We start from the raw sequence: 144,179 nt of genomic DNA on the forward strand, positions 1-144,179 counted from the left end.
ATGTGCCTCCACCGCTCTACACCTGCTGGGTTGCAGCCAGCAGCAGCGCTAAAGGTTCTTCTTGGTGGCAGACACAGAGGCCAACCCAGTCTTGCCCTTGACTGTGGTAAGCAATCTCAGTCCTTGCACCTTGTTGTCAGTGCAGAGTTTCACCTGCTTCACCCAGTAACAAGTCACTACTACAGCAAAGCACACACAGATTTACATTAGCAGAGTAACTATCACAGAGTGCATCAGCATGTTGAAGATGCTGATGACAGCAAGGGACTAACCAAAGAAACTTCTTACCAGTGGAGTTCTCCCACCCTCTTAATTTGTTTCATTACCTGCTTTGTAACAGTACCATTATATTAAAATCTTTCTAGCTTTTGCCTTAGCATTTTCTAGCAGCTGTTGCAAATTTGCATTCTTTAACACCTCTTTTACAAGTGACAAATCCATACAATGCAAGGTATTGTTTCTTGTTAGCAACTGGCTAGTAAATACAGGTGGTTTTATACACAAAATCACAACCTCTAATAATAGCTACTTTACAGGCACACATATTCAAGCTGTTACTTTTCAGTTGCCCCCAAGTGATGTTTCTCTCTATCTCATTCTGCTTGGGGTTTTCATGGTCAGCTCCTGTAGCTGAGGCATCGAGTTCTTCCACTCATCTGTCCCATTCATGGCAAGGCTTGACAAAATTTGCAGAGAGCCGCCAGAGACCTGTAGGCAGGAGGACACAAATATACCCCCTCTCCCAGGTTGTCAGTTCTTGAGAAGTAGACAGGTTAAAGTGATTCCTTAAAGCAGAAGCATTCTGATGCAAACGGAATGTGAAGCAGCTGCAGAAGTAAACTGCACATTTTTAACAGTCAAGGAGTTTGCTCCATCATTACACTCCCTTTTTTTTTTTTTGTTGCACAAGCAGAATCAAAAGCAATACTTCCTAACCCCTATGGCTCAGACCACACTGTAACATTATAAGGGGGATTTCCTTGAACCCTTTATATTTGATCAGCCTGTCAGTGTCCCAGGAAAGACAAGACCCTTGTTTCCGACCAGCCTGTCTGCATCCCATTGTGGGAACCATACTGAACAGCCCACTGTATTGGAGGGTGATTCGACTAACCTATTCAGGAACCCACACTGACAGTGTCACTGAATCAAATCCCTTACGTGCTGTTGATAGTACACTGGCTGGAAAACAAGCTTGAAGCAACACACAACAAAACTACAGTCACTAATAACAGCTAGAGTGAGTTATCATTACCCTTTTTTTTTCTTTTTTTCAAAGTCGCTCACCATGCTTTGCACAGCTGAAACCACCGGCCTATCAGCACCAGCCTTCTCAGCAGCAGCAACCATAAATACCTGCCGCACTTTTGCATTAACCCTTTCTTGCCCAAAATGTTGAACTGCTACCTGTTAGAACTTTTACATGAACCTGACAACAAAAAATATACAGAACACTGTCTGCCCTCATCACACACACACACAGACACACACACACACATATGGGATCCCACAAGCACACTCCACACAACTACAATATTTGAAACACAAAATCCAGACAATCATTGCTCCCACTACACGGTCCCACATGCAGAGCACGGCACAAGGACCTTGTGAAGACTATCAGGAAACCAGTTCCGAGAAGCATCATCATAGTGCAAGGTGGCAGGCTCAACCTTAGTGGGTGTCCCCACAGAGGCTCTGCCTCCCTCACATTGCATGAGGCTTGGGCTTTTATACTGACCAAAATGCACACTCATTCCGACACAGGTGGCCAGCCTATGTTGGAAGAAGTTGCCAGCAATATCTGGTTTCCAAGGGTTGATAGAAACATTGACATACTTATATTTACCAACTTCTAGTACGTGAGTATCACAGAGAGACTGTATCAAAGGAGTTGTATCTGGGGTCCCAACTCCATGGTCTGACACATTCTGCCTGATACCCCTGATAAGAACATACAAGAGACCTTCCCATCTCGGGTGGGAAGCACACACACCACGGGAAACTGTGCAATACATCTGCATCCTCCACCCATCTCACTTCTCCCTTTACAGCTGCCCATTTATCAGGAGGATCTGGGGGATATAAATCAGGCTTCTTTTCCGGATGAATAGGCTCCAGGTCAAAAGCACCATCCAGGTCAGCATCGGCATTATCAGGCATCAGAATCTCAGGAGCAGCAACAGCAAACTGATGAACGTGCGCAGGCTCCTTCTCGGGGTCAATAGGGCCTGCATTGAAAGCATTGTCTTCATCCTCATCTTCAGTCTTCGCAGCCATGGCAGCAACCAGCGGAGGTTCGGGGGGGAGGGCGGAGGGGGGCGCGCTGGTCTCCATGATCTCATTTTTTGACTTTAACATCTCTAAAACAGTTCTCCAAATGACTAACAAACTTTTCACAGCATCATTGACTTTTGTAGCTGCATTCCACAGCTTAACTCCTGCCCCATTCCACAAAGAGATCTCAAGTCCAGTAGACTCATCAATCTCTGGGTAATGTGTCTTCAACCATTTCAACATTAACTTTAAGTCTGTCTCTTTAAAGCTTGCTCCATTCACCTTAAGAAGGACTGAAAACATCCATAAATCAGAGGCTTCTTCCTTAGTAATTTTCTCCCAAGTCTCAAGATTAAAAGCTTCACAGACTCCCACAGTTAACTCCTTCTCCTTACTCCAGAGCAACAATCTTTTTAGCATAGCTTCATCATAGTCTGTCCCTCTCACAGAGAGGATATGTTGGAAGAGCTTAAGTATTACTTCTTCCTTACTTAACTGTTTTCCCATCCTTAAGCTCCCTTCCAACCGTCCGGCTGCTCACCTTATTTGCACTGCGCAGTGTCTTCTGGGCTCACAAGGTTCTGATCTGAGGATTCCCTCCTCTGAGGCTTCTGCCTCCCGATCTTGGTCCAGCCAGATCGATTCCAGCCGATTTCTTCACGGCCCAGCGATTCACACCCTTTTCCATTTCAATGTGAACTTATAGAGGGTCCCTGTTTGGGCGCCATTTATTGCAAAGCATTAACTCCTTATATACTATTGCTTACACACACCTACAGCAATTTGGCATATCATGATTGGATACTTGTCTTGAGGACCCTTAGTGACTAACACATAATTGGTTAAGCACAGGTGTGAGAACTTGACCTCGAATGCTTGCCAACAGTCCACAGTCTCATAACTCAGTGAATCCCAGCTTCTTCTTATCTTGCTTTCTTAGGCTTCCTCGGGCCTCCCACGGCCTTGCTGTATCCCTCAGAGTTATTCAGAGCTCATGTACCAAATATGCATTCTCCTGTGAGAACACTGTCTCCACACATGTTTACTCTAGCTTTCCTCATTTGAAAGCCCCTCTTTGTGAGCTATATTGCATGTGTTACCTTTGACCAAAAAATACCTGGATATATTCTGTACAAAAGTGAAGTTTAACATCCTTTTTTGTCAATGGAGGCAAACCGTTCTACAGCTTAAGGAAGAGAAAAAGTCCAGCACAGTCTCAGTTTTCAAAGGACTACAGCTCCCATGATCCCCACAAAGAATTGGACCTGAGCTTTCACAGTGATGCACACTGGGAAAATAAGGAGGTATAAAACAAATTTCCCTTGCTTAAGCAAGAGAAGTTTGTACATAACTAGGGAGTGTTAAATAGTGAGTAGTAAACTCTCCTGGGAAATGCAGGTGGAAATTTGTGTGATGGTAAACTGAGAGAGGTCCAACTGAGAGAGATGGCTAAGGAGCTCTGAGGAAACTCTGTAGATTTCAAGTAGTGAAACCAGGATTGTTTAAATGTCCAAGTAAGGATGACTAACAAGTTACAGAAACGTAAGTTTTAAGGAAAAAGCTTAGATTCTAGTGAAGTGGAAGAAAAAGGAAGACTGAAACAATTAAGTGCTTGCCTCCATGCCCTGTGTGGGCCCACGGGTCTTTACAGGCACAGTGGGATGAAGGCTCCTGTTTTTCCTGCACCAGGACAAATGCTGTGATCAGGAGTGAGGAAGTGATAGGTGCTGGTTGGTTGTTAGAGCAGCTTCAGTTTTTGTAATGGACTTTACAAGGGGCAAAGGCTTAAGGGGAGATTTAAAAGTGACCTCCCTGTCTGCAGCAGGGTAAGTTGGTGGGATAAGAAACTTAGATACAGACTAGCTGATAGCAAGTGGTAAGAGATAGTTGAAGGTAGCCTTGTGTTTTCTGCGTCTCCACCTACAACTGTAATCTCCATTTTGATCTCTCCTTTCGAAACTGTAGGTGTTGGTGATGACCTAACCAGCACCTGACTTGCCACCCATTTGTCCTTGGAGTGCTGGGTAGGTATGAGGGCAGCTGTATGGTGTGATGGGAGTGGCTGTCACCCTGGCAAGTCCCTTTGAAGGATTATCCAAAAGTCTCCATAATTTTCCTTTTGACCTTAAACCACCTCCAATTCATGATGAACAAACTTGAAAGGCACAGATGTGCAGAGCAGAGAACATCTAAGCTCCACACTACCAAGAAAACACAAAGAACAATCCCTCTGATACACTTTCTGATGTTTATTGTGTATTCTGTCCTCCCTGTGTATCTCTATACAATGAGTTTATTGTAATGAAGGAGAGTCAGCACAGGCTGGATGTGGCTTTGAGCAACCTGATCTAGTGGAACATGTCCCTGCCTATGGCAGGGGGGCTAGAATTAAACGGTCTTGAAGGTCCCTTCCAACTCAAACCATCCTGGAGTGCTCTATAAGGTCCTCCCCCCACAAATCAGAATATAGCTAAACCAGCTAGCATTAGATGTTGAAAAAGATTCCCCCAAAGTTTAAATTGTTGGCCTGACTCCTGCTGTGGCTGATCACACTAATCCTTAGGAACAAAAAGTACCTTCCTGTAAACCAGCAGTAGTAGCAAAAAGAAAAATCTTACTAGCCCAGGCTAGCTACTGAAAATGCACTGCATCTTTTTGGTCTGTTTATAATGTACTGTGGTTACTCAACAGATCATATTGGTTAGTTCAGGTACAACAGAAGTCTTTGTTTTGATTTGGGATTTGTGCCTGGTTTTGTACTGATAGGAATACAAGATACAATACAATTGACTTTTCAAGGTTTTAATATTAAACACGGACCTACACATATATGAGATCTCCAGCAATTCCCCTTGAGATCGATTTTTTCCTCTGATAATTGGTCTTGCCAAACCCAGTGTTTTCCGTTCTTGACTTGGATCATCCTGGTTTCATCAAAACTGGTTCTATATAGAGTGTCTTTGAGTGAGGATAGGGAGTAAATATCTCTCTTTTATTTTAAGATTAATTATTTTGTTGACAGTCTGTTTCATTTAGAATAAGAATGTGTATCTGTGCCCCTCTCTTGTTTGCTTGTAGTATTTCTGCCCCAGCTGGATGAAGTACTTTAGCTGTAGCTACAAACTTGACAAAGATGAAGGCTGTAAAAGCTGTCCAAGGAGCAGGATAAATAGCTTGAGCTCAACTCTAGGCTGCTAGTGGGATCAGAATTGGTCAGTTAGAGTACATGTGTCCCATGTTCCAGTATAGACTTGTCATACATGTAGAAAATGGCATTGTCCTCATGGTGGAAGTAGCAGAAAGCTGCCCAGATCTGGACATGTCATCAGCTTTTTAAAACATAGTTCACAACTGCAGCTAACTCCTTACTCCTCTGTGTGTGTGCAGCTTTGCTCCTTTTTCTCCTGACTAGGGCTGCTGCATTCACTGCTGACAGCAAGGGAAATCTGTGCCCTGGTCTTTCATGGAGGGCAGGGTGGGGCAAGAGCTAGGATGGGACATTGTTGTGGAATTAGTGAAGTGAGATGGTGTGTATATGCACATGTAAAACAGGAGCTCTACCGCAATGCAAATTACAGCTCAGAGGTGTAATGATAACTTTGGTTGCATGGGATAATATGGAGACAGCAAACACACTGTATTTCGTTTGTGCGGTCAGCAAGCACACTGTGATTTGTTTGTGTGCATGTAACTATTTCAAAGTGTGCAGGACCACACTGCTGTTGGAGTAATTTGTCCTCTCTACTGCGTGCACAGCAGTTACTGCAGCCCCTCAAGTCTGCTGTGGCTTTGCTTGCCTACTTTGTTTCTGCTTGGCTAGTTTCCCCCTTTTTCTTCTCTCTTCTTTCTCCTACTCTGACAGAATAGCTTTCTGGGAAAGCTGAGTATTTCTGAAGCACTGCAATGCAAGCAAACCAGGTTCAAATGAACCTTGACTGGGAAAATCTGTGCCACACAGCATAGCCGTCCCAGGGTGCAGTTAGCTGCTAGAAAAGACTGCCATGCTGGTGAGGAGCCCAGAGGACCATGCATCCTCACAGTCCTTTGCCAACAGGAAGTAGGTTTAAACTAATTAGTGAACTAGTTTTAAAATGTTAATTTATTTTTATTTGATAGGCATGTACACTGTATAAAGTAAACATCAGTTATCAGAGTATGCTATACCACCTCTTCAAACCCTTGTACAAGTGGTATTTGTAATGCAGGTGAATGGTGATGTCCACATTTTCCTAAGGGGAAACAGTAAAGCTGTGCAACATGCAGTGGGGTATAGGGGAGATGATTCATTATATAACTCTAGAGCTTCTGGCCAACAGATCTGTAGTCTGGATCTTCTTTTGTTAGCTGAAGTAAACCAGTACAAATGTAAAACTGGAGAGATGGGAGTTTCTAACTGAGAAGCAGAACCACCAAGCAGCTAACTGGGAGGAGGCTAGTTCCAACTTGTCCAGCTGTTCTGTCCCAACAGTTCACCTGATGGTGTAATATATTAAAAACAGCAGTAATCCTGCTGTCCAGTAACATGTGTAGGCTAGTTACTACAGCTAAAAGCAGAGATGTAGGAAAGAATTTTACAGGTAAAGCCAACCCGAACCTATGGCAACAAGTCTTTCAAAGGATTGGCCATTGAGACAACAGACTCTTAAGTTACACTGGCTTCCACTGCTTACCAGACTGCTGCTTGCTGCCCCTAAGCCCTCAGCTTCATTCCTCATTTTGCCCTGTGGCAACATCCAGTTACCAAAAATTGTAATGCAGTTTTATGTGTGGAATTTGCTGAGGTTTCTAGGGCAACATGTCTTCCCTTGCTGCACCTGTAGGCATGGGCATTAAAGAGAAGACATCATTGCCTGCTTCCACACCTAAAGTGAGAGAATTGTTAATTGAGTAGGAAATATTAGGCTACCTTTTGAAGCTGTTTTTCTAACTTAGACTGACACCCTTAGCTATATGCTTTGGTTCCCATGCTTTGGGGAAAAGAGGTAGAAACAGCAATGCAATATCCTGATGACAAAGCTGCACCTGGTCCTGAGCAGCAAGGTTGCTGCTGTCATGCAGACTACCAGAGTACTGGGCTTGTCTGATGAGTACTGCTTATGGCATAACTGTCTGAAAATCTGTCCCATATTCAGGATTGTTCCTATGACCCCTGCATCTTCTTGTGCATTGAAAATATTTCCTTGCACAATGCTTAAGCAAAGGGAAAATGAGCCAGAGCTGTTTGAACATCCAGCACCAGAGCACTTAATGCTTAAGGTAATCATGAAGAATCTTTCACATGCCACCCAAATATAATTAAGATGCAGGATTACCCAACGGACTTCTTGATTCATAGGACTAGGATTTATAAGCATGAGAAAAGTAAAAGATTTTATTGTGTAATCTGTGTGTTTGGATGCACAATCCTTCAAGCTAAGTCATTCTTGTAGGCCTGGGAAATCCTTGAATGACGATTTCTGCCATTGCCACAAGTCTTCATTAAAACACAGAGTAAAATCCTCTGCATTCCACCTATCACATAATACCAAGGAGAAAACACTGTGAGTAAAAAGCCTTCTCTAATGGTTAAACTCCTGCCAACCTAAGTAGATAACTTTTTTTCTTATGGCTGCAGAAATGAGCCCTTGGATGAAGCTCCTGTCAGCAATAAGTGATTAAGCACTGTGTGCATCTGACTGCCAGCTTGAACACTGCCTCCCCAGATGCAGCAGCTGGGCTCCAATGGATTTCATGTGCAAGTAGGCCTGAAAGCCACATTAATTTTTAAATAAATGTTTAAGTTTCAAGTTTTTAAGGGCTCCTTAAGATATGTGCCAGTAATAGGTATGCTAGAATGAACGAGGAGGTAGGTCTTAAGCTATGTATTGCTGGTAAGCAAACTAAAACTCTCTACTGAGAATAAAAATACATCTATATACATGTGTACATATGTGCGTGTATATATATGTGTATGTGTATTTTTAAAGAAAGACATCTGTCAGAAGCAATGTCTTGCAGCAATGAGAGCCTCCTGCTTTGCTCTGGTTGGTGTGGCAGTTTCAAAGACCTTGATGGCTGGGGCAGCTGTGTACAGGGGGAGTAAGCCACAGATGTTGGTACAAAGATCAGAAGGGAAAATCCTAACAATAATGTCATAAGCTAATGCTAACACACATGGAAAGAGCTTGGCAGAGTTATGTAAAGGATTGCTTGGTATGGTGTAGATTTCTATGCAGGGAAGGCTGGCTTGGATGTTTTCTGGATTTGGTGGCAAATATCTAGGAAAGAGAGGAGAAGTGGAGAGGGACATAAAGAGAGAGACAGAGAGTATTAATGGTTTGGGTTCTGACAGCAATGACTAGAAAATTATATTTTCCCTATGGAAAGAATTGCATCTATTTTTTTTCAGCTATTCAGCCCTCTTCAGACTATGCTGTCTTTTTAGGAGTTTGGCAGAAGGTATGCAGAGCCAGACTTTGATCTTCCTCTCTTCTTTCTGCGTGCATACTGAAAAACAACTCTGGAATGTCCTAACATTTCTTCTCATAGGTATCTTTTAGTTTTCTTGTTAGTAAGCACCATATGTCACTGTTTCAACAGCCCAGTACTGTATTTACTGGAACCCTAGTGCATGTGGTAACACCACAGCTCCAGTATATGATGTATCAGCTATACATTACACCAAACTCCAATAAAGAAGTCACTTTTAATCATTTATCCCATTCTCAGAAATGCATTTATATATGTGTTCTCTTACCCATGCTGAAGCAGTGTTTGGAATATGCTATTAAGGGTAAAAGATATATTTGAATAACAGGGTTATTTTGATGTCTTATTGTTCATTGGGATAATTCCTTGAAGTTAGAGCAGTTCTGGAATGTGAAAGCAGCATTAAATAAGAAATTAAAAAACCACCAACAACAAACCCATGACACTCTCCCAGAGTGAAAATCTACAATGAAATTAATCACTCTTTTAACTAACTGAAAAACTCTTTAGACATGTTTCTGCTACGGCAACTGGGCCAGCATTAGGCTGGTTGATGGGGTTTGTGAAATCATCTTTAAAACCTTCCACTCTGATCCAAAATCTTTCCATCTCCTAATAGTCCAGCTGGTCCAGTCTCTTTCAGCAATGCAAGTATGTATAAGTCTTTGGCTTGTTTCCAGACACTCACATAAATAAGACCATGTACTGAGTGCTAGGTGTGAAAGAAATATACATGTCTTTAAAAGTTAACAAGAAAAGGATTTTTGTTTGTTTAATTTAGAAGCCAGCATTCTCCTTCCTGCTTTTTCTAGTTGCTAATAGCAGGCAACTTCAATCTCTGCCAGGTCCTGAGAACAGCTAGAGGCACTGACTACACAAGAGGACAGGATTTACACCTTTCCATTTGGCTGACTTGGCCTAATTTGGCAGAAGAAAAATCTTTGGCATTCCTGGTTTTAAGAAATCTGCAAACTAAGCGAGGCTTGCTGAACTGTTGTCTGAGGTCTGGGGGTTGCTAAACTGTTATAGCATTTTGGAAATGAATTGGCTAAAACAGCACAAATATCACTTCTATTATTCCTAAAACACCCTAGAATTTACTTGCTTTTATTTTCCTTCAGAAGCCAGTACTGGGGACAAGGTTTGCAGTTAACATTCATCCCACTTGTATTTCATCAATACACGTTTGTTCAGTTCTTGTTCTGCTAAGATGAATACTTGATTTAAAAACTAAAATAAATTTGGAAATCTTTGAGGAGGAGAATTCTTGAAGGTCTTTAACTAAGGTGAACTCAAGCCCTTTCAAGTTAATTAAGAGCCTTCTTAAAGGCAAGCAGATTGATGGTAAGGTCACAAAAGAACAATGGCCTGTTTTGGGGGAGCTCTTCATGCCTAGATCAAAGATTATGTTCTGGGAAATGAAAGGGAAAGAAAAAAACCTTGCTCAGTACCTCTGTATACCTGAAAAGCACTCAGTACCTCGGTCTGGCACTGGACATGCTGTAAAGTGCTCAGGTCTGAGACCTAGCTTGTAGGTCAGCTTAGTCTTGGTTGGACCCTCTAAGAGAGCAGAGGCAGCGACAGGCAGAGCAAAGCACTGGCATAGCTTGGCCACTTCCCACAAGTGGCTGCTGCTGGTGGGTGCATGGGACTGTGGAAAGGTGGATGTAGCCCTTCCTTAGCTAACCTGCTGCTAAGAGGCCCCTCTGCCCAGGGTTGACAGCCCCCCTTGCTCTCTACCAGGAGGAGTCCAGAGGAAGAGGGGTGTCAGGAGAGGAAGCCCCACTGCCTCCTGGCTGGTCAGTGACCACGGGTGCTGCCATCCAGCTATGCCTGACAGCCCTCCTGGGTCAGGACTGGCCCTGCTGCTGTACCTCCTGAACTTGGAGGAAATATTTGCTCAGTGACACAGGGAACAGGGGCTGGAGCCTTAGCCAGCCATAAACACTGTTTTTTCACAGGCAAATGAATGGGAAGTGTTTTCAATATATGTATATACATACAGTTACCCTGTACATTGCAGACATTAGAAATAACCCTTACAATGGCCTTTAAAGTCAAATTGAAGGAAATGTAATATTGATCAAAAAAATGAAACTGTATAAATTTGAAAATGCCAGCATATTGTGATTGGTTTGTATTTTCATCTCCTTTCCATTTTTTTATACTGTAGTCCTAAAACACATACAAAGCAATGAAGCATATAACTAAATCTGTATTACTGGTTGAAAAAGGTTTCTGACGATAGCACATGCCTCTTCCTAGTTGCTATAACTTCTCAACTAGAAGAACCAGGAAAGAAGGCAAGGGAGATTATAGTCAAGCAATTTGCAGGATTTTGTTGTTTTATTTCTGCACTCCCAGGTAGGACCCCATTGAGCTGAGAAGACGAATATTATATTCCAGAAATAATTCTTATCGCCTGTCTTAAATTTACAACTAGTATTCTCTCTATATACTGAAAGAGAAGTGTTTTACAGATTCAGATTTTATTTAAAGTGATATCAAACTTGCTGTTTGCTCAAATTTAGGGATATCATAGATATGTGCAATAAGGAGTGCTATGTGCAAGGTAGCTCATCTGAGGATCATTGCTTGGCTTATGCTATACGGGCAGATTCTGCACACACTCTAACAGCATTTTAAATCAAAATAGTGATTTTAGTAATGACAAGAATATAACATCCCCTAGCCAGGTAGCTAGAGCCAAATAAGCCTTGCGATAAGGCCACAACTGATTTCAAACCCTAGGAAGAGTTTGGATCAGAAAGACACACTAAGAAACGTGATTGCCAACATGAGTATCACCTGGAAAAGCTGTTACCATTTAGTACAATATCTTTGGGTTTTTTTATCAGCACAGAGTGTTGTATAAAATACATCAGTAACAATGAGCTTTTGTTAACATACACTGCATTTATACTATGAAGATTTTGACAAACATCTGATGCACCCATCCTGGGAAAATGGTCTTGCATATACATTTTCATTCCAGTGTATGTAGCTTTTCATCCATCATGAACTTGGGGTTTTACTGTACTTTGTCTTTTAATGTCTTGAGAAACTATAGCCATTTCATGGGAGTTGTGCTACCAAGTATTAACGTACGAGGGAATTATTTATTTAGGCAGTTCCTGAAGGTAAAACAAAACCTTTTGGCATCAAAAGCTTATCCTTACCTTGCATCTGTCATGACTACTCAAAAAGACAGCATCAGCACACATGGACCTGATTTACCAAGCCTGCTATACTCTCTGCATAAGAGAGATATACGCATACATAGGTGAGCTTGGGCATGTTCATAGCAGTTTCAAGGTATCTAGTATGGGATATTTTTTCTCTCCTTTACTTTAGGGCTTCCTTCAGACTGAAAGTCCAGGAACCATAATGCCATTCCTGAACACACACACACACACACACACACACACACACACACACCTTCCTTCCTGCCACACCTTCCCCATAACCTGCCTTATCTACATCATTTGTGAGCTTTTTTGTAGAAGACTATTTTTTTTGTGTTTGTCTAGAAATGTATAAAGTGCTATAAAAGTGCTGGGGTTTGGCCCTTAGATAACAGTGTAGTAAGGATAGTAGCAATAATCTTACAGTTTAAAGAGGCATCTTGTCTGAATTTATTGTCATGAAATAAAATTTGTTAAAAGGTCACTTTTTTGCATTGAACTCAACCTTGTGTGTTGAGAGCTGTTTAGCAGCCAAAGGACTGTCATGTTTTACATGGATCTCACATTTTTTATACAGAACTAAAAAAGTGAACAGTTGTACTTTGCAATGTACTTAACTCTTTGGTGGTTGTGTGACACTGCCATTTTGCAAACACCTTTGACTGCTGAAGGTCTTGCTCCAGTTTTGCATTTTCACCATAGCCAGGAGTTACCACTAGCCCAAGTCTGACAAAAAGGTGTATCCAGGTTAACAGATGCACATCACTCTGCTTCAGGCAAGTTCTGCTGGGTTAGTTCAAACAGCTGACAAAGGCAGGCTTCCACTAACCAATGCAGTTTATCTCAGGCAGATTAGGAAAAGAGCAGCTGAATTCCAATTTATGGAGCTGCAGGAAGGGCCCTGATTTCTGCGAATATCTGTTCTAGATGCCTGGCATCTTTAGCCTGCAGAGCCAGGTCTGGAAGAGGATGTTTACCATCAGCCTCCAAAATAATGACTGTTTTGTGAGGCTACAGTCATGTGGTCATTGTAGAAATGGCTTTGTGGCACTTAAAGACATTCATTCCCACCCATAAACTGGAAATTACTCTCTTCCTGGTACAGCTCAAATGTCAGAATAAATCATCTGGGCATGTGTTTCAGTGCAAAGGCAGCAGGTTAGTAAGTGCTGGTAAGAGTGATGTCAGTTCACCTACCTGACTTTCCTCTGGAATTTAAACACTGGTTCTTTTATACAATTCTTCTACACTAAGCAATAGGGCTGACTGTACAGCTGCTGCAGAGCGATGACAAACACCTGGATGTCAGTCGCATCTTAAACTGACACAGCTGCTTCTCCAGTGAATATCTGACCCAGCATTGAAGATTAGTCACTCTGCTTCTCAAGGCTTTCTACTGCAGTGTAAAGTATCTGGAAAGTATGCAAAGTACAACTAGCTTAGAGATTTATCCTCTGCAGAAGTTGCTTTTAAAGCAAGTCATATATTTCAGGAGGAGGAAATTCCCATGTGGGAAACCTAGAATTCTTACCTGATTGTGAAAAGGCCATAAACGTATAGGCATTTTAAATATGCCAGGGGACAAATTCGCTATCACTCAGCAAACAGGAAACATCAAAATAGCTGAGGTGTGAAAGTCAGTAACAGCCACAAACAAAATAATCTCTGGTGAATGTAACTGTGAAAACTCTGACATGTGTTTCTCCCTCAACTTTCAAAGCAACTTCCTCCAGTCCCAAAGAAATGGAATGGGTGTTAAGAAACTAGATCTCATAAGAATAAAATCTGTCAACTGTTGTGGAGCACATATTCTCTACCAGCATCCTGTGTGCCACAGCAACACAGTGGGTGAATGCTACCAAATAGCTACAGTACCCACCTGCATCTGCATATGGTGCCAAGAGCTGTTGACGGTATTACTGCTGAAGTGAGTGCCTCAGTAATTCCAGAGCTTCTGTTTGGGAAGAAAGTGGCAATTAGCTAGTCCTGACAAAATTCACCTTGCTAGGACTCTGACTTGATATTTAGTAGGTTACAGAGCTTCATTTGACAGGTTGGATGGTGAAGGATGCATCTCATCTGTAGGTAAATAGTTTTAGGGAATAATTACCTTTGGTGTTGCATCGTTTTTAATCTTGCTCACTTTCCAACTGTTTTGTTGAGCTGTTTTTTCCTACTTGATTTAAATGACAGTACACTCAGAAATCACTTTCCCACATGGACGTTATATATACCAAGATCAGGTCACCCCTAACCCTTTAGTAGGTGTTTGTGTAGTAAGATGGTGCAGTGCAACCTTTCAGTTTTCACTTGGATTTGTGCACAGTATTTTCTGCCATGATTTTTAACAGAAACTTTTTTATTTTCCTGAAAAGTTGCCTTGAGTGTTTTGCAGCATGGCTCTTTCTGGCCACCTTCTGACACAAATTTCTGAACCTCAACCATGTGTCTCACCACATCACTGCAGCTTTCACTGCTGGTTGCAATTGCTGTAGCATGATTTTCTTTTGTAATGTGAGTGTTGCACAAAAGATTTGCTCCCACCAAATCTCCTGTCATACTACTAAAAGCCTGTAAAAACTCTCCACTTGACAGTGAGGCAGTGGTCTCACAGCTAGAAAATGGGTCTGTAACATAAGAGTGTCTTTTCTCAATGTGGTAGCATCTCCTGTTCCAGCAGTAGCAATGTAGAGCTGACACAGGCATTTACCCTGTTACATTGTGCTGCTCTAGTCCTTGTTTGACAGAGACTAAGGTATGTGTGAAAGAAGCTGATGGTGCAGTAGTTACAGGATAAGAGAAGCTGCAGTGCTGGTGAATTACAGGTCATCATTTTGCTGGTGTATTTTGCAGTCATACTGTGCAAGATGACTGTCAAAGGCATGCATTACAGAATTGAATTTTTACTTGAACTGACTTGACTTAGTCTGTTAAGCACTTCATTATTATTCCATGTATTATTCCAACAATCTTGAAGTGGGTCAGGTACTGAAAGGGAAGCCAGTGCTGGTTGGACAGCATTAATTTTGGTTATTATGAGCATTGTCTGGTTAGACCTGTTTTTAAAATGTGCCACTACATGATGGGCTCATTACAGCAACCTCATCATCTCTGCTGCCAGTCCTGTAAACAGTCCACTCCAAGTCTGCCGGTGCTAGGGGCAGGTCTTGTGCAACAAGTGGTGATGGAGTCTGCTGTTGGGTTGGCTGATGAGATGGAAAGCAATACACAGAGCTCTGAGGGAGAGCATGGGCTAACAGGCAAAACCCCTTCCTGATGGGCACAGCTGAATTCAGGTCAGTAATGAGAAAAGAGGGTTGAGATAGTACCAGCATCTCTTTTTCTTCCTGCTTGAAGAGCATTTGAAAGTACATTAGCCTGTGTTAATTTGGAAACTGTTGAGCTGCTTAGACTGTTGTCTTTCAGCATTTACTCTATTTGTGGTGGTATTTAAATGCATCAGAAATTAAATTTAAGCACAGCCCAGCCAACGTTTTAAGCAACAAGTTTCCATGAGGGAACAAGCAAATAACTTTATGCTGCCAGTTTTGTTTCTTGCCTCTCCACAGCCTTTCATTGCACCCCCATGCTTCTCAGCCAAACCCACTGCCTCCAGCATGTAAAAAAAAAAAAACCAATAAAACTTAACTGTACTCCTTTTTCAAGAAAATAAAATATTATTTACATTATTTTTGTAGAAGGAAAGAAGCAAAGTGAAAAATATCTCATATTCTCCAATATTACATATCTAGTTTTATTATGTTGAATTATATTTCTCCCTAAAGTCCTCTGAAGCAGTGATGGAGGAAGATAAAAACAAGCTTTTTCTTCATCCAGGACATGCAGGAAAGAAGTCTCAAAGTGGATAGAAATTATGTGAAACAGTATGTTTTGTAATAATTCTGTTTCTTTGAAGAGAATCATATAAATCATATTTCTGAAAATTTAACATCTTTTTACAGGAACCTATTGTCCTGTTACCTGTTGTAATCTATCAACCTTGTACACAGATCAGTCAGTTACTGTTGTGATTTGCAGGGGAAGGATTAAAGCACTAAAAACATATATTTATCCGGTTGTACTGAGCTTTGTTGTTCTTTCAGTGATTTGGAATAAGATTCTTGTGGTAAAATCCTTAATACAATCTACTAAAAAACACCTGTGGTTCATTCATTGGATGCTTGTTTTGCTGGTGCGTATCTCTGTGTTGTTACAAAAAATATACTTTTTTCCCCTCAGGTTATATAAATTGTAGAAAATTAATTTGTTACTGTATCTCCCAAAATAGTATCATGGGAAAGTGAGAGAACTGTCTTACACATTGATTACTGTGTCATCATTCATGCAAATCTGAATGGGACCATCACATGCAAAGTGATGCAAGCACTTACAGGAAGAAAAAAAAGGGGGGGGTTGAACACAGAAGGATGGGTAGGGGAGAGAGGAGAATAAGCTCTCCTCCTGATTCTGGGCTTTAAAAGGAAAGAAGTCACAGTTTTTCCTACCACAATGTACTGTTTCTGGGTTTTATTCTGCAGCAGGTCCTTAAAGACAGGTCAAGCCCTGAAATGCTCATACCTGTGTTTGCAGTCAGGCACCTGAGTGCTCTGCTCATCAGGATGTGGTCATTCTATTTCCTGCTGTGATAGAAGTGCTTGTATATTTCAGCAGTCACACACCACTGATGGTTGCAGCAGTGAGGGAGTATGTAAGGAAGACCTGAGAATATGTATGTATAATTCCATGGAGGTGATGGATACTTTAAATAAATAAATAAATAAATCTAAGTTCCTGGCTTTGGTGGAGGATAATTAAGCTATGAGAGTATGATTTCTTTATTTCATATGGTGACTTTTGACATGGTAAGGCTTGATTTTTCTTTTTCCTGTAAGTTAAAAAAAAAGCCATGTTTTGCTTTTAAAGGCCTGATTATAAAAATGTAAATTTGGATTGATTCTAATGTAAGGTACTCTTCACACTCTTCTAAAATTTCTGTCACCCTTTACATGATTAAGGTAAGTGCTAGCTCAGACTATAAAAACAGTGTTTAAATAATTAAAATTTGTTGCTGCTTTCAAGATACACGTGTCCATGAAAAACATCCGTCTGCATGGTGACTTCATTCTGGTGAAAATATTCTGTATGGATTAGCAGGCACCAGAGAAACTTCCACTGTTATTCATCAATATGTAAAATCAGAGGACTGATAGGATCTCAGAAAGAAACTCAAACAAGTAAATGACCGTTGTGAATAATGCTGAGCTCTTTTCTGCGCAGCTTAAGTTATTTTGGAGGCTTTCATACCTTTGCATGTTGTGATTGGTGTAAAAGTCGCTTAAGGCTGCTGTAACAGATACGAAATTCCCAGCAGTGGTGACCATTTCACACAAGAACCGTTACTTCATTGCCACGCTAACACAAGATACATAAGATATGCATGTGAGATAGCAGAGGTGACCCAGTTAGACAATTGGGTGGCTAGCTCTTCCTATGCTAATCTATCCTCCTCCACCTGCCGGTCTTCCTTCTGGCTTTGACCTGCCTAGAATTACTATTACATGCACTTAACGAACCTCTAAATTAGCTCTTTGTGTAAGCTCAAAGGCAAATTTTTAGTGAAGCTTCATTTTGTACGTTATGCATGGAAATAGAAAATTTGCACTAGAAAACTAGTTATTGTCTCCACCTTGGGCAGTCACAGAACAGAACTCAGACAGAATCATAAGCTAGTATGTTGTAGGTATAAGCTCACAGTGTAAAATAAAACTATTTGACATGAGAATTGAGATCACTTGGTGGGAGAGTAATTTTGGTTTCTGTTGAGCGTACTGTGACAGACTGAACAGTGTCTAAGCATGAGTCAGCACTTTTCCAACTTTCAGATAAAAATGTGCATTAGTAGCAACTTAGATCATAGAATCATAGAATAGTTAGGGTTGGAAAGGACCTTAAGATCATCTAGTTCCAGCAGCCTGCCATGGGCAGGGACACCTCACACTAAACCATATCACCCAAGGCTTCATCCAACCTGGTCTTGAACACTGCCAGGGATAGAGCATTCACTACCTCCCTGGGCAACCCATTCCAGTACCTCACCACCCTAACAGGAAAGAATTTCTTCCTTATATCCAGTCTAAACCTCTGCTGTTTAAGTTTCAACCCATTACCCCTTGTCCTATCACTACAGTCCCTAACAAATAGTCCCTCCCCAGCATCCCTGTAGGCCCCCTTCAGATACTGGAAGGCTGCTAGGAGGTCTCCACGCAGCCTTCTCTTCTCCAGGCTGAACAGACCCAACTTTCTCAGCCTGTCTTCATATGGGAGGTGCTCCAGTCCCCTGATCATCCTCGTGGCCCTCCTCTGGACTTGTTCTAACAGTACCATGTCCTTTTTATGTTGAGGACACCAGAACTGAACACAATACTCCAAGGGAGGTCTCACAAGAGCAGAGTAGAGGGGCAGGATCACCTCCTTTGACCTGCTGGTCACGCTCCTTTTGATGCAGCCCAGGATACGGTTGGCTTTCTGGGCTGTGAGTGCACACTGCAGCCGGCTCATGTTCATTTTCTCATTGACTAACACCCCCAAGTCCTTCTCCACAGGACTATAATGAATTTCCTTCTTGCCCAACCTGTAGCTGTGCCTGGGATTGCTCCCACCCAGGTGTAGGACCTTGCACTTGGCATGGTTAAACTTCATGAGGTTGGCATCAGCCCACCTCACAAGTGTGTCAAGGTCCCTCTGAATGGCATTCCTTCCCTCTAGCGTATCAACAGAACCACACAGCTTGGTGTCATCGGCAAACTTGCTGAGGGCACACTCAATTCCATTGTCCATGTCAGCAACAAAGATATTGAACAAGACCGGTCCTAACACCGATCCCTGAGGGACACCACTCGTTACTGATCTCCAGCCAGACATTGAACCGTTGACAAAGGCAAGACACTGGTGTTCCTGGGCTGCTATAAGCTTAAGGCCAGCAAGAGGAAGCACAAAAGCAACAATTAGGCAAGTTAATCTAGGACAATCTGCAGTAGTGGATACAGTAAAAGTTGATCTTTTTCTTCTTTCTTGAAAGAAGAAATGCCAGTTTCTCAAAAACTGTGGGGAAAATTTTGGGTTTTGAAAATGGCACTAAATTTGTTGAAAAGTACTCTTGTAACATTTTCAATTTGAAAACTCTGGGTTTCAGTACAAATTTACTTCCCACTTTTGTTTTTCTAACTCTTTTTACACGAATCAAAACTAAACCTTTTCAAATGACTCAATCTTAACTGTCATGGAATGGAGAAAAAACCCCATCTTAACATAAAAGGTTGTCCTCATCTGCTGAAGGAAGTACTTAGGAGGGGAAATAAGGTTGAAATGATATTGAAGCAGTGTGGAAGCTGTGTTCCTCATATTAACAAATGGCAATCTTTCCCTTGTCATATTTGTTTCATCTGCATTTTGACTACACTGTAATTTTGTAAAGGACTGGTTCGTATTGCATAGTCATGGTGCAATCGTTGTTTATTGTGTTGCTGTTATATAACATCTTTTCTAGGCGTATATACTTAATTCTGATTGGGAGATTAAAAACCACGTCGTGTATGAAAATGTATAGGGAAGTGGTTGTAAGAAACTCAGAGAGACAAAAACGGTGAAATTACTCTTTACAGAAGGTATGCTAGCTCAGAGCAGGTACATCGCTTCAGTGCCCTGAGGGCACTTGCTGTGTAGAGGCACCTGCAGGAAAACAGTAATGATAGAGCTAAGTGAAGCTGGGTGCAAAACGTACATTACAAGACGCCCTGGTATTCAGAGTCCAGTTCGAGAGTCACCTAAAAGAAATTCTTTTCCTGGCTATGCCACGTACTTCCTCTGGGGGATCTTGAGCAAGGCATGTTTTGACCCAGATTTCAGTTTCATCCACTAACTTTTCAGATAGTCCCCTGGTGACCGGTACCCAGATTTTCCCGGCTGACCAGCCTAGCTTTCAGAGGTACCACACTGCTGCTAACCTACAGAATCTGACATTTCCAAAACACGCTTCCCCTTCACAGCCACCGTCCTTCCCTGAATGACCTATATTTAACTCCGGGCTCATGTAAGAGCTGCCTCAGCTGGCACCCTCATCTCTCAGGCATGCATTGCGACAAAAGCACAAAACATAAATAAATAAACCCGCCTTGCATCATGCCATCCTGTGAGCCTCCGCGGAGGGATACGCCTACCGGTGACATGATTCAGAGGGGCACAACTGACATCCGGGAGACTTCAAAGGGCAAGAAACAGGAACAAACCCGCCTCTCTTTTTAGCTTTGCATTGCAAGGTTCATACCAGATAGCCAAATCACGGGGTACGTACTGTCTGCATGGGGCCAAAGCCCGCTTTCCACAAGCAGCGCTCACGCTCCCGTGTGGATGCCTACACCTGCACTTTAGCCCTAATAAAGCACCCACCACAAGCACAAGAAGCAAGACATTGACAGAGCGCGAATCGCCGCCCAACGCAAAGCACAATGACCCCATCGCACCCAGCATCAGCCGCCGTATCGGGAGGCCTTGTCCCAGCCCAGGCCCGCCCCCCACACTTGGCCCCGCCCCACCACGTCCCTCTCCGCCAATCAGAAGCGCCCTCTCCTCCCGAGCACCTCCCCTTGCCCTCCGCGATGGTGACAGCTCGGAGCCGCTTGGCTCCGCCCGCCGAAGGAGCGCAACCGGTCCTCTCGCGAGAGCGGCGGAGCCTCACGAGAGCTGCGAGGTTCCTGCCTCCCGTCCCTCCTCCCTCCCCCCTCCCCGCTCCCCGCAGGCGGCGCTCCGCCCCACGGCCCTCCCGCCGCCGCCGCCCCCGCGGCCGGATCTGTGTCTCGCTGGCTGCTGGCTGGGCGGTGGGAAGGAAAGCAGAGGAAGGGGGGGCGCTTGGCCCTGCGCACTGAGCGATGTTTGTCCGCCATCGCGGCGGAGGAGGAGGGTGAAGGAAGCGCCGCCGCCGGAGTGAGGGGCCTGCGCCGCCGCCTCGCCCCTCGCCGCCGCCTCCCCCGCCGCTCCCCCCGCCTCGGCTGGGCCCGGCTCTCCGCGCAGCACCGGGGGCCGCAGCACGGAGTGAAGGTCGCCAGCGGCCTCCCCCGCCCGGCGCCCGGCCCCCGGCACCGCTCCCGGGGTCTGCCGCCCCGCCGCGCGTTTCCCGGCGCCCCTCCGAACGGGAGGCGCCGCAGCCGCTGGGCCCGAAGATGTCGAACCTGAGCAAGGGGACGGGCAGCCGGAAGGACACCAAGATGCGGATCCGAGCCTTCCCTGTGAGTACTGGGCCTAGGCCGGGCTGAGCGGCCGCGCCAGGCCCCGGCCTCCGCCTGCTCGCAGGCCCCGCGGCCTCGCCGCCCTGTCAGTTGCGCCGTGTGCCGGGGGCCGCGGGACAGGCGGGCTGGGCCGGCCACGAGCAGAGGCGGCTTGAGAGGGGGCCGTGGGTGCGAGCGGTGCCGGGTGAGCTGTCAGCCGGCCGGTGGCCTCGGGCACTCCCGTGCCAGCTGCGGGGGGCTCGGGAGGACGTGCGGGACCTGCATTCCGGGGAGCAGTGGTGTCTGCCGCACGGCGAGTGGGAGGTGGAGGAACTGGTCCCCGCGATTATCGTTTCCCTTATCAGTCAGATCAATTACGAAAATCCACATACGGCGTTGGGGAGTGGGGGGTTCTCTTCTTTGTTTTCAGGGAAAAAGCCTCAAAGAAGTCGGAGATTATACGCCTACATCAACAAAATTAGTTAGCCCCGAAAGGGGGTGGGTGGGTGTGTATTTATTTACGTCTTCTGGAGAGTTTCCTCTTGGTGAATTTATCGCACTCCCTGCTCTGTAAAAGAAGCTCTAAGTCTTATGATTATAAGATTTAGGTGGCACAATGCCAGCTATTCAGAAGATGTTACTGTAAACATCTAGGTGTAGGTAACTTTCATGCATGTTCGGTAGAGCCATGAGCATGCCATCGCTTTGAGTTACGGAGGGGAATGAGCCAGATGATTAAACTGCTTGCTGTGTTTTGACAGTTGGTTCAATTAAAGCTTACAACAGTATTAACAACTACAGTGCTATTAATGGTATTGGGAAATGAGAGAAATAGAAAAGTTTCAGTCTGCCAGAGGATGGCCAGGAAGTGTGTGTATATGTGTTTGTCGCTGTATATGTTAAAAAGAAGGTACTTGGTTGAGTCACTGGCTTTCAAGATTTAGTGTTAAGTTTTTGATGCTACATCTGATCCCAGCAGGCAGTAGTGTAGAACTAATGTGGCTTGCCTTTATAGAGAAACTGGACATACCTGTTTACCTTCTGCAAGGAACATATCAATGTATTCTTTTCATCAAAACTTTTGCTGATGAAATTGGGGAATTCCTTATATTCTCAGCAGCTAGCTTAGTCGTAGCAACCTGATTTATGCATCTCCTACACTTTCCTCTACTTTTAATCATTGACAGTTCTATTTAATGGTGAAAGTTAAGAAAAAATGACCTATAAAATTATGAATTTCAGCTGATGAAAGGTTTTGATCTCCAAATTATATTTACTTCTATAAACACCCTTTTCAAAGAAGTGTTGGATTATAGAAATAAAGAAAAAGACTTACTGCAACACGCTAGCACACAAGTAGCACGAAAACCTGTAAAAAATAAACCATGACAAAACCAGTATGTATATCTTATTAGAAACTATACTAAGAATATGGCCATATTTTAACTTTATAAACTGATTCATTTATTCCAACCGTGAGTATGGGTCAGCCAACAAAGGCAGATTTAGCAATAGGATGAACTTTATTTTGTGTTTTACTTTTTTCACCAGTATTGTAAATGAGCATCTGCATTTAGTTTGGGGGGTGAAGAATGCTTGTGTAGAGAATTGCTCTTGCGTAAAGTTAAATGTGGTCATCAATGTTTTTTTTCTTCTGAAACTGTTTTTGCTAGCATTGTCTGGCTTTTCAGTTGCTTCAGGAATGTCTAGATTGGAAGTTTTTTAAAAAGTCATCCTCTCCCTAAAGTAATTCAGTAAGTCAGTAGGCATCAATACCTACAGATCTTAAATGTTGACATCTGTTGACAGCATTTTTACAGGTGTCCCCTTCAATGGATTTTCTTTTTTAAGACGTTTCATTGACGAGTCTGTTGATGAAGTGTTTACAGAAAAGAAGCATGTACTTGGTTGAGAGATTTGGAGGGTTTTCCGTTTCATAATTGCAGAAGGGAATAGCTGCAGTTTGTGCAAAAATTTTAATATAAATTTTGTGGAGGCCTAAGGAACTGTATGGCTTTGGTCCTGTAAATAGTGCCACTGACTGCAGTGGGGTTATTCCTGTCAATAAGGTTGCATATATGTGGGGGATAGAGCCTATATTTAGAAAGTGTACTATTTGTACTTCAGCTACTGATTTTCAATCTTTTATTTCAAATTTGGTAGTTCTGCACTTCAGTTCTCAATTAAAAAATGCTTCCAGAGGTGACTTCATGGGCTGCTTCAATTTGCCGTCTTATTGATCATCTTTCTTCAGCAGGTCTGTCTGTTGTGAATTAGTTTGCTTCTTGCGTGGAGGTAGCTGTTTACTATTGCATTAAATTAGAAGTAGCCAAACGGAACAGGAGGCAACTACCTCCATGTAGGCTCTTTAATATGTTTTTCATAATTTTTTGTGGTTTTGGTATTGATGTATTCTACAGTAGCAAGAGGAAAGGAGAAATAGTCATTTGCAATATGTTACTGCACCAAAGTTTTCCTTTTCTGTCTTACTAGAAACTAAGTAGAAATTGAGCAAAACGTTTGAAAGCTACCAGGTTATGATGTTCTGGAATTAGTTCTATTCCAGAGTCCTTCTTTATTATTTTTTGTAATTGGTTGCAGATTATCTGTCACCCAAGTGTCCATTACTGTTTGCTAGCTCCTGGTATGTGCTCTGTGCTTTTTCTTACCTCAAGGGCAATTACATGGCTTACTGTTTTGAAGCAGGTTGTAGAGTAATCAGAAGTGCTTGAGGAAAATAGTTTTCTATATATTTAACCACATTTTCTGTTCACAATAGAAAAAAAATATATTTATCTAAAAACTAACTTAATAAAAAGAAGTTTCTTGTCTTCTTCTAGTGGTCTTGACTTAGTGATAAACTTTGCATCAGAAGTAATCCAGTTGAGGATGCATTCTATCTTGAGACTTCAGACTTGGGCATTTTCAAAAACAATCTGGAAAGAATAATGAAATATTTTAATGGAGGTACTGTATGCTCAGTAGAACGAACTGGTGAGTTTGTTTGTGTAGTCAAATAACTGTATGTACCACTGTAGAAGACTTTGATTGTGTTACTTTCAGTAACTGCTTATGATACTTTTAACAGCTTCATCATATATAGCTGTTCTGTATTTGTATAAGGCCTATCCAGATAGCATTCAGAGCAGAGTTAAAGCAAGACATGAAAGAGAGTAAGAGTGCTTTTGAGCGAGTGTAGGTTATTTTATTTCTTAAGCAGTCTTTAAACTTTCTTGTTTCAAATTCATACACATTGTAACAAATAGGATTTTGTTGAGGTTGGACACTGAAAGTGACGAAACAGAATGATTGGCTTTGAAGGGACCTTAAAGATCATCTTGTTCCAGCCCTCTGCCATGGGCAGGGACACCTGCCTCTAGAAAACTGGGTTCTGAAATGTCAAGTAATTGTCAGTGATGAAAGTTGTGTATAGTTTGTAAGTTTTTAGAGTTTTGGTTTGTTTGTTTTTTTTAATGATTTGGAGTGCAGTAGTATTCTTGCTGTATGCACAGTATGTACATTATGCAAAATTGCAGGTTTGGTACTTTTACAAAACATGAATTAAGTGCACCTATTTTGAGAAGTGTTGGGAGTTGTTTTCTTCTGTAGTTTAGTATATAATATTCTCAGGGTCTCAGATTGGCTTTCTTTGTTTAACTGTCAGTGAGCCCATTACTGCTGGCTAAAAGAATACTTTAAAAGCTCTCAAACAAGCTTGCAGCAAACCCAGTTTGTGGATGATGCAGTTGATACGTGAAAAGCGGTGCCAAAGAATGTTAAATTTTCACATAAAACTTCTGGAAAGATGTGATGTCTGTACCAGAGATATAGCATGTATAAATTATGTGTCCTATAAGTGTATTTGAGCTGTGTTGCTGTGACTGTTTAGCTAGTGGAAAACAGTAGCCTTAAATGTGTTTTTGATGGAAAAATTGTACAAAGTAAAAAATGCACTTCTTACAGAAGTAAACGAGGAGAATTTGGAAAGCATTTTGGGAATTTATTTGCAAAAATCACAGAAATAATGTTGAGCTGTGCTGAGTGAATGTTTTTGCAAGAACATATCCTTCTCTCAGTGCAGTGTCTCAGTTGTCACCATAAAATAGTTTGGACAGATCTGTCTGAAAACCAGCATGACCTGGTGTAGGTTAGTGGGTATGATCTTTATAGTCAGGGTTTTGTTGAGTGCTTTTAATCATTTTCATTTCCTGCAGAGCTGTCTTCTCTAGAGCAATGCTACAAAGTAGTGTTTTGCCAGTTCTCAGAACTGTTCCAGTGGATCAGTATTGCATGGTTAAATTATGAATTCTGAAAAGTATTTAGAGGTATCCTGCATATGTACTTGCAATAGAATAAGTTTTTCAAGTATGCGTATATATATGAATATATATATAAAAACTTCGCTGATTCATTTTGTTTGAAATGCCTGTACCAGAGAAAACTCTCATTTCATCTGGTCTTGTGCGAAAAGCCAGACAGCCTTTTGTTTCTTTCAGACCCATTTATCAATTGATGTTGCTTCTTCCTCAAAGTTCTGTAAACTTAGAAGTAAATGGCTTCAACTGTTACATCAGAAAGTATTAAGACTCATCTTTTCATTGCCACTGTACCATTCTCATCAGATCTAAGTCACTTGTTTCAGGCTTTGTGTAGGCAGAAGACATATTTTTTTTCCTTGGGGAATGCTGATGGCTTCTGTGTTTTGTTCTGAATTTTGGGAGACTGGTGCAAATTGAGATGAGGCGTGTTAAATTTACTCTTCAACCTAAAATGTGTAGATCTACCCATTCAAGAGGTTGATCTAAATTTGTGTCTTCTGTGCGCATTTTATAGCAGGTAAACCATAGAAAATGTGCTGAACTGTGATTAAGTTTTTATGTGTTCAGATTATGTAAGCAATGCTTGTATTTCTGCTTTGGCCTATAATCAATACAGCATGCGTGCTATACCAGTGAGTGGAGAGACAGTCATGGAGGATGGGATGAGGTGAGAATTGGAGATGGTTTACTGCAGGCTTTTTCAGTTCTGATTAAAATAATGTAAGCCCACTCAGTGCAGCAAGATCTTTTGGTTAACTTAATATTTTACAGGATTGGCTTTGTGAATACTGATTGCTTTATATTCTCAAATATATATATATAAGAGCATCTAAGCTATTAGATCATATAGTTTATACAGTAGTAAAAAGTTAATGTTCACAACTATAGTAGGTTTAAAGCCTAGAATTAAACCAAAAAAACTGAAACACTGTTTATCTTATTCAAAGGGAAAAGGTGGCTTGGTGTAGGTCTCTCCGCTCACTCATTCTTGTGTTAGTAATGCATTATTAAACAGGAGTTAGTGTTTTTTCCCTGGTAGTGGTAGGTAAAAGAGCTTTATGAGAGTTGCTGTAAAACTGATCAGGAGTTTTTGGTATTCTTCATGAAGTTATAATAATAGTAAGGAACATAAAAATTTTAAGTGAGTTTACCCTTAGGAAAAAAGTTACATTGTTTCAAAATGTTTCTTTTTCTTAACCTGTTGTGCCCAGGTGTACACAGTTTAAGTGGCAGCCTTTCTCAGTTTCAAAAGTATTCTGAAGTCTTTGGCTTTGTTCTATAGGGCAATTAATTAGTGATACAGGTGCTTTTAAATTTTCATCATCTCAACTGATCTGCAGTGTCTGATAATCTCTCTGTATGTGATGAAAACATTTTGTGATAGACTGGGACAGATCTTCTTAAGATTGTTCAAGTCCTCTCATAAAATGCATGGTTGTTCTGTTACAGTCCAAAATAGGTTCTTGACCTTGTGCATATGATCATTGGAGGTTATATTTGGTTTTTAGTAGCTATACATATGGAATAGCAACTCTTAAGAAATGAGCCTGTGTTTCTCATTCTGAGTTGGTTTTTGCAGAAACAAGGAGTAGGAAATTGCTGTAGCAGAAAACCATAGCATGGCCAAGCATACTTATCTGTTATTTTTCTGAAGTTCAGTTAAAGTCAGTAGAATTTTTAAGTCACTAATGGTTCTTTCATGAGGGTGAAAGAAAGTACTGGCGTATCAGCAGAAGTACCTACTGTTGGATGTCTTAAAAGAACTTCCTCATTGATGTTTTTAACATACGCATTTTGGGGAAGGAGAAAAGCGTCTTTTATACCCAAGTACAGGAAGGAGGACAAAACTGTGATAAACACGTTTGGGTGGTGCATGCTGTGGAGTTGCTGGGATTCTTCAAGTAGTTGTACGCAAAATTAGTGTTTGAGGGCTGAAACTGTCTTGCTTGAAGTTTAAACAAGGTATAATAGTTCGGAAAAATGTACGCAGTAACTTGCTTTATTTGTTTATGATTATGGATGAGGTGCATTTGTGGAAAAGCCAATTTTTGCTTTAGTACTAATGAGCATAAACATTAAAAACAATAATAAATTATGCATGTGAATATTAAGTCGGCTAGCTTATATAATAAAATTCACAACATTCATTTCTTGTACTACATATAGTCTGAGTACAGGCTGTGTGTGTCTCTTACATTTTGCATGGAAGAATCTTTATTGAAATAAATTCTTTTTACTTCCATGCTCCTTCTGCTTTTAAAGCGTTGATAGCATCTGAGCAGACCAATTTTTTGATAACTGATATTTTTGGGGTTTTAGTTTATTTTTTTTCCCCCATTACACTCATTCCAGTGTAAGTCTTGCTCTTTCAGGTACTGCTGATTTGTGCATCCAGTCATGGTGTATGCACTATATGGTGCACAAATCCCCCAGAGAAAGGTTATTGTCAGCATGCAGTGGTATTGATTATCTGTAAATGTGTAAGTGAATTATTAAGTGTATCATCCTTCCCCTCCTGAAGTAAGCAAAAAAGTCCTCTGGCCTCTTTCTATCATAAAATTTTATCTTATTTACTATACAAATCCTTGTATTGTTATGCTGATAGCATTATGGAGGAGGAGTTGTCATCAAGCCCTCAAGGTCTCTAAAAGCCCTCATGCCCCTCCCTCACCCTTTCATCCTTTATTCCCCCCCAAATCATTCATTGTGTTCCTTGTTTTGAAATAGCTTCAAGAAATGTGCCTACAGTCTGTATAAATTGGTGTATATTTCACATATTTTCTCTTTAAATAGTGTTAATTTGTGAACAGTTGTAAAATATTGAACTACTTGTAGGTTTATTAAAAAAAAAGCACCCACCCCCTTGCAAAACAAAGCAAAAAAAACACAAAAAATCCCCCAAACCAAGAAACAAACCAGAAATGATTCTTGTGGGATTTGCACTGAAGTTCAGTGGGCGAGGAATGGGCTATTTGTGGTTCAAGGAAGCTTTCTGAACCCAGATCATCGAGGGTGGAAAGTTAATGAACTAATGGATTTATTTTTTGCAAGGAGACATGGTATCCCTGAGGAGACTGTGCCTTCCACAGAAGGTACAGGTGTGCAGAACAGCATTGCTCTTTCCACTGGCAGTTCTTAACTGGGATTGAGGCATGCAGCATCCCCATTACTCTTTAAAGTCATTAAAATGTTAATATACAAATCATCGATAGAAAAGATTTGCCAAAAAACCCACTATGAGTTTGCCTCTTACTAGATTAATGCTGTGGATTTCTGCTTTGTAGTGTTGGAATGATGTGATCACATACTGAATCAGTTTTAAACTTAGGTTTGGTTTGGTGTTTTGTCAAAAATAGAGGAAATATTTCTGTGGGTTAAGAGTGATATGAGTAATAGGCTGGGGTCTGATAATGCTGCTTCTGTGTTCAGTGACCTGTTGTCTGTTATGGCTACTGCATTTTACCTGGGATGCTGCAGTCCCATGCTTGGGTTTTAAAAGGAGATGGAGTGTCAGGGACCTAAATCCAATTGAAATTTCAGAGTTCCAGCTATTTTTAATCTTTGCTAGTAAGTCTTGTTAAGTTGTAAGAAAGGAAAGATGCTTGTTTACTTAAGACTTTTGTGAGTTGGAAGTAATTCTAGTAGAAGAGCCACCTTCCATATGCTGCAGGGTAAGAGTCTGCACATGGGCAGTTGTCCTCAAAGCAGCTTACTTGGGATATTTGCAAGTTGAACATCCTTTGTGGTAGCTCACTCATAGTCACATAGTTCTTGGGTTTTGAAAAGGATGTCCTTGGCTGTTCTAAGATTTTATTGCAGTGTGATGCAAATGACTTGAATGAAATTTTTAGACTCTGTCCCTTGTTTGTAGATGAGGAAAGGCATGCCCAATATTTTGTAAAATTTTATGCCACTGTTTCCGTTGTCTGTCATTTCACCTTTGACCAGGAGCATGTTTGACAGCTATTAGCATGCAGCTGAGCTCTTGAAGTGCAGATCTACCTGTTTCTCCCTGTGCTTTCTAGACCTCCAGGATCCTGCTAACATATGAGGGTGATGATTCATTCCCAGAAATTCAGCTCTTCTTCATTCCATTTCTGCTGTTCTCATTATGTTCAAATATTTTCTTTTAACACTGACTTTGCTTAGAATCGAAAACTTAAAGCTATTGTCTTTCAGGAACGTATTTCCTGCTGTTACACAAGCCTTTCAGACTTCCCCCCCCCACCATAACTTTGAGTGGAGCTGTTTTAGGATTGCTGCTTCTAAAGTGGGTCAAGATGGCTCTCAATTTCTCATTAGTCTTCAGAATATCAATATTCATTTTTATTCTTTTGGTCAGGAGAGAGGAAGTAGGCATAACTTTGGTGTGAAATCTTTGTATTTTTCTTCTGTTTTATTCAGAATGGTTTTGTTTGGTTGTTGTTTTTTTTTTTTGTTAATCCTTAAAAGTCAGTCCTGACCTGACTTCTTTTTTCCCCATGCATGTTATTTGAACCTTAAATAATCAATACAACTACTGATATAAGACAAAACCCTAATTTTGTCTGAAAATGCTTTTCTTACTTTGCAAAGTTAAATGTGAAAGATCAGACTTTCTGAAGTGTAAGCTTAGATCTAAACTTCAGCTCTGATGTTTTCCAAATCAGTATAGGAGTATAGACAGTTGTCCTATACTACTGTTAGGTTGAAGTGTTCTTAGGAAATAAGTAGTTTCATTGTAGGGGTTTATAATCCTCCTTTATTTTCAGGTACTATAGTAATGAACACTGTAGAAATGTTACTGAATGTGTTAAAAAGAACTTTGGTTAACAGTTCAGGCAATGTCACTACTTTGGCTATATAAGCACTTCCATTCTATAGCAGTGTCAACTATATTATGAACTAGAACTTCCCATATTCAGGCTCTTACCAGTTCAGTTCTTCTAGAAGCTTGCACAAAAGCAGTTGTTACCTTTCTAAATACAACTCTTAAAACAAGTTTCATAATGTGATGGCAGGTGTGCAGGAGCTTGTACCATGGTAAGGGGAGATTTACTAATTTACAGATGATGCTTTTTCAAAGGCATTTATATTTGTCTGCAGGTGCTGGGAGCAGGGAGGTAACTTAAAAACTGGTATTTCTGTATTTTTAATTAAATATTATTCTGCTATCCTCTTTAGGCAAAGCATGCAGTTCTAGAATAAAGTCCCTGGTGTAATCAGTAGCATCTTTGAAAATTTATGTCAAAAAGAAGTTAATATTGTTTTTCCACAGTATCCAATCCTTCTGGAGGACAACATCCTTCAGGCCTTCCTGACTAAAGCATATAGAATCATAGATATGAAATAAACACATATGTGTATTTCAAGGGGTTTGGGTCTTGTGGAAAATAAATAGTAAGACAGATGAATGTGTAAGAGACAGTTAAGATTTGTCTAGGAGACTGTAAATACCACATTTACTAACTTTGATTATCCTATGATGTTACTTAACTTACTGATGCAGTTTTTTTACAATACCTTAAAGACTGGTTTGTATGACTCCATATATACCAATAAGTGAATGAAAAATGAGGCTGATGAGCTATCATTCATTTTTCATTTACCCACTCAGATGAGTAATATTCTGTATGAATGAGAGTTCTGTTTGTGTTAGTGAGAGTCACTGTTGGAGGGTGTGTTTTGTAAATTGAGCATTATGAATTGCAAATTGAACCTGTAAGTTGATTTTTAGACTATTGTAGATTGTCCTTAATGGACCTCTAGGAGAGGAAAAAAGTAGGCAAGTTTGTCCATGAACCTGCATGTGTTGTGCAAGAGTCTGAATCTGTAATGGAAAAATTGAAAGAATTGCTAAATTGGAGAGTCTGAAGTGTCTTAGAGTAGTGAATACTCATGGACCTTGTTTTGGATTAAATAGGTGCTGTTAAATAATATGCTTCTGAAATTTACTGCTGACTAAATATGTTGTGTTCTGCAGTTGAGAGATGATGTGAAACTGTCTTCTGAAAGGCTGTTGACCTTGGTCTTTATGTATGCCATGCATTCTTACAGTTGATTGTTAGTAGTTATAGACATAACACAAAACATGAGTTAGTGGTGGGAAGGTCTGTAAATGAGATGTTCATTCACAGAATCAGCACTGTGTAATTTTGTGTTTCAGTTTATGCTTATTTGTTTGCCTCTCCAGGTTGTCTCCATTGTTTATGTATTGTTTAAAGAAATGAAACAAGAAGTTTTAGAGTATCTTTTGCTTTGTGTTTATTCAGTAACTGCTCAAATTTACTTAGTTCACGGTCACAGTTCAGATGAAGCAGGTAGCTGGGAGGAGTTGGTGTTCTCATTTTCCCCCTCCCCTTTCCTCCAGGATATAATGCTCCACAGATTTGCAAGACTAAAGTTGAGAAAGAGCATTTGGGGGAAAAAAGAATAAATTGTATTAAATAAAAGTCAAAATTTAGAATAAGTGAAGTATGTTGGCAGTTTAGGGTTAGTTTCTTAATCAGTTCCTAAAATGTGAAAGAGAAGTTAGTCTGATGTTTCTTTAAATTTTTTCAGTCTCCTCAACATGTCAAAATTGTTGCTGCAGTATGACATTTTCTATTAAGGACTTTTAAACTTTTCATATAGGCTGTTAAATCGCTATTGTGTGGTGAAGCTCTTGTCAGGTCTACCTATAGTGCTGCCAAACGTTATCTTTTGAGAGGATGAACAAATCTTTTTTCCCTGGGCTTTAGATTTACTAGAAAAGGAAGTTCTTGGAGGACATTATAGTTTGCTGTAAGGCTTATCAAAACCAATCAACCAAACCCCTTCCTCTTCATGCTACTACCCTGAAGCAGCACTTGTTTTGTGATGAGACCAGTAGTACTCCTAGACAATGCCTTGGAGGTAAACCAAATCTGTCAGGCACTACACAGGAGGTACAACTCCATCTTTTAAGGAGCAATCACATTTTAATCTAGTTGCCTCTTTTGCTCCTTGCTAGCAGAATAGTTTTTAATTGCTGCAGAACCATTTTAAGCAAAGTGAGGAAGGAAAGGATTTTGCTGCATCTCTTGGGTGTTTCAGTTGACATAGAGGATTCCCTTTTTTGACTTAGTTGTGTGTTTTACTTGCTTCTGCTGCGTAAAGCCTGACAGAGCTGGGAAGGAGAGGTGGATATTGTGATTCCTGCATTTCTGCTACTGACTATTGTCATGGAGCCCTGCCTGTTCTACAGAGGTTCAAGCCTTTTTTGGGGTCAGACTAGAGATGTTTTTTCTCTTGATCTTTGTGGGATTACTGTCAGCACTGGTTACTCAGCTCATCTTCTGAGTCCAGAATGGAGCATGGTACAGGCCATGAATATTTCTTGCAGGAGGAATCTGAAGAAGTTTAGTGTAGAGATTGCACAAGGATAAGGCTTGTATCTTAAGGAATGAGCGAAGAGCAAAACACATATATTAAAAACATACATCAATACTTAATATTGTAAATGATAACTGCCATATGCCATAAGCAAGCTACAGGCATAGATTCCCACCACCACACACACACCTCTGAGGGAGTATAATAGTGTAGTAGGCATTTCCTGTCACTCCTAGGAGATGTGGATAATACTGGATCGTCATCTCCAGTTTTTGTTATAAGTCACCTTTGAGCAAAAGCCTAGTTATTAGGGTCAGTTTTGGTGGCACATTGCTATGACTTCCCCATCACTCTTTCATTGGATGGCCAAAGTGGGCTAGATGCAGGAGAACAGCAGTAGGTTAGGGTGCCCCTTACTTTCTTCATGCTCCCTCTCTTAGCTTCCAGTCATGTTTTTTTGGTGTATAACTGTCAACCTATTCAGATAATACTATGGAAGGATTTTATGCCTGGTTGTTTTGGTAGTTCAGAGATTAGTTGTTTTTATTTGTGAGTGTGTGTTACAGAATTGTTCTTATCTTTAGTACTGATGTTTCTTAGGCAATGAGGTGTAGCCAGTATATTCTATTCCAGATATGCTCATTGCTGTACAGTGATGAAAACCTCAAAATTTGGAGAAGTATTAATGTTGAGCTCTCCATTTATCATTAATAGGGGTGCATTTTATCTGCTCTGTAGTTGAAGAATGTGTAGTTCCATATCCTAATACGCTATTTTGAGGTGTTCTTGGAGCAAACACTAGGTAGTGGTCTGTCATTTCCAATACTTGTATCTTAAATTTAACAATATTGGAAGGGTTTATAGAATTTCAAGTAGTGGTTAGGTTCTGAGGCAGAAAATGTGTTGCTCTTGACCTTTTCTGGATAACCTCAGCCAAGCTTCATTCAGAGGGAAGGATCCTGTGTAAGGATGCTGAGTTATTGTGTAACAGATTATTTAATATTATGTTGGTGAATGTCCTGTCTTGAAATGGAAGTAAAGACTTAGTTTTTTCAGCATCCCTTGCCTTTTGGACTGTAGGTCAGGACCCCTGTAGTGGCAGTTTCTGGTGGCAGCTGTCAGCTCCTGCTCATTTGTCTGCTGAGGGGTAGGAAATGAGGAAGTGACAACAGGCTGCAATTACTAAGTGCAAATGTTTACTCCCAGAGCTGCTAACTATGTTGGTATCCACTCACTTCCATCTAGGTAGAGAGCATAAACACTTGAATTCTGTACTTTCAGTGGGTTCTCACTCCAGTGCTCTGGTGCATTAGACTTAAAGGAGGTCATGAAAAGGAACGAGGCAGATCATACTTATGTGTTCTGAAAACTTTGACTAATACTGCACTGCAGTAATCATTTCCAAATTGATCTGTTTCACCTGGTAGTGTACAGAATTATGATAAGTGCTCTGCAGCTGGTCTGTTGAAAAATTGAGTAGTGGTGTTTGTGGCCTGTTCTTCAAGTGTGTTTGCAGTCTGTTTAAAACGTCTGAGAATTAATAATGCCCTATTTGGCCTGAGAACTTTACAGAACTTGTCAAGAAACTTCTTTTGTAAGGATGGCAAGCTATGTCTAGTCTCTAGTACTGTGAGTACTAGTTCAAGTGTCTCGTGGTTTTGCTGGTTGGTAATTCCTGCTGGATACTCCTGCTGAAATTCTGTAGGTCAGCTATTGCTTCTTCCTCTCTTCCTTCTTAATCACCTCTTTTTTAAGAAGGCTAAGTAGCTACTTCTGGTAAAAAGAAGCTGGTGTAAACCGTCAAGAATTCAACAGGTTCTTAACTGTTTACTGCTGTAAACTGCCTTTCCTTACAATTAATCTTTAAGGAACTCCTATAAGAGGAGCAAGTTCTGTAGTGTTAAGGGCAAAACGACCAACTGACAACATGAAATTAAGTTGCATTCAAAGAAAACAGTGTTGTAAAAGCTAAATTGTAATTTCCATTCTATACACCCCAAAGCATTTATTTCTATGCAAAGTAATCTGGATCTCCAGCAGTAAATCCGTTTGCTCTGCGTGAATCTGGGAGGTTTAGTGTTGTTCTTTGACAGCAGTTAGTAAAAGGTAGGGAACAAATGCCTAGTTCTTCTGGTGAAAAGCATTTTGTTGTTCACCTTTGTTATCCAGCAGTGCATTTCTTTTGGAAGACAGGTGCTGGCACTTTTTAAAGGTTGCATTTAACTTGTAAGCCTGGTTTTTCTGGCTTCCTCAGTATACAGCTGTAATATGTATCACCAAATCACGGAATAGTTGAGGTTGGAAGGCATCTCTGGAGGTCATCTTGTCACACCACCCTGCTCAAGCAGGGTCACCTAGAGCCAGTTGCTCAGGACTGTACCCACACGGTTTTTGAATTTCATTAAATATGGGGACTCCACAACCTCTCTGGGCAGCCTGTGCCAGTGCTTGGTCACTCTCATAGTAAAAAAAGTTTTCCTGATGGTCAGAGGGAATTTCCTATGTTTCAGTTTGTGTTCATCGCCTCTGGTCCTGTCACTGGGGACAACCAGAGAGAGCTTGGCTCCCTCTTCTGTACACCCTCCCTTTAGGTATTTTTATACATTGATTTCATCCCTGCAAAGCTTCTCTAAGCTAAACAGACCTGACTCTCTCAGCCTTTCCTCATATGAAAGGTTCTCCTGGTGAGTTATCTTAGTGGCCTTTTACTGCGCTTTCTCCAGTATATCTGTGCATGTCTTGTACAGAGGAGCCCAGATCTAGACACAGTAGTCCACATGCATCTTACCAGTGATGAGCAGAGCCCTGAACCTGCTGGCAACAGTCCTTCCAGATGCACCTCATGGTACCATTTAACTTTTTTTGCCTCAAGAGCCTATTGGTTCATTGTCAGCTTGATGTCCAACAGCACCAGGTTCTTTTCTGCTACACTGCTTTCCAGCCAGTTGGTTCCACCATGTATTAATGCATCATGGGGTTGTTCCTCCCAGGGACAGGATGTTGCATTTCCCTTTAAACTGCATGACTAGGAGGGAGATGATATTTTGGATGAAGTTTTATGTTAGTACCAAAGCTACTTGAATAAAGCTGCTTGACCCTTTTGATTTAAGCAATGACAAAGTTATTTGGAAGAGCTAGTGACTACTTTTAGCTTCTAGGAGGGAGAGATGGAGAAATATATTCACTTACTAGCTTTACCTGCTGGTGTCATGCTTCTCAGGTGGCAGTAGACTGCTGACAGTGATTGTTCTTGGAGACTTCAATAGGATAGACAAACATTGTTGAAGAAAGGGCTTGCATATGTCTGATCCTGCAATACAGCAGTACTGTGGCATAAAGGATCTTTTGAGTCTTTTGCTGACCGTTTTTTTTTTTTGGGTGGAATGATTGCACTTTCATGTACAATGATATTTTAGTCTTAATTTCCTCAAGATGTACTTCTGCTACACTTTGAGCTCAGTTGTTTGTGTGTTAAAGTTGCATCTTTGAATCATTAGCATTTGGGCAGCGGTTTGTGGAAGTTTTCCAACTAGCGGCTTCTTATAAACATCTCTGTCTCCTGCCAATAACAGACTTGATCTCTCTCCCATTCCCCAAGAAAGGTAATGTTCAGATAAACTGGAGTACATTTATCTATTTCCTCTCTTTGGACACTGGTTTCTTACTATCTTGGTGAATCCAAGAGTAACCACTACTGAAATTACTGCGACTTTTCTTCTGAAAGATTTTCACAGCCTGGGAGTTTGTTGATTTTGTTTGTTTTTTTTTATAGTTTTCTTCCCAAAGCACCAGCAGAAGCAGTAATCTAGTTTTTGCTTAAATCTGCAAGATTGAAAGGCACAAGCAAGGCATTACAAGTACAACAACCGTGGAGTTCATTTTTAAAATATAACCATTGGAAAAAATCTGGGAATGAGCATGGAAAAACATCTGGATTCTGATCCTGTATTCATATTTGTGGATCACTTACAGGCTTTGTTGTTGATAGGGAACTAGAGAGTTGCATAAATCTTCACTCCTGGGTCAGAGTGAGAGATTAGAGTCACAGTTCTCTAACAGTGATTTTAGAGATGCTTTTGTACAGAATTCTGAAAGATACCAAATTGTTCTAATAGCATCACAAACCTATTTATTGCTCAGTTGTTTGTGGGGGTTTTGTGTTTGGCTTTTGGTTCCCTTTTTAGTTTTTGTTTTTTTTTTTTTTCATCTGCATACAAGCCTGACTTAAGGAATGGGAGTGAAGAAACATGAATCTGTGAGTCAAATACTCCAAGGGTAGATTTAATAACTGATTCTTACATAGCTTTGAGGGTAAATGATACAGGAAGGCCTCTTCTGTTCAAAAGCTAAACAACTCTTCAGCAGTGGAGAGGAAATAGTAAACTTTTGCTAAAGTTTTACTGCAGTGACTTACTGTCCAATATAACTGAGTTATTTAAAGCATTAGGAGTCCTTGCTTTGTTAGAAAACACTCCTGCAAACAAGCCAGCTATGCTAGGTCTTTTTTGGAAGATAGTGCTCTTCTAACTTAGTATCTTAGAACTTTAGCAAACCTGTTCCCACAAAGCTTCACAGATATTAATCTGAAGTCAGGAGCAGAATAGGAAGCTGCATGGAGAAGCAGAGTCCTTCATGCTTACTCTTAAAAGGTAGTGAGATAAGTTTATAATACTATTTCAGACATTTCTGTATATTTATCCCATGGACATGTGTGCCCTTTTAAAATTACCTTTTATGGATCTGTTTTGCATTTCCAAAGCAGTTCATGGTGTATTAATTGTTAAGGGGCAGGAAGCTCTGGGTTTGCATTTATGTTCAGTCAGTTTGGAGCAAATAATGTTACAATCATTCCTTGATTTTTTAATTTATTTTTTAAGATAGCATTTGGATTAAAAGTAGAAGGATTGAACAGTTCACTTGTTTAGATTTTTCTTGAACAGATCCCAATTATTAGATGTTAAAGATCACAGATGTTAAAGATCGTGAACCAGATCTCAGTAATTAGACATGTTTCTCTGTAATGTACAGAAATGTTTACTGCCTGACCAGCCCAGTAAACAAATTAATGCTGCAAATACCTCTTCAGACTAGTGTCTGGTGATTTGCTTGCTTTATACACGTCATACTTTTTTTTTTTTTTTCATACAGTGGGGAGTTAAATTGCAGTCGAGATTAAAAGGTTGTCATGTTGGCTGGGAGATTTTTGATTCCTAAAGGGAGAAAATGGCATTGGGAAGTGTTGATTTAAGTCCATGCTTTGTTTAAAATCAAACCTTTTTTTTTTTTTTTGAAAAGGAAACTTTAAAGCTTTCCACTTACATTGCTATCTGCAATTCTAAATGGTTGTCTTTGGTATCAGGTCTTGTAAAATTGCTTGTTCAGGAAGGCTTTAGAAAATAATTTCCCTGAAGAGGCACCAATGTAGCAAATGTAAATTAAAAAGGAAATAACTGACCTTTCAGTATTACACATAGCAAGATAAGCAAAAAGCAGGGAGGATGACATCCCCCAGTTTCTTTGTTACTTTGAGGTTTTGGTTTTTGAAGATAGGGAGCTAAGTTTTTTTTTCAGTGGGTTTGTGATTTATTTGGTTGGTTTAGGTTTATAGTGACATACCTCTTAAGTTACATACTTGGTTCAGTTTGGTTACATACAGGCTAGTAGTTCTGGTATCAGGAGAGTGGGAAAAGTAGCAGTAGGATTATTTTTATTATTAAAATATTTGTATTTAACCAAAACTCAAAAAAAAAAAAAAAAAAACAAAACAAAAAAAGGAGGAGGATGCAGCTTGTTTTGATTTTGTTCAGCAGCCCGTTCCCTCCCAGTGCAGTAAATGGCTTATCCTTACTATGAGCTGTACTTTTGTTTCTAATGCCTAGAAAAATTGATGTTTTGACATAGCATGTAACAATGTACTTTTACTGAAAAGAAGTTCTGCCAATCATTATGTTTTATTACAAATGCTGGCAAATCCACTCTTCTGTGTCCTTCCTCTACTCACTTAGTGGGTCTTAGGTAGAAGGTGGGGGAGAAGTATACCAGGAGTGGTCATGATTTTCTTCTATTATGTCATACCTTTACTCTTTTACTACTTACAGCTTCTGTTTTCAAGGCTGCTTTGACAATATCTGTAGACTCAAGGATGTTTTCTTTCTTCACAGTAATACCAGGAATAGTGTTTTTTTTTTCTTGAGCCTTTTTCATTAGATGTAAAATGCTAGATCAGTTCTTTTTTGTATAAAGTAAACCAAGCTTAACTTTAAACACTGCATTTTAAATTCGGTTCAATTAAAATGCGTTTGGTTTTTGATGGGGTTGGGGGGGGGGTTATTGGTTTGTTGGTTTTTTTTTTTTTCAGTGGGCTCAATTGCAGACTTTAAGTAATATTGACATCTGATATCTTGTTGCTACTCTTGGTTGCTATCCCAGATGCTGCTTTATCTATAAAGCCTCATATTTTGAAGCACCTTGCATTGGTAAAACACAGTTGTAAACTGATTCATGCTAAGTGCTAGATAGTAAATTTCAAAAGATGTTTTGCTGTTATATTGAAACTATTTCTTGTAAGAGTTTCTCATTCTCTGATTTCTTCTTTATTGCTGTAGCTTTATGTGAAATATTTACTGAAGAATATAGTGTCTGAATAACAGACCAAGCAGATGCATATTCTCCTAACCACTTGATGCATATCTTATAGCAAGTTATTTAACCACATCTGTGCAATGGAAATATGTTCAATACAGTTGTTAATTTTGGACATTTGTGGGGTATTTCAACACCTCTAAGTACTTAAATTATAGGGCACAATATTGTAGGCATGTAATTCTTTGGCCATTAGTACATTGCTGTAAATAAAGAATACGTAGTTAGCTCAAACAGATGACTAAGTAAGTTTGCTAACTCTGTCAGAGATTATTATCTTCTATTGTACAGGTTGATTTGGGATCTGGTTAAGCAGAGCGGTGTTGCATTATGATTTTAGCTGCCAAGTAGCATGTTAGTATGGGACAAAACTATGAGGACAGTCATTGTCAACATTGCAGAGAAAGTGTAGGGAAGAAATTCATGTCTGTGATTACTTGCCTTCCCACCTGTACAGGCTCTGGAGTTGGGCTCTGTGGGTTTGCAGCTCTGAAGTAGAAAAGCATTAAACTTTTGCAAACTATGATTTTGATAACTATTTCTTGAAATCCTCATGAGTTTCACAAATAGTTTTTCTTCTGATAAATTTTGAGAAACCCTGTGATAATGGAATCAACAAAATGTGGCAGAAACACTGCTCCTGGAGTTACAGTTTCCAGAGACAACTTTCTGTAGTGATCTTTCTTGAGTCTAAATGATAATGTATTGTTCTGTTTCTACAGATGACTATGGATGAGAAATATGTGAACAGTATTTGGGATCTTCTAAAAAATGCAATCCAAGAAATCCAGCGTAAGAACAATAGTGGTCTCAGTTTTGAGGAGCTGTATAGGAATGCATATACAATGGTGTTGCATAAACATGGAGAAAAGCTCTACACTGGACTAAGAGAAGTGGTCACTGAGCATCTAATAAACAAGGTATGTAATTTTATGAATTAAAATTGAAGTGTCTTATGCAAAAGAATTCTAAGTAGGTACTTAAATGACAAAAACAGAACTTAATTCTACAATTCTGTGATTTATTATTTTATTATTGCCTTGTGTTGAAATAGTAATGCCATCCTCGAAAATGGTAGCTTAGAGCTAACATCAAGCTTAAATGACTTCATATTCTAGATACTTTTTGCTGTAAATTACTGATGGAGGTCAGACCATAGCATGTATTTGAAAGTGTATAGGAGGAAACAACCTAAGCTGAGGCATAACTCTTGAAAGCTGAGGATTTTTAAGAAAAGGATTGTGGCATTTTGTGACTTTCTCAGAACAAATTTTGTTTTGTTTTCTAGTCATTTGTTTTGTTTGTTTTTTATTTTTAGGATTTTTTTCAATCTGGAGCAAAATAAATACCAGTGTAAGAACATGTTTGTTATGGGCTAATGAACTAACTCATAAGTTAATGAGAGTTGTGCCAGGATTACACAGTTTGAAGAGAGGGTAGGCAATGTACAAAAACATCAGTGTGGCAACAACAAAAAGTCCTGAATAGTCTGCATGCTATCATTTTAGCCTTTTCAAAACCATGTAATTCAGTCAAAATGGTACGCAGAAATTTCTTGATTCTGAAGATGTGAAGGGCTCTTTTCTGAGATGATACGTCTTGTCTTGAATCAGTCTTTGTAAGGAATGGTTAGGGTTGACTAATAGTATGTCACTGAAAAAAGTTTAAAACTTGTTTTTTAGGACTCTAAGATAATATTTTGTGGTAAGAGGATCCTAAGTGTAGAGAAGATGCCTTACTTTATGTGGTAACATCTATAGCTGCCTGTCTCTGAAAAGAGATGAATGTCCTCTCTTTGATCCTAAAACAGCAGGGGTTTAGACTGGATATAAAGAAGAAATTCTTTACTGTTCTGGTGGTGAGGTACTGGAATGGGTTGCCCAGGGAGGTAGTGAATGCTCCATCCCTGGCAGTGTTCAAGACCAGGTTGGATGAAGCCTTGGGTGATATGGTTTAGTGTGAGGTGTCCCTGCTCATGGCAGGGGGGTTGGAACTAGATGATCTTAAGGTCGTTTCCAATCCTAACTATTCTATGATTCTATGATCCCATACGCTGGCTATGGGTCCAGATCGAGTATCTATTCTGTTATTACAGTATTTGGAAAGGAAAGTCATGTGTGTTGAATGATCACTGCTGGCTGATACACAGAAGGTGATTGGGAGGTTAATGTCTAAATAATGGGGAGTTTCTTGTTCTAACTGGAGTTACTGCTGTGGCACAGAAGATTTCTTCTAAAATCTTAGTTTTTAGAAGTGTGGTCCAGACAAGTATAGTCTAAATTGCTTTGCATGTGGGGCTTTTTAATTGTTTGCACGAGATGTGACATCCTGTATGAAGTAGCTAAATAATTTATGGCTGTCCTCTATACTTGTAGCACATCTGTGGCTCTCGAACACTTCTGTTTTCATCATCTATGCATTTATAATCTGTGCTATTCATATAAACTGAAATGGCTGAGGCTTTTGTGCCTTGTTCTTGTATATGGCCATGTTTAAAGTCTATACTTAATCATGACACTAACCTTTTGTTCTTCCTAGGCTTTAAGTTTATCCTAGTTTAATTAGAGGAGAGCTTATCTTTGTTCTTAGGTATTCTACATGTAGAAAACTACCCATGTGCAAAATTAGTTATTCTGAAGGGCTGATGGGGCAAGCTGACAAAAGAGCAGAAGGTCCTTTCAGTTTGTTGTGTCACTGCACTGGCTGAGAGGGTTGCACAGATACCAGCATAGAAAAAAATGACAATTTAATGCTATTGTATCTGATGCTTAAAAAAATCCAAAGCATCTTCTGTAGTCATCTACTTTTCTATTCTTTGATTAATCAAATTATATCTGTGTGTCCAGGTAACATAAAATAGATGATCATAAGGTTGGTTTTTTTTTATTTTCTAAATAAAAATGCTAACTACTGAATTTTAGTAGTAAAATGCTGTAAAGCTTAAACAGTTAATTTATCCAGATGTCTGATGATGCCAACCTATAAATTAAATAATTCCAGGAATAGATTAAACCAAAATAAAAATTGACCTCTGTCAAAAAGCTCTTGAAAAATAGATAACTTTTGTAGGTTCAAAGCTACTCCTTTTGGTGGTTAGCTTAAGAAAATTGAGGCAGTTACAGATGGAGGTATGGGAAAAATAGTGCATTATTTATTAAGAAATAGGATCAGTTCTATAGTGGCATCTTATGATTGTGCCATTAGTACTTGTAAGAGAAAAATGTTTGTTTAACCTCACACTTAGGTAACAGCAGTTTTAGAGGAATCTTGAAGTTTCAGTGCCTTTGCAAAAGCAGTTCTCTGTTAAATGTTAAGTAGCTAATTAATAATAAATGCACTCATCACAAGTCTTTGTAATCTTCAATTGAGGGTGGATGCTAGAGTTTAGAAGAGGGGGATTTTGCCAACTGAAGTGTTGTTCATGAAATCTCTTAACTTTTTTATCAAAATGAAAATGTGCAGCATGAATAGATTTTAGGAAAGGGCTACATTCAGTTCAGAAAGTATATCTGAGGAGCCAAACCCAAATTTTGAATTGCTAGAATCCTTGAAACATAATTGTAATTTGCTGTCCACAGCTGCTGGTTATCTTCCTACAAAAAAAAGTTACATGCCTGTAGTATTTCAGTCATGCTGGTTAATTAAATGTAATGTAAAAGACTACATAGAGGCAATGTATTTGTTCATATATTTTTACAAACAGTTTTCAGACTTGGAAAGAAAAAATATTATTTTTGGTGTGGAACAGTTAAAAGCTGTATTTATGCTTATTTAGTTGCTAGTTGAAAGTTGTGCTTGCTCACCATCTTTATTAGAAAGAAACCAAACACTTTGAAGAAGAAAATTATTTAACTTCTGAACAAGAAAACATAATACTGTGTATTGTCTTTACAGCCTGTTTAATATAAAACGATAGGTGCCAGCATGATCAAGATACAAGCACACAAGCAAGTTACTAGAAAGTATGTTTGGTTTTGAACATGCAGACCCTAATAGCTTGTAGTTGCAATCACCAGGTTGTGGCTGCTTGATGAAGGTAGTAATAAGCCAAGTAGCTTGCTGCACATCATTGACAGGAATCAGCGGTCTTGAAATACCTTGGCTTTACTACAGGGTAAGGACAAGCTAAAACTTGTCTTTGCCTTTGTATTTACATAATTATTATAGTACATTTAGAATTGAATTTTAAAATAGTGTGGAATAATAAGTGCTGAAACCTTTCATCTTAATTTAGACATTTAATTCTTGTGCATTTGGTGCTTCATTGATTCCTCCCCTTCTTGTCCTTTAGCAGTCCTGTAGCTTGATGTGGACACTCTTCCTTCATGTTTCTCAAGCCTAGTCTGTTACTTTTTCACTCAAATATTGTAAAAGTGTTTTAAAAAAATAAACACACAAAGCTGAGTTTGCAGCTTTCTAAACCACTTGATGATAAACATCATCACTTGTGTTGGAATAAAAGAAACTTTAAGTTAAAAAGTTTGCAGGATAATATTTTTAAAGTTCCCTTAGTTTTTACAAACATTTCATAGTCTAGTGAAATCCAAACCTGTGACATGCAACATACCATGCACACTGTGTGTGTGAGACAAAGGAATTGATTTTGTTTGCCAGGCCCAGTACAATTTGGTTGTTTTTTTTCTGTGCAGTGTATGTGTCAGATTGAGGTATAGGAGACTCTTCTAAACTTAAATGAACTGAAATGTGCTGCTTTGAGGAGGTACTAGAGCATTACTGAACAGGCAAAGGTGCTTGGGATGTTCTCATGCCCTGTAAGACTTCTTGATCGTACTGAACATTTGTATTACTTTCTGTGGCTGACATGACCAGAATGCATTACAACATGGTGGTCATTACTCTTGCAGCTGTTAGAGTTTAGTAGCAACAGTGCATGCAGTTTCAGAGTAGTAGTGAATGCAGGCATGCAAGAAACTCCTTCAGTAAGGAGCCAGTCATTGTGTTAAGTGTAGAAGGAATTGTATTGGTGCAGAAGATTTAGGGTGAAGAAAGTGTTTCTACTCTGGGGCTTACAAAATTATGTCTAGAATCCTTGGCAAACTTTAATATTTGCTACAGTGTTGTTGCAGAAGGAAGGGGAGAGAGAAGATAAGAATTAATTTCAAGCTCTCTTTAGAGCTTGAAATGATATCTGTGAAATACAGGAATGGCATGAGGAGTTGTGTAGGAGACAAATTGATCAGTGAGCATTACAGTCTACTGTAAGCTTGAATGAATGTGTATGAAGTGTTATCTGCCTTTATCTTGCCCTAATGGTGTTTTAAGATGGTCTTCTGCAAGTCTGCAGTTTTGTGGAGGGCAAAAGGATGCGAGGGAATTCTCAGGTAGTGAATGCAATACAGAATCATGAATATTCTTCAGTTGTGGTTCGTTGGTTGGTTTGTTGGTTTTTTTTCTTTTCAGCAAATGGATAACAGCTGCAGGGGTGAACAGACTTTTCTGGTAAAGTTAATCTGTTGGGATGGTAAGATTTTAGAATACTGTCTTAAGCACTACTTGGGCTTTTGCAGAAGATGAGGAAACTTCATTAATAGAAGTTCTGAGACTTTGAGGCCTTGATTCAGCAAGTGTTCTTCTATACTGCTGCTGCACACGGGACGTTCTGGCTGTCCTTACAGTAGTGAAAATTACATACTTGAACTGTTCGTGTTTCTGCGTCAGGCTAGGCACTGTAAGAGAAAAAATATAAGGCCGTAAGTCTGCTTTGTGTACATTTAGTAGAGAGTTATTTAAAGATATTTAAAGCTTATGCCAGTTCTTCAGAGATTGGCGGGGGAGGATGCTATATTTCCTGAAGAGTTGAGCCTGAAGGTTATATACAAGATTTCATTCTTGCAAATACAAGACGACCTTATGTATGTTATGAAGTTGTTTATTTTTGAGACTGTATATGGACAGTCCTTTTTAAGCTGTATGTCCCTGCCAGTTTACTGCATAGCTGCAAAGATTGTCATAGAAATCACTACAAGCTCAGATAGTTGAAAGTAACGCTTTGCTGATAAAGAATCCTGTGAGATTCAAATTTTCTAAGGCTTTGGAAGAGCAGCAGCTCTGTTTCTGAAGGAAGGGCTTCCTTCTCTATAGGAGAGTGTGGATTTCCAGGGGTTTTTATTACAAGTCATTTATTCCACCAGAGGGGTTTGACTGCACCTTTGCATGCTAAGATGTTTTGTGCACTATACTAGTTTTCCTGTACTATTGCTTTACGCATGGTCCATAGAAGGAATGTGTTCAGTGCTCATTAAGTACACAGCTATTATAAGCAATAATTTGATTGACTTTTGTAGCAACTGAAAGAACAGCTTCCCAAACCTGTCTGCAGCTTAAAGTAAATGTAGGAGAATGTCACTGAGAAGCTTCATAGGAGACTTTTAGAAAAGTTTTGTTGTACTGCACCCATTCCTGGATTTAATATATATTTCTATAGAGCAACATGGTATAATACATGGAGCAGAGGGGACACAGATCTCTGCATTCCTCTGTCTATTTAGAAGCTTGTAGTCATTGCTACTTGGTGGCAAGAAACTACCTTTTGCTACAGTTTGGTGTGTGATTTGGCACTGGCTGGTCTAGTAGGATTATTGTGATAGATGTGTTACAAAGGCATGCTGCCTCTGTGTTGTTTAAAAAAAATCCCTACCCTGGTTACCTGTGCTTGTAAACTACACAGGCATTTAGTTTTGTTTTGGTAAATTTTAGTAGTGTGGGTGATCTACCAACTAATGTTTCCAGTGTTTTTCCATATTAACTAAAGAAGTGAAAGCAACTATTCCATGCTTGTTTCTCTTTTGGAAGATTTTGCACTCTTTGCAAGTACAGTTGGTGAAGTTTTTAATGTGTGTTTACATTTTAGTTAAAACCTACGTAGATTGGATGACAACAGAGCACACCTTTGGGAGAACAAAGGGTAAATGATAATCACTATCATAATGAATGGTGCCTTACAACTTCATACTGTATTTTCCAAAAGTAAGGAGGAGGGGCCTTGCTCAGGTCTTGGGAGCAGGTGTTTGAAGATTTCACAAAGCTTTGAATGACCTACAAACATATCTGTATTACCTAGATTCAATGAAAAGGTGAATATTACAGCAATAAGTTTCCACAGCTTCTCCAGAGGAGACCATTGTGTTTGTATGGTATGCTATGCTGTTTCATCTAAGTTTATGGAATATATATAGTAGTGTGGCAGACTGTTGGTTTTGCTTAATAACACCGTAAGAATTAAATGACAGAATGTAGTCCGTCAGATGGTTGTGTCTGATGTTGGTGCAGCTTGTGGCTGCTTGTTGTTTTGTTTTGCTGTTTGAATGCTCTATGCTGTATCACACAAGTATAAATGCAAATCCGTAAATGTAAAAATATGTTCTGTTCTGTTACAAAAAAGACAGGGTGTATTCTGCAAGTTATGTCAAAAGTCAGTTGAGACACTTAAACTCTGGATTTTATTTTTTTTTTTTACATTCCCTCAGGTTTCTCTTTTACATGTGCTTAAAGCTTGAGCACTGTTGTATATGCCTACTGCGTGAGAATCAAAATATGGAACTGAATGCTCTCTATTTTTATGAGTGAGGAGTAGTAGTGTCAAAAAGAATAAAGCCTGAAATTGATGGGACAAATGAATCAACTAACATACACTTTCGTAAAATGATTACTTTAGTTTGTAGTATGGAGGCTTGTTGTTGGCAATTATGGACTATTAGTGTAAGAGTCTGTTCTTTACCAAGTGATTATTTCCTTTCAGAACTGTTGTTTGCTGTAACTTTATGCTGTCTCAGCATGTCTTTCTAAATGCCATCATGGCTGGTTTTCCACCTGTACTTACTCCTGTTTTAACATTCACCAGTACTACCCAGTAATCTGAGGTTACTTGTAATAGTAACGTTAACATGAATGGAAACACTATAGCACAGGAAATGAAACATTTCAGGAGTTGTAGAAAATATTTTTAACATTAGAGATTTCAGGTATTCCTTTGAAATGTAATATCTGTGTTTATTTTGTTGCTCTTGTTTCTAGCCTCTTTTTTCTTACTTGTGTGAAGTCTTATTTTTCCACAGAAGTGCAGTACAAAGTAGGGATGGTCAGCCTTCAGGAAATGCAAGAACTTGCTTGGAATATTCAAGATATTTTTTTTTCCAAGATTTTTTTTTCTTTTTTAAGCAAAGCTTGTTGAAATACAGGTGGGGCGGGAGAAACTGACTTGGGTTTATGACAATGTGCTGCTTGTTTTTTTTTCACTTCAGGTGCGAGAAGATGTTTTAAACTCCTTGAATAACAACTTTCTACAAACACTAAATCAAGCATGGAATGATCATCAAACAGCAATGGTGATGATTAGAGACATTCTGATGTATATGGTGGGTATTCAGCTTTTTCACACCTTTAACTTCATGCAGTAAATTGTCTGTCAAAAATTAACAGATGAGCTGCAGGGGTAAAAAAACAAGGCATCCTTACTGGTCTTGTTCCCAAGACTGCTGTCTGTTCCTTGTTTTGAATTTGCTGTGTGCATGCAAGACTTATTACAGGTATGTGATAAATTATAATTGGATTCTTCTTTCAGGTTATCTCATTATCACTTGAAAAATGCGTCTGAAAAGTGGTTGGAATTCACTATTTTTAAAAATGTCAGACCCTTTCTGACAGGTTATAGATGCTATTTGCATGTGGCACGTTCTTATTGTGGCAAGTATGGTGTAAAGTGTCCTGAAACTTGCAATACAGTTGTTCTTTAAGCTTAAGGGTTTGAAAAGGATACCTTTGCTTAGGTACAGTCTGTGTCCTTGAATGTTGAATTTTAATTTAATCCTTTGCTATTCATCTACAGCTTGGGTACAGTATTGAGCAGTATACATAATTTTTAGTTCTAAAAGAAAAAAGCATTCCTTGCTTAACAGGTAGTAGAAAAGGCCTTTTTTGAAGAGACTGCCTCAGATTTTTGTGTCTGTATTGTGTTGTGCTTTAGGTAGTTGGTATATATTTAAATTGCCAGAGTGGTGGGCATGTTCGGAGGATGCAGGAGAGTGTATTTTTGCGTAGCTTCTAGCCAAAGGCTTTACCTTCAGGAAGGAAAAGAAATATGTGTTGAAATACTGTGGTTTGGTTTTATGTAAAATCTTGCTTTCCGAAGTGTCATGCTGAAGGTAGCACTTCACGCAGTATTAGACAGTGAAGGTCAGGTAATGCTTTCTTTATATTTGTCAAAAAAAAAAGATGATGATCTGAGATTGTACTCTTACCTGCTGAACAGTTGATGTTAAGGTCTTGTAGCTCTTAAAAGTTCTCATGCTATAACATTGAACTTTTTTGTATTAGCTGTGAAATCCTGCTTGGTTAAAAAGCTACTAAAAGCTGAGGAATTTGAAAGAATTATTGCTGGAGCCACATAGTTTTTTTTTTTGTTAACGGATTTCTACTGGCTTTTCTACTTCTACTGTGCTGTGGGGTTTGGCTTTGGTGGTTTGTTTTTGGTGGGTTTTTTGGAGGGAGGAGTGGTTTTGTTTGGGTATTGTTTGGGTGGTTGAGTTTTGGGGTTTTTTAAGTTGGGAAAAGACCACATATCTAAAGATAGAGGACTGGACATCATGCCTTCAGTGATAGTTAATGATCTGTATATCTTATCTTGGCAAAAGAAAGATTGAGAGTTTTATTTTGAAGATGTACAATTTTCACTATGAGAAATCCTGGAATCACTAATACGTCTGTAAAGGACAAATACAAATCAGTTGCTGCTAGGTGCATCTGGACAAAGTCAAGAGTAGCTAACAATTAGAATAATGTTCACCAAAGCTAGTGGTGAATTTTCAGAAACATGGACATGGAATTCTGAGCTTTTTAAGGGAGTAGCTGATTATGTTTTAGCCGTATACATAAAACTGATATGTTTTAGCCATATACTACATATTAGTACAGAAAGTGCTGGATGCTCCAAGGTATGTAGGTGGTCAGAGAGGATAATGCAGTATTATCTGTTGCTCTTAAATTCAGTAAATCTTTGACCCCTCAGGCAGGGTCAGAGAAAGCTGTCTTATCAGCTGTTCCTGTTTTATTTGGGTTTGTTTGTGTATTGACCAGAATATTGAGGACGAAGCTTTCCTTTTGGGGAAGGGTTACATGTTCAGTTAGCACTTTTTGGGGGGAGATGAGAGCTATTTCCTAAGTATTTTTTGTGCTCAGGAGAGCAATGTCTTGACTTTTGTTTGAAACTTGAGAGTGCAGTTAGGACAGTCTTCTCTTTTTCCACTAAAATTCCAGAAGATGGAGACCTGCAACATTTGTGCAAGTGCAAATTGGACTTCACTGTGTTTATAATTTAGATTCAGAACAGATTAAAAACCAAAGAAACTTGAATATATAGTCTTTCATGTGCTGTTTGACAGTTCCTAGTTTCAAGTGGGTGTGCAGCTGAGACTTCCACTTGACTCATTATTTACCTCTTGTAGACTTGTACCAAAATGAGACCCAAAGAAATGGAAAAGAGGCATCCACAATAAAATGTATAGTGTAAAAGTAAAAAAATAGTAGTTTTTTATTTCAGAATGTTTGTATAAACTTGTCAGACTTTAGGAGCACTGATGTCTGTTAATGTAACATGGGTTTTATGATTATAAATTGGATCTTTATAAGATATAACTGTCTAACACAAGGAACTGATAAAATGGGCAGACTCCCTCTTTTCTTTGACTTGGAGTGCTTAATACAAATTGTCATTAGAAAACACATGCTTTGTTTACAGATTAAAGTATAGGCTATGGTTTAAAACAAGACCAGTCTCAAAAATTGGAAGTTTCAGCTTTGTCACTGTGATATCCTGTTGAGTCTCAAAGGTGATTCTGCTCATTGGAAAGAGATTAAGAGCAGGAAATGTCTAGTCTTAGTATGTGTTCATTCAAAAAGCTTGAAAAAGCAGCTCGTGTCACAAAATTGTGAAGCAAGGAACATCTGTCAAAGATGAGACCTGACTGCTCTTCAAAGAAACAATTTTCAAGAACTTCACAAAATAAGGAATAATTCGTTCTTTTTTATTACTTTGAGTCTGAATGAGATGTAGTTTTATAGTGATATGCTTGTCAGACGTTGTTTATACTTCTTTATTCAAGTGCAGCTAATATAATTTACATTTAAAATGTTTTATCTTAAGAAAACCAAATACTGTAAACTCAGTCACCAGGCACTGTTAATTGATATGCTTGTGTTCCACCAGAAGTATATTCAGTTATATAATGTTTATAAATAAAAGATAACCCAATCCTTCTTGTATCCTGTAGGCTGTCCTAATTACTTACCCATTGGTTTCAGGAATATACCCATTGGTACCCAACAAATCACAGTGACATTATTTAACATTTAGCATCCTCCTGAATTCTGATCTTACAATCTCTAGGCTGAAGAATGTAAGATAATATGTAATACAATAAAAATGTAATACCCAAACATTTTAAACTATATCTGGTTTAGTGCCATGTATGTTTTCAAGTTTATTTTCACTCATCAGTTCCTACATGATCTAAGTCAAAACAAATACCTTTTCACTTTAATCTTCCCTGTTTATTTTGCCACTTCTCAATTAAAACTAATTCAAATACATGTGTTTTTAGAAAGTTATATATTTTGTACACTGGGGTTTGTGCATTGTTATGATACATGCTGTCTGGGTTATGTGCCAGGATTTTGTTTTACATGCACAACATCTTCTGCAAGACACTTGTAAAGCTTGCCCTATAGCTGCTTTTTTAAAGCATATTATCTTCTCTTGTGCCATGGTTACTGTCTGGTAAAAGTCTGCTTGGTTTCAGGTCTGTTGTACGTCCACTGTAAGGTTTTGCAACCTTGAATTGCACAATAAAGCCAAATCCAACTTTCTTGAGACATTCCAGTTTCCACAATTGCATTTGAAGTTTACATGGTTACACTATATTTTGTTGGGTATATGCACTAGCTCTCCTCCTTCTATTTTACATGCTTAGGCTACAGGAATCGGTGCCAAAATAGATGTAGTAGTCTCTGTAAATTCACTGCACAGTGTAGCAAGCAGTGAGGTACCTAAGCAGTGAAGTCATGTCCTAAGTAGCGTCTTCAGTGAATCAAGCCGTGTACTAAGACATGTTGAAGTAGTGAAGTAATGTACTGCACTTGAGCATATCTGAAATTCAGTCTCACTTTTGGCTGCAGCATAGGTAAGCATACCTAAAGTAGTTTTTATTTAGCTACTGTATGTAACAGGAGCAAGTAAGTGGAGGTTCAGTTGTTTGGTCTTCTCTTCAAGCTGCATAAGTGTGAGTATTTTTGGAATGTCTTGGGGAAACTGGGCTAAACTGGATTCCGTGGTGTCTCTTCTTTACTATTTGTACTTGCTAAATTTAAAGCAGTTTCAGGTATGCAAGCACAGCAGTCACACCCCTGGCTGCATTATAGGCATGTGGGTAGTGCCAGTTAAACAGTGTCAGAAGTGAACAATTACTCTTATGAATACAGCTGTGTGTTTTGCAGAGGGCAGAGCATTCTCTTCTTGGCTGTGCAGTGCACAAAGCCAATGTCTTGATTTAAGCTGGCACTGACAGATCTGCTATGTGAGTTTTGACCTTAGGGCATATGACTCTTATTGTTCATGGCTTATGCACAAGGTAGTAAGGAGAAGTGTTGTTTTTATTTTGAGAACTAAAATCAAAGGATTGTGCTCTCTCTCTTTCTCTCTCTCTCTCTCTGTATATATATATACACACACACAAGGGTGTCTGAAGGCTACATCATCCAGGTGCCTCTATGCAGAGATGGGCAAAATGTGGCTGGTGATACTTAACAGTAGCTAACTTGGTTTATTTGAGTTGAGAATTACTCTGCAGTGTAAGCATCATTGTAGCTCGTGAATAATTGCTGTCTGAAACTCCACCCTTGTCTCCTGAGAGTTACTCCTACCTTTAAGTACCTGCTGCTTCTCCCTGCAGGAAGTGATTGCTGTTCCGTAGCATGTAACCTTGTTAGTCAAACCTGTTCCCAAATAGGGCTTCCTGTCCATGAGACTACTTTTTTTTTTTAGGTTGGGAGAGCTTCCAGTAAACAGTAGAAGTGCTCTGTTACCAAGGGTAAGCAAATCAGCAGTATCAGAAACATTAATGCTGCTACTGTGATTTGGGTATTGTAGAGTGGTCTGGCTTTCTAAAGAGGTGTTGCTGTTACATTAAGACAAGTTGGTAGTGCAGTTACTATTTCATAGTGGCAACATTCAGGAGCCCCACAACAGAAGCTGTGCAGATGAGTCAGGGCCTTGTCTTTGATTCATTTTGATACCCTGCTGCCTGTTCTTCAGAAACCTGAATATTCTTTGATAATAATTTATATATTCTCAAGTTATATAGTATATAAGACACTACTTTTTAATTTTGTCTTTCATCTCTTTGAAAGTATACTTTAAGCTTGTTTTTATTTAGAATCATATTTTTGGTGCAAATGTGTGAATAAGGAAGTGAAATAAATAACTCTCTTTCTAAATAACAGAAAAAATAAGATAACGTATTCCAGAGGTCTAGACTACTATGTGTTACTAAACTGACTTCATTGGGCCAATTACTAAACTTTTTGCTTTGAGGCAGAACTGAGCTTGCTTCATGAGCCACAGAGTAGGCATATCTGACCTGTTCCCATCTTGGTTTTTCATTTAAATTAAGTGCTGCGTGTCTGAAAAGAGTGAGTAGGAAATCAGTCATGAACACCATGTTTTGCTTTCCTTTGGTCATCAACTGGCAATCTGGTATATAATTAGTAGATGAATAATTTTGCCATGTAAATTCAGCTGCTACAGTAGTAAGGGTGTGCTGTCAGTTCTTTATAGGTTGTTGTTTGGGTTTTTTTCTAATTACAGAATTTATAAAAACTTAAAATTTGTAAATTTTTTTAATACTCTGGAGCATAATATTTTTTCTTTTAATAGTTTTGTTCTCTAGGTGTTTGAGTAACTTTACACTTTAATTCTGAGTGTGGTAAAGCACTTAAGAACTGATGGAACTAGTGGAGAAACCAATCTTTATACTCTTATTTCAGACATTATCTTTCTACTTCATTTTGAATATTGACCTCCATCCTTTATAGCGTTTGTGTTTTGTTGTTTGTTTATAGCTGTATAAATATTCAGAAAACCTTATCACAGATTTGTGAGTTGTACAAACCCGTTAACTTTCTCTGATATCATCATCCTGAGGCTTAAGTGGTAGTGAAGCAGTATTTTTAGTAATTACCCAAGCTATTACATTAGAAGAATGGATTATGTCCTGACAGAAATGAAAAAGTAATTATTGTTCATCTCAGAAATAGTTTGTAAAACAAAATTTCTGTTCTTAGTGTTGTTTTAAATAGGCTTAACTGGTAAAGCACTTCTGGATATTAAGTGAATACACTGATTTTCTGTCTGCTACTAACTTTATTAATGATTTTCATTTTCTAGAGAGTTGGTAAGTTGGGGAAGAGGAATAGAGAAGGGGAGACCAATTCTTGGAACACTTCTGCAAGTAGCAGTAAGAAACGCAGGGTGTCTGCTCAGCAGTGTCTCAGTCCACTCTGGATGATGGTTTTTGGGCTATACAGACTTTGAGCACTGTTCTGAGGACCATTCTAAATTTGTAAATGTAGATAGTATAGGGGTAGCAGATGAGAAGGTTGATTTTTCTATATGCTCAGATTATATAGGGAGATAGAATTTAAACCCATATAGATACACAAAAATTGTTCATTCTTCACTGCCTTCCCCTCTCTTTTGGGAGGGGGTCTGTGTATGTGTGAGATCTTAAGGAAACAAGATGGTTTCAGGATACTTGCTCGAGTTGAAAAAAAAGTGCATTTTTTGGGGGAGGGGTGCAGCAGAAGTCCTTATGTACAATTTTACAATAACAATTTATAAACATTTTGGCTGTAACTATTCTCATTTTGGCTTTTTCTTTTGCTTGTCTAATGAAACTATTTCAGGAAATTTCCCTGAATATTGAGGGGGAACTTTCTGCCTAAAAGGAGCAGTAGGAAGATGCACAGGAAATGGTGAAAGTGAATTATTTTTTCTCAAAGAACAAAAAGGGGTGGATAAAAGTTGTTTGAGTAGGTAAAAGTAAATAATAAAGTAAATAATGAATAAATAAAAGTAAAATCTCTTGAGTAGATAACTAAAACTATTCCACCTGGAGTACTGTGTTCAGCTCTGGGGTCTCCAACACAAGACGGACGTGGACCTGCTCGAGTAAGTCCAGAGGAGGCCATGAGGATGATCAGAGGGCCGGAGTACCTCTTCTATGAAGGCAGGCTGAGAGTTGGGCTTGTTCAGCCTGGAGAAGAGAAGGCTTTGAGGAGACCTTACAGTAGCCTTTTAGTACCTAAAGGGGCCTACAAGAAATGCGGGGAAACTTTTCGTAAGGGCCTGGAGTGACAGGACAAGAAGGAATGGCTTTAAACTGAAAGAGGGTAGATTTAGATTAGACATTAGCAAGAAGTTTTTTACTGTGAGGGTCATGAGGCATTGGCACAAGCTTCCCAGAGAAGTTGTGTCTGCCCTGTCCCTGGCAGAGTTCAAGGTCAGGTTGAATGGGGCTTTGAGAAACCTGGTCTGGTGGAAGGTGTTCCTGCTTTTGTGGCAGGGGGTTGGAACTAGATGATCTTTAAGGTCCTTTCCAACCAAATCTGTTCTCTCGTTAGATGATTCTGTGATACTTTCAGGCAGTGCCATGAATTTTGTCAGTGTTTAGAGATTCCCCTGCCCACAGACTAAAAAGTGTCAAGGCTGTAGATGGTCCTGGTGTGCTTTAGTCATAAATACCGTGTGTACAGTGTTAGGCAAGGTAGACTTTCTGTATAAGTGAAGTTTTGGAAAATGGGACTGATTTTTAATTTGAGGGTATTCATCATTTCATGGCAAAAGGAGAGAAGATTAATTTGGTCCTTTCTACAGTGGAAATATGACCAATCTCTTGCAATTGAATAGCATGGGTGTACTGAATTTTTAATTTGATTCCTGTATGTTTGCTTTGTAGGACCGTGTGTATGTGCAACAAAATAATGTGGAGAATGTCTACAATTTGGGCTTGATTATTTTTCGAGATCAAGTTGTACGCTATGGCTGCATTAGGGATCACCTGCGGCAAACGCTGCTGGATATGATTGCAAGGGAAAGGAAAGGAGAAGTTGTAGACAGGTAAGATGTTTGTAAGTGACTGTCATTTGTTGTAAATAATACCTGCCATTTTTTTAAGAAGTTAATCATAAATGTACACAAATCATTACTTCAAGCTGAATTCCTGATTGTAAGTAAAAATTTTTTTGGAATCTAAAATAATGTATTTCTTTGTACATTAAGGTTTAGCTTAATGGTAAATAGAGAAACTTGTGAATACATTTTTTAATACTTATATTGTGTTTTTTATTAAAACTTTAATTAAATCTCTCCATTACTGCCTTGTGCCAGAGCATTTGGTTATAAAAATGAGTTTTGACAGTTCTCTGCCTCTTGCTACCCTCATCTCCTCTGTGCTGAGAGATGGTTTAATTTTCTTGTACCTGTTATTTTTGTGTGTTTTAGGCAGAGGGGGAGGTTGGTATTACTTTTGTTGTGGGTTTTTTTGGGGGTGTTTTTTTTGTTTGGTTGGTTGGTTTTTTGTTTGTTTTTTTGTCTTCATATTTCTTACTCATGTTTTGACCCATCTAGTTTTGATAGTTCACTTACATCTCTGAGCTTTCAAATCTGTTCTTGCGTTCTCCAGCCAGTTTAGTAGATGTGAAGTTTTATGCCATACACTGCAGGTACTGCAACTGGAGTAACTTTGAATTTGCAAGTTTTCTTGCGCTTCTCTAGTTTCAGAGCAGCTGTTGGGTGTGGAGATACATAAACTCCATGCTACTTTGGCTGCAGTTCTGGGACTGAGATTGCCCAACACACTATTTATGAAGAGAAAAATACTCCTTGGCAACAGCTGTGTATTGTCCCCTACTGCCAGAAAGTGGAATTTTTTCCTGGATGAAGTTCTTTTCTTTTCACGTTTTATTGATGTGTTTCTATGCCTAACCAAATATTTAATTTGCTGATACATTTTCATTTTGTGGCTTGCTTAGGATTAGCTTTTTTTTTGTGTTGTGGGGTTTGGGTTTTTGGGCTTTTTGATTTGGTTGTTTGTTGTTTCTTTTTTAACCAACCCAAATTCTCAGACTTTGCACAGTACCTTCCATCTGTGCAATTGTTTTGAATTGCTCAATTCCAACCTATGTGTGCAGTTTTCTTTGAAGTAATTTTTTTGCTATTTTCTTGTATGTTGAAATATACTTAATAGTTTTCCAAGTTAATAAAACTTGAGACCTGCTTCCCAGTGTTTAAAATAGTTAATGAACATTGTCAGCTTCTTAGTTTAGAACAAAACCAGCCTATCTTGTTCCTGTAATGTTCTTGAAATCCTGTCATGTACCAGACAGATTTAGGATGGCTTTTCTCTTATTATATTTGACTGAAGTTTGTATTTTATTCTGAGTTGTTATTCTGCTATGTACTCTGTCTTACAAGTATGTAGATTTCTCAAGTTGTTAACAACTTACTTTTTGGCAGAGGCGCAATAAGAAATGCTTGCCAGATGTTAATGATTCTAGGTCTTGAAGGAAGGTCAGTCTATGAAGAAGACTTTGAAGCTCCATTTTTGGAAATGTCTGCAGAATTTTTTCAGGTACAGCAATGTTGTAATACTGTTTGGAACGTTGTTAAAACTTCCTGGAACTGTGAGAATTTGTACTTTAAGTAATTGCTGCTGTCCATCGCCATTAAGCAAAATGAGAAAAAAAATTACAAACTTTGGAAAAAGTAACACAAATTTTACAGAATTACCATAATTTGAACATAGTTCAGACCTACATGTGCCAATAACGTGTAAAGTAATTATCATGCCAATCTTGTGCCTGCCTTGGGCTATTTCATGCAACTCAGTCTTATCCCTTCATTGCAGCCACAGTCTTTTTGAAACACCAGTGGCATGAATGGTTGAAACTGTTTCAGGCTGGGAATGGATAGGGGAGACTACCTGACAAACTGCCTTTGAGGAAACTTTGTTTCCTTCATGGTTTCTGTATTTGTGGGTTCATTTTTTTTTTTTTTTGGTAATAAAATGAAGTGAATGGGGGAATTAAATTAATCCAAATGGCTGTTCATTTGTTGACCAGCCACTGAGTAACACATTTTAAATAATTCTTGAGGATTTTTTGTGAGATAGTTTTGGAGAAAAAAGCCAGTTGAATGGTGATTGCATGTGATCATGCTCATCTATTGTTGGAAACTGATAGAAATTGTAAAAGCATGTTAAAAGGTATCTAGATAAGAGGATTTGTCAGGCTCCCAATTCTTATGCAGGATCTACTGTCATATCCTCCAATCCCCAGATTTATTTAAAAATGAGAAACATATGTTGCACAATGATTTAGAAGTCATTATATTCTGTTTTTCTTTGGTACTGCATAAAATGAAGAGAATCATAGAATAGTTTGGAAGGGGCCTTCAGAGGTCATCTAGTCCAAGCCCCCCTTGCAATGAACATGATTACTTTTAAGCTTTATTTTTTAGCTCTGCTTTGGAAAAAGTTATCTTTCCTCTGAAAGACTGTGCTGACCAGTATGGATAAAAATGGTTTGACATGGAATAATATTCTCAGAATTGTCACTAATCAGAATGAGAACTGTTGATCCTCACAACTCATAAATATGCCATAAACTGGTATTTGAAAGGAATTTTTGCCTTTTCCCTCTCCCCATCCTTCTGTTTTCTTCGGACATGTAGCTAAAACTGTAGTTGATAACTGGAGACTAAGTTGGCTTAGGTTGTTTTATTATGAAAAATACTATGTTCATATTGCATGTACCCCCTTGTGTATGCAACACAGCATAACAGAACCTTTATTTTGTGATAAACATGTATGTAAATCTTGGGGGGTATGATGATCTCATTTCTTGGGCATGCTGTTTGATTTCAACTTGTTTATAAAGGCTGATCTGAAATAAATAGTACATTTCCTTTTCTGCTTTTGAAAAGAAGTCTGAAGTATTAATTTGTGTTAATCACAGATGGAAAGTCAGAAATTTTTAGCTGAAAACAGTGCTTCTGTATATATAAAGAAAGTAGAAGCTAGAATTAATGAAGAAATAGAACGGGTGATGCACTGTCTGGATAAATCAACAGAAGAACCAATTGTGAAAGTTGTCGAGAGGGAGCTTATTTCGAAGCATATGAAAACTATAGTGGAAATGGAGAACTCTGGGCTAGTTCATATGCTGAAAAATGGGAAGACAGAAGGTAAGACTGCATCATGTGTGAGACAGAAATATGATACTTTTTATTGCTTTTAAACTTAGGATAAGTCAAACTTAAAAGTTGTGTTCCTGTGTAACTGTAAAAACACTTCAGTGGCTCTGTTTTGCAAATATGAGAATCTTACTTCAGAGACTTGGAGGGCTCTTAAAACACAGCCCATATGTATAACCTGTTTCTATTTAGTACCAGCCACAGGTACTTTTTTGGTAAGCCAGGTATCTCTTAAGAAAAATACAAATTTATGGTAACAGTCCTTGTTACCGGTTTTCTGTGAGTCATTTTATTACTTTCATTCCTCTAGTACACAGCTGTCAAAATGCATGGAAGTTTTTTGGCCCAAGGGCAGTTATTTAAAAAGTACTAGTGTAAATGACTTACTGAATAGAAGTATTGTGGGACCAATTCTTGGGGAAGGGGCTTTGCCACAGAGAAAAGGTTGCTGTTTTTAAAGGGTATGAAGCAGCTTATTGAAGTGGTTGAAAAAGAAGGACTTGGCTTGATTTGCTTTTCCTGATAGAGGTTAATGTGGGACAGAATGACTGAATGAAAGTTACTATGGAAAAAAAAACAGAGCATAAGTTTCTAAAGCAGCATAATGAAGAGAGTGATTGTAGTATCCATATTTAGAAACTGGTGCTCACACTAAAGCCCTGAGAATGGGGAACAGACTTGCTGCTTAGATTAATGGCCTTTGTTCATTAAAGCAGCTTCACAAAGTGATAGAGTGACAGAGTGAGCAAATTTCTTGGCTGTAAGAGAAAAGAATTACTATATTGAAAAGGAAAATAATGATACTATATTTAACTTTTTTTTTCTTTAAAATCTAGTTAAGATAGACTTCAGGGCAAAGGTACGAGGATATTGAAGGGTATTTTTAAGATAGAGGGATTAGTTTAACTTCTATAACCTTGGTTTGATTTAGTTAAATACTTGAGAGAAAATATTTGTTGCATTGTGAAGACAAGATTTCACATAAATGCACACAAATGATTCTCTTTTGGAAAGTTGTGTTTAACCTAGCTTCTCATGATTTTAGACAGGTGAAACAAAATAGTGTAAATTTATATGGCTGACTTGAAGACAAATATTAAACTCAAATTTTTACCAGTTTTTGCTTTTAATACAGACACAAGCATCTATTTGCTTGACCTTAGATTTTTGAGACAACTTTTAATACAGTATTTGACTTTTGGGGTGATAGTCTTGGAAGCTACAGTCTTACCACTGGAAAACATAATATTACTGCACCTTGAAGTGTGCTATCCTTTAGTACAGGCATTGACTTCTGCTGGCCTGGGTATCAGCAAGAACACATTCCTTGCTGCAGACAACCTAGAATAATTGAATGCAATCTTTGGTTGTGGTCCGCATGTTGTCAGGAGTGAAGGAAAGAAGATACTAGTGCCTGAGCTGTTTTGGGATACTTTTTGTGGCTCAAGTGGCTGAACTTTTATTGCTGTGTTTTCTATGAGTCAGTTACAGAAGTATAACAGACAGAGGGTGTCCTGCATAATATATTATCCTTGTTTCTAGACCTTGCTTGTATGTACAAGTTGTTTAGCCGTGTGCCAAATGGTCTGAAGACAATGTGTGAGTGCATGAGCTCATACCTGAGAGAGCAAGGCAAAGCACTAGTTTCTGAAGAGGGAGAAGGAAAGAATCCAGTCGACTACATTCAGGTAGTTAACTATTTTACCTTTCTTGTATCTTTCCCACAGTTATCTTATGTGATTGATAAGCTAAAGCTTAATACTGATTCAGAAGGGGTTATTCCTAATAAGCTGTTTCTATAAGTTTGCTTCTGAATTCTCAGACATGTTTAGAATTCCTTTTTTCACTTAAGTTGCTTGAAAAGTGCGCCCTCAGTTTCTGTGCTTTTGGTAACTGCTTTTATTAAATGACATTCAGGCTAATTACCTAACTGTTGAGAACTTCTTGGATTGTCCTAAATTATACTTGCCTCAAGTAACTTAGACGTCTGCTTGCAAATAGCTTTGTAGTGTCCAGTTTATTCAATTTTATGTAACATTAGCTATCAATGTTTGAAACAAAAATCACATGACAGTAATTCATGGCTAGAGTAACTGAGAGGTGAATGTGGTATAAATGAAAACAAACTGGTTGCTTAATTCCCATTCTCCCTGAGAACAGAACACTTCTGCATGTTGAAAAACGTAAGTGTTCATTCTTGTTCTCTCACTAGAAGCGATGTGCGCCATTAACTTATCAACATCACAAGATGTGCTTCTGGAGTGTTTGTCGTCTTTTCTCTCCCATTGTCTCTGAAAAGATGGTTTTAAATTTGCACATTAAAATCTTTAGAGGTCACTGAACTTTAAGGAGATGTTTTTCTAGCTGGAAGATATTTTACACTTAATGGGAAAATGTTCATTCATTAAACTCTTAAGATTTTACTTTTAAATGTGTAGTTGAAGTCCTTGTGTCTGTTCTTTGAGAAACATTTAATGCTGTATGCCTATCACCTCTACTGCTTTGTTTGAAATCAGTAACTTTGCTAGAACTGGTTACTATTAGAAGAAGCCATTTGAGTGTAAAAAGATTGTTGATTGGATTATTAATTTTCTGGCAATGCTGAATCAAACTTTTTACCAAGCTTAGACAAGAATCACCTCTCCAAGGATTACTAAAAAGAAGACAGAACACCCTTTGAGATTTATTAAGCTTAATGATTAAGGGCTGCTAACGCTTTTTGTGATGGTATGATTAAAAAAAAAAGGCAAATGATGTGGAAAATGTGTCTGGATTACTTTGAAGTAATTTACACTCCTTTTACATCCTGGTGAACCTAAAGGAGAAGGAGTATTATTAAAAATTTAACTGAGAATGAGTTAAAAATTTAATTTTAAAGATGCTATCGATTCTTTTTTCATGTTACAAAAGTGAATAGCATAATGAAGCTGAGGAAGACTTAGAGCCATAAAGTGTGGGCTTTGGGAGAGCTCATCCTCTCAGCCCATTAGCATGTACCCTGACCATCTCATGAAGATGCTCTAGGGAAGAGATGGATACACGATTACAGCTAAACCGCCCCACCCCACCCCCCCACAAACAGTTTTATCTTTCACTACCATTGGGACAGTGGAAGAATAGAAAAATACATATGAATTGAGAAACCTCACTCAGCTGCATTCATCTGAATCTTTCAAGGACTTAAACAGCAGTAAGACGAGAGACAAGGAAGCTAGAGTATGCCATCAAGGAAAAAACTTCATCAGAGTCCAGCACTGCTTCTGCATCATGACATCACCAAGTGCTGAGCGTAATTGGCGAGATGATTGCAAAAATATTGCCAGGGGATTAGATTTAAAACTTATAATAATTTGAAGGGATGTTGAAGTGCTGCTATAATTTAAGGTAATAACAGTTTCTGCTGTTTAACACCAGGTTGTTCAGATGGTTTACTCCTGGAGGGGAGACATAAGCTAACCTTGGTTAACAGAAAGAGAGTGGGATTTACTTTGAATTTAAAATTTCTAATATGCATTAATTAGCCTGTCTAAAGATCATTCCTTTTAAGTGAGACGGTGAGTTCCTAAGAAACATTACTACTTCTTTAAGTGGTTCTTGAATGGCTTCTTTAAGTAACTACATATAAACTACTTAAGAAACTGAGGATTTTAAGAGCACTTAAGGTGAACAGTTTTTGTGGGCACTTGTTACCTGTGATAAATTTAACTCTCAAGGGAAATTCCTGCCCTCCTCCATGCTTAGTTGTGTCTAAACCCTGTGCATATCATATATAGTTAGTAAGGTGCTCAGGTGATTTTAAGATGCTTCCCCCTTCTGTGCTGTTAACTCTGGATGAAAATGGTGCAAACCCTAAAAATTATGTTAAGGATCTAATAAATTTAGCCCAGAGGAAGTACTTCAGGCCTGTGAACTTCACACTATGATAACTGGAGAGCTATTGCTTGTATCTAACTTTTATATGTTCACAGTGACTCGTAAAGATCAGTAGAGAAATGTGACTAAATAACGCAGTGTCCCTAGATTGAAATTAGAGGGGGGGAAAAAGCCTGGCAAGATTGGGCCTGTTGTTGCAATGTGTTTTCTCAAACTTGTTTAAGTAGCTCTAGGGATGTAGTTAATGAGTGCCTAGCCTCATCTTTCCTGCATCCTGACTTTATGATAGTGACTTTGTCAACATTACTTGAACTAGAAAAGGGAACTAGAAAAGGCTTAACAAGTACAACAAATACCTCATTTAAGTTGTGGATTTAAAAATAAAATCAACGTGTTTAACAAGGGTAATAAAAAACTTCCTTAAACTTTGAATAGCTTGTTAAAGCAAACTGCTTGAGTATTTGACACCAGTATGTCAGCCAGCTTATCTGAAAATTGTTTCTATGCCAAACCTAGAGAGCTTTGCAGAATCTCTGACTGTAGATGTGGTCTTTTCTGTAACTTCATTTATTACTGCTGTTCTGCAACTTAATGATGTCACATCATTGAAAATGTTTTTGCCTTTTTTTTTAAGGGTTTACTGGATTTGAAGAGTAGGTTTGACCGCTTTCTGCAAGAATCTTTCAATAATGATCGACTTTTCAAACAGACTATTGCGGGTGACTTTGAGTACTTCCTCAACCTCAATTCTAGGTCTCCTGAGTACCTCTCATTATTTATTGATGATAAGCTGAAAAAGGGAGTCAAGGGAGTAAGTATAAATTAAACTAAAAGATTATGCTCTTTGTCATGGAAACGTGGATGAAATGAAAATAAGCTACTTTCTGAAGTTTTGCATTAAGATAACTGGCAATACCGCCTTTAAGTATATGTAACACAATGATCTCATAAAACTTCAGATAGAAACTTACAGAAATATAAGTCTTTTGCATATCAGAGGTTTATTACCTGTCTCTTCTTTCTTAAGTACAACTGTGTTCTTCAATCTTACTTCATAGCTTCTTTTATGAAATTTTTTGAGGTATGGCCCATGGAGCTGGATAGGACGGTTCAGCTGAGGCTTCAGTGGCTTTGAATAAAGCTGAATATTATTATATACATCTTATGCTTTGGCAGTCAAGTAGCGAATTCTACTTATTTCTAAAATAAATAGTCATTTTATTTGTTGTGGCACTAGATAGGCTTTGCAAATGAGTCTTAACATATAAAATCTTTCATTCTTAGCTGACTTTCCATACTTCAAATACTGCATTCCATCTGTGCTTGTTTTTTTGAAATACTTAAAAACTTACCCAGGAGCTTTTACTGTATTTTTTCAGACATTAAACCCTTCCGTCGTTTTCCCTCTCCCTCACAAGTGCTTTTCCATCCATTTTAGCTCTTATATTCTCCACTCTGACTTTGTTCACTATTCTTTTGGCTCGTTTACATGTTGGATGAGTTTTGTGGTCTTCTTTATATGCTACTGCTAGACCATATGCTTGCTGTGAATTACTTTAGGTTGTATAAGACACTTGTGCTAGAAGGTTTAAACAAGAAAATTCTTTCTTTTACAGCTAACAGAGCAAGAAGTAGAAACTATATTGGATAAGGCAATGGTTTTGTTTAGATTTATGCAAGAGAAAGATGTTTTTGAACGCTATTACAAACAGCACTTGGCAAGAAGACTTCTCACGAACAAGAGTGTTTCAGATGACTCTGAGAAAAATATGATATCTAAATTAAAGGTAAGACAGTATCTGCATAGTTTTACTTGATTCCCCCCCCCCACCCCATAAATACAGTTTCTTTTGTTTTTACATAAGGGATATATAGATAACATATATCTTGATTGCTATTAAATACTGACTTGATTTTTTAAAGCCCAAACAGAAAATATTAAAGGCTTTTCTGAATAATTTTGTGGGGAAAAAAGTAAGGAAATATTGGAAAGCACCTGTGAAGTGGGTGCAATCTTAGAAAACAAAACTAGTATTTTTCACAGTTTAAGACTTTCCAAATTAGAGGATTACTACTGTTTATCTAGTGACTGGATTTGAAGACAAAGCTGTGCTTTATCGTAGGTTTTCTGTTATTCACAGTAGAATTTTCTATTGCATGCACATTTGGTTTTTTAGTTGCTTCCATCTACAGACTGATGATAAGGTTCAATTCCTTTTTGTTTAATTAGTTTGAGATCAGGGAAATACAAAATCTTCATATCGGTGTGTGGAAATGTGTTTCCCTTAGTTGCTTCCATTTACTGATTAAATACACCAAGAGATGAAGAAAAAAGTAAAGCCTAAATGTGAGCAGTCCTTGAAGCACCTTCTAATGCAGCTTCTTCCTAAGTGGCATGATAAATGTCTAGGAAGCTTCCGAACCAGAGTGATTTAATCTTAAGGTCAAACTTTACTGATCCTCATTTTTGGTCTGTGTATTCTGTCAGTGAGCAAAGCTTGGTTGCATCAGATTACTCCAAATTATTAGTATTAATTACAAATTATAAGTACTAATTCCTTCATAATTATCTCTCTACCTCTTCTAGCCTGGTGATATAAAGTGCAGGGGATGTATTTGTGATATGGGCCATCCATTTTCTTACGCACAATGATCAGGATGCTGAAGCTAACATGCCTTCCTTTACCATAGACATCTTAAGTATGTGTTAGAAACAGACGCAAAGTCCTTGTAGGCATAACTGAAATGCATGTGTTGGTGCATGTATGTGTAAACATATTCACAAAAGGTGTAGTAATCTCACCTGGTAATCTGCAATAAACTCATAAAATTATACACTCAGGGGACAACAGGTTTCTTTCTTACGCAAACTCAGTTTCTTTCCCTTTTATAGTATCATGCTGAAAAGCAGGTGAGAGTGTGTGCCTTGGTCTGATAAGGTTTTGCTTTTTTTCTTTTAATAAGATGAGGTAGACAACTGAAAAGAAATCAGAAATCCAATACTGGAGAAAAGAGAAGGAAAGCAAGTTTCGTTACGTGTAGGTCAGATTCTTATATGAAATATGAAACTTAGGATAAGATCTGAAAAAAAAAAGGAATCCCAATAATCAATGCAAAAAAGTATAATTTTTAGTGAGATTTATAAACTAACTCTTGGTCTTGCCATTCACATTGTCAGAAGCTCTGTATTCCTAGTGCTGGCACAAGAAGTTATTTTTTGTATTTTTAGACTGAATGTGGATGTCAGTTCACATCTAAACTGGAAGGAATGTTCAGGGACATGAGCATCTCAAACACAACGATGGATGAGTTCAGACAACATCTTCAGGCAACGGGGGTAAGAGTGTGTGGTCTGTGTGCTTGTGCTTTTCCTTCGGTGCAAACCATAGACATTTTATCAAGGCTTGTGGTTTTTGTTAGCGCATGGGAAGAAGGATTTTGTTAGCACAATCCAGTTGTACTTCTTTTGCTGTGCTTGTTATCTTACAAACTTCGTTACTACTTCCCGAAATACAAACGCCAGTTGGAAGCTGGAATGGTGCCCATCTCGTTCCATAAAATCCGGTTTCAGCTTCCGCTCTATCCACATTCTTCTGCAAGAGCTCCTGCAGCAACAGGCCCAATGCCGGGTGGCTGTGCAGCGGCCGGCCGGCAGGGGGCGGGCTGTACCCACCCGCCCGCTCTCATGTGCCTTGCCACCGCGTCGGCACCGGTGTTCCCTTTCTCATGCTTTAAAGGTAACCTTTGCGACACGAATTTTATGCTGACAAGAAAAATCTTGCGTGCTGCAGGTGCTTGGAAAACACACTATCTCGTGTTTAACTGTCCTGATGCAGCTAATGCCTGTACTAAAAAGCAGACCTGACCTTTTATTCAAATCACCAAATATGTACGTAGTTGTTCAGTCAGGAAGTGTTACACCTTGTTGTAAAAGTGGACCTCTGGAGTGTTGCATAATGGAGAGATTGCTTATATTTGAGATCCGTTTGCATGCTCTGAACGCACTTTTTCTATACTGATACTCAGTAGCACTTAATAATATATAAGTAGCTATATAGTTCCCTGCAAGTAAGCTAGTCCACTTATCAAGCATGTTTGAATCAATTTCAAGAATGTGAATGCCAGCAGCAAGTTTGTGGAAATACTCTGTCCCACGTGCTTGGTTGTACAGGGTAGTCTGAAATCTTTGCTGTCTTGAAGCAGTAAGCCGAATTCTTTCTCATCAGTATGCTGTGAATCGTCATGAGTGAAAGAACAGGATGTTCTCAATGTAGCTTCTGAGAAGGTTGTAGAGGATATGGATAGGTGTATATAAAGGTGCACAGGGAGCTTTACTACTGCTTTTTTTGCTTTAGAGGCTAATCATGTTTTCTCTCAAAAATAATTGAAATATTAGTTTCAAGAAAAAGGTTGTTAGAGCACTCCCTGTTTTTAGGTAGCATGTGGACTGGTTACATGATGGGGCATGTGTTAAAGGTTCATGTGCTTCACATGACAGTTTTAAATTGAGTTATTAAATGATGTCTCTGTTGTCTTCAATGTAGCTATGTATGGCTAATAAGATTAATTCAAAATGTTAATAGGTATTCTTCCAGGCCTTATTTGAAACTTCATCTTATTCTTGGCAAAGGACCAGCAGTTCAGCTGATGGTTGCCTTTGGTCAGCCTAGTGTTGTGGTTTAAACCAAATCCGCACAGTTCGCTCACTCACTCCCCCCCTTGCTCCCCCAACTCCTGGAGAGTTAGGAAGGAGAATCCAAAGAATGTAGCCGCACGGATTGAGATAAGAACGGTTTAATAGCTAAGGTATAACATAAATCACTACTGCCACTACTACTACAAATAATAATGATAAAGCAAACAACAAGCGAAGAGAATACAACACCTCACCAGCCACCGACCCATAACTCACCCCACCCTGCCCGACCGAGCACCGACCTACCTCCTCCATCCCCCCAGAGCTCCAGCCCTTCCGGGTCTCTCCTGGTTACATCCTGGGCATGACGTGCTATGGTATGGAATACCTCTTTGGCTAGCCTGGGTCAGGTGTCCTGTCTCTCCTTCCTCCCAGCCTCCCCTCCTCCCTGGCAGAGCATGAGCTCAGAAAAGGCCTTGGACAAACCAAACATTTGAGCAGTAACTCAAAACATACTTGCTATCAGCAACCGTTCTCAGCCCAAAAGTCAAAACACAGCACGGCACCAGCTACCAAGAAGGAGAAAAATGACTGCTACTGCTCAAACCAGGACACTTAGTTATGACTACCTAATGAAATTTTTGGTGTACTTCCTTATGATGGAAATGTATTTATTTCTGTTAGTGTCAATAATACTTAAGAGAAAATACCAACAGGAAGATTTAGGGAATTTTATGTTTCTGATAACTTGCTGGTGGTACTGTGTTTTATATGAAGTAGTCTATTCTACTCTTTTTTAAACAAGTTGTGTGCCTTGACTATGTCTGGTGCCTCCTAGAGGAGTTGGGCATCTGCTCTTCTCTAAATAATCCTACCTGCAGAGTCTCCTGCTGGATTCTATATCCTGAGATACAGGTAGTGCCAAAGACTGTGCAGGTGATTGGTTTGCTGTCAGTAAATGGAAAATTCAGCACCAGGCAAATTCCAAGCTTATAGATGATGAGTAATTTCTACAACTGCAGTCCTGAAACATCCATTTGTTTTATAAAGATTAGATCACTTCAGGACACTTTCCGTTAGTTCATATCATTTTTTATGCTGTAAAGACATCTTGTAAAATAAACTGCTTCCATTCATTGAGGTGAGGCATTTTAAATTAGTGATACATTCTGGTCTGGCTAAGGTAAAAAAAGCTTGGGAAACAGTTGCCATATTAATCAAGATGGTTTGGTTCTAGATAAAGTTGTTTTCTCTGGCTTTCTGTCTGCATTGATGACCTTTCCCTACACTTTGGCTGGGGGGAGAAAACTGTTGAAACTTTTATTTATTTTTTTTTGCGATTCACAGATGAACTAGGTGTTTTTGTGGCTGAATGCCTGTTTGCATTTCTCTTCTGAGCCTCATGACATCGGTGATATGAAATTAGAAGCAGAGCAGTAATGTTGGCTACAGAACAATCTTTACATGGGTGTTTACATACTTGTACAAATTGTTCCTCTTAAAGCTTAATGAAATTCAGTCAAAAAGGGTTTCTGTACAAGTAGCCTGTCACCAGCCTGTCTAGATTTTTCTAAGTTTCCTAGGCACAAGGTTGCTGATGCACACAGGCATTCAACATGCACAGTATAAAAACTTATGCAGTGCATGGAAATACTACTCTGCTATTTAATAGTGAAAGTTTCTGAGTTCATTTGACAGTTTTGACCTACTGAAATATAATGTGCTCTATTTCTGTGTAGTTGGTTTATAACAAGTTGGATAATAGTATGCTTTGGGTTTTCTTGCCCTTCGTTTGTGTTCCTTGAATTAAGTTTAATAATATTCAGCTTAGCTAAGATACCTAGTGAGGGTTGTGCCTCTCTGATAGCCAGATGTTTATCACCTTCTAATACAAATACTTTATAGATTAGCAATTCAACTGTAGAATGTTTCCTAATGAGTGCTGAATATTTATAGTTATAGCTGTCTTTAGGGAATGTGCCTAGGTTGTGTCTGTGAAAGTGAGTAACTGTTTACATTGCAGTCCAGAGGTAAATTGCAGGGAAAGCTCCCTATGGTTTAATGTTAGATATTCAGTATTACTCTCTGATTCCAGAGAGTAAATTTATAAACAGTTGCTTTGAAATGGATGCATTTAGTAACCTGGCTTTATTGTATGCAATCAAAAACCTGTTTAAAAAGAACTGTTATATGTGTTATGAGTTGTGTTTATGATCACAGACCTTTCTTGATTAAGAATTTATTTTGTTGAATTCTCTGCACTCCTAAATGCCAGAAGGAAATAATATGGAGAATTTTTGCTGTACCATTTATTCTGATAATGATGAATTCATTTATCTGGCTTTGTAAAAGTAATATGCATAGATATGTTTGTATTTTTCATCATTCTATGCTGATACAGAAAGATGATGAAATGTGGTCCTGTTTTAAAATAGTGTATATTTTCTTCCAATTATATTTAGGTCTCATTAGGTGGTGTTGATCTTACAGTGCGGGTCCTCACAACAGGTTACTGGCCTACACAGTCAGCCACACCGAAGTGCAACATCCCTCCAGCTCCCAGACATGCTTTTGAAATATTTAGAAGGTACCTATTAAAGCAGATTTTTCAGTAGAGGTTTTAAGAAGATACTTTATAAACTTAACATACAAATGTATTTTACCATTAAAGACATGCTAGCAGACTGCTGCTCTTTGGTTCATGCAAAAATTGGAGACTGCAGTGATCACATTATGAGGTTTGGGTTTTGGGGAGCTACTACTTAAAGAGTTAACGTTTTGAAAAAGCAAAAGTTAGAAGTTTCTAACTTAATGTCTATGAAAAGTGTATGTAACTATTTAAAGCAAATTTCTCTTGGATAGATGAGCTACGTATTAAGTTTTCAATTCAATTATATTACAGATTTTATTTAGCCAAACATAGTGGGCGACAGCTGACACTCCAGCACCATATGGGTTCTGCAGATCTCAATGCCACTTTCTATGGGCCTGTTAAAAAGGTAAAGTATCAAGGTTATGAAAATACTGTATCTTTTTTAAAAATAAGCAAACGCACATTTGTGATAACTTCAGGATTTTATAAAATAAAGGCTTAGTCACTGATAATATGAGAACATTTGAAAAAGATGCCTTTCATTGGCTTTATAGTCTGATTCTTCCTTTGTAGCAGTTTTGTCCAAATCTAATTTGAAATCCAATTTGAATGCATCACTCCGCATCATCTGTTCATTACCTTGTAGGAAAGTAGTAATTTTGATCTTGAAGGGACCTCAGTGGTTGAGTATTTGGGGGATTTTTGGCTGTTATTTGGCCAAAGGCAAAATGAAGCTTGTTTCTCTGTAATTTTTTTAATGTGAAAAAGTGTTGTTAACCCAAGTTTAGCCTGCTTTTCATATGCAGAGGGCTAGCAATGCAGACAACACCTTTTTCAAACTCAAGAATTGTAGTGGAGTTAATAGAAGTATTAATGCTTAATGTTTATGTGTACCAGAAAATAATTGGTAGTAATTTAGACCAATATTACCTCTAGCTTAGCATTTTAGAAGTGGTGTGATACTTGGGAATGTAGAAGGAAATGCAGAATGAAAAAATATTATAGTGCAGCGTTAATAATATGCTTTCATAAGGGTGTTAAAATTGTATTGCTTGATAATTTTAAAGCTAAGAGAACTGGAGTAATGGAACAGGGGCCAGAGAGGTGGTAGAGTCTCTGTCCCTGGAGATGCCCAGTGTTTGAGTGGACATAGCCCTGGGCATCCTGCTCTAGATAGCCTGACTGAGTGGTGGCTGGATTGTAGAACCTATAAGAGAAGACTCCAACCTCAATCACCCTGTGATTCTAAGCTACTGGAGAGAAGTTGTGGTTATGCTGGCAGGTGTATGCTGTTCTATCACTTGTATACACTGATCTCCTAGGTAGATATTTTATCATATAACTTAATTGTAGTGAGGTAAGATATTTTGCAGTGGGGTATAATCTAATAGCAGTTTTGGAATTTTAAAACAGGAAGATGGCTCAGAGGTTGGCGTAGGAGGTGCCCAAGTAACTGGCTCAAATACACGGAAGCACATATTGCAAGTCTCCACTTTCCAGATGACGATATTAATGCTCTTTAACAACAGAGAAAAATATACATTTGAGGTAAGCATTGTGGTGTTTTCATACGATGTTAAGTAACTGTTTTAGGCACTTTCTTGACCTCTTGAATAGACTTTTGAAGATCAGCTGTCTCTCCTTCTATTTGGGTGAGGATCAGGCCATAAATATAAGAAGCAGATTATTAGCAATGCACCTGGGAAGCAGTCCTAGGGGAGGGAGTTATTTGGGACAGGAGTTTTCAGAATGTTGAAGAATTGTGAGTGTGGTTATTCCTAGGCTAGAGAGCTGTAGAAAAGCTGAAGTTGGAATGCAGCCGGTGGCTCCATTTGCTCATTTTATCTTTGAGAAGTTGGATTTAGAGGCCAAAGGGCGGAAAAGGGTTCGTATCTTGGCTCTTTAAACACTGAAGTGCTTAAATTGGCAGGCTGGAGTTAGCTGTAGGATGAATCAAAGAAATTTCATCCCTTCTCTGAGCTGGTGAGACGGAAAAGACAATAAAGAAGGTCCAGATAGATTCTTAACAAGGAGACTTGAAGGGGAGTGCTGGGAAAGGTTTAAGTGGTCAGCTGGTAGACAATGATGAAGGTGGCTTTCGGAGTGGAGGAGGATCCTGTACCTATGAGGTTTGACCATTGTATTTTAATGTTTGTAGTTTTGCTTTAGACGTTATCTTCTGTTTGAGAGAGCATTGGCAGCCTTGAAGAGCAGTGTGGGTGCTGTTTGAATCAGACTGGATTTCCAGGTTTTTCATGTACTTGTGATTGTGCTGTACATAGTAATCATTTGCCTTTTTGTTTGGATTTTCTTTTCAGCTGATTGGCATACTTCTAGCCTGTTAATGAAGGATGTTTCTTTGAAACAGTCTCAGCTGGGAGTAAGGAAGGCTGGTTTTGATAAGAGGCTTGTAATGAACTACTCATAGTTCAAAAAAATATTTTACAGCAATAAAAGTCTTGTATATTGTGAAATCTGTTGTAGGAGCATTACAGCTCTGAGTACTTTCTCTGCATAATTCTTGGGGGCAGGGGGAGTCAGTGGGAGGGAGAAGAGGGGTATTTAACAGCTCATTTTTTCTTGGTGTTGAAATTGGGGTGGTAGCTACCCTATTCCACAAGATTGTAGGCTTTATGAGTAGTACAGTCTTATCCATATACGAAAAAGTGACACATGGTAGAGCAGCAAAAAGTACAATTTTTAATATATGCTCTAAATTATGGTTTATTTTACTTAAGACCAGATGATAGATAAATATGTCCATGTGCTTTTAGGTTGTGTATGTGTTTTGTTTGTTCTGGTTTGAGAGTTCTTAAACTCTTACTTAGTGTCCCACTGTAACTAAAACATTAAGAAGGCATATTTGTTTTGTTTGGTTTCTTTGGTGAAATGTGTGGGAGTTGTCTTTAACTCCAGCCAGGAAAGCTTATGAGAACTTAAGAGCAGAATGAATTTTATCTTTGTTCATTGATTATTGAATACCATGATAAACTGCTGGGTGCTGGGCAACTGTTATTTTTCTGTCATATCACATTAGTGCTTTTACAGTGACATAGCATGAGAGATGACAAGGTATGTACTTGTATCAGCACAAAACTGTCTGATACACAAGTGTTTCTGCAGATTCTCAGCTGAAGAGATTAATTTGAAGTTGCCTTCACAGTTGAGCACTTTGCTATTTTGTTTTGCACTCAGTATTATTACTAACTGCAAAATTGACAAGATCCTCACAATAATCCTAATAGCCATTAAGCCATGTGATTACGAGAAAAATGGGATAATGATGACACAGAAATGCATAAGATATTACAGAAACTGGAAGGATTGTGGCATAGTAAAATTCTTTCACAAAAATGTATGTATTGGTTGTATTTTCCTGTACAGCAACATTTTATATATGCTGAAGAACTGGTGGACATACGGTTCTAACTTAATGCTACCTGAGTCTAAGAGAAAGGAACTCCATGTAAAACTTCAAAGAATGCTAATATTTTAAAAGAATTCAGTTTTTTCTAATCAGGTCTCATCTAATACTTAGCGTATTTTTCTGTTAGCTTACAATACATCTCAATATTTTAAAAGGTGAAATGGACAATTTTTAATGCTAATGTAAAAAAAAGGGAGGAAATTTTTGGTTCTTCCTTCAGGTTTAACAAAGAAATGCAGATGTGACTGTAGTAGAAGTTGTTGAATAATTCTACAAAAATTAGATTACTGTTCAAAACTGACTTACCTGTTTTTCTCTTTTACTGATCTCTGCTTTGGAAGATACACAAGTGAAAATCTGCAAATAAAAAACAAACTAAATTTTCAGGATTGCAACAAAATTACATGTTTTCCTTCTGATTGCCTTCTGCACCTCTTCCTCCTAATAAGCTTTTTTCTTGTGTAAAACTGGACAGAGGCAATTTTATACCTAGAATCATCACTTTGTACCCTCCAGATAAAGCTCAGCTGGTAATATTTTTAGAACTAAGACTGAGTAATCAGTACTGCTCTTGTGCATGACTCCAGTGTGGTCTTTAAGGCATTTTTGGAGATACGGAAAAATGCATAAATTTTTCAGTGTTATATCAAAGGCCTGTATAAAAATATGTTTGAAAAAGTGATATGCTACAGACCGAAGGAAAAAGAGAGCACAAGAACATCTGTTATCCCCATTTATTTTCATAATTATGCACTTTTTTATCCAACTTGAAGTTTTTGCCTTCTTCTGAGGCAGCATATTGCAGTGCAATTCTTCCTGTCGCTCTTATTTTAATGCTGGCTTATAAACTCTGAAGCCCAAATGGTTCACATATGTTAGTGGCTGAGTTGGAATGCTGTGGAGTGAAGTAAAAAAAATAAACAGAAATACATAGCGGTTAGTGTGAAGTTTAGCATCGAAAAAAACCCTTGAATTCGTTTTTAGCTCTTTGTTTCACTTCCATCAAAAGCAGGGTATATATATTCCTTGTAGAAGTGATTTAGTTTTGAAAGGATTAATTTTAAGTCTTGATAAAAAATCATAGTTTGGGAACATGCATGTCATTAATAAGCTGTATTTGGTTTGTAGCCTCAAGATTTTACTTTCACCAAGTCCTAAGTGTCACCTTTGGTTTGTTAAATTTACACTGATCAATCTGTTTCAGTAAGACTATTTGTTGTGACCATGTAAAGGATTATAGTGGGTTTGGGTGTTTGTACGTTTGAGGTTGTAGGGGTTTTTTGTTTACTTTTGGGGGGTTTTAATACTATTTTTTGCTGGATCTGGAAAAAATTTTTGAAGGCGACAAAGGTGACAGTGATGTTTTCAAATAAACCAGCGTGTAGATGAGGCTGTCAGTGATATGGTTTAGTGGTGGCCTTGGCAGTCCTGGGGTAATGTTTGGACTTGATTATCTTAAAGGTCTTTTCCCACCTACTTGATTCTGTGATTCTGTAAAGTGAAGAAACAGTTATTTTCTGTGTCCTGCTTGGGAAGAGACATTTTGTTACTAGCAAATAGTTAAAATATGAGGATGCCAAGTGAGATGCTGTGTTTGAGATGTGCTGTCGTTAATTGTAGAGTCTGAATAGGGCCCCGTACATCCAGATTGTTTTTATTGCATGTTGTCCATGGTGGGTGACCACAGAAGGGTAGCATCTTTTTATGGATTGATTTTTAAAAAACTGAGTGTACTCAAGAAATAACATCATTTAATATAAACTAGTTGTACTCCAAAGTCTGGGGTTTTTTCTGGTCAAAGAACTTTTTAACAAGTTTTTTTATAGTTCCTCACAGATCTTAGCATTTTGTTTGCTGTGAGTTGCTACTGCTGCTTTTAGCCTGAAGGTCATCAGTTTGACTTGTGTGCCATGAGAATTAGGAATTTATGGGAACAGTGTAAGAGTTCTATTGCTCTTAGAACTGAAGGTGTCAAAGCTGAGAAAGTGACAGCTCATGTGGACAGTTACATGTCTGTGAGGTTTATTTTTTCTATTTAGCAGTTTAATCTTTAGCTGCTAGAGGTCCCTTGAGTCTGAATGGTAACGTTGAAATCAGATATTTCTGCAGTTTCCTCAAACTAGAAAAAGGAAGAAAATAGAGGTAAGGCTAAAATGAACTTCTAATAACTAGGAGCTCAGTAGACAGGTTTTCAGGAAGCAGTAGTAGTTGCCTTACTCCTAGAGCATGCTTACACATCCTTCTGCATCCAGTATAATTTGCTTACTAATTCATGATCACCAGTGACTTGCCTAACACATGGCTCTCCTTTGTAAAGATCTTATTTTCAACAGTGTTGCTGAGTGCAAATGCATTTACATGGTTCTTAGGAACGCACATGAATACTATGGATGGTTTCCATCACTGAGTTAATTAGAAGGTTTGGTTTCGCTGTTCAGCAAATGTTGGAAACAGTGAACAAATCCTTTCAGCCTTCTCAAAAATTACAGTGAAATGAAACTGATGGTTATTAATTTCTCTATTTTCGGCTCATGGTGACTATTTATTTGACAGAATCACTGTCCGTGCATTGACCCAGGTGGATCATTTTGCTACTGAATGAAATCAAACTTCTCAAGACCTTCAATTGTCACAGAAGCATTTTGTGTGCTTGAAGGTGGACATTAAGCTATCAATGCTGTTGTTGCAAAACATGGTACTTCTGCCGTAGCCATAAACTAACTAAGATATTTTTCTTTAGGAAATTCAACAAGAGACTGATATCCCTGAAAGAGAACTAGTTAGAGCCCTACAGTCCCTTGCATGTGGCAAACCAACACAACGTGTTCTCACAAAAGAGCCTAAATCAAAAGAAATAGAAAATGGTCATATATTTACAGTGAATGATCAGTTCACATCTAAACTACACAGGGTCAAGATTCAGACGGGTAAGTGAGCTGTATGTTCTACTGTCTTGCAGTCCCAAAACTGCCTTAAAATGACAAATTATCTTTCACAGGATTGATATACATACAAGTAAAAGAAATAAAGTAATATATCTTTAGTTGATGATTAGTCGCATCAAAGTGAAAGATTAAATACTGAGAGAAGTCTGGAAGTCATAGTTAAGCCTTTTACATTACGGAATTTGTGATTAGCTATTAAAATGAAACGTTGAAAGAAATAAAATTAAAATTTTAATAAAATTAAAAATATGGTACTGATTGATTCATGAATAGGAAAATTGTCTTATAAGTTGCTCTGCTACTGTGAAATTGAGTGATGTTTTTATAGCCTATGGTACAACAGCCATTTCCAAGTACCAGGTAGCTGTAATGTTTTTAGGCGATGATTTGGGTTTAATAAATAGAACTTCATCAGTCCAACACCACTTCATGGAAGTGTTGGTTTGTCTTATGCCTAAGTAACATTGATACCTTTAGTCTGGAAATAATTTCTGATTTGTGGCATTGGTGTGGGTACACATCATAGGGTGTTTTGGAAGGTTAGTTCTTAGTTTTACTACATCTAAAAATACTTTGACTTTGCAGATTCCTGTATATAAAATGTACAGCATCACTGGTTGTGTTTTAAGTGCAACATTGGTAATTCACATGCTGTTTGTTTCATGTAATGTAACTTGCTGGGCTTCTGTGTAGCACACTATGTGCAGGGATGTATGCATGTAAAACACAGTACCTACATACATGACATTGTATATATCCCTCTGCGTGAGAGCTAGGCTGTCTCTCCATGTACATGCAGGGTGCTGTGATATCAAGACGTTTGCCATGTTTTGAGAATTTTTCTGGGGAGCAGGTGAGCAGCAGCTAAATGAGGATGCTGAGAATCCCCTGATTAAGGCCCAAAGCATTTCCCTGGCATAATTAAAGCAAATTCTGAGACAACTGCTGGAGTTTTAATGGAATTCTGTTTTTTTTTCCATTCCAAAATTGTCTGTGAATAGGGAATATGTTTTGGGGTTGAGGGTAGTTTTAGAGCAAAACTTGATTTTGTGGTTTTATGTTTTTATCTTACATGGAAGACTTTATGTGAATCTCTTGAAAACTGAAAAATACTTGAGGCTTTGGGATGAAGAAGGGCAGGGAGGAAGTGGTATAGTGGTGTCGGTGTTGGGAGAAAGGTTTGGTTATAATGATGCTTTGGGTGAAAGGGTGAGAAAAGCTAGACATAAGGGTAGAAATAAAGCATGAGTAGAAGAGCAGAACAGAATACAAAGAATATAAATAAGTTGGAGAAGATAAAGTTGGACTGTTTCCTCTGACTGACAAACTTTTAAAGTATTTAACTAGTTTGTGAAGTAAACTTTGAATCCTTTTCTATTTTAATTACTGGATTATTTGCTATATTAAAGAAAAATAATGGGAGCATGGGGGTTGGTGGTGCCTGGGAGCAGATTTGAATGCCGTTCAAATTTTAACATAGCAATAATAAAACAACAGATTGTTACCTTGTCAGTTGCGATCAAAATATGCCAAAAAGTGTTATATGTTCTTAAGGGTGCTTTTCATCAAAAGATCAAGTTTAAGAATGTCAAAACTCAGGAAAATATAACTTGATGAAATAAATAGTGAAAGCTAACACTTACACAAGGAAATCAATTTAAATTTTGCTAATATGCTCTACATTCTCTTTCTTTTCTTTAAGTTGCTGCCAAACAAGGAGAATCTGATCCAGAAAGGAAAGAAACAAGGCAGAAAGTAGATGATGACAGAAAACATGAGATAGAAGCTGCTATAGTTCGGATAATGAAATCTAGAAAGAAGATGCAACACAATGTGCTAGTAGCAGAGGTATACTTGTACACAGTTTTGATATGGGCTTGGGAATTCTTTTTGTTTTCCATATTAATTCATTAAGTTACACAGCTCTGACATGATTCTGAAGGGCTTTTGAGAGATGCTGTGTTTAATCCATCCTTTCCCCTTCCCCCCCACCCCTAACCCTTTCCTTACTCTCTGTATCAGATACTCTGTATCTGAAGAGATCTAAATCCTTACCCTTCAGTTTAGGATGTACTCATGGGTATATCTAATTTTACTTCCTCCTTTTAGTCCTATTGTGGTGTTATCAAATTCTTTGAAATAAGTTGGCAATAAAACCCTCTGTACTTAGTGTGAATTATTTTCTGCTTTGATGCTGTTACTGACTTCTGGATCCAGGTTTGAGAGCTCTTAGGAAAGAGAAAGTCCTGCTGCTCTTAACTCCTCAGTTCTGGCATCTTTGGGAATAGTACACGTTTTCCATTCTTGAACTCCTTTAGGGTTGTGAAATTGAGAGGATTCTTAGGTTGTGACTATGCCTCAGTAGAGGTTCAGTTCTTTGAATCATGCCCAAAAATGATCAAGCAGGTGATGGGATGGGGGGAACCGTGAGAAATTTGCAGACTGCTTCTTACACTTCACAGTTGTAGCCAGCCCTGTCTAAATGTATTTTTCTGATGATTTTGGTCAGTTAGGATACTTAATGATCTTACTTGTCCTGTGGTGTCTTACATTATTGGTTTTGAACTTCTGTTTTAGGTAACTCAGCAGCTGAAGGCCCGATTCTTACCAAGTCCAGTTGTTATTAAAAAACGTATTGAAGGACTTATTGAGAGAGAATATTTGGCACGAACACCTGAGGATCGTAAAGTGTACACTTACGTAGCATAAAATGCTTTCAGAAAATTTGATTTATTCTTGGACTATACTCTTCGCATGAACTGGGAAGTTCTTTTAAATCATTAATATTAAGACGACCATCTCTTCTATTAAATTACAGTACATGTTCTAGACCATTCAGATCAAACCTTTTACTCCTTTTGAGAGTTTTCAACATCAATTGATTGAGCTTCAGGCTTTTCAACGTTATCCCTGTAGAGATCATCCTTACAATTCTTCGGGAAAATGTGAATGTGCCGCGTTTGTTTTCAATACTGTATGAAAACAGAAAAATAAAAACAAATTTAGAAAATACAGCTCATTTAAAAAAATAAAATTGTTGGAATTTCATTTCCCCAGGTCTTCAGTGTTGATGTAAATGTGTTTCTGTAGTGTTGCTTAGCACTTCGCGCATTGTATAAGTTGGGTTTAAAAGAAACCACAACTGGTAGGGCAGAATTCTCAGTTATATTGCTCTGCTTCCAATGTTTCTTTAACTAGCCATGTTTAATTTAAATATTTGGTAATTTTTTGAAGACCCAAGAAGACAACTTGAGCACGTTTCACTCTTCCAGCTGCACTCACTGTTCCAACAACATGAATCAGGAGCTTCTGGGGGCTCAGAAATGACCATAATAATTTTGGCTTTCCCTTCTGTAATTTGAGTTCTTCTAAATTAAACTCTATATTGATTAGGTTTGTTCTGAATTCTTTATAGGAAGAAGGAAAAGATTTTAGTGTGTATAAACTGTATAATAATTTTTGCTGTTGTACTCACTGCTAATGGTGGATTGTACAGGGCTATGTTTTTATTTCACTAAATGTAGACAAAATAAATTTAAAATAAATGGATTTAGTGTACACAAACAAATAAGTGTGTTAGAGTACAGGGTCAACAATCTTTTGGAACTAAGTGCTGTCTCCTGGGGGAAATGTATTGGGATTATATTTTGTTCATAAATATCATAGATGGATCCATAGCCCCAGGGCTTCCCATCTTAAGTGCGTATTTCAGGAGATTAAAGAGAAGCCAGCAAGAGCTATTTGTTTTTAAGAGTGCATTTTAAACATGCAATAAAAATTGTTACTGTAATGAATTTTTTAGTTTTTACCCTGGAACTTTTTTCTTATCAGTATACTGCAAAAATAGATTAAAAATTGCAGTTTAGTGGCATCATTATTCTCAGAGTTAGAAATTGTTTGAAGTGTGCACTGTACTGCAGAGTTTTTATTAAACAATATTTCTGACATTCCAGTGCACATATTATATATCACATGGTTTCTCAGCCCTAGCTGTTTTCTGTTGTAATTCAAAACAGGTGTTTTGGTTCTTTTTCTCTGTTCACATTCCTTTCATCCATAGATATAAAAGAATACAGTTGGGATGTGCTTCCTAATGCATAGTACTGCAGTTTAAGCAAAAACCTAGTTGTAGAGCATTAAGATACTGCCAGAGCGTTTCTTGATTAGCTGTATAAAATACGTGGTGGTGGTGTGATGTGGCAATTGGACTGGAGAGTGTTGTTCGTAATGTGTCCCCAATTTCACACCTCTCTGGCCTGTTAAGATACAAACCCTGGCCATTGTTCAGTGGTAGGATGTTTCTTCTACAGAGAAAAGCCTGGAATTGGGTGATATTTTTAGCCTGATTCTTCTGAAGCTTTTGTAAGAAGCTTTTACTTAAGTACTGCACACCCACCAACACACACATGTATTAGCTTTTAAGTCAGCAGAGGGGAGGTGGCTGAGGGACATTTCCTGCCATTGTTCATCAAGGATTTAGCTCCAAAAGAAAACAGCTAGTCCATAGGCCATTCTAGAAATGTGATGCTGACTATTGTTAAAACACCCATGTGTCCCTGTACAGTATATGCAAAACTTAAGTAGAAATGTAATCACTGTTTAGCCATAGTAAAAGGCTAAATAGAGGTTAAATGAGTTCTGGGGTTTGGATTGTGTTTTAAGTCATCAGAAACATCTTCCACAAAGTGTAACTCACTCTTCCATGTATCAGTGTGAAGGTTTTCTTTTATGCATGAATATTGTGATAATTGCATGTTAATGCTTTCCCATGTGCTTTTCTGGGAGAAAGGTGTTCATCTATCTTTTTTTTCCCCTGTGAATCTTATACAGATACTGATGTTGCTGTCCATGACAGGACAGGACTTAATGTTATCGTTGCACTTCTGCTGTGCATCAGCTGAAGCTTCTACATCTGGTGGTTTTTGGAAGTGCTTAGCCTGAAAGTTGTATGAATGACTGTATAATTATGTGTTTAAGGGTGTTTATTTTTACAAGCTACGTGGGCTAGAGTGTTTGCTAAAATAATAACAGGTGATGATGGCTATCTTCAGTAACAAATACTAAGACTCTAGTTTCCATTAGAGTTTTGAAGACACTAATTATTCAGAAAGGGATTTTTGCCAAAGTCACCCCTTGGAAAAGTGCCCTTTACCATTGAACAAGAAGATCTGAAGAGAATGTGAAACTGGTTAGAACAAGATGTCACTTGGACTTTGCTGAAGGTGAGTTTGATGCATTTGCCTTTAAGCTCTGTGTGTATTTGTGGGACTTCTCTTACAGTCCATAGCAGAATTCTGCTATGCCTTATCTTATTTCACTTTTACAGCCTTTCTTAATTTCTATTTAAAACTCCTTTGTAACTTCGCTTAAAATTTCATTGGTAGGATTGTAGTCACACAAATTAAGTGTAATTATTAGCAAGTTTGGTTTCTTTGCCTTAACATGCAACTAAATGCAGTAACAAGACGTAATTAAGATGTACAACTTCTAATTTTTATAATTAGAAGTAGGTTTGGAGTTTTATAGCTATTTGAAGGTATGAAGGCATGTGGTTTGCTTGTCTACAAGTTTTATTTTAAAGGGTTGAGAGTAGACTTCATTTGCTATCGTAACAAATAAGATTGTCCTGTATCACCCTCATTTAGTTCTTGCTGGTTTTGATCTTCACTGTCTTTACAACTTTGGCTTGCTCTTTTTGTCTCCTAGAGTTAATCCATGCAATTTCCCTGTTTGCTGCAGAGCAAATTGATGTTAGTCCTGTCTGCAAAGCAGACTGAGTCTTGGATGCTAAACTACTCCAGAATTAAATGCCTCTTCTTACCTCCTTTCCTAAAGGCAAACTTTGCCCAGTTGACCCTAAAGTTCTTAGTGTAATACTGTCTGGTTTTCTTGCATTTGCTCATTGAGAATTGGGAGCTGCCAAAAGACTTACTTTTCTGGACCTTTAAAAACAGAAGCATTGCACTAAATATCCTGGATGACTGAAGTATTTTCACTCAGATTTATTGTAATTAAATTGTACAGGTGGCACATGTATGTATGGTAATAGAGCCTGTCATGATGCATGGTTTAGGGGATAAGCTTGCACAGAGATGTGGTTCCCCTTTTGTCAAAAGCAGCAAAAACTGGGACTACATGTGACTGCTAGTTGTATGTCCAAACCTGGCCAGAACCTTTATAGCTAAATTGGAATCTGCTTTGTTAATTGCAGTGGTTAGAGGCAAGGTGGGTGCTCATCCTTGGCTCCCAGTTACTTGGAGCACCTGTGGCTCTACAACAAAGATTTGACAATCCAGAGCTAGGCTCACAGCTGTGTGTAATGCTGGTAAGAGGCATCATCTTGTGTCTATACCAAAGTCCAGTTTTGGTTAATAGTCATTTTGTTATCTTGAACAGTAAATGAAATAACCAATGTGCTCAATCTGAAGCATGAGTTTAATGGCTCCTTTATCTCGTAGAATGTGTCATGTTTGTAAAATACAGAACTTTGTATATATCCAACTGAAAGCTGTGTAAAAGAACAGGAGAATTATTCACTCAATTTTCTGTTCTTCAGTGTGTGGGAAAGTGTTCCCAGAGTGTGCCTGAACTGGATCAAATATTCGAATCATTCAGCTGGCTTTATCCATGTTTTAACTATGTATCTGGCATGGCAGAAATGGATGTTAATATAACAATGTAAAGATGCTGTTTTAAATGGAAATACCTTCAACAAACAACAGTGCTAAACAGGCATTGTGCAACAGCCACATCAGTGCAACCTGGCTTACAGTTTGGGGTACTGTGGTCTCCTTCAGAGCAGCAGATCTCCCCAGGTGCGATGTGACCTTCCTAATGAGACTGGAGCTCTCCCTGCAGGAAGGTGCTGCTGTGTTGGCATTAATATGTGTCAGGTTTGTAAAACAGCTCCACTTCTGTCAGGGTCTTGCTCTTCGTTTCTCCTCCAAAACTGGAATTCTGGGAAGCAAGTCCATGGGAGCTAATGCATTTAGTTTCACTGAGATGAACATAAAGTTTATGGATAGGAAAGAAATAACATTTGAGCTTACAGCAGTGATGTTTTATTAATTATTTTCCTCCTGCAGTTCAAAACTTAGCTTTTATTCCAGGTACAACAGCCACTGAGGAACCTTCCAATCTTAATGACTGCTATTCTCTTCTTCCTCTTTGAACACTATTGCTGACATTCACTTGATTTGTATGCTTCATCCTTCAAACGGTTGCAAAGCATTGATGTTTGATCTGTCACAAGCTGAAGCTAAAGCAAAGGTGGTGCAGTGAACACATGGGAAAGCAATGTTTAGGCAGCAAAGTGACATGTGCTTGCAGTGGTGGGGCTTTTCTGCTCTCACCATAGCACATTGGCTGTCACACAGGGAGGAAGGTGCATTGGGGGAGAGCAAGGGAGGTGTATGGAGTAAAGCTTGTTCTGAGATGATGGTGGGCAGGTGATTGTTAAACCTTGAGCATTTTATTATGTATTATATTGTCGCTATGTTAGTACTTAAAGCCTTTGCTGTGATCATATTTTATTTATCCATTATGTGGAAAGCAACAGCATTGGTTCTGGCTTTAAGAAGCTTATCACTGTATTTGCATCTAACATTAATTTCTTTATTTTTACATTTGGAATTAAGCCAGGTTTTTCAAGGACAGAGCTGCTGTTTTAGGAAAGTCCTCTCACAAACTGTGGTTCTGCCTCATTTCATGCTAAGGCTTTGAGGTTCAGGCAGGTACTCTTGGTCCTTCAGTCTTCTCATGCCAAACACAAACTGACCTTTGTTTTCACAGGGTTTTTTGCCTTTAAAGAAAATCTTGAAAATGTGGTGTGACTGAAACTAACCCAGCAGTATCTGCCTGGGTCTCCAGGCAGCCTGACAGTCTGTCTGCTCTCAGCAGCTGTTTATCCTGAAGGAAGAAGGTGTATTGTTGTTTAGGAGAGACAGGCCTGTCTCATCTCCTCAAGTCCTGGAACTGCTGATGTGGATTAGCTATGGATGAGACAAGAAATTGGAGAGATGGTGGTCCAAGAGCCACATGCTGCTGTTTGCCTGAGAGGAAGCTGGGAGGGAAGGGGAATCCACCAGGAGGTGCAGATTCTATTAATTGTTGAGGCATAGCTTCTAGCAGTCCTGTTCCTGGGATGAAAAAAATCACAGTGGAGAGTCCTGAAGTCCTCAAAGTGAAGCTGCATCAGAGCTTGATAGTGCCTTACTATGGTCTTTGAGGTCATAGTAGTTCATAGCTTTGAGTGCCAGTTTTTCTTGCAAACTTTGCTAGAACATGCCCTAAATACTGGTGACACCTGAGTAGCTTCTTAGACCTTGTGAGCCACTTCTGCTAATACCTGATGTTTGAATATTGCTTCTTTTGAAATTCTGCTAAGGAAGAAGCTAATAATCCTGCAGCTTGTCTGCCACACCATTTGTTAGCAACTTAATTATGCAAATCTGTAACTCCAACATAATGTGTGATGTGGGCCAACACTCAGGGTTTTTTAATTAGAATTTGGGATGGATCATTCTGTATGTTGGGAGGGTTGTCCTCAGGAAAAGGACTAATTAGAAGTCTTCACTCCGCGTAGGCATGGTTTGTTTGCTAAGCTGGAGGTTGGACTCGTTGGCGAGCTCACAAGCTCCTGGGGACATGCTCTTATTAATGCTCAGTAGGGTGCAGTTTCTCTCAGTGTCTGCTGCTGATCTTCCAAGAATTTTGCCTTGAGTTGTCTTCAGCAATGCTGAATGTAAGCTGATTGAATAAACACTTTGCTGGGCCCTGCAAGCCTTGGTTTGTTTGGGTGTACCTGCTTTCTTTTTCTGGGAGGTTTTTAATTGAAATGTAACTTATATAAAAGTCGGTAGGTTAACTGTGTCAGAAATGAGTCGCTAAAGCAAGGCTCTTCAATTCACATGCAGGCAAGCAGTCTGCCCCTTCGTCCCACACAGACCTGGGTGGGAGTTGCATTGATGCTGGGGATGTGGGCAGAGGGCTCCCAAAGATACCATCTCGGGTCAGTGCTGGATTTTGGCTCTGTGTAGTCAAGTCAGATTTGACTTTGTTTTCTAATACTTATTTCTGCTGTAACCTCCTGTTGGCTCATTATGTTCAGTGGGTCTTGCTTTGTGTGTATGAAGTGCTTTGGGGGGTTTCTGATATATTTTAAACAAGGTGAAAACTGAGGAAGAATCTATCTATCTGCAAGCACCCCATAACTTGCTGAAGACACATAGCCCACATTTGGTTGCAGCTGAATGCAAAAGCTGCCTTGACAGGGTCGTAGAAATGCAAATCTCTCAAACTCTGTGTTTGTGTTTGCGGTGGTGTGTCTGTACTCCAGCAAAGACATGCAGTGCCTTTTTGTGACCTATTTATTACTAAAGGGAAAGTGTACTTCACAGCATGTTGGGGCATGCAGCATGTGCCTATTGCAGGCATCAAGGCTTGAACTGCATAGGAGTTTCTGCTAAGAAACTTGTGCATCTTTGATTACATGCATGTAACTTGGCAGGCTTTCTACTTTTACCTGAGTTCAAACTGCTTGAATTTGAACCATCTGAATGACTAGAGCCTGCTTTCTGCCATTTGTGCTGTTTGTGGCTGTAGTGGCCACTAGCCGTGTAACTGAAGGAGCACCAGTATCTGCCAGAGGCATTTGTAAAACCTTGTGTGTCTCGGGCATCTTAGGGCATCAGGAGTGGAAAAGCTGAATCACGTACACAGAGGTTCTTTGTTCCTCTTTCTGACCCTTATCGTGCCATCAGGTCTCTGAAGAGGGGTTGGAGGGTGGCGGTGTTGCTGCATAGTTGGTGCTATCAGTGGGCTGGCTCTCACCTGACACTATTACCGACTGCAGCAGCATCCTCTCTCTTCCCATTGCCTTTACCTTTGCTGAAGCAGATGGGAACTTGTTCGGGCTGGCAGCTGCAGTGTCAGTCTCATTCAATCGCTGCAGTAACTGGTTTAACGTGAGGTTTCCAAGATCCTGTTAGTGCTGGTGTGTATTTGGAAACTCAGTCCTTGTTCTCAACTTTTCTTTTCCTGGGAAATCATTCAGGTACCAATGGTAAAAGCTTGATTGCCTCAAAGACAGTGAGAGTTCTAACATGGGCTTCAGCAAGGTCACAGTTTGGTCTGTTGCCAGCAATCTCCCTCATCTGTGTCTCAGTGCTGCTCTCCCAGCCTTGTCCGTGTAGCTTGAGGGTAATTTATCTGCTTCACTTTTGTAAATGCAGTCAATAAATACACAGGGAAAATGTGGTTTGATCCTAGTTGTCCCTCTGACAGTGTGTGCCATAGTGCTGCAAGGATGCCTGTTACCCCAGCTGCTGTGGCCGAGGGTCAGGAGGAGTCTCTCTCACTTAGTTTACATTGTGTCTCCCATGAGCCTTGCATCTCCCAGCATAGTGTTTCTCTGGGCAGGAGTCTCAAGTCGCTGGGTCCTGTCAATGGAAGGAGTTGCAGCCTGCTACATCAGTGCTGCTGCTGCCAGATCAGAGCTGTGATTCCCAGCAGCAGCTGAGTGTCAGCCCTCTGGGTAGCAATGTGAGGTAAGGCAAGCTGCAGCCTGCAGCAGGCTTCCTTGGCCTCTTTATAACGGGGCTCGGTTTTCCTTCCTCTTCTTTGTTGTGCCCATATATGCTTGAATCCTGATTCTCAGTGTGCGGTGGAGCTCTCTGTGTCTACTGACAGACCCTTCTTGGATTCCTACTCCTTGTTAGGCGGTTAAAAAGAAGGGGCAAGAACCATTAGGGAGAGAACTCTACTTGAATAAATGTAGTAGGTGAGATGGGTTTTTGCTCTTTTGGTCATTGGGGTTTTACTTTCCTCTGAAGTGAAGTTGGAGTCACAAGGTTTGGAGCAAGATACAAACTCTTTGAAAAGCTCATTGCATTCAAGTAACACTTTAATCCTGATTTTTGTCTCAGTACTGCCAGTGCTGTAGATAATTGTCACCTAACTGGTTAATTTAGTATTTTTGTACTTATTACAGGCTGACTTTGAGGTAGGCATAAACCAAAAAATGTCTTTTAAAAGTTAGTCAGCCCAAGACATTGCATGTATTTAACGAGGCCTGCTCCCCAGGTGCTAGGTAATTCACACCCAGTCTCTCTGAAGTTAATTATGTGCTAGTATACAAAGCCTAAATCCTTATAAAGTAGATTCCTTACAGATGTTACTATGAACTTATTAAATCCTGTGATGCATCATCAGTCTTGGTGTCAGTGAGAGTGAAGGGCTCAGAGCACTGTGGAGGACTAGGCACATCTTAAGAATTCATTATGGAAAGGCATTTTTAATTATCTTGCTGTGCCTTTCCACCACAAGAGTTGAAAACTACAGCAGTGTTCTCTGAGGCTGCACACAGTGAAGTGTGTTAGTTATTTACATTCAAACTTCATTTTATGCAGGGCTTACTGGTGTTTTTATTGGTGGTAGTATTAATATTTTACCTGCTTTTCTGCAAAGCTGGACTACCCTGGCAGTCTGCGGTATGTTCTGCTGTGTTGTCAGTCACCACCATATGGGAACAAGGCTCTGATACACTTTAAGTACCACACTGTGACTACTCTTCCCCCTGCCTTCCCTCAGCAGAGTGACTTCACATAAGATTGAACAACTGTTTTTCTAGTCTCTTAAATAAATCTTTTCTGGCATGTTCAGTAGGTCACTATGAATAATGGGCTTTTCCATTTGGCAGCCAGACTGGAAAGCTAGGGAAGGGGGAAACAGAGAGGAAGCTCATTACTGTGGACTGTACATAGCCAAGGTGTTGGGGCTGCTCTCTGAGGGATGGGTTCTAGCAAAGGCAACCCCAAGCAAAGGTTCATCTCGTGCTGTTCATGGTATGAATGTTGGTGGGTACCCCTGACATGGAGCTGCTGGAGAGCTTATGGGTTAGAGAACCAGGCCTAAAACTGTTCTCTATGCAGCTCCATCAGAGCTCACAGGTGAGACTGCTTCCCCATCCCACCCCAGCAAGTGTGCTGCACACAGAGCAAACAGCGTGGTGGCAGGGTTCAGGATTTGTTCCTCTTTGTGTATAGACTCAGTTTCTTGGCTGTTGTAAACTTGGTGATGCTGGAAATGGATAGCAGCTACATCACATCCCAGCTCTGCACAGGGGAGATGCTGGTCACCTTCGGCAGTCCCTGAGGGAGGCTCCTGTCAGTCTGGAAACCCTCCCAGGAGCTGGAGGGAGACGTGGTGTCTACAGTGTTTCCTAACCCCACTCCTTCTGGCTCACCAGCCCTTACTTTCTATGGCTGCTTTGCAGGAGTTCACGTTACCAGTACTTCATCTTCTTTGCTATGATATCTTTGCTATGATGATGCTGCTGCCCCCACAGGGTTTTAAACAGCCTGATGATGTGATTCAAGTGAAGATGGAGGCAGAGCTGCGCTATCCTGTAGTGATGGATGGCACGGCACCATCGCCAGTAGGGACCCTGAAATGCAGCTTATGCTTCCAGCTACAAGCCAAGCCCCATGAACTTTCTTAGTTTCAGTGTTTCCTTTCGCAAGCAAAATTTCCCTTTTCCTCATGCACAGGATGACGGCTTGCCCCTGCCCTATAGCAAAGAGTTGATGAATCATTTCCTCCTCCATATTTCAGTAAAATTGTGCTGTTCAGAGCTCATGTAGAGTGCATTAATGTTTTGAGCACTTGCACTCTTCTCTTTGCTCTTCCTGCAATTGTCCAAAGGCTGCATTTTTTTGTCTCCCTCCCAGCTGTTGTTGTTACTTGCTTGTCAGTGTTACCGGATGGGTTTGCCTCTATCAGTGCAAATTGGGGGTTTTTACTAATTTTCTAGTCAGCCTTTTAACATTAGTAATAATTTTTTATTATTTTAATTGTGCATTGGTGTTTGTCAGTCCAGTTTTAAAACATGAAAGTGTATTTCTAACAGAGAGAGTGATCTTCTACACAAAGGAAACCAGGACACTGTTACTTTTACCTTTAGATCTTGGAGATTTTGCTTGGAAAGTTGAATATAAAGCTAGCATTGTATTTAAGAATATATATAGTTCAGAGTTTTGAGTAACAGCCTCTTATTAAAGCTGGGTTTCTGCATGGTGAACCCCTGCTTTGTGTGCCTGGTTGTTTGACAGAGAGATTGGTATGTCAGAGAGACACGTTGCTCTTCATTAGATGGAGCTGGATGCATTGTCACAGGCCCTAGTTCTGATTTAAATACTGGCTGTAGTGGGGGTACTTCAGTATAGAAAATGGGGGTTGGCTTGCCTTGTATGTATTGCTCTTGGGTTGGCAAAATAAGGAGATGGAGGGACAGTGTGATTTATTGTCTAGGCACTTGAAGAGGCCTGGAAAGAGGTGTATTTTCAGCATTCCTGTATTGTAGCCTGCACAATAAGCTAAACTAAGTACCAATCTATAAACCCAAGGAACAAGTTAAAAAGACAGAGTTTGCTTGAGGGTGCTGATTACATGAGTATCTTGGAGAAGGAGGAGGAAAAAGAGGCAAAACCAGGGCACTAAAAGGAGGGAGCCTGGTACCCAGCTTTTATGGGCTATATATTATAACGCAGGACCTGCTTTGCAGCTAGTCAGCAAGCTACCTATGTTGTGAAACACGTAACTAGGAGCAGAGGGATTTTTTCCCAAAGCTCCTCTTTCCTAAAGCTGATTTCTATCTGCCCTTATTGTTATCTGTTGTGTTCACACGGTGGTTCTTTCTGTTGTTAGCCTGTTTTCCTTCCTCGTTTGTAAAGAATAGCTTATCTACGTGCCCCAGAAGGGTGTGCCTCACAAAGATCACTAGCTTTTCACAGGGAGCTGCAGCCAGCCCTCTGACTACCAGAAAATATGCTGAGCAATTCAAACTCGGTGCCACATCGCCTTTGAAAAGGTGGGGATTGCACTGAGATGTGCACTGATGGGACTTGCCTGGAACTGGAGCGTCTGTTTCCACTGCTGACAGGCAAGTGCTCTTACAACATCAGCTCGTCTTAGAGAGTTTCTGCTTTTGTGTTTCAGAGCTCTTAATCTCTGGTGCCCTGTGGAGGGCAGGAGCACTAGGACACGGGTGTTTCTAGACATGTCGGTTGCCTGTACACAGTGACCAGAGTTCAAGTTTTGAAGTCAGATGAGCCTTCAGCCAAGCTGTGTTGTCATGTGGATGACCTGGGAATGGTCACATAATGCCTCGTCACTCTTTGCCTGCCTCCTCATGTACATTAACTGCATACCTGTGTATTTCATTGGGTTATTGCAAAGCCGGTAGGAGATTGAATTCATTCTGTTGAAGTTCTACAGTACAACCCTTATATTACTGAGGCCCCAGGAGCAGAGAAGAGGGAAGGCACCCTCTTTTGTCAGGAACCTTTGCGATGGACGACAGAGCAGACTCTCTGACAGTTCATCTCCTCGCCAATTCAGGACATTCATTGCTTCTGCAGCAAACTTTGGATCGGCTTTTAGAGTGGATCTGCCTGGACATTCGCCTTTTCCTTGTGTCTGAGAGGGTTACTCCACTGAAATACTATGAGAGATATTGTAAGAGAAGCTGTGGCTTTCCTGGAGTATCTGTTCTTCTTTTTCTACACGAGGGGTTGGGGGAAGAACGGATTTTCCAGGTCCATGAACAATTCCAGCGTCCACCCTGGCGCTACCGCTGTGCCCAGATTGCTAATGGGCAAAGCTACCCCTATTCCCTCACTCACCAGGATTTCTATAGCCTGGATGACCAGATGCCTGTGTGGGGCATCAGGCGGGTGCACTGTGGCCCCGAAATCCTGCGTGTCACCCTCTACTGCAGTTTTGACAACTATGAGGATGCAGTGAGACTCTATGAGATGATCCTACAGAAAGAAACAACCGTGCAGAAAAGTAACTTCTGTGTCTTTGTCTTGCATGCCACCCACACTATTGCTGTGCAGCTCTGCTTGAAGCAGCTGCCCATCGGGGTGGCTGCTGAGCCGAAGGAGTCATCAGCTTTGCAGTTCAAGGTGCAAGAAATTGGGCAGCTGGTGCCTCTGCTGCCTAACCCGTGTATTCCCATCAGTAGCACCAGATGGCAAACACAAGACTATGAAGGAAATACAATTCTGCTTCAGGTATGTGTCTGTGGTGCTCTGAGAGGAGGTTTTTACACAGATCATTGGAAGGTTTTTATATTGTTAAATTAACATCATTGCTGCTTGTCTGACATTGAATGTATTAATGCTTTTTTGAGCAGGATAGTTTGACGTCTTCCCTTCTCTGCCTGAATTAAATGAACGTAGCAGCCTATTCTTTTCCTGTAAGTCATTATGTTCTAAATGGTTTCAAAAGCAGATGTATTGTAACTTATAGTGTTGACACAGCATCACACACAACAGAGTTTGTGATCTTTTGGGTGAGTCACCATTGGGTGAATGTGGCAGAGAAATGTCATAGGAAACCTCTGCCTTATCTGTTCAAGTGTGTGGTCCTGAGGTTTGTGAATGCAAATAAGTAAAAATGATGAGAGACTGTGCTGAGATGATACACAGTGGGAATTATGCCTGTGAGCAGGAGGGCAGTTTGGGTCAGTGTGTTCTCCTTCCATTCAAGCAACCCTTCCCATCTCTGGTTGACTTTTCTTTTAATTAGGGTATTTAAATGATTTGCCCACCCTGTGTTGTGTCTTTTTCCTTCCAGAGCTCATTTGTAACAAATCAAGTTAATCATTCTGCACAGCCTATTTCTGTGCTACTCTGAACACTAATCCTCAGGGCTTCCTTTGCGTACTGCTCATTCAGTATCACTTTATCACCTGTTTTGCCACCCTCTTGGATTGCACAAGGCCCTGAGCACCCTCATGTCGCTTTGAAGTTGGTCCTGCTGGAGCAGGGGACTGGGCTGCAGGGACTCCAAAGGTCCCTTCCCACATTACTCTGTGGCTCTTCCTGCTGCAGACACACTGTCTTCAAGCTACAGACATACATTAATTCACTGGCAGGAAACTTGGACGCTTTTTTGAGGGGTGTAGCTGTGCTGCACTGTGCTCATGGTGAAGGAAGCTGGAGCCCATTTGAACTGGGGGACGTGTAACTCACGTCCCTGCTCTGCGCAGCATGCTGATAGCCTACCACATGGCACTTCATTCTGCAGCTCTTCAGTTAATGCTGTAAATCTTAACTCTAAGTACCTAAAAATTATTTACACACACACCCTGCACACTTTCTGCCATATTGCAAACCCAGTCCAAGGGTCTGCTCGTGAATGCCACCCACAGGGAGTTGTCATTCCCCTGAGCCTGCAGGAAGTCTTGGTTTTATTGATGAAGAGTTAACCCTAGTTTGATAAAGAATTAAATAAACCACATCCTCTCCCTTTTTTGCTGAAGTTGCTCACTAATTACTGTTTGATTTTTCCCTAGACTTAAAATTCCCATCATACACGATTGTTCCTTTACTGTACTTGCAATTATCCTTGTTGTCTATTTCTGAGCATTTCCAGATCTATGACACTTGTCTGCTGCAGGTGAGGGACAGGCAACATGGTCCAGCTCTGCAACTAGAGCTGCTCTGAGCATAGCAATGTTCTCCATTTTGTTTGGAATAATCCTTGAGGTTTCATTTGCTTTCCAGGCTGCTGTCAGGCACTGAACTGATGCTAACACAGTGCTGTCTGCAACAGAAGTGAAACCCTGTGTTACAGTCAGCTTGCAACCTGGCATTTTGTATGTGAAGCTGGGATTGTTTTTTCCTCCATGGGCATCACTTTATCTACATTAAGCTTTATCTGCCATCACCCAGGCTTGTAGGACTCCTATGCTGTTCTCTAGTGGGTCTCTGATTTATGCTGCAGGTGATTTCAGCACTTGGTTAAGCTAGAATTGTATGTTAATGGGGTTCTCTCCAAACTTCCTTCAACAGGTTCAGCATTGCCCCAAGCCCCATGAAACAAGTGTTGGGCTTTCCCATCGGCATAATAATGCAGGCAGTGACAAAACCATGCAGGACTCTATCACAGCCCAGCTCCCTGTCAAGCGGGGCAACCGTGGGCGGCGAAGCCAGGAGGTGAGAACCACAAAGGGCAAAACAAAACCCGACCAGAGCAAAGCCCTCCTCACTCCTGATGCCGCCAGCGATGACTTCCACAGGTGCTTCTGCTCTTCCCTCAGTGGTGCAGCAGCCTGGCCGTGGTGGGAAGCCACGTCCCTGCGCAGGCAGGGGAGCAGCAAGCTGCAGGCCTCCCTGCAGGAGAGCCGTGCGCGCCGGCAGGCAGCGGAGACCAACGTGGACACCGGGCTGGCCGTGGGCACCGCTGCGAGCTGCGGCGCACTGAGCCGCTTCCATAGGGACCTGCGGAGCAGCCTGCTCCAGCCGTCATCCGGGGCCGGCAGCACCCTGCCTTCTCGGGGCTGCACCCAGCGGCTGCAGGCTGCAGCCAGGTGGGATAAAAACACAGGGCAAAGAGCGTCGAGCTGCCACTCGCAGACACAGCACACCAGTCCTGACAACAGAGCGGAGGATGAGGAGGAGGAGTTTTTCATATGACTGAGAGCAGCCTTGCCAGATGGGGCTTATTGTTTCCAAATGACAGCGGAGCACTTGTGTGTGTGTGTGTTGTACCTGCTTGTGCTGTGTGACCATTGCTCAGCTTACCTCCGAAGGTGAAATGTGACTACATTTCAGTAGTGGGTTCACTGAAGTATATGCTTACTTTCCATTGAGTGATGCTAAAAAGGCTTCAGGCAGAGCAGGAACAGTAACACTGTGTTTACAGAAAGGTTTGTTTTTTTTAAAAAGCAGAATAGATTGGAGGATTTTTGTACAATGAGTAGGAATAAGCCATATGACTCTATTCCAAGAGGCTAAAGATAGCCAGTGACATCTTCTGATGGCGTTAGGGCAGTTTGCCTAAGCTGCCCAAGCAGCTGGATGCCCTCAGGGGGAGCTTGTCATCCCTCCCTGACATATTGGAACCAAGGTAGTTGTGTTGTCACAGTGGTTACATCGATTTTCTCTGTGTTCCTTCTCACTTCCTCTATTCATGGTATTTAAAAGAATGTTGTAAATTTTATGCAAAATGTGAAACATAAGAATGTTCTTTTAAAATATTTTTGAAGAAAAAGAAGTCCTAGAGAGAGCTTTTCCCCCATTTAGCAACAGTGCACACTAAAAGCAAACCCTCGCAGAGCACAGTTTGAGCTCCAGGAGGACCTGTGGCTACCTATTCATGACACCAAAGTAAACCCAGCAGCAGGCTGGGGTCTGTTAGACCAGTGTGAGTTATCAGCAGGCAATCCTACTTGTGTTTTAATTAACAGAAGACAAGAGAAGCTAAAAGTCTTGGCTGGATGCCGGAGAGTAAAAAGGATACAAGAAGTGAAGTAATGTTTCAGCAACATATGCTGAAATAACTCCCATCTTGATCAGCACATCCTTTTCTCAAGTGGATTAAGTAAATCTCAAAGGGAAAGAGATGGGAAAGGCATGACAGAGGAATGAAATTATAAAAAGAAAAGCCAAATCTGCTCATGCTTACCTTCCAAGCAGCACAACGAAGAGGTATTTTCTCCTTCAATATCTGAATTCTGCTTTACATAAAAGTGTGAATTTATTGGAGAGTTCCTTCTCTTTGCCTCTTTGTTCATAACTCAAGTTTGACAGGCAATGGCTTCTAGTGGCCCAAGGGGAGGCAGGGGATGATGTGCAGCAGCAGCAGGAGTTCTGCGGGGGAGTTCTGCACACTTTTATGGGTATTGACTTGTACGTGTGCCAGCTGAACACAGCCCACACTGCTGCTGCAGCTTTGGTATCCAGAAACATCCAAACCCACCCCTCTGCTGCTGGTGGGCTGTGCACTCCAGTGGGACTGGAGCGTGGTGCTGCTGGTGTGTGTTAGCTTGGGCTCTGGGAAGGTTCTGGGGAAGTCTGGAAGTGCAGCTGAGCTGTTCTGAAGAGCTGTGGGTGGGAATAAGCCAGTCCCTGCTCTGTGCCTCCATGTCCTCCCTGCTGGTGTTGCCCTGGAACCATTGCTCATGCACCCTTCAGTGCAGGGAGCGAACCCTGCAGAGCGCTGAACAGGACACTTATTCCATGGATATTTACAACCATGTTTCCCTAAGCTCTGTAAAAAATCCGGACTTTTTAATAAATCATTTTGTGATTCTTTTCATCTCTGAAGGTGATGATTTAATCTTACCCAGCCTGCTAGGAACAGACAGTGCTTTTCAGAGCCGGAGAACATGTGTGGTTAACTATGAAAGCAGCAAAGAGGAGAGCTTGCAAGTGTGTTGGCTCTCTGGGTTCACTGCAGTGTGTGTGAGGGTGGGCTGGGAGGGATAAGGAGAGAGGAGGAGGATAGGGGTAGGGCAGCAGTCTATCCAGTTGGCATAGATGGGATAGTTATGAACCCAGGAGAAAAGCCAGAAGTGAGATTCCTGGGAGAAGTAGCTTTACAGAGAGATTTCATGGTCTTCTCTCTACTCAGTCATGACAAAGGTACTTGAGTGTGAGCCTAATCTCATTTTACCAGATCAGTCTCCAGCACGGGGGGAAATGCTCTATCATTTAAAACAAAAAGCAAAAGAAAATAAGACATGAGATTCATGTGCCTGCAGTGGATCACAGAAGAGAAGGACTTCAAGTCAAAGAAAAACTGCACTGAAAATACTGCTTGTAATGTGTGTATATAGAATACATGTATTTTAAGTGCAGGATACACCTAGCATAAACACCATATTACACAGGCAGCTGATAAGTCAAGAGGGCACAGTTTCTCCCTGAATGGACTCAGCACTTGAAGGCAAAGATTCACATTATCTGTAGACAGTTCATATCTCTGCCACCTTTATTTCCCATTGCTTCCTTGCACACTGTGCCATTTCTTTCAGGTTGTATATAAAGGCTAATGAGAGTGAGTGCAGTTTGGCAGGGGTCTGCTGGAGCTGTGTGCCCCAAAGAACATGTGAGGAGGTCACAGGTAAGCAGCCAGACCCAACAGCCTCTTGGGAAGGGGCAGAGGTGTGAGGTGTGCAGGGCTGGGAAGGCTGGCAACAGGCTGAGCTGGGGGCCACCTGTCCCATGTGCTCATCCCAGCAAAGCACATGGGGAACAAGGTCTTGGTGGAGAACTGAAGAGGGAGTTCTGAAGTTATGCTTAGGGATGAGATGGCATTGAAACCCTCAATGGAAGAAAATGGGGGGGGGGGGGGGGGATTTATTTTTTACCATTTGTATGTGTCATGCTTGATATAAATGATTTAGTCTGGTAAAATGCTTCTGATGTAGCTGTGGCCATCAGGGGACACAGCACTGCACCAGCTACTAAGAAGAAAACTGACTGCTATGGCTGAACCCAGGACAAGGGGCGATGGTGCTGTGGATACCGAGTTGCTGACTCCTCTCATGGACAGACACCTTGACAGACAGCAACCAAGGGTGGTCAGCATGGGTTGGTACCCACTAACCAGGATTTTAAGCTGTGCACTTTTTGGGGGTGGTGGGCATCATGTGTTGTGTCAGTCTGTCTGTCAGGAGATGTTGCATCCAGGAACAAGAGCATTACCCTGGGTCTCCTGAAAGCTGTGCTGTTGGGTGACCCTGTTCCCTGGAGGGAGCAGAGATATTGCTGCAGCTGTTCTCACAAGTGATAATGGTGAACAGTCCCAGGCCAAAGGGAAAAAAGTTTTCTCCTAGGCCAGTTGCACAGTCCGAGTGATGGAGTAAGGAAATCTCTCTTTGCAGGAGCAGGAAGTGTGCTGAGAGTGGAAGCCACTTGCAGCCCGTCAGGTGAAGCTGGAGAGTTTGTTCTGGAGTCACCACAACCCAGAGGCAGCTGCTGTTGCTTTTGTTGTTTTAGCCCCTGGTTACAGGAATGGTCTTTTGTCCCCTTTGGAGCAGCGCAGTGGTATTCGGGAGGAGCGGGAGTGCTTCCCAGTGCAGCCCACTCCCTGTGCCTGACAAGGTGCTGATGTGCTGGCACCCAGGCAACCCTGACCTTGGGCAGACAGCTGCTGGCATCGGTAGTGGTGCCGCAGGCTTGGCCTCTCCAGCTAAGGAGAAATTGGCAAACTTGATTCTTTCGGGGAAGCAAGTGCTGAATGTGCTGAATGTGCTCTTACTTCCTGGGTTTTGGGCCAAGTTCAGCTTTCGTGAATGCCTGGTAAACCCTGAGGTGGTGCAGTGAGCATACCCGAGCATTCCAGTTACACTGGCAGGTCTGTGCTGGGAGTTCCTATTCTCTCAGCTCGGGCAGGCTGTTCTTCATCGGTGTGGATTCTGTGCCCAGAGCAAAGCTTCACAGCCGCTTGGTGGAGGAAAAAATGTTGCATGTATCAGAAATCCTGTGTCTGTGATGGGAGCACAAACCAGAGACACTCTCTGTGAGCCAAAGGATGTGCAGCAGCTCCCGCTCCTCCTTGGGCTGCCCCATGGTGTGCTCCTGCCACCTCCACACAGCACAGCCACGGTACTGGGTCTCTGTTGCCATAAATTGCATGGAAAGGGTGTGGGGTCACTGATGGGTCCCTCCATCCATCCAGTATGTGCTGTAAGCAGTAGTGTAAATTTTCCTCTATTGCTGCTCTGCTCTGCTGGAGACCAGCCAGGTGCCCTGTCCCCTCACCTCTCGGCATTTCCGGAGTGTGCAGATCCCCTCCTTATTTTTTCCTCTTTTTTGGTTATTTTTATTTCTTTTTTTTCTTATTTCTTTTTTTTTTCTTTCCCTTTTTTAAGGATTCATGTCTCTCTTTCTGTACTTTTCGCCTAGCCTGGCTGTCGCGGCCTGGGGTGCACTGGGTCGGTTCCCGAGGGTGCGGTGATGGTGGCTGCAGGGCCGGGGTGCGGGTGAGGAAGGGGGGCTCAGGGCCGGGGTGCGGGCGCCCATGGCCGCCAGTCCCTGACGCACCAGCTCCGCCTGGTGCCCGCAAACGGCATCGATTCACCCGCGGGCGCGGTGCCAGTGGGGGCTGCGGGCCTCGGGCTTCACCCCCCGGGAGCAGCAGCGGACGGAAGCATGGGGGCTGCGGGCAGGCACAGGGTCCTCGGCAGCCTCCCGGCATCACCCCGCTTTTTGCCTCCCGCTCCACATTGCACAGGCTTCCACGAAGCCGCCCCGAGGAACCGCTCCAGGTCATCCTCCCCTCCCCGGATCATGCCGGGCGATGATGTTCTTGCAGGTAGCACCGTATCTGTAGGGAGGCGGGTAGATGCCTGCAGCCCACCCTGCCATGGGGTCCCCATATCAGGCTCTGCCTTTCTGCAGCATCAGGTCTCCAGGCCCAGCTGTGGTCCAGTGCATCGGAGCTGCTTATAAGCCTCTTCAGTCCCCTCTGCCTTCCAGTAATTGAGGGTTTTAATCCTCACTTTTGTAAATGTTAAATCTGATATGTAAGGGGAGGGAAAAATAGAGATATTAGCAACAAAGAAAGCAAATTTCTCTCCCATTTATTCATTTTTTGTCTGCCAGCAAGCTAGTTAATTTGGGAAGACCTGTTGTCTAAGTGATAGGGAAAAACAGAGTTCATTACTGTGCCTTACTGTTTTAATGGCAGCCTCAGACATCGATGCTCTGCAATTTTATATGCTTTTGTTACTGTGTATCTGCTGAGTGCAGAGAAAATTAAGGCACAGTACCTACATGCCTGTTACAAAAATGTTTTGCTAAAAAAATGATACAGCAGATCATTTAACTGAAAAAAGCAAATATTTATTTTTAACTGTGGATAATTTAATTTCAAAGGTTAAAAAATTAGACTTCTCCCCTTTTCATCAATAGTCAAACACCCAGGATTGCCCTTGGGTTGTCATAAATTAATCCCATTCCCCTTTGTGAAGGCAATGGTCCATTGTGCAATGGAGCAGGGTGGGAAGAGGGACCTTTGTCTTGGTGGAGAAGAGCAGGAGGAGATGCAGAGCACTCTGGGGTCATGGCTGCCGACACTGTGCCTTGCTTGCAGAGCAAATCACAAAGCTCAAAGGCCCTTAGGCTTTGCTTTTCTTTAGTAATGAAGAATAGCCAGGGAATAAAAAATAATAATGAAGAACAGGAAATTTCAGCTGAAACCAAAGTGAAGCCAAGAGGTCTGGACTGTGAAAGGGAGGCAGTGGGCTTGGGGGTGTCCCAGTGGCACCCTCTGGCACATCTTTCTCTCTTGCCCCCTGCCAGCCCATGTGCGTTAGTGGTTCACCCTCAGCACAGGAGTAATGGAAAGATGTTTCAGGACAGGGAGGATTCTCCATGGCCCACTTGCCCACAGACACTGCTGGGGCTTGGAGGAAGGAAGGCCACTGCCCTTTTGCATGCCAGGATTTCCCTGCCCATTCCTGTGACATCTCCCACAGACAGGCCTGGCTTTGCAGCAGGTGGGAGGTCCTGCTGCTGGGCTTTGCCAGAGAACCCTGGGTAAAATACCAGATACTGGTCATGTCAGTCTGACCAGCCAGTGTGGGCAGGTGGGAGTGGAGTGGGAGTGTGCATGTGTCAGGGCTGGGGGCTCAGCTCGTACAGAGCTGCCAACCTGCATGTGCTCCTGACAGGGGTTTGTCCTGCTCTTCAGTAATGGTTTTCATGCAAGGCTCACCAGGACCCTTCTTCTGTTCTTAGGGAGCTGAAAACTCTTTTTACCTTCAGTCTTTTCAGCCCTGATGGTAAGTACAGAAGGCACATCCCTGTCTCAGGGCGCTGCTTGCTTGTGGGCTCTGGGAACATGGGAGAGGGACTTGGCAGAAGGGGATTCCTGGGGATAGGTTAGGATGTATGGGAATGATGCAAGTGCCCCATTTGGGCCTTGGTAAGAAACCTGGCCCATGGTGCATTTCCATTCCAGCAAAGTGCCTGTATGGCTGTGGGGTTTATCTGATTGTGAGGCTGGTTCATCTCTAGGGTGACTCAGTGCTGCAGAGGTCCTCTGCCACTTTGTAACCCCTGTAGTCAACCACACAGGAGAGCTAACACAAGAGAACAAATTCCTTTTGGAAGACCTGCCTGATATACTCCTGCAGTGCATTGCTCAGGGTGATAGCTCTTAGTCAGGCTTCTCTTCTGCCACAATCAGGTGTGCCTGCAGCCTGTGCTTCAGCAGCAAGTGGTGAACTGGATCAGTTCCCTTTTTGGTGTCAGGCATTCCCCATCAGCTCCATTTTCAGGAAGAGCTGCTCATTTTCAGTGCCATATCTCAAAGTGAACACCTCCAATCCTTAGTACCCAGTTGAAAAGAAGGGTCAGAGGTATTTCTCTGCCCCCAAAATGTAAAGGCAGTCATACACAATAACAAAATACAGCAGCAGTCACAGTAAGTGATTTCTCTCCTGTTTCCATGTACCAGCTTTCATTAAGCATAGAGGATGCACCCGATCAACCCGGATTAAAACTTTAGCTATCCTGTATTTCACAGAAGAAACAGAGATCACACCCAAGTTTGGGAGGGTGCCTGCAGGTTAAAATCAGTGTGTTGGGAAGCAGCCGGTACAGGTCTGTGGTCCTGGGCCCTGCCAGGAGGCAGTGATACTTCCACTGAGTTTCTCATTCTCCTCTCCAAGCAGACTCCTCCAGACACCACAGCTACACTGCAGGGAGCTGTGCTGCTCTCCTAATGCTTAATTCTCATAAATTGAGAGAGGTTTTGAGAGGTTTCCATCTCCTGTGGAGCACCTGCATTAATATTCCAGCTCAAGATCTCAGTTCTGCTGCTGATTACAGGCAAGGACAGATCTGATTCTTATTAGTGTGAATTAATATTCTTTAAGAGTCCTGAAAGCTTTCTTCTCCCCTGTCACCCTCCTTCAGGCACTGGCAGCCTGGCTATGCTGGGAGGTGATTAGGTTTGTAAATTTGCTCCTGCAGATACTTGGTGACACCATTAGTTTTCTCATCTTGCTTGTGCAGCTCAAATTGTGACAGCCTCTCTGCTTTAATTGGGATCATCTCAAGTTCCATCTCACCATCAGAAGGAACCTTGTAGGGTTCAGGCCTGAGTAGGCATGGAGCAGGCAGGAGCAGCTAGGGCTTTTAGCTGTCATAGCTGGTAGGACTGATCCTCGCCTTCCAAAAATGGAAGATAGGATGAGAAAGACCCTGATAACTGACTGGAGGTGGAACATGTTCCTTGCTCCGAAGTAACCCCCTCCTGTTGACACAGCTGGGATTCTTGGTATAACATAAGAGGCGAAAAGTGCCTGGAGAACTGGAGAAAGTGCCTTCTTCACCTCTTGCCTTAGGTTTTGCTCATTGCTGCTCCCTTGGAAGTGGCAGGGGAGGCGGAAGGAGAAGAAGGTACCAGAGGCATTACAGCCTTTGTGCCACTGTGTCACTTCTGCCCTTGTGCCACTGGCTGTGACATGCTAGTAGCTGAGATCGTGCCTGCTGGGTGTGGTGATGGGAACAAGTGCAGGTCCTGCATCATCTCTTTGCAGTTGGCCATCTGGGATAGGAAGGGGTGTATTTGGAGCTGTGACTCCTTGCCCTGTGCCTGGGCCACCTTTGTTCTTTCTTCACGTGGTGGCAGTGAGCATTCCCACTGGGCTGGGGGGGCAAAGGTCTCTGCAGAGCTCCATGCAGCCCTGAGTCACCCTTGGTGCCTGCGTGGCAGGGAACACCCAGCCAATGCTGCAGGCAGCACCCATCAGCCAGTGCTGCCTTTGCTCTGCTGGCTCCCAGGTCTACCTTGGGGAGAAGTCTTGCAATAGTCGTTGTCCCCACTGCTGCCTTGCTACCAGGGGCCAATCTCTTCTTGGTCCCAACTTTGTATTCCAGCCTCACCACTTTTCCTTCCCTGTTCCGTTGTTTGCTATCTCACAGATGATGCTCATGGGGTCTTACAGCTGACATGTAGAAGGGTCCAACCGGTGTGGGGCAGGAAGGCAGGCAGCTCCGTGCCTCTGCCAGCGGCAAAGGGCAGTGCCCTGACACTGCAGTGGTGTTTGCAGGAGAAGGGAATAGGGTGACCTACTTGGTGGGAGCTTAGCCTTAAATCGCAGTCTGTCTTTGAGTACCAGTAGGGGAAAAACTTTGGGAAAGCAGTAGCCTCTGCAGTGCCTCTCACTTCTTTGGAACTAGATGAGCTTTAAGTCCCCTTCAATCCAAACCATTCTATGATCCTGTATGGAAGAATTTTTCTAGGGCCTGAGAATTGCTGGCTGGCAGGATAGGTGACTGCAGCTTAGAGTGATACTATATATAAAACAAAGCATTAGGCTAATCTTCCCTTGTATCTCCTAGTTTATCCATTCCTGTCTGCAGACAGTATGCTGCTTGGTCAGAGGCTGCAGACATGGGAGGGCTGTCATCAGCCCCTAGCTGGAGCTCACTGCACTCAAGGCCCTCACAGGAGTGATTGAATTGAGTGCTTAGGCCATAAATGTGCACCTATAATCCTGTCATTAACACCTGCCTGTTCCCATGGGCTGGTCTTTCACCCTACCACAGACAGAGGCCTTTCCCCTGTGTTTATTGCTGCCAAAAACCGTAGCTGGGAGAGCATGTTATCAGGATTGGAGTGGCTGGGACACAGTCACAGTTATGGCCTGCCCTAGATGTTGGCAATGAGCCTGTCTGGCTTGTTGTACTTCCCTCTTCAGATAGATCCTGCACTGAGCAGCACCACTGCCAGTAGTGAGCTGTGTGTCAGGCTGCTTGCTCCAGCCCTGCTCCGAGCCAGGAAGCACAAACCCAGCATCCACAGGGAGCATTGCTCTGTGCTCTGCCCTGCCTCCCTCTGCAGGCAGCTGTCCCTGCGTGAGCCGGTTACTCCCTGGTGATGGAGAGGTGTACCTGCACCGTGGTGTTCCCGTGCTGCTTTCTGAATCTGAAGCTTCACTGGTGTATGGTTGGAGTGGAAGCATGGTTTCTGGTTTTGCTTTTGTTTGCCAGAATTGGCTTTAAAAGCTCCAGGGAGTCTCAATTAAGACAAACAAAGGAGATTGATTATAGTCAAGGACACTCCCAGAACAATGTGGGAAATGTAATTCGGAGAGTGAGTACAAAGGGAATGTGTTTTGGCTATCCTAAAGGCTAGAGGTTTTGTGTCTAGTGAATCGAAGCAGGCAGATCTTGGTTTTGTTCCTCTCCTTCCCTTATTTCTTGGTCATGTTAGATGGAAGCATCCTCACTGCATGACCACGTGTATTAGGAATGGCACGAAGAGCACCTTCCTTTGAATGCAACTGTGGGAAAACTGATGATGGTTGCTGGAATGAGTGTAAGTAACTGGGATGAATTAGAAGTGTTGTGATGTACATCAAATGCAGCATTTCAAGGCATTAATATCCCCCTTCCCAGGCACTTCCTTACCCATTGGGTATGGTGGTTGTTGTGCTGGCCTGCTAGTCCAGCCATTGCTTAAGAACACAGATACACTTTCCAGAAGTGAGCTGGGTTGTTGGAAGGTGATTAATTGGATTGGTTCTGGCACCACCAGAAGCATCTGAGTGGATGGGATGCTGAATCCCAACGCCTGGGCTCCGTTGAAGGTCCCACTGGGTTCCCACTGGCCTTGGTAGGGGTGGTTTGGACACCAGCTGATTTCACCTGCAGGTTTGGTGGCTTCACACTGTGGGCAGCACTGGGATCCCTGCCCTGCAGCCTGGCTCCCCAACTCTACAACCATGTCTTAAGCCAGGCTGTAAAGGTTTCAGCCTGTTCATGTGAGCTGGGGGCCAGGGAAAGGGGTAGGATGGGAGCAGAGTTTCCCTGACAATTTTGCTGTGGTTTTCCATCTTGATTTAATTCAGAGCTACTGGGCTTTGAGGAGGGAATAGCTGGTTTCAGAAATGCCGCATGCTAATGTTTACCAGATACACTTTTTAGATGGGAAAGTCAGTCTGTGTGACGAGAAATCTTGCAAACGTTAGTTTTTGTTGCAAATCAGAGTGAAACCAGATTTCAAGGGGTTTAGACTTCTCACAGACTTGAAGTTTTGGCCACCTTTAGCTGCAGCTCTCTGCCAGCCTGCTTGAGCTGCTGAGCCACCTCAGTCTGTAGCACATGGCACAAGGTGCTAACACAGTCGAGACAAGATAGGTGCCATGGGAAGCCAAGAATTTTCTATTAGGGAAAAGCAACAGTTTTACTTTTTGTAGCTGTGTTGATTCAGCAATTGTTCTTAGTGGAGATGACATCTTCACCCCCCACCCCCTGGTTTCATTGTTTAACTCTGGTAATAACCACTGTTGTGTTCACAAGTTTTAAGTGATGACAAGCCAAATGCCTCTCCAGCATTTAATTTCTTCCTATGTCAGTGTGCTGGCTTTGCCTGCCTTCATCAGCACCCAGGGCTTTCTCACCCTTGCACCGCTTGACATGTAACTGAGCTGTGGGCAAGCTCTATCTTGTGCTGTGCTGGCATGGGTAATGCAGTCCCTGTGCCTCCCCAGATGATCAATGCCTCAAGGTGCCTCTTATTCAAATAGATTATATTCAGTCTGTAATTTTCTGGCACCAGTAAGGTGAGTACTTGACATGGGGGTCCTTAATGGCCTTCATGCTCCTTCTGGACATACTGGGGGCTGAATATTGCCCCTGTCCATGAGCTAGGCTGGGCTGGGCACAACACATGCCAGGAATGGTTCCTTCTTCTCCTCATTGTCCACATGTCCTCCTAGCACAGCTCATCCCCACCAAATCCAGCCAGGGGAGTGCAGCATAAGCAAACCCAGCAGCAACAGCTGGTGTGACCCAAGAGGAGCCACGCATGGTAGCTGGGAGCTGAGAGTTCCTGGGATTCAGATTTCAGGATGGAAGCTGCCAAGTCATGGGCTGACGTCAGCCCAGTGGCCCCCTGCAATACCAGAGAGCCCTGTCACGGCCACTTGCACAAGCTAGGTTACTTAAGCTCACTAGAGATGTGGAAAGCCATGTCCCAAAAACCCCTTCTGCTTTTAGTCAAACAAAAAAGGGAGGACAGGAAGGAAGGAGGACCCATAAGACTCTTTCCTGTAATGTCTCCCAGATTCACAGCCCTTGCCCCACTTATCCGGCTGCTGGGTTTTATTTTCAGATTTTTGATTCATAAGAGGGTGTCTCAGAGTGTTTGGAAGTGTCTGGACTACTTCTATTCCCCACAGTGACTCATGCCATCTGTGGTGAGCCAGCCAGGTAGTGATTCCACAGCCTTGCTCACTGGGGAACAGGGTGTTGGGAATGTGGGAGCTGCCCAAGTCCCAGAGTGCCCGCATCACTGCTGCGCAGTTTGTTGCAGTTGGGTAGTATGCAACTTAGCAAAACCAGACCAGGATGGGAATTTTCCAGGCTTAATTTGAGTTTTCTTGGTTCCGGTGTAACTGTGAGATTTGATGGTCTCCTGAGTTTTCTGCATTATGCTATGCTTTCATGGCAGGAGCAATGACAAACCTCAGACCATCATCAAAACCTGGTTTTAAGCTGTTTGTGAAGGAAAGTGTATTAACAATGAAAATACTTGGGAAGCATTGCAAGGCAAATGATGGGTGAAGATCTTCTCCCTCCACATCCACCGTAGGGATCTTGGGCGTCCAATAGGTGGGTGAGGACAGCAAGCAGTGGGTGCCCATGAGCAGCTGACCCATGGTGTATCCTGAATACTTGTCTGGATCTCTCAGTTGCTTTTCCTGGGTAGGATTCGTCCAGAAGAGAATCTATCATGGTGCAGTTACTACTTGGAGGGTGATTATTTGAGAGCATTTGTTCTATGTGTTTCTCCTTTGTGTTCTGTCTTGTTTGATCTGCACACAGAAATGCACATTGGCAACCTCAGCCTATCCATCTATTTTCATTAATGCTCCAGCATGTGTTTTTACTTTATAGGGGATTGCATGGTGTTGCTGATGGTAATGGGAAAGGAGATGTTATGGGCATGCAGCAGCCCCTTTTAACACTGACAGCATCTTGGCCAATTTTTAAAAGCCAAAGCAGTCACCCTTATGTTCTAAAAGCTGTTTGTGACGTTAAATTGTAATAATAATAATAGTAATAACCCTGCTGATGCAGAGGATGTGTGGGAGAAACTGAAAATTTCCTATGAGGCTTTGCCAAGATTGAAGTGATATATTTTTTCCTTTAATGACTGAAAGCCATTTCTCACAGCAGTGGGTAGCAGTTCCAGCTGCGCCATGTCAGGGCTGAGCACAGGACCAGGCTCTGCAGGCAGCACGACTGTATCCTTTTGTGAAGCGTGTAGGAGGCAGTGCAGTAATTTCCCCAGAAATGTGGGAAATGAAGCCCTGGATGTGATGGCCCTCAGTCCAGCAAGGCGTCAGCAGCACGGTCCCATCCTCCCAGCCCAGCTCTTCCCAGGTCCTGCACATCTGCAGCTCGCACAGCTCAGACTTGGGCTCAGCCTTTCTTCAGATACCCCGAGTTCATTCGGCACCAAGACTGCAAAGCCGCTCATCTTGCTGCAAAGGATGCAATGTACCCGCTTGTTCCAAAGAGGCAGCAGGTTATGACTCAGTTGTCTCTGAGGGACCGGGGAGGTCTCCGGTGCATAAATGCAGTTTAATGCCTTGAAACACAGGGTGTGCCGGGCAGGAGCTGGCAGGGGTGCAGAGCGTGCCCGGGGCTCCAGCCACCCCTGGAACCCTGCGCTGAGGCACAGAATTGATGAGATTGTCATAGGTGCAGGCATGCGGTCACGGTTGAAGAGGTGCTCTCGTCCCCAGCCTCTCCCCTGCGGCTTCCAGCCTCTCCAGAAAATTACCCTGCAGAGTGTAATTTCTCATGCTTATTCCTAGCCTAATGGCATGCAGTCAGTTTGAGGTTTGTAAGCTGGATGAAAGTTAATTTGAGTTTAAAAACTCAGTCGATCAGACATGGTTGGTTGAGTTGTGTTTTGTCTTTCGCCTTATGCTTCATAGACATGGTGGGCATTGTCAGCAGTAGGGCCAACATGATTTTGTGGTGGGCTTCATAGATAGGTGGGCATTGTGAGCTGTAGGGCCAAAATGTTTTAAACCTCTCCACTGGGTAGGAAAATAGTATTATTCCCATTTTATTCCAAAGGAAATGAAAATAAAAGGATTTTGCCCAACAGCAGGGAGAGTCCTAATAAAAACCAGATCTCTCATCTCTTAATCTTACACATTAACTGCAACATCCTCCTTCCTTAATTCTCCTTTCATACACTTCAAAACATTGCCCTAACAGTTTGTTTTTATTGGACATGGCCTTGATAAGTGATTTTCTTGAACAACAGCCAATTCACTATTGTTGGGTGGTAATGAGCTGGCTTAACATAAATGCAACAGTACACCAAGACTTTACACCTGAATAGGCAGCCAGGGGTCTGAACCCTATGTCTGATGTATGAAAAAGTCCCCATTATTGTTTGGAAGAAGGATGAGAACAATTAAGAAGAGGACAAGTGCAGATGTATGGCATAAATAGAGACTGCAATGATCTTGGGTACTTAGACTGGTTTCTCTGTTTTCTGATACCATACCACCACTCCCTGTTGCAATCCTTATAATTTCTCTTTGTCAGAGGGGTAGTGAGGTGACAATGTCACCTTTAATCAGAGATGTTGGGGACTGAGAATGGCTTCATGAAGGCTGATCAGTGATGGGTGGAATGGAAGTTTTGACATTTGTAAGAAAGGGAAGAAAGGAATTTTTGGATTGTAGTGAAGAAGTCCTTCTTGCCTGGACAAATGACAAGCTATTTAGTGCATCTTTCTTCCATGTCAAGTACAGGCAACTAGACTACTGTTAAGGCACTTCTTGGTGAATCTTAGTATTTCTGGGTAACAGGATTACTCAGAGAGGTGTCAGTGGTGGGATCAGAAATAACTCATGAATGTTGTTGGGTTTTTTTCTCCATGCTCCTTTTGTGTTTACAGGTGTTCATGGAACTGTTTCTATCTTTTCCTGCCTTTTAAGGTGCTTATTACCAAAGGCTGCTGGAAGATCCTGTGGACTGAATGGTCCTACATTGGCGGAAGCATTGATTGTGATTGGAAATTAAGTTCTAGCAGCACATAGAGTTCTTACCCTTCCTGTAGTAAGGAAGTGCTTGTTAGAGTTGTGTACCATACAGTGATTTGGATACTAGGGAGTTGGATCCTAATGTATCTTTGTTGTGCTTGTCTCTGGTGGGTTTAAGTCAGTCATCCAGCGTATTGCTGTTTTTAGAAGTTATACAACTGCAGGAGGCTTGCTTATTCCTTTGGGTGTTCTGGTACAGAGGTCCATGTCCACCCATGGGTGCTCCTGTGGTGTGCAGGCTAGGGTTGTTCATCTTCCGGCTCCTACCTGTTGGTTGCAGAAGGATGCTGATTCAGCAGCACTGGGTTTTAGGAATATTGGGGCTGCCCCTGTTCACGTGTTGCCCTGCAGCTTGTGTTGTCATGCTGGTTCTGGAAAGCATTGCTGTGTACCGGTTTTGTTTGTTGTTCACAATGATTTTCTCCTGGGGCCATAGATTAGGCAGATTTGGTTTGCTCTCTTTTCAGTTTGGTCTTCATTACGATTGGGCCTCTTTGCTGCTGTTTCTCTTCTGCACGTGCTGTAATTGTAGTTATTTTGCCCTGTGCACTGTTCTGAGAAAAACTAGGACATACTCGGGGCCTTTGGTAGATGTTATGTCTGGAAGGTGGCCCAGTTCTGTAAGAAATGCTCCTGACTGAATAATAGAAGCCAAGAAATAAAAAGTTATGATAGCGTTCCAGTTAAAACATGGGAGTACCTCACACAGTTTCAAAGTGGCTTAGCCTGTGTCATCACCGTACCAAAGGAAAGGCAGGTCCAGAGTACTGCTGTTCTCAGAAGGATGTTGGTTGTATAAATAATCACTCACATTAGGAGTTTCCAGTGATAGTCTAAAACCACACCTTCTGTCCTGCCCATGTCCTTTGCTAGTTTAGCTGCCAGGCAGGCCAACCCCTCTCTATAGGGATGTGTCCTCCTCTATAGGGACAATGTCCTCACATGCAAAGGACATTACTGAAGGCACAGTACTTATCAAGAGGCAATGCATCGCCGGACTTTCTGATGGGTGTAGGTTTAGATCTAATGTTCTGCTCTGCTTTCTCTTTCAGTAATTGCTTAAATCTTTTCCATGTGTGCTTCCCAGAGTGATAAGATCTCAGCAGCACAACCTCAGCAACAATAACTGAATTTAGCCCCATCGTCTTTCAAAAGCCTCTGCTGTCAGCAGCAGCCAGCGGCTCCTCCTTGCGGGTGGAGGAGCTCCTTGGGAACACTGCCTGCAGCAACATGCTCCACTGGGATCATGCTCAAGCAGCAAAGCTGGAACAGACCATCCGTGAAGGCAAACAGCTGAGAGTGAGTAGTGATGGAAATGTTAAATGAGATAGCGTTGTGCCTATTAAACTCTCCTCTGGGTTAAGTAGAAGGTCAATGTTTGTGCAAGGTAAACAAATACCATTTCTCTTAGCCCACATTCAGAGGATGTGATGGTCATTACTTCCAAACAAGAGTTATGGGATATGCAGGAACTTACTCCAAAGCTCTTGATTTGACCCAAGAGCTGGAAATATCTACCTGGAATAATAGGAATCTAGGTGGGTAAATGCAATGGCGACAGAATCTTTGGAGAAGATGCCTAAATTGGTCAGTTTCCAGTGTGCTTTTATTGATGTGACTTCTCTTGGCAACAACTGGGTCTCCTTTTATATGTTTATAAAGTTCTTTATGTAAGACGGCTCTGACTTGCTGGTGATATTACTAAGTGACGGCTGAATATTGTAATTTTATTATCTAGTGCTGAACAGGCATAAACTTGTATTTTATCATCCCTACTGAATTATTCTTAGAATATTGTTGAACAAAACACTAACTTGTCAGCACAACATCATTTTTATTATATTTGCGCATTGAATCTAACCTACAGACAATGGCAAGCTTCATGCTGTGCTGTGAAAATGCTCCTATTCTTTGTCTTGTGCTCTTCTAAACAAAACAATCTGTGAACTGTTTAGCTAGAGGTATAAAAGCCTTCCTGTAAATTGAGGCACATCACAGCTTTATAAGTCTTGCATATTAATTTGCTTATTTTCCATCTGAACAAAAGATCTGTGGAACCCACGAAGACGGTCACAATCATCTTGATCCAATTTGCTACATAGTTTTGCTTGAGTGTGCAGATGTTTTCTGTGTGTTTGGCAAAAGAGGGGTCAAACCCTGTATCTCAGCCTACTATTTCTGGCATAACCCTTGATGTTTTTAATCCTTCTTGAACATGAATCTTGTGAGAGTTTATTTTGATTTATTAACCTGATTGTTTGAATACAGAGAAACAATCTGGAATTGTGACTTTTTCAGGAAAGTGCATCCTCAAGTATGTAATCTCTGAATCCTTCCAAGCTCGGTGTGAAGGACCCTGATGTGCAGAGCAAGGCTCTTCAGAGACATAGGTAAGCCTATATGCATCTCCATCTCCAAGGTTTGGGTATGGTCAGCTTGTAATCTGTATAGGGAAGTGGGACCTGCACCATGCAGTTACCTCAGTGAGGTCTGATGGAGGGCTCTGGTGATATCAACAGACCTCTTCATGGCTGAGGAACCCCAGCCCAGCCAGCATCACATGGGAGTCTCTGCTCTGGAGCAGCATTGAGATGGATTGAGCTTGCCTAGAGAGCATGCCAGGGAATAACACTGCATGTATACACTGGCCATTGGCAGGTTTGCTGTCTCAAGAGCAGCTGGGTTTGGGGGGATGTTACCCCACACGGTTTCATTAAATAATCCTCTCTGTTAGATCTCCAAAGTTGTGGAGCTCACTTCTTCCTACGTGCTTTGGGACTGTGTGGTGACCTAGTCTCAATATGGCTCACATTCCTTGCTTGACCCATGGAGGTATTTGAAGGGTCTCCAGTGTAGGTGTTATGCAGACACTGCAGAGGAGAGACAGGCATCATTCCTCAGTGCCTTGCAGTGAAAGTGTGTTTCCCCAGTGAGTGGCAGGATGAATAACGCTCTTAACATTTTCTGCAGAGCTCCACAGCCTGTGTGACGAGGCAGCAGTCTGGGTCCTTATACCTCCCTTCCTGTTACTCACAGAGTTACTAATTCACACATTTCTGGCCAACGCTTTTCCAGCTTGGCTGCCTCAAAGAAGGCACCTCTGACGAGAGCGGATGGGTTTCAGAAGGTGCTAGGGAGTCCCTGCTGCCAAACAGAGTCAAATTTGCAACTGCTGGCCTACATTTTCTGTATAATTGCAAACTCTGTAAGCATTATCATTGCACTTGGAGCAGCACATATCTTCTAATCCCATGGAGCTGATCTGAATGTGCTGCAAACATCCCGGACAGACCCAGGAGCAGTGAGGATGCACAGTGGGATTGCACCCAGCCCATGGTGGAGCTGTCTCTGTGGGGCAGACTGCTGTGCTGCTGACAGAGTGAAGTACATGGTGGGTATCTGGGGAGGTGTCTGCTGGATGTGATTAGTGCTTCTTCTGTGACTGGATATTGGAAAGGAAGCCGATGGAAACAATAACGGGAGCCAATAAACAGCCTTGTATACAGCAAACTTTTACATTCTCTATCTTGTAAAAAATAGCAATTGTTTGGGGCCAATATCATAAACGCCCATCTCAGAATGCTGCTCTCCACACTGATGATGACCAGATGTTTAGTCAAATCTGACTAACCTCTGCCTCACAAGTTCAGGCTTTTCCTGTGCTCTGGGCCAAACCCAAAACTCATGGGGGTGATGGAGGGCCCCTGTGGGATGTGGGGGCTTTGAGATGTTTTCAAAGCTCCGAGGTTGTTCACATAAATATTGGAAAGCAGTTTTCTCAAGCGGCTCTCACTGAATTTTGAGTGTTGTTCACTTTTGGGCTTTGAAAATGTGTCAGATGTAGATATCAGAAAAAACACAGCTTTGTGAGTGACACTGGAGTGAAACCTGGGGATAGAGAGAGAGAGGATTAGAAAAGCTTAACTCATGCTACTTGTGTTATGCCTTGAATACATTTCTCTCCCTCTTCTCCAGAGAAATCTCAGTGGGCACCACAGAGGCTGCTGTGTTTCAGACATTAGTCATTGATTTTATGTGCTGACTTAAAGAAAATTAATTTTGTCCCTTTCTGCTCTTTCTCAAAGCACATATTGCAACTGTATTTTTGATTTGGGGATGATTTGCCACAGCTTTTAGTTATCAGTCTTCACTGATCTCAATATGGTTTTGTTATCTCAAGAACATTTTTTGTTATGAAAGCTGTCTCCAAGACTAGCTCCATGGGCCTGCAGTTGAAGTTCAGAGTGGCAGCAGGTCTTGTGGACTTTCCCTCTCTTTTTCTAACACAGAAGAGTAGAGCCAGACAGCTGGTGGCAGGGGAACAATAGCTGCCTTTGGCTCCCAGCAACAATGAGTTATCATGCACGTGTTTCTGGAAATCCTTTTTCACCCATCAGTGCTCCCTCTGGTGGAAGTGGTCCTAAAGGAGGATCCATACCCAAACTTGGATTCATCTGTTTTCGTCTGGTCTGCCTAATGGCCAGGACTGTGGGATCCTCAGCTGGATCAAGACTGAAAAGGTCTGGGACAGATGTTGCATTTCATGCCTTGGTTGCCTCATTGTTGGCATGCAGCAGCACAGTGTGATTGGCTCGGGCTCAGAGTTTGTCAAGGGCATTTCTCTTTTAATCCATAAATGCAGGGCATCTGTCAGATTTATTCTATTTTCACTTATCCCATGATACCTACTGTGGCCTCTTAGAAGTGATGGTATGGCTTGGTGTCCTTTTAACAATTGTCCAGCATGTAGGTGTGTCCTGCATGTGCCCAGTGAAAATGCAGGCAGGATATTTAAGCATAAAATTCAACGCCTGAATTTTCTCTATAGCTCCCTCAATTCAGATACTCATAAAATCCCCAAATACTTCCACTTTATTCTACCCACTCTCCTGCCCAACACATTCTCATCTTTTGCTCCCTGTTGTAACAAGGCTCAGCAGAGGCAGCAGAAGGCTTGTCTATAGCCTCTGCAAGGTCTGGGTCTGTAAGCGTACCTGAATTATTCTTCACCTATGTAAGGAGCCCTGAAACTCTTAGGTATTGTATGTGTACACCAAATAGCACATTAAATTTTATTTTAAACTACTTCCCTTTCAATTAAGCTCCGATGGAGACAATTCTGGAGGAGGTATCTATGTGTTTTTCTGAACCACTATGCCTTTTCCAGAATTGCAGCCTTCGTGGCTACAGCTTGTTTCCAACACAGGACAGCCACATTCAGGAGCCTGAACTGTGAAGTGATGCGCAGAACCTTCAGCTGCCTCATGTGTTTCTCCCTGTAGATGAAGATCAGCGCAATGGAGCTGGCTTGGTGTCTCCTGGTAAACTTAGAGAAGGTTTAGCAGGTCAATAAATAGCTGTCTGTTAGAGAAGCTTGGGGTGGAGATCTTCATGGTGGAGAATGAATCATGAATCTGTGGACAACCCAATGTTCTTGTCTAAGAAAACAAACAAATTGTATCCAATCTGGACAAACAGGGATCTTTTTTTTTGAGCAGGACTTATTCTAGGCCAATGATGACAGCATGTCTCATCCCAGGTTGTTACCAGAAATCCTACATTCAGTTCAACTCTCTTAATAGACTGCCTACTCATCTGCTAGGAACAGAAATGATAGTAAATGCTTTGTATGTTTTTTTTCCCCTGGTATTTCATATAACAGTACGAGCACTGATGGCTTGCACTGGTGCATCCGAAATCCAAACTAAAAGCAATGTGCTGTTGTTGACAGTGATGTTAGCAGGATCTAAAAGGCTGGTTATTGCTCTCCTGGCAAGCTCTTTCAGGTCCCCTGATCTCTCTGTACAAGCCCATACATGAAAGGCTAGGTGATGCCTCTTGGACACATATGGCTGTCCCAGGCAGTTGGGGATCGGAGGGGACCAGGGCTGTGGGCAGCAACCAGCCTGTGCACCAAGCCACCGTTAGGCAGAGAGAAACTGACCTCAGTAGCACCAGAGACCACTCGTTCTCAGGAATTGATTTGGTGTGGACCAAAACACCCCCATTGCTCAGTAGAAAAGCTTGCAGACAGCACAAGGGATAAGTAATCTCCATGTATTCATCTGTCGATTGATCAGTGTTCCTCTGGGACAGATTAAGCTGTCTCATACATCTGGCCTGACCTGGCCTCTTGTCTGCTCCTAGCAGAAGGAAATGGAGCCACCAGTGTCTATTTGTTTTCCAATGACTTTTGAATTTACTTGTATCTTGTGGAGGAGCACTTTGTGCACCCCTCATGTTAACCATGGTAGAATGAGGCATTAGTTTTGCTCCTGTTTACTTCCAGGCAAAGTTCCTGTGTGTGGGCAGAAGGCAAGCAGGTCTGGGGAGCGCTCATCCCCCTGCAGGCTCCCATGTCAGGATGCACACTGCTTCCTCACCACTGTAAAGGACAATGTATGAACCAGTGTCACACACAGCTCTCCATTTCTGCCCATGTGTCTTCCGTAAGGAAAAGGATCTCTGTCTTAGCACTGACTGTAAAAATTAGGAAACGTTGGCGTTTTGTAGGTTGTCAGGCATGGAAGCGGGGGCTTGACCGCTGTGCCGTGAGGGGACAGCATGTCCTCCCTTTCACTGTTTAAAATAGGTTGACTTCAACATTTGAACAGATTAAGGCTCTGTGGGTGTTTAACTTTCAGGATGATTGATCACCTCTCGGAGAGAGGCAGATGGTACCGTGATGAGTTCCAGATCCTTCCAATTGAGCATCTCCAGTGAAAGCTTTATGGACCATGCTGGGGGGAGGGTGCTCTTAATTAAATATATTTTTTTAAACAATGTAGGATTTCAAATGAAATCCTCCTGGCTCAAAACCAGTTACTATAAAAATCTGATCAGTTTAACATAAACTGCCCAGGACAGTCTATGGTGTGGGTCAGCTGAAAGGGCCTTGGTCCCCAACCCCCTGAAGGGACCCCGGTCTCTTCACATCTACATGGTCTTGGAAGGTGACCACTACAACCTCCTTGGCTCCGTGAAAAGCATCTGCATTAATGCCCCTTTTTGGAATACCCTACTTACACCCTTTTGATCCTTGGAATCGGGATGTGCTTTCAGACCCACTTAAAATGTTTCAGTGGCTGTGCTGGAGCTGTCAGCCCAATGACCCTGTAAATGGGCTGATGTTCAATGAGCTATCATTGATCTGACCAGTGAAAAACCATGAGCAACTAATGAGCAAAGCTCAGCAGCTTCTCAAACCCATCCCATCTCCCTGCTAGCCTTGGTTGTCTGAGGCAGGGGAGAATTGATTGGAGTCATTTGCCTTCTTGCTTTCTGGCAACTTAACACTTCACAGCAAGTGTGCCATGCTGCCGTCAGCCTTCCCTTCAGCTGAAACAGGTTCTCCCCAGGCATTCCCAGTGTCTCAGAGCAGTCACATGTATCTCTGTGTTGGGGGATGCATTCCTCTTGGTCCCCACCATTTGCCAGGGAGGCTGGGAAGTCACACGTTGGTTTCAGTTCACAAAGTGTTAGGTGTATGGGCATTCAAGGAGTAGTTAGGTTTTCAAAGGCGGTTTCTGGCCTTTATGGTGATGTGAAGTTCCTCTGTAAGCCAGCTGGCAGCAGCACCTGGGTAAAAGCCCATGCTGTGTCACTCTTCCTTGAAGCACACTCCCAACCTGCCCAAATCCCAGCTCTGTGCCTGTTTGGGCTGTCTGGCTTGACTTCTGCAATTAGTTAAAGGTTATTGTAGGTTTAAAACGTTGCCTGCTTTGGCAGTATCTGCAATCCCTTCAGGCAAAGATGCCTGTTTATTGTTATAACACCAGCTAAGCACAACACAGTGAAGTCTCTGTAGAAAACAATATTTGAAAAGTGATGTGGATTTTTCTTTTAAAGAAGTCCTGGCTGGCCTCTGAAATGCCATTGGAAACTAATACTAAGTTGCCTGCTGGTTTTTTTTTCCTAGATAAATCATATCCTAAACTTTTGTTATTCTGCTCTCTACCTGTCATATCTTTCCAGCACTGATAAAGAGCACTTAGCTGCTGTCCTGGATCCCCGGAGTGGAGCAGAGCTCCTGGGGCTGCTGAGGGCTTCCCAGGGACTGAATGAGCTGTGCTCTGGCCCTCAGGTACCACACGGGATGAGATTATGGTCAGCCAGTGCTGCAGCAGCAGCCCAGTGTGCAGTGGTGCTTTACCAGTGCTGATGGCACCATCTCCTTATTTATTTAGTCGCAGTGCTTCTGCTGCACAAACCCACTTACAAGCCAACTTTGGAAGCATCGTGTTGGGCTGGGGAGTAACAAAATGACTTTGCACTAGGTGCTGGTTGGTCCTCACCAGAGTCCCTCAACTGTGTTTTGTGCTTTACCCGAGCATCAGTGGTGTTAAGATAGTCTGCCTGTGTAATATTGTTTCTCTGTGCTGGACAATGGAGATAAAACCCCTAATAGTCTCACTCTGCTGCTGGCCTTGGTTCTCTCTAGCACAGGCAGGGCTGCACATGTGTGGGGCTGGTGGCAACATGACTCTTCTTCCAAAAGACTGCTGAGCTGCCTGTGGCTACTTGGCATGTATTAGTGGCAGAGGTGACAGCATCATCCCCTGTGCCCTAGGGGATGGCTGGTCACCCTGCTTAGAGCACCCAGGGGTGCTTAACTCTGCTAGGGGGTCTGTGGGGAGCCACCACATCCCAGACCTTCCACAACAGCTCCTCTGGCTCTCAGTGTTTTTGACATCAAATACTCAGCCACCAGGTAAGCCATCTCCAAAAGGAGGATGTCCTACTGTAGGATGGGCTTGCATATGTATTAAAATAAGCAAACACCCTGTAATCTATTTTGGGCTTCTCTTCAGAGGAACTGGAATATCCAGTTCGGTATGAAAATCCCTGAATCCCTCAGCTGAAGTGAGGGATGGCTGGGAAGCGAGAGCCGGTCTGTCTGTCAGGTTGCTTCAAGGGTTTGAATGCTTGTGTATTTTTATATGTCAGAGCAGAACCATATAAATACGTAGTATATGGGTTGTTCTTCCCTCCAGCACACATCTTTGAAGCTTTCCCTGCACTCCACTGGGGCCACGTGGAGAAGGAACCACCCCAGTATTACTGTGTGCCTTTGTTTCATGCATATTAATGTAAAGATGTTAAATGACAGGAGAATTCAGTCCTCCTCCTGCTTAAGCTCAGGTGAGTGTAGGTGGCAATCCTGCTGCTTGGAGGGAGGAGGCAGCCCTGCTGCTTTGCCAGGCCCTGAAGCATTTGCTTGTTTCTGATTATTCTAAGCCAGGTAATTCTTCATCATTGTGACAATTTGGAATATATACTGAGGTGTTTTTAATTCTCCAGCTCACTGTAGGAGACACTGATGCATCACTCTGATCCTTTCCTACTATTCACCAGCAGGGTAATCACAAGTGAAATGGAAATATGTCTGTGTAGTTCATACCTGACCATACAGCCTGTGCGCTGGTTGGCTGCCTGCTTGGAGTGCCTACTGATGATTTTCCAGTGATCTGGCACATGATGAACTGGAATGATTTCTGATTTCACTCCTGATCCCCCTCATCACGCATGCATAATTTACCAAGAATAATGAGCCACATCATCATGATACCCCAGCTGATGAAATGGCCTGTCATCTCTGCAGATAATAGTGCACCCTGGTGCGAGCAGTGGTTTGAATGTCGGCTTTTACTGAGAGTACCAAAACTTCTTAGTGGTTTCTTTTGCTTTTCTCCTTGCATTTGATGTGAACTTTGTGCTAATGCATCTAAACTCTCTTGATATCCCTGTCAAAATTCCAACTTTCACACCTTTGCCAGTGAGGAGCAAATCAATTAGGTCCCTAAAATTTCACAGGACTGATGGTTTCAAAGCAATTGCTTGTAAACACATTACTCAAGGAAGATTATTAGCAGAATATTGATGGCATAGGTTTATCTTCCAGAAGGAAAAAAGTCAAACTTAAATATTTCTGTGTTCTTGATCTGTCCTACTTTACATTTAGGGGCTCTGTAACTATTTGAGATTCTCATATTACATAAAACTCGTATTTTTGAAGAAGAGATATAGATTAAATATCTGCCTAAATCCTGAATTGTACTGTTTTTTCTTCTTGCTTTGTTACATGGCAACTGTGATAATGATCTTCTTGGAGGATGAGGTTTTAATAGCAGTGGCTATTATAACAATGTTTTTCTAAAAGCATGGAGTGGAATTTACACTTAAATTATCATTTGATTAAAAACAGGATTATGTGAACTCACAGTAATGATCTTTAAGCGAGGATAATTTCTCATATCTCTGAGGGAATGTTGGGAGCAGCCCTTTTGCAATAATCAGGGCCACAGTGTTATTGTAAACCTCCCCTAGTTTTAAGAAAAACATGGCACAATATTTATTGGGAATACAGTGCTAATACATGCCTGTAAAGTTACAGTGCATCCACTGCCTTTCTTTATGGCGGGTTGTGAAATTTCCTTTAGACCTCTTTTTGGTAAAGGTGAGTCTGAATACTGTGGTTTTTAAAAACCTTTTATGGGGTAAAAAAAATCCATAACCCCCTATAAAGTTATTTTTTAAATTTAAATTTAGTTTAAATTTAAAAAATCTCTGCCAGCTCTCAGCTGGGCAGGAGAGGGGCTTCCCCTGCAGCCCTCTGCTTGCTGAAGTCCCACCACTCCACTGCTTTCTCTCTGCGTTTTAGGAGCCATAAGTGTCTCTCGACCCTTTGGGCATGTGGTTTACCCATGCTTTGCTGCAGCCCGGAGCCAGGGACATGATCCTGCAGAGCCTGTTGAGCCACCGAAACAAGAAACAGTTGCTCTGCTTTCTTCAGTCTCCCTAGTTTTAGAGATAAGCTGTTTTTCTCCTAGCTCTGTTTGGATACCATCTTCAGGGCTTCTTCCCTGCTTGAGAAGACCCTGTAGATAAATGCCTCTCTGGCACTTCCCCACTCATATTCATAATATAGGGGTGCTTTTTGTGTGCCTTAAACTACCAAAGAAGAGCTTTGCTACTTTGTGCTGGGGGATTATGGAATCCTTTGCCATTGTGCACATTGGACCTGAGACTGCACTGTGTCTGTCCCATATGCTGTTACTCAATCAGGGGGTCAGTTGACATTTCACAGGCAGCTGGGGGTGAGCACCCTTGCAGCTTGTTGTTGACAGCTTGGTAGCTTCTGCTAGGGATGTAGCTTGTTGCAAATACAGAGACTTCTCTGGAAAGGGTTTGGCAGGTTATGATGTCCTTTGAGAATTATGGTTGTGCCATGGGCTTTGTATTAATTACTTTTGACACAAATAATTAATTAAGTTTGGGAGAAAACAGAATAGTTTGGGGGCAGTTATGTCAATGCTAAGCTGCTTTCCCATGTTAATACCCCATAAATAAAAGGCAGACAACATATGCTTTGTTCAGAACCATACATAGACTGTTGCACAATATCCTTGCTTACTAGAGAGGAGCTTTATTTTCTGTGATTTTTGACTCACCATGGCTGGAGCATGAGCAGCCGGGAGTTGGGGCTGAGCAGAAAACAGGCTCCTGGTATGGAGCAAGATTGGATGCTGCAGCAGAGCTGGGCCAGCAGCAGGGTGACCATGGTGGCTGGGGAAGGGTGCATGGTCTCTGGGTACATGGTGGGAACCATGCCCCATGAAGGGAGGAGCAGGTCTCTATGAAGGTGCTCCTGCACATCCACAGCAGCTGATGGTGTGCAGAGGAAATGACTGGTGGTAAGTGCAGTGTTTCCTATGTCAAAATTGCAGCTGGTGGCATAGGCTGGGGACCAGTGACAGCTCAGCCGGGAGGGATTTTTTCTGACCCCTCAGAAGCTGACTGCCAGCCCTTTGCCATGTTACAGTACCTGTCGGTCAGTGTGTATCAGGGTCCCCCAGTTAGATGGCAAGAGCTGCATTGATAACCTTGCTGTAATGGTTGTCTAAACAGGCTTGCAATGCCACGGTGTCCCCTTGCCCCCCACAATCTGGCACCACAGCCCCTTTCCAGATCTTAAGGTCCTTTCTAACCCTAACTATTCTATGATTCTATCCATGGCAGTAGCTGGTAATGTTGGTGCTCAAAAGGAACAATTTGACTGCTGCCAGCATTTAGATGCACAGGCGACCTCTTGTCTTGATGAGTCCTGAGCAGCAGCACACAGCACAGGGCTGTGAAGAGGGATGCTGGAATGCAGCTCTCCAGGGAGGTTGTAATACTGACATGAACCTCCTTGCCATGATGCTTCAGCGCCAATGATTTCCAGAGTTACACCAAGGTAGTCCCAGAATTAGATCATGTGCATGGGGCTGCTTTTGCAGGCAGGCCACAGCAGGCTCTGCTCAGAGTGAGCCTGTCTGTGTAGAACAGCTCAAGTCTGTTATTCAAATTATTTCCATACTCAGCAAAAAGTCACTGATGTAAGCACACTTGGTCATTAGAGGCAGTCCTAGGACTTTGCACAAGCTGTGACCTCAGATGCCACTGGTGTTTTTAAGCTCACTGCTTGTGCTTCAAGTGAATACCAGAAGAGCTGAGGGACACAAAGCACAGGAGGATACCCAAATGAGCTGCCATTTCCCTTGTGGTGAAGCTTTACAGAGGCAGTAGAGTCTTGCTGTCTTGCACAGCCCTTATGAAGGGCCAGGCTCCTCCCTTTTCTCACTGCCCTGCTGCTTGTCTGCAGATTTTGAACATCAATTTAAGTAGAAGCTAAGCAAAGCTGCCCTCCCTGCTCACAGGCTCCTAGTTTGTCTCTGTTGTCTGTACACTGCTGCTAACAGGAGCTGGCAATGCCGAGTACCAGTGGATCTCATGGCAGTGCAGATGGAAAGTCCGACGGGGGAGTGAGCACGTGCTCTGGGCCTCACTTTCCAGCTCCAAGCCAACACAATCGAGCTGCCAGTGCCAGGCAGAAAGCCTGAGAGAGCCTGTGGGTCGGGAGAGGCTGAGACGAGTTTCCACAGAAGGGGTCCAGCAGGCTCTTCTCCATCTCCTGGCATCACAGAGGCTCCCAAGCTCTTGGTTCCCTTCCCAGGGTGTTGCTCATGCTCTATCTCAATCAGTGCAGTTTATATGTTCCATGTATTTTGTTTTTTCCCACCATCCTTCAGCAAGGTCCCAGAGTAAGCAGCAGCAGAAGATTCCCACTGTTTCATCTATAGGCAGCATTTGGGAGGAATGGGGTATGTGCTTCTCCCTTGGATGTCATGAGCAACTGGCTCTGTCTTTGGGGAGATTTGCAGAGATGATGGCTCCTTTCAAGTGCACTTATCCCAGCTGATATCCCTGTGTGGGGTTGCTTTCCTTCTTGTCTCTGTACCCCTAATTTCTCCTTCTAACTTCCTGTCTCTCCCCATTGCATCCGCTATCCTGTAGCTGGGGAACAATTGTGGCTGAGTGTCTTCCTGTAGTGGCATAGGATGTAGCCTATTGAAGCAGGTCCTTGCAGAAACACTGGAGGCTGCAGAGAGCACCCCTCCACGATGCCAAACTGTTACTCTGCATCCAGATCAGCCCCTGTAAAGTTTTAACTGAGTCAAAATGAGTAATTTTCTTTTTCCTTCTTATTTCTGATGCAAACATTCCCACTAGAGTCTTCCTGAAAAACTCAGCCTCAGGGAAACACCTGGCTTGGGAAAAAGCTCTCAACATGATGGATTTCAGTGGTGCAGCTTTAAAAGCACATGAAAATTAAAGGTTTGGAGTCAGGAAGCACTAGGCAGTTGGTGGCTGCAGATACCTGCACTGCCTGGGAAGCCTTGGAATGGTGAGGAAGCAGCTGGATGGAGCTTGCTGCTTGCACAGCACCAGTGGCCAAGGCCAAGAATGGACCTCAGCTCCCAGTTGATCAGGAATTAAAGCAAAATGCTATCAGGTTTGGCTTTCTCATTCTTGCTTTTCAGGGGCCACACAAATAAGTATTTAGCATGTAGCAGTGAAGCTTTTAGTGCCTTTTGAAAAATCTCTTTAATACCAAGCCTGATTGGAAGTAGGTCAACTGAAAAATGAGTAAATTACACTTGCAAGAATGCATTAGGGGCTGCGTTTGTGCATAAATCTAAATGCCATTCAGCAGAGGTCCTAAAAAATTAGAGATTAAAGTTTTAGATAGAAAAGTTTTCCAGGCTGCTGTGGGCAAAGCAGCCTCTGCCTCTGGGCTCTTTGCCTGCCCTAATGTTGCTCTCCGCCCTGCGGGAGAGCTGCAGGAGCAGTGTGCAGGGCAGCTCATGGCATGGCTTCATGTGTCAGATCTCCTCTCCTTTTTAAGGTTAGATTATTCCATATAAACTTGTTTCTTGGTGCACTCTTTATAAAAAGGATCAACGATGCTACCACCAGCAATGCCCTGTTCAGGGACAACAAGAGCTAGGCACTCTTCTGAAAATCAAACCCTGTCACTTATGTTGATACAGGATTTGGGCAGGACCAGGGGTTTGAAGTCCAGAGCCTTCAAAATCTTTCCAGCCTTGGTCACTGAAAAGCCAAGGTCTCAGACGCGCTGTTTTTCAAATGATGGGGGGAGGGGGGAAGGGGAGGGTTGAGGTGTGGGAAGAGGCCAAGGGAAAATACAGTTTCAGCAATGAAAACGGAGTCTTTTTTAGTTTCCTTTTTAGAGAAAAAACAAAGCACCCTGAAAACCCAACCTTTCAAAACTGTAGCCTGAGTATGCCAAGCCAGAAATACCAGCAGCTCTGTTTCTCAGAGGATGTTCTTTAGTCTCTAACAAACATTTTAAATACCAAGTCTCCAAGCAGAAGCAAAGCAGGTTAATGTAAATACGTTGGGTGAATCGTGATGACAAATACTTTGAAATAAGCATTAAAAAAAAAAAAAAGTGTTTTCTTGTTCTCAAGCTTGTAGTTTCTGGGTCAAATACCTTCAAACTGCAGAAAATTATGATTTTTCCTCCTCTGCCTCTCCTCCCACTTAATCTGAATGTTTTTCTCTCTTCCCCAGTGTGGTTCTTGTTCTGCTGTCTGCCAGGCATGCTTCCTCCTCCAAAGTTATACAAAACTAGTGATGTATTTAAAAATCAATGTTTGTTATGCCCTCGAACCTGTGCTCATCCAGCTTCAAATTCATTTGGAGGTTAAAAAGTTCTTGGTTTCCTTTAAAAGGTAGCAGAAGACTAGTAGGCAAGAAAACAGCTTTTAAAAGTGACTCCCTTTAAACACCTTTCTGGGTGCTTATTTTACTGACCATACATGCTCTCAGATACCCGGGCAGGGAAGGTCCTTCAGCCTGTGCTGCTGAAATCAGTTAGATAATCAAGTTCAAAGAACAGTGTGTGAGTGCTCACCTCTATTGCAGTTATGCCACACTAATCACAGTCTGAGGACTGGAGATAAAGGCAGTTGGGAAAGAAGACTTTTAATTGCTACTTCAGTTTATGTCATATTACTTTCACCATGTAAGCCTGGAAATTTTCAGTTTAACTCTTTATTGCTGCTAAAGCTTTTTTATGATTTCATAGTGAGAAAATTCATCCCAGTACCACAAAGACAATGTGGAAAACCCACAGTGCTGTGCTAAGCCCTCTTGTAAAGCAGAACCTACTTTGAAATGTCAAGAGGCTTCTTCCTTGCCTGTCTTCGTTTCTTCCTTGCTTTCACCAGCTGTTCTGCAGTGAGTTTGTCATCCTGCTTCTCACTGCATCAGTTTCTAACACAGGGCTGCGGAGTGATGCCACCACTGAATTCTTCTTTCTAGTTGAAAGGGAAGTATTTACCTGAGTTTTGCTCATAATATCCTAAAGGAGAAGCAAATATGAAAACTGCAAAGGTGTTTACAAATGCAGCAGGGCTCTTGGACAGAGCATCCCTATGACCCTGAAGAGCAGGAACTTCTTGCTTTGCTAGGTTAATGGTTTGTGTGCTCTAAAGCTCTGGAGTTCTGAGTGCTATATCTATGACAGTCAGCACTGGAGTCAGGAAATGTAGTTACAGTTGCAGAGATTAATGTCTTGTCAGCTGATGAGATTGCTGTCCCTTGTAAACGTGACCCACGTGAGACAAGGCCTTGTAATAAAGTTTACCTGCTTACCAAAACCCTGCTGTTACCTGTTTTCTTACATCAGCTGCATTTTTTGACAGTAGCTTCTACCTGGGACCTTGATCTGAACTTCCAAAATACCTTCTTGTGCCAGAACCTAGGGTTTGTATTTGTTACATTGTACTGACTGTCGAGCCTGTATCTTTAGTTTGCCACAAAAATATTAAAACATGGAGAAAGCTATAGCAATTCTACTTTAGGTTAAATGTTGTCTTAAATGCAGGAAGGGAATTATTTGTGAACAGCTAGCAGTTCCATTGTATTTTAAGGGTGTTTTCTCTCACTTTTAAATCTTTAATTAAACAGTTTGCAGGTACTTCTATCTCTGTTCTTTTTTTCATGCCAAAGCCTGTGTTTTGGGGTGTCATTGTGTATACTACTGAGACAAAGGAGGAAGATGTAAGTCTGTTTCATGATGCAGAAGTATTTCTGCATCCTCAACACCATATGTAGAAGCTGATGCCTGACAAGAAACTCCATTTCTGAGCAAACCCAGCAAATTTCTCCTGGGACTGGAACAGAGGCACATGGTGATGGGGATGAGACTAGGGCTGCATACCAAATCATATGTGTGCCACCAATGGCTTTTCATCCTTGCTTGCACTGGGGTTTTCAGCCTTGTTCATGGAAAGAGCACTGAGCGTTGTGAGTGTGTAGGATCCAAGGAAGAAATAAAACCCCTGCCCAGGAGCTTTGCTGAGGCCCAAGGTGCAGGAGGTGGCTTTGGCCAATTTAGTGAGAGAAGTAAATGAATGGGAATATTCTCCAGCTTGCAAAGGCTTTGCCACAGGAATCCCTGGTGGGTCTGGAGCATTTTGGCAGCATACAGAGTCTTCAACCCATATACATACACACAGCAGCAGATGGCTGTGCTTGTGCATTCGAGGCATCTTTCAAAATTGCTGCTGTGATGTGACCTTAAACTGATGCTTTCCATGCTCCCGTGTCCTGGTGTGGTAGGTCCTGCCCATATAATGGAACAGGATTATCTGGGGAAGATTGAGAAAATGGAAAATGAAAAAGCAGTTTTGTTTAAATACAACAGAATACCTACCTGGAAAGATAAGCTATTCTGCTACTATTAACAAGGTCAGGCCTGTGTACCAGTACGTGTCAAGTGCAGGACTATGGTCTTCTGGTTTAATTTTGTTTGAAGCTCTTAAAACCATGGCTCTTCCTCTCCTTGGCAGCTGTAGAGCTGCACAGCTCCACTGACTGCCACAGATCTGTCCTGGTTTGAGTCATTTGCATGTTGTTTTCCTGCGGAAGGTGATGGTGAGTGCCATGGAAGCACCAGGAGTGCGATAATGCTCAGCAAGGATGGCAGCCCTGGAAAGCAGCCCTGTCCTCTGCCTTGCTGCCTGACTTTGCTCTGCACAGCATGGGCTGGCATGCATAGCTTCCTTGGAAAGATTTATTGGTTTCCCTCTAAACAGGGATCATGGCACTTTGGTGCACTGCTGATCACAGTTTGGGTGAGGACTGGATTCTGTTTGCTTGGCTTTTCTTAAAAGTCACCATTCAGAGAATTCACCATTTCAGAGGAGGAGCAGAAACAGGCATAAAGCCCATGGAACTGCCCTTCTTTTCTGTGTACAAGTTGCTTATTATTGTTATGCATTTTGTTACTTGGATTATACATGATCAGAAATCAAAGGCAAGCAAAATCAGGATGGTAAATACATTACCATAAGCAAAACATACAGAATATTTGTCTTTGTGTTCTCTCAGTTAGCCATTCTGCACAAGGTTATTTCAACAGAGCAATTTCTCTTCTTCAGTTAATCTGTGTAACTGTATTAGCAGATGTTGAACTAATGATTGCTAATAATGGGTAAATTACTGTTCAACCTGGTGAATCCCACATGTTTTTGTTACCTATTAAGATTTATCTGTTGAATATTCCTCCACAGGGGACGAAGAGAGCTGGCCCTTCAGATCCAGGTAACCAGCTATCTTGTGTCTATTATTAGCAGAGGTTATGATCTACTTAAAATCTTTTATTCCAAACGTCACTTCCAGATGATCCAAAGAGAAGTTCTTACAGATGCCTGAGTTGAGCAGAACAGCCAGTGGAGAACAGCCAGCAAAAGGGTATTACATAGGTCCATCTCATCAGGAAGTTTTGTCACATTGCCAAAACCCCAAAACATCTGAGTTGCCAAACCCCGTTTCTCTAGTCATCTAAATCAGTTCAGTATGTGATGCAGAAAAGCAGCATGAACAGCAGTGTCCTTGAAGGAGCTAATATGGTTCACTTATGTTTGATTGAGAATAATGAACCAAGCGTTCAGCATGTACTGGGAAACTCAAAACGCATTGCTGCTGCTGTGGGGCCAGACCTGTGACTGGTGGAGCAGAACCACATGTTGCCTGAAGCACTTTCCTCCTCTGGAGCTGCTTGGTGTCTCCCTCTCCTCCCTGCATGTTATCCTTGGACCACAGTAGGGCTAAGTGTTTGTGCCCCAAACCTTTCTCTACCCCATCCTACACTGCATCACTGCTGACCTTAATCCCAGCTCCCAGTGACTCAGCCCTTTCGCAGGGCAGCTGATCCTGCCTGCCTCACTCTCCAAGCCTGACCTTGCATACACTCAGATGCACTTCACCATTGCATTTCATTTTATATGCTTATTTGGAGTCACAAAAATCATAAGCGGAAAAATAGCTGCTGTAACAAGTTACCTGACTTGTCCTTTTCTGTGTGGCTTGGCTGCCACCCCAGCACACCAGAGCAGTGCTCAGGAGTCCCCAAGCCTCCCAGGCTCTCACATCTGGTCTACTGTCAACTGGAGCAGAAGCCAGCCATTTACAGAGGAACAGTGCTTGTGGGAGATGTTTGCATGTGGTAATGTGCTCAATGGCTCTCAGTATAAGTACTGAAAAATGCAAAACACCCTGGAAAAACTGCTGGCCTTTGGTACTTAACTCTTTGGAGATCATGCACCAAGTAGCTAACAACTGTAATAACTCATTTAAAAGTGCATTCGTTTCCTCTTTTGCTGTTTACTTAAGAAAGAAGTTAAGTCTGACTTCCAAGCCTTGTTTAGGAAATCTCTGTAGACTTTTCTTGTTGGTATAAGAGATATTGATATTTACTTCATTCTATTCTATTTCAGGTTTAATATCCTAGAATTTATTAATTTACCATTTGTGTCATTAAAAAGTTACCAGTTTTCAGGTCCTAGCAAGGACCTTGTTTTAGAGACATACTTTCAGTAGGACTTGCTGCATTAATCTTCCAAATCACATGTATATGAGCATCATTTTAGTGACATTTATCTCAGGTGTCTCCTCTTTGCAATATGAAAGTGGTCCAGACTTGTACCACGAAGGAAGGGTGACAGAAAAGTGATGCTAGCATCTCTGTAGGTAATGTCTGACAACAATGGCTGGGGCATTCACGGTGTGCTGTGAGAGAGGGCTGCCCAGGCTTGAGGCAGTATTCCCACTATGTCCATTACAGGACAGTGGCAGTGGGGGCACTGGGAGCATAGAGGTTATGTCAGAACTAAAACACTTATAAGAATTTCAAGAGCTAAATAGAAAACAGATTTAGGTACATAATCTTTATGAATAAACATGCATACAAGAATGTATATTATAAAAGCACATTATAAATTCCAGTGTACGTACAGGGTGTCTGTATCATTAACATCTTCAGCCTTAGTCTTCTGTGTGAAAATGCACAAGCTCCCCTGTGAACTTCCGTTGATCTTTGGTCCTTCTTCTAGCAGTCAAGTACATTGTTTAATTTTTGTGGACAGTGTACACATCACTGACAGGCACCTCATAAACATAGCTAAATCCATCCTGGCAGGCTTCACCTCTAATTTTGCAATGTGGTTTTCTGTGTGAGATGACTAAGATTTTTCCTGTTCTGACAAAAGCATCCAGCATGATTCAGGTTTATTCTCCTGTCAATTGTACATGTTGTGCATTCAAAATAGCCAACTCTGTTGTCTGGAGGACTGTACACTGCTCCTGAAGCAGCAGGTGAGATGCTTTAATCTGAGATTCCTGTTGCAAAGCTGGTGCAATCAGTCCATCTGACTTCTCAAGACCTATGAGTGTGTTTTTTTCCCCTCTGTCATAAGGAGTGGCTCACTGACTTGCAACTTCCCTGAACTTCTCTGCAGAAGCAGCCTCCTTATCTGTGATACTTGCCCTGCTCCTGTTTCTCGCGCTGTTGGAAGCAAGCTGTTGAAGAGGTGCTGCAGTTTTGGTCAGTCTCTTGGTGCTCATAGATCCAAAGGTTTTACTGGGTTTTTTAATGTGTTTTGCTTTCATCCCCGTGTGCGTGGTCTCCTTTTACAAGCTTGGAAGGCAGAGGCATTCAGAAACAGCTGGAGCTGCTGGGTGAGAAGAAAACCATATCAGCAGTCGATTTGAATGGGAATAACAGAGTTGTTGGGAGGTCAAGGCTGCTGTACGTCATGTCTAACTGGCCTGTTTACCTTCTGTAGTTCCTTCAGAATGTTTCTTCACTGCTTTTATTTTTTCTTAATGGAAAATCTGGGGGTGGTTCTTTCCTTTCTGCTTGTAATCTCTGGGTTTAGTTAAACCCACAAAAATGCTGAGAGAAATTGCTTAATCCCACTGAAGTCTGTCATCATCTTTCTGCTCAATATAAATTTTTGTTTGATTTTTCAGGAAACTGTCATGTAATGTGTTTTTTAGGCCATGGCAGAAGATAATATCTGGTATGTCTCATGGGAAGATTTTTAATAAGTACAACTAACATATTCTGCACATTCAGTTCTTAGTGGTAGGTCAAAGAAAGGTCCTAGAGTCAGGCTGAGCAGGCTTTGTGTCCTACACTCGAGCTACCACAGGTTTCACCATACATGACTACTAAGAGTACATACCTGTGAAGGGTTTGCTTTCTGCTATGTTTTGCTTTTATATGTTAAAGAACTCACTCTTAGTGCAAAGCTCAGCTTCCAGGCTTTATGGCATTGCTGCAGCCTGCTCCAAAGGAGATACTTACTATGCTCTCCCTTGTTACTTCTAAAATCACCTTTCATTTAACATACATGTTGTGTTCTGGGTGGTTACAGGTTTGGCAACCTGTCCATGCATTTGGTGGGACAAGGTCTGCAGCAGAACGATATAGATTTATAGATGTATATAGACCTGGCTTCCCAGAGGAGTTATCAGTAAGAACCCATTTTTGGACAGAACATCCATGATGCAGCAGCCATCAGTGATCTCTGAAAGTTGTCATCATACCTGTCAAAAGCTCAAGTTTTCTCCAGCTTACAAGTTTCCTAAAGTGCTGTATAAACACCCTTTTAATTAGATCCTTCTTTAAAGTTTGTTGATTTACTAAAATGCCAATCTCTACTATCTGAGTAAGCACTGTATCTCCTTCCCTTTACCTTTCATCCTTCCAAAAGATCTGCTTGTAACTGTGGCAGGTGTTTGTGTTCAGTTTATCACTTCAATAAGAACAATAAGATGATCTTGTACATAGTGCTTATGTCCTTATGGATGTATTTCAGACTCATGGCTGACACTGAACTGAACTTGCTGTTGAATTCTGCAACAGCCTGAAAACATCTGGACTCCTGTGACCAGACTGCAAAAGCAGCAAAACTGTTTTTCTATTGGTTTTTGTTTGCTTGGAATACCCATGTGCTTTTGTATTACAGGTTTCCTGTGTTTTTTCCAGTTGAAGCTTTAACTATGAAAAGGCAACACAGTACGGTGTTCCAGGCTGGGAAGACACCTCTTGAAAGGGAAGCCTGCATCTCTTGGTGTCAGATGCTGTACAGAAGATTGCTTAAGCTGAGCTAGTTGGGAGGTTACCCTCACAATTTCCTGAGAGGAATAATGTGGTTTCAGTAAAAGGTAGTGTTTCTTTTTTTAGAAAAGAAAGAATGAACGCTTGGTTTGGAGGGAGGAGGGGAAAGCAATTCTCCATCAGGGAAATCAAGAGGAGAAATTTCCTCTGGGAAATGTTGATGAAATGTTGATACTTGTCTGCTTTTACAACGGTGGCTCTGTGCCAGCATTTTGGCTAAACCACAGTAGCTTAACACCCTCCTGTGACTCACTGTAGGGTAGGTGCTCTGTCAGGAGTTCAACACACATGTGCGGTGAGGAGCATGGGGTCTCTGAACCCAGCTCGACAGCCGCTCATCTGAGCAGGTTCATGTGGTTGATTCCCCACAAGAAGCATTTGAGCCAAGAATGCTCTGAGCTCCCACGCTTCAAGGGAGGTTTCAAAAATGTGACCTTTTGTGTTCCAGTTTAGGACAAAGCCAAACAGAGTTTCAAATGGGATTGAACAGCGATTCTTCAGCTGTCATTCATGGCCCACCTCAAGGTCTGGTAAAGCAGGCTTGATAGTACAGATACACAGGCCCTAGAGACAGTTGAAGGCTGAGCCAAAATATTTTGCAAGGACTGCAATAGAAATGGCCAGGATAGATTGTTCTGTCATCAGCTCTGCCTTAAAGAAAGCACAGCTATTTTAAATGAAGAGTGGAAAACTGCATTTGAAAGATACAGCCATTCAATCTATTGGCTACAGACAGCAGCAACAGCTCTGACTTCACCTTATGCAGAGTGTGTCTACCTTGCAGGGCACAGCAGCAATAAGGTGGATTTAATCACCAGCTGCGTGCCTGCTTTCATGAAAAAGGTCTTGCTTGGGACTCTGTGCTGACTGCAGTCCCTGGTCAAGGTGGAAAACATCTCATGGCACTGTTGGGATCTATGGTAAGGCAATAGGAGCATGGGGGAAGTAAGAAGCAAATGCTAAACTTTGGGATAGAAGAGCATAGGAACAATCATTGGCTTGCTCGGAAAGGTGTGGGATCAAGTATTAGCATCCCACCTTTTTCTCTGTGTCACAAGGCTGCTGTTGGGCAGTAGGTGAAGACTGATCTTTTCTACCTAGTTTCCCTCTAGTTCTTCCCAGCTGTTTTTCTGTTGACTGTGGGCATTGCAAAGATTGATGGGAGGCTTTGCAGCACTGAGATATTCCTAAATGACTGCAAAAGGTGTTCCCTACAGCTCTGAGGAGGTACATAACAGCATGTAGCTGGATTATTTTGCCTGAGTAGAAATCATACCTCTGGGTCATAACAGATAAACCAGACTTGATCCAGTGGGCAAACAGAAGGCTCACAGCATCACCCCACTCACATTGCACTTGGAGGTTTGAATAGAAATGAAGTTCTGACTACAAATACCCTTTTTTCATGGCAAATAAACTATGCTTCCTTATGGAGGATTAACATAAAGCTGAAGCTCTGCTGATTTCCCTTGAAAATTCCTTAGGAAGACCAGTTGCAGGCAGCTCTTAAAACTATCTTCACTTACAGCATCTTATAAAATTATGTGATAGATGAGGAACATGTGTCCCTTTTGCCTGTTTTATTCTGACCTACTTTAGCTCCCTTGTTCTGCAAAGCCTGTCTTTTGCAGTATACCTTAGCTTGATGTAAGGGCTCCTTCTCAAATCTACATTGTTTCCACTCTAGTTAAGTGTGGAGAAAATATTGCTCAACACAGCCTAAGAAAATGAGCCTAAGAAAAGTCTCATCTGGATAATTTTTGATTGATTTAGGTTTTATTCTTTCCTTTTTTTTTCTACTTAATTGAGTTAAAGTAGTCACAATTTGTACAAACTCTTGTGAAAAAATGCAGCCAGCATTAAATGTGATAGTTAGGGAACACCCATTACAAGGCTGATGACTGTAATGGTAAAAGCCTGACAGAAGCCAACACCAGCTTGTTGTTGGTATTTGTTGGTATTGTTGATATATCTATACTTTTAGGCAGTAAGAATTAGCTTCCCCGTTCCTTCCTCGTGGCACACTAGCTGTAAAATGAGTATGCTGTGTGGCAAAAGGTAAGGCAAAAGGTACTTTGGGGGGCTCTGGTGTCCAAGGCAGAGAACAAAATACCATGACAAGATGAATCCACTGAGTCATCTGTCTTGGGAACAGTGTGTGCTTCTGGAAATCGTTACAGTTGTTAATTTCCCAGGACAATCCCTTGGAGCAGTTCATTTTCCCTGACTTGAAACATTCGCTGTGAATTTAGGCAGGAGATGAATTGCTTGCATTTCTGATTAGCAGGATCAGAGGGATGACTCGGACAACCAGCCTTTGGCCCTGCAGTCTGGATGCATGGGCAGCATAGCAAAGATGAAGATTATCTCCCTGTTTGGGAACAGATGAAGCAGCTTGGTGAGGTCACTGGTACATTAATCCCTGTAGCATCTTCCCAACTTCCTGGCAGGCTGTATTTACCTGATGTTGAGAAATGAGTGTTTTACCCCATGCACCCTTTCTGATGACCAGATAAAGAACTGAAACATAAAGCTGCCAGCAGCAGTTTCTGGTGGGCTCCAACTGCACCTCTGAGGGCAAGTGCCTATTTTTGGGGCCTGAGCATCTGACTTCAAGCAGGGATTACCCAAAGCTGAGCTTCTGCTAGGAGAGCAGGGATAAACTTCAGAGCTTTCTGCACCAAGGAGGTCTTTAGCAGGAAGGAAATGAAGGGAAAAACAAAACTCAGGCTTTTAGAGCAGATGAAATCCTCCTCTCTGATCTGAGAGCCAGGATTAGCTGTACCCGTGCACAGAATAGGAGGAAGAAGCAATCATTTCCTCAGGCCTCTTTGTGCTTGTTAAATAATGAATGCCTCTCTAGAGCTATATGACTAGCTTAAGCTTGAGCACCTGGAAAGCTCCAGGTTGAATATAGGCCAAAGAAAACATTTTTTTGCTATTAAAAGCAGTCTCATTTTATCTTGTCATCATAACTATGCATTTCTTGCAACCCATGTTAATGTTTGCAAAGGCGAGTTTCTTTTTCTTTCTCTTCTCACATGAATTATTTAGTTGACCAAAGGTAACAGAGGGTCTCTTGAGAACATCTGACCTCACTGGAGAGAAATGTCCCATTCTGGGTACAGAAGGTAAAAAATATCATTTAGTTTATTGCAACTTGTGGTCACGCTCCAGAACAGCAACACTAGTGCTGAGAGCATTGATGTACGACTCTGTACAGACCTGGCTGGTGGAGTCATCAGGACCTGATACTGGCAATCACCAACAAAGTTTCTGAGCTGACCGTAAGCAAGACAGACACCACTGTGGGGTGGGAACTGCTCTGTTATGAGGTGACAGGAAGGAAATTTCAACCTACCACCAATAGCACAAGGGAAGAAATGTACCTTTTCATAATGAACTGAAGTGTGAGGCTGAGAATGATTCTATCCCTTTTCTTTTCCCCAGTATTATTTCATAGAGCACTTGCAGAAGATATGGTCTTCCACAGAGTTTATTTCTTCTTAACTTCAGGAATTTGTAATAGAGAAAGATGCCCCTGATCCAGTATGTCACTGGTTAATAGAAGGATATCCTGTAAATCTGCCCTTGTAAGAAGGTGTCCTACAAGTGGGTAAAGGCTGTTGAATGCTGTGCTGCTTTTAGTGCTCAGCTTTCACTAGTTCTGCCCTTGTCCTTCACTGAGATGCTAATAACAAAGCCAGGGCTCTACTGGTGGAGTCCTCACTCCAGCTAACCTGCTAGCATTTCATGCAAGGTGAATCATTATATTTGCTTTTGGGGATTGCTTTTGTCTATAGTTTAAGCATTAATAGGCTATTTAATATTGGTGAAATAGCAGTAGAACAAGGAAATAACTTGGTAAATTAACCCTTTCAAACTGAGGTGTCCAAAGTTAGGTATACAGCGCAGAAACTTGGTTTCCGAATGCTTTGGAATGAATGTCAGTCTGGTTTCCATTAGCCTTTTTGTGTCTGACTATCCCTTGCCACCCAAATCCGGAAGCTGAAGCTGGGGACTAGCCAGGGTGGTAGGGTGAGGCAGGTGGAGCCAGCCCAGCAGCCAGGCTGGGGAAGGGAAGGAAGGGCCTCCAGGATACACCTGAAAGGGAAGAAGCCTGCAGCCTCTCCACCATCTTAGGCAGCCTGTGTACAGGAGCGATGCTGTCTCTCCACAGTAACTGTGAGAGCTGGGTGTAGTGGTGAGGGAGGCAAAAAGCTGGAGCAATAACTGCTAATGCAGTGTGAAGGGGGTTGGGCTCTGGAAACAAACTGTTACCATTAGATTTTACTTGGTTTGGATAAAATATTCCCATTCCATCTATGTTGCTGGTAACAGCTGGGCTATCCACAGGCTCTGTGGCAGGCATGTTTGCCAGCATCCTTCCCTTGCCTGTCTGCTCTTGCCCGTGTTTTTGGTAGAAGAAGGCAGAGATGTTAGGAGAGATACAGCCTTTAAAAGACACATGTCTCCAGGTCTCTTACTCCCATGCCTCTGATGGGAATATTTTCCAGGCTTTTCAGGTGTGCAGCTGTTGTAGATAGCCCTTGGTACCCTAGCCGTTAATTTAGAGAGCTAATAGAGCTGCTCTCTTCCCTCAGCCCCTGGAAAGCTGGCACAAAGGGCTCTCTTTGCAGCGCTGGGAAGAAGCTATTTTTACTTTGATTGTTGTTTTCTCCTGCAGCATTTCAGCTGCGAACAGACCTGACCTGCTATCCTAAACAGAGAAGACCCATGGTTTTCCTGTATGGTTGGTGGAAAGCAAAATCTGCACGGCTTCCCTGGCAGGGCTGGGGGGAGTCACAGAGCAGTCAGAAGATGGAAATCCAGATTTCTCCATCTACTCCAAAGAACAGAGCTAATTGCAGGAAAGGGTAAGGTATGTGTGGAAAGCATGCTGTGCTCCTGCACCCCAGCAAGCCCTGACATGCTGGGGTGAGCAAGGCTCCTAGACAGGAGCCCAGCATCACCCTTGGGTCTCACAGCTCCCTGGTGACCAGCTGGGAGAGGTTCAAGGAACACTGATTCGGCAGCCTTCTGTGCTTCATCAGGCAAAGCCTGTGATTTGGGAATGGCTGTTGTGCAGAGTTATATTGCAGAGCTCAGGAGTGTTTGCTGTGGCTTGTGCTCCCTGCTGTGCCTGCTGCTGTCAACGATAAATAAAGTAGGATAATTCCTGCTCTCAAAACAGTGAACCTTTGGGGGTTAAGTGATTAATGGAGCTGTTCCTACATTTATTCCTACAAGGTCAAACCTTTTGTTTTCCTGGGATATGCTAATATAATCTATTTTTTATTATTTTTCAGCCATCTCTTTAAAAAAAAATCATTCTTGGAGGTTTGTTTGAGGAAGAGTTGCAGATATGCTTCTACGTGATATATTTATGCATACCATCACTGATCTGAATTCAGCCCTGCACTACAGTAATAACTGATAGGTTGCAATGTTTATAAACATGGCTTTGATGTTTGAATTTAAGAGACAGGCGTAGGAAATAGATCTTATCACAACACACTGTAACCAAGTACTATCCCAATAAAGACAAATAAGTAAAACAAATTTTATATCTGGACATTAACATTCTCCCAGATGTTGGGTACCATCTGCCAGAAATTTTTAGCTCTAAAGTAAGCTGCTCTATAATGCCTATAAACACGGTGATTTCTTCCCCCCTTCCTCCCCTGCCACTTTTGCAAGAAAAGGAATACATAACAGTAACTCAGGGTGAAAACTTCCTGTTGGTGTATGTGGAAAACGGCATGGCACATTCAGGGACACTTGGCTGCATGAGCAGGACCAACCTGAGCACTAAGAGAACTAAGTTGAATCCTCTCTAACAGTGAGCAGAAGTAGAGCCACAGTTCCAGCTTCCCATCACAGGTGCTATGGAAGTTGATGCTGCAGCCGGGGAGGAATCTGCTGTTCCATCATCATTGCCACCTCTGGGCTACCCCAACTACCAGCACTGCTGGGAAGGAGTTTTGTAGGTGAGGTTTTTGTCTTCTAGGGCATTCATGTTTGGGACACTCCCAGTTTACTCTGACTGGCAACAAAGCTGCTTTTATTATCGTTTTGAAGAGACCCATACAGGTGTTACATGCATTTACATGCAGTTCACAAGTGCTACTTCCAGATACTTGATATCTCAATTTTGACCTTACATCTATGTGTTAGTTATATCAACAACATATTTCGATTCCCTGGAACTCAATTTTTTACTGGAAAGAAGTTGGTATTTACTGAAATATTAAAAAGTGTTGCCTAGTTTTGTTTCCATTCTGGATCCCAGGGATTCCACACAAAGATGAGATTTATTACAGGCTTGAATGCTCAGCTGTGTGCATTATTTCCATTGGATTGGGAGCAGATTGAAACCCAGAGAACTGGGCATTCACATGGTCCAAGAAATGAAAGGTACAACTAGCACTGAGATTTTTTTCCCTCCTCTGAGTTATGCTGACAGCAGCCATACCATTAAGGCTGAAAAGTTTATTTACTATTAAAAGGCCATATTTTCCCTGCTTATCCCAGCTTTTCTTGGCTTTCCTTTCTTGGCAGTATCCCCTTAGCCACCAACACCCAGAGGCGTGGTATTAAACTGGGGTGAAAAATGAACATGCAGAAGAATATTGGAGATTTAAGTGGGTATGATTCTAAGAAAACTGGTGGAAAATATGTTTACTCCAAGCATCTGTAGCACCTAATTGAGGCAGTGATATTTTCTGTAAGAACATAGGGAATGCTTTTCTGCTTTCTCTTTGGCTTTGAATTTCACTTTGAATCAATGTGACATAATCCATGGCATTATTTTCTCACAGCTGCAATGGAAACTTTCTGCCAATAGACACGGACGTGTTAATGGGGGTGAAAAAGCTGACATCCAGTCCAGCTTTGTTGCTTTCTGGAGTCCTTCTTAGGATCTCTTGCTTCCTCCTAACTTATAGGAATCTTGTACACAGTAAACACCATTATTTTTGAACTATTAATGTTGCTATAAATTTGAATGGCTAGAAAAGGGTGGCAGATTGTGATGAAAAGGGAGCTGATCTACAGCTGTGTGTGAAATCATTGCCGATACTAAATGTGACAGAATGAAACACGTATTTATGCACCCATAAAGGATGATGTAGCACTCCTGGGCCTGCAGTATTGGCATCACCAACTGAATTTCTGTGAATTTAATTTAGAAGAACATAAAAGAACCCATACCACCTTTAGGGCATCCACAAGTGCTACTGGTTGGTAGGTTGTTGTTTATGCATATTGCTAATTTCTCAGACATTGCTAATTTGAAGGCTGAGCTTCCCTCCTGTGGACATGCAGGACTGGAGAGGGTGCGCCATCCTGCTGGGATAGGGGACTGGCTACGGATGGCCAGCAGTGCCACCTGGCCAAGGGAAGGCTTCTGGCACAGAGGTCTTCCTCTGGAAGAGGTGATGGACTCCGAGTAGGCCCTTCATGGGGAGGCTGCCAGAGTGCTGCACACTGCTCCCTGGCATCGCCTTGTTAACGCTATGTGTGTACCAGAGTCTTAATTAGATACAGCTAAGTCCTGGTCAGCAGTTTTAGCTCATTATGGTCCATTACTGGCCTTGTGGTTCTCCAGCGCTGTTTCAAAATAAATAAATAAAAGGCACTCTGTGTGTCTAATGGGAACACATGGACAGAGAATAACCTTCCCTGCATCCCTGTCTTCTTTTTTGAGGCAGTGGGGTCCTGCAGTAGCTATCTCTTCTAAAAGCTACCCATGTAAGCATCCAAATCTTTTTTACTGCATTCATCTGTATTTATACAGGTCACTTATCTTTCCATGGACACATCACATAATGTGGGCAGTAAACATGCCCACAGTGCACTCACATTGCCTAGGGAGCCACAACAGTCTCAAACACTCCAGCCTCTCACCTCACTGTAGCTGCACAGCCAGGTGGGCACATCTACTTTCATCATCCTTTCACTCTTTTCTCTAACCACCTGAAGATAACCTGCTCCTGCCAGAGCTGCCCAGGGAACAGCCTGGTCCTTCATTTGGACCATGCCTGTAATTACCAGGTAGTGTCAACCCTGCAGTGCTGGCCCCAGCCACTCAACAAAAGAGGAAAAAAGGGTTCCCACACCTTGCTGGTCACTCTGGCTCTCCATTTCCTTGTCTTTTGTTGCATGTGCTTAAACAGGAGCTGTTTTAAAATGTACTTTTTTCTTTCCCAAAATACAGATTTAAATTTTTCAGAGAGCTTTGAAGATGTAAATCGAACAAGATAAATTTTAAAGCTCTTCTAATCCGCATCACAGCCCTGGTTTGTGCCATATGGAGGAACAGAGGAACAGACTGGAGATGGGAGTGAGATGAGGTGGGTGATGCACCAAATGGTCACACCAGTGCAGATAAGCCCAAACTGGGAGACTTAATGGGCAGAGTCATGGCCAGCACAACAGGGCATGGCAGTGCTATCAGGTGGCTGGAAAAGACTAGATTTTCTCATTTAACCAACCCATGTTTTGAAGATTAACAATGAACAGAAGAGGCTACTTATGCAAGTGCTTGAGAGACAGTGACTTCTGCCTGCAAAAGGGTTATCAAAAGCCCTGACTGAAAACAGCAGGGCAGTATTAGGCTGCATGAGTAGGGTCAGCAAGAGACTTTGAGTAGAGGTAGTGTCATGAACGTATCTGTGGGGAAAATGGTCAGAGTAGACACAGCCCCAGTTGCACAGCAGCAATGTAATACCCACCTCATTACAGGGACCAGTTTCCAAACATTTGCTCAGTGAACTGTTGAAAGAAAAGCTAATGTCACTACTTGGACAATTTTTTTCTACTCTTCTTTTGTCTGGCTGTCAGCCTGAGAGGTAGGCACTGTCTTTGGTATGGGGTACCATGCCAATGAGGAGGTGGCTTCACAGCTGGCTTACAGCATTTCGTGCAGCAGGGAATGCTTTAGGGATTTGCTTTGTCTGTCAGAGCTGCATGTTGTGAAGGGAGGAGGCTGGCTCCTCATCCCTGCCAGTGTCAATGAAAAGCATTTTGTGGTGGGGTAACTTTTGGCCTGGTGAGAGGGGGCTCTGACCTGCTGAATAGCCATGTGCTTGAAAACCCCAGGACAGAGCAGCTCAGGAGGGTACAGACCACAGTGGCGATGGGAAGAGAACTCCTGTTCACCTAAACATCCATTGTCTCACTTCCCATCATGAAAGGCAGGGCTTTATTCCAGGTTTTGTTCCTGGGGATAAGCATGGCTCTTTAAGGCACTGGGAGCAGGGTGATCTAAAATTCAGCTCTGCAGACTCTGTTGGTGTGCACAAAGAGCAGTTGAGGGGGAAAGACTGTGATACCTGTCACAAAGCAAAAGCAGATGTGAAAAGAAAGTCCTTGATTTAAAGAAGACTGTTCAGACTTTGTCTCCAGCTTCAAACACGTTCAGTGCTGAGCTACATTCCCTTCTCATTCTTAAAAACTCTTCAAACTGCCTCACTCCGAGTGCAGAAAGGGTCCTGATTCTACCACTCTTTTCCACCTCTCAGCCCTGTTGTGTAGTTTGGGTTTGGTTTTGTTGTGGTTACTTTGTTCTCTGCAAGATTAATCAGAGTGTAAACTGAGGGGCTTAGAAGGGCAGAGCCCTTCCCCAGCTCCCACCTATGCCTGAAGTAGAGACCTGTGCCTCTAACTTACAGGGCTGGCTGCTGGGATGCTCCTGTTTGGTGACAGCTGGACTGGGGACAGCTGGACTTTCACGGCTCTGCAGATATCCAAACACTGATAGGGATTTCTAAAATAGTTTGAAAGTGTGTTTTTACTATTGCAAGTATCATCAGCCCTTACTGGGACCTCTGGGCTGGGCTGCAAAGAGAGTCTACAACATCAGGCACTAAATTAGAAAATATTTATGTAAGGAAGTAAACCATTATAATTCCTTTTCTGGTAAGTGTAAATTAATGGCAGCTCAGTGCTGTGCTGAAATAAGTGGGGTGAGATTGTAGGAGAGCTATTTTAGGTAAAAATATGCAACACTTTAATTGTCACCCACTCATTTGCTTTTAAATGTGAACAAGGCTTCTGCAGGCTCCACAGAGCACATACCCACTACTCACACCAGCCCTGCTCTGGAGTGGCCCCAGCCAGGGACCTCCAGTGTGTCCACAGGCAGGTTTTTAAACAGGTACAAGATGTCTGCTCAAGGAGACAAATTCCACTTCCTGCATCTCTGACTGGGAAAAGAACTCTATGCTTTCCAATAGTGGTAAGTTAGCAAAGGAAATCTGGGATCCCCCTGGTTTCCCACAGGACATTAATGGGTGCTAATCACCTCATCACCTTCTGTGGTGAGGATGTGCACACAGAGAAACAGTAATCCTGTGCTGTAATGGAAGGTGGTCAAGCTTTGGGTATTTATTTTCCCATGTCATGATGGAGTTTGGAAGGGGAAGGAGGGCTGCTCTGTGTATGAGGGCTTTTCAGAATCCTCTTGGTGGCCTAATCCTGCTGCCACTGGTCTCAGCTGCAGAAGAGTCTGAGCACTGCTAGAGATTTCTGGAACTTAGGTCCAAACACTTAAGTGATACCCCTGCACGGGAGAGGGGCTGGACACCCTGGTGGTGATGAGTGATGCTATTAGCCAAATAACTCTTGAGAGCCACCTTTTGCTCTCTGTGTTCCTTCGTATCAATGTGCAGATTTACCTTGAATTTTTTCCTGCCATTTGCTGCCAGGAAATGGAATAGTGATCCTCTCCCTTGGTAGTGGAGTTTGAGCACCATCCTTAACCACACACAAAGGCCTGCATCCCTGGAGCTGTACTTGCTTCTGGGACCTTCCCACACAATAATACAGAATAATAACCCAACACTAACAAGGTCTGTGTGTTCAGTCAGGATCAGACCTGCCGTCCTTCTTCCCAATGAAATCACTGCTGGTCTGCTAGTGCTGTTTTTCCAAGTGTATGCTATTGCTATCTATTTGAGCAAGTCTTCATTTTGTTTCAAGTTTTCTTCTGAACTATCCAACAAAGCCAAAGAAAGGCAAAGCCAGGACAGCAAAGCAGAGATGAATGCATTTAAAATGGAAAAATAATAAACAAACAAACAAATAAATAAATAAATATATAAGACAAGACCCAGGGTTCTCTTTAATTTGCAGTTTATCTGCAATTTAAAAGAGTAAACACAGCCATGCTGAAGGTGCATAAATACAGCTTGGAGAGCCATTGAAATCTAGGTCAGGGTTTCAGCTCTGCCTGGGGATCTCATTATGTGAATCAGGGAGATTCTGTGCTGCTCCATGAGCCAGGTGAATAATACTTCTTCACTGAAATAATGAAACCAGGTAGGTTTCTGCACAATCAACAGCAGCTCCTCTGCAGACTGATAAGCAGGGCACATAAGACATTGCCACACTGAAATTGCTAAATTATTACTGAATCACACCATGCAGCAGCAGCAAAGGAAGTCTGCCCTTTACTCTCTAGCGGCTTTGGTCTACAATTGTGTTCCAAGGAGGACCTGAAGCATTTGCCAGCAGTAACCAAATTGCCTTCCAGGTGCTTGCAGGAAAGTATAGAGCTGTCAATCGGACAGCTGTTAACAAGACAGACATTTTTTGGGAGGGGGGAGGTTGGGCAGGAGGAAGCTTGCACTGACCCATGTTCATTTGGTTTGCAACCCGAGCATATGACTTTTGCAGAGCATGAATCTCTTCTGTATTTGAGACCCAGTCTGTGTTTGTATTTAAAGCTAGTCATCCAAGCAAAACACGGGAAAAGAGAACATTCAAACAGGAAGGGTTCGCTATTTTTTTTTCCCTCATAAATTTCTGTAGGTCTTGTTGCTGCTAATTACTGGAGATCTCAGCACAAGGGCTTTCCTTTCTAGCAAACCAGCTTCTCATGTTTCCTGCCCTTCAGTTAATCAGTTATAATCTCCTGCTCTGTTTGTTTGTTTGACTTTTAAAAAGCTAATAGACTGTTTGTGACATGATTTGGCCTGAGACTGCGAAAGCAAGTTTGCCTGTACCCGCAGAGCAGACGGAGGGTGGGCTCTGGCCATGCCCACAGCTTGCTGCGTGTCCTCTGAAAGTTCCATTCCTGACGGCCACTGGCCACCGATGTGCACAGAGGGTGAGTTCAGCCCAGCCTGTTGGCTCTGCCCCACTGTGCCTGCCCATGCACCTTCCAGGGAGGCTGTTTTCCCCAGGAGGTGGTTGGTCATTGGGGCTGGCAGGCAGCCCAGCGCCCACACAGGTAGGGCACAGGCAGATGCCAAGGCTGATGACTTGCAGCCTTGCCCAGCCAAAGCAGAGCCCCAACAGGCGAGGGTGTGTTAAGATCAAGTAAGGCAGGGATGCACACAGCCTCATCCTCTGATTCTTCTGGAGGTGCTGGAAAAGCAGGTTAGAAAATAAAAAATAATGAGGAGCTTTATTTCAACCCATTTGTGCCTCTTCTCTGTTAGTTGATGGAACATGCTTATGGTGAGAGTGGTGGGCTTGTGTCCTCTCTTGCTCCACTTCCACATCCCCTCCCTGGCACAGACATGCTCTTTGGAAAGGCCAGGCACCTATTACACACTGTGAGCATGTAGCACAGGACAGTAGCTGCAACCACAGCTTCTTACTGCCCCATGACCTGGAATCAGACTCCACAAGATACAAACCAGCACATATGGGTATCAGGACTTCTCTGCAGTTGGTATTGTTTTCCATACATACGTAGTACCCATGTCTTCAACCTGACTACCAAAGAGGTCTCTCCCCTGCATGTGCTCTCTGGTGGCTGTTGCCTCCACACACAGCATCTCTGGTGGGGCAGCCCAGCACACATGAGACTGGGGCTTGTATGAGCCGGTTGAGTTGGGGTGTTACTAATGGCCTATTGAATCCTCTGAGCCAGATTAGGAGATGGCTCTTCTTAAAATCTGTAATTGACTGCAAGTGAGGCTTTTTTGACCATGCGCTTTTTGCCTTGACCATGCAAGAATAACAAAACCACACAGATTATTTTTCCTTCCTTTTTCCCTTTCCTTTTCCCTTTCCCCTTTCTTTTCCCTTTTCTCTCTTTAAAACAGGCCCCTAGATCACAGTAGACTTTGACCCCTTTCTAGCTTTCTGTGACATCACATGGCTACAGTCACAAACCATAAGGCCAGTGGAGAAATCCTCTTGCCTAAGGGAAGTTTCTAAAAGGATGGGTCTGCTACAAGGTATCTTAGTCGTGCTCATGCATGTATATTATTGCTACAAAAAGAGACTTTTTTTTTTTTGGCAACGATGTTCTCCTGGGACTGTAGTTCAGAGGAACAGGCTGTAATGCAGAGGTTTGTCAGAAAGTCCCAGCTGAGTTCCCGGTATGACAAAACTACCATTTAACCTCAAGCCATCAAGTATGAGGCACCCTCTGTTGCCAAAGTGATTTGAGACATTATGCACAGCTCTATAACAATGCAAGCCAGAGCTGCTGCATTACCTCCTGTAGCTCAGGAGGTCTGGAGGCATTGGTTCATCATTTGTCACTGAAAAAGCACTTCCTTAAAGCTGTGGCTGCCACATCTTCCTTTGCAGCAGGCTCTTTATATTTGTGCTTATAACATGGCAGTTTATTTCCTTGGCAACAACTAGAATGTGATAGATAATTTGTATCCATAACCACTTCACTGTTGTTAGAAAAGGTAAACCTGTGATTATTATTTTAAAACAAATTATCTGGGTCCAGCTGAAATAGCACACTATTAAAAAAATAACATTAAGCAAATTTCTTGGGTATTAAATAATGAGATATTGAGCTGAGCTGATGATTTTTCTCCTCTCACTGCAGAGAAGTTGTCTGATGTACTGGGGGGAAAGCCTGTGTAAGCAGGCTGGAGATCTGAGGCTGTGGATGAAGGAAGACACAAGCACTCTCATTTGTATTTTATTTCAGCTTTGCCAATATTGTTCTGTTTTCCCTTCCTTGAGACTCCAATTACTCATGTGCTGTTTTCCTTCGTTCTTCTAAGTGATGCACAAATCATTTCTGCATTCCATGTTAGTTTCTGACATCCTCTCTTCAGTGTGCATGTGGATAGTGAAGATGCTGCCCTGTTCATCAGGCAATGAGCAGGCTGCCTGACTCCAACCTGAGCTGAAGGCATGGAGCTGGATCCAGGTCAGCGGAATTGCTACAGCTCACCAGTAGCCCTAAATCAGGATTTACCTCAGCATTGGCAGTTA

At 41.6% G+C, this 144,179-nt stretch overlaps 2 protein-coding genes across 2 annotated transcripts; both read left to right on the plus strand.

Annotated features, from left to right (window-relative positions):
* The first annotated feature begins 21,079 nt into the window (after positions 1-21,079).
* On the plus strand, positions 21,080-79,849 carry CUL3 (cullin 3). Its single transcript, XM_034063469.1, has 16 exons — positions 21,080-21,211; positions 40,206-40,403; positions 47,745-47,858; positions 55,509-55,669; positions 57,068-57,182; positions 58,567-58,795; positions 60,347-60,492; positions 63,312-63,488; positions 64,294-64,464; positions 65,907-66,014; positions 69,776-69,900; positions 70,216-70,312; positions 71,320-71,454; positions 76,074-76,260; positions 77,981-78,126; positions 78,856-79,849. The coding sequence occupies exons 1-16, from the start codon at positions 21,146-21,148 to the stop codon at positions 78,985-78,987; spliced, it is 2,307 nt and encodes a 768-aa protein (XP_033919360.1). The 5' UTR covers positions 21,080-21,145; the 3' UTR covers positions 78,988-79,849.
* A 10,265-nt stretch (positions 79,850-90,114) lies between these two features.
* On the plus strand, positions 90,115-95,385 carry FAM124B (family with sequence similarity 124 member B). Its single transcript, XM_031050190.2, has 2 exons — positions 90,115-91,352; positions 93,138-95,385. The coding sequence occupies exons 1-2, from the start codon at positions 90,627-90,629 to the stop codon at positions 93,759-93,761; spliced, it is 1,350 nt and encodes a 449-aa protein (XP_030906050.2). The 5' UTR covers positions 90,115-90,626; the 3' UTR covers positions 93,762-95,385.
* The last annotated feature ends 48,794 nt before the right edge of the window (positions 95,386-144,179 follow it).

This window comes from Melopsittacus undulatus, chromosome 6 (assembly GCF_012275295.1).
Source record: "Melopsittacus undulatus isolate bMelUnd1 chromosome 6, bMelUnd1.mat.Z, whole genome shotgun sequence".
Taxonomy (NCBI): Eukaryota; Metazoa; Chordata; class Aves; order Psittaciformes; family Psittaculidae; genus Melopsittacus; species Melopsittacus undulatus.

Bases quoted from the DNA above. Each gene is read 5' to 3' on its own strand.
- CUL3 (XM_034063469.1), top strand. From the start codon at position 21,146: ATGTCGAACCTGAGCAAGGGGACGGGCAGCCGGAAGGACACCAAGATG. The intron at 63,489-64,293 runs GTAAGTATAAAT...TTTCTTTTACAG, and splicing joins TGAAAAAGGGAGTCAAGGGA to CTAACAGAGCAAGAAGTAGA. The intron at 78,127-78,855 runs GTATACTTGTAC...CTTCTGTTTTAG, and splicing joins ACAATGTGCTAGTAGCAGAG to GTAACTCAGCAGCTGAAGGC.
- FAM124B (XM_031050190.2), top strand. From the start codon at position 90,627: ATGGACGACAGAGCAGACTCTCTGACAGTTCATCTCCTCGCCAATTCA. The intron at 91,353-93,137 runs GTATGTGTCTGT...TTCCTTCAACAG, and splicing joins GAAATACAATTCTGCTTCAG to GTTCAGCATTGCCCCAAGCC.